Genomic DNA, 144,179 nt, shown 5'->3' on the forward strand with positions numbered 1-144,179 from the left:
TGCCTTTGAAATATTGTAATTGTGCCAGGCTCCACCACCTCCTCTGGCAGCTTATTCCATACATGCACAACTGTCTGTATGAAAAAGTTGCCACTCAGGTCTCTTTTAAATCTTACCCCCCCCCCCCCCCACCTTAAACTTATGGCCTCTAGTTTTGGATTTCCTTACTCTGAGGAAAAAGACATTGGTAATTCTCCCTATCCATGCCCCTAATGGTTTTATAAACTCTATAAGGTCACCCCTCAGTGTACAATAACAGATGAATGGACACTGTGCAACAATCGCCAGACAGGAATCTTCCCTCCCAGTGGCAGAATATTTTAGCAGTCAAGGACATTCAGCCTCTGATCTTTGGGTAAATGTCTTGAAAGTGTTGTGAAGTTGGTGTGAGTAAAATTGTAAAATGTGTCATTCTTTTAAAAGATTGTTGTTTTTCAGTGCTTAGAGTTAAAATGGATGACTGACAAGCACCTTGAAGTGGAGGTGCACACAGAAAGAGCTTCCGAATTGAAACATTTTGTATTAAACAGTCAAGCAGCATGTTTTGAGAAGATTTGTAGCTCAGGTTGAGGTTCTGGATGTGAGATTGCTCGCTGAGCTGGAAGGTTAGTTTTCAGACGTTTGTCAAGCAGCATTTCACCAAGACAACAAGTCTTTTCAAATTTAGCCAATTAATTTAAACTAAGTCCTTAGATACTAAAATATTGTCAAATTTAAATCTGGTGGTGTTGACAGCATCGACCACTTGAGAGAGAGAGAGAGAGAAAGAGAGAGAGAGAAATTGATTGTCAGAATCATCTATGTATTAGATGAAGCACCATCTATCCTAAAACAGTACCACGGCATTTCTAGCTAAAAAAAAACTCACAGAAGCAATTACAGAGAAAAACATCCCTGACAGCAGAATCAGTGAAAGATTAGATTCCCTTCAGTGTGGAAACAGGCCCTTTGGCCCAACAAGTCCACACGAAAGACATTTGTGGCATAATCAGGAAGGCAGAGCGTTCCAGAAGACACAGCTTACACAAACTTGGACAGACTATGTTTTAATTTATTACTGCGTTATTAAGTGGGTTTATATAAGTGGGACTTGTGTTTATTGAATAGCATTCTATTAGAATTTAGTTTATTAAGGGAATAGTTAGTCTGGGGGGAGGGGAATCGTTCAGTTTGTTAGTACTTCTCTTAATTTGTTCATTGTTAGAGTTGAATAAATAACTTTTTTTCTTGTGGATCAGGGATTTTCTTTCTTTTAATCACTCTTTTAACAGAATATGAGGGGAAAGGTGAGCTTCTCTGGGAGTTTTGGGGGTAATTATTAGAAGGGAACCTCTACTCCCATCATAACTGATTGGGGCTTGTGTTTTGGTCTAAATATCAGCAGAGATCAGCCATTCTCCCTCCATAAGAATTCGGGGGCTTGTCTGGGATCTGGATGGACTTGGACAGCTCAATTCTGGCTTCTGGACAAATTTGGACAGATCATGTCCACAATCTGGCTGTTACATGTGGTGGGGGAAGAACCTGAATGGATTTGGACACGTTTAAACAGACTTGGGGATTAATGTCCTAGATCTGTTCCCTGGGATGCTCACTGCAATAAACATCACCTGTACCTGAAGGACCATCAACTCAGTGAAAGCTGCTCTTTGGTTTTTTGCACTCGCCACACGGTGTTTCGCCCATATATCCCACAAAGGACTGTGAGTGGACTCTAAGTAGTGACATGAAATGATCTTTATTAACTATAATACCATAATAACAATTATGCTACAAACTAACAATTAATACAATAAATCTGGCAAGTAATACTGGAAATCTAAATCAGAATCTTGTAATTTAACTTAATTTGGAATGATCAAATATCACCACACTAAACCTTGGCTTTAATACACATGGTGATGGGCATCTGGTCTTCATCTTCCAGTGATTCCAAGGGCAGAGGTGCCCTTACAGCAGTTGGTCTCAGGTTACTGCTCCCAAGGGTGCTGTTGCAGTGATTCTTGTCCTTGGAAGCCTCTGCAACCTTTTGGGAGAATCTTTGATTCCCAGCAATGGATCAATCAAGAATCAATTACCCTGATTGATCAGACCCAATCAGACAGTACCATGCAAATGGTGGTGTGGCCTTTGGTCTTCCATTTCTGAAAGTGTTAGGGGTACATAAATCAGGTAGGCTTCCCAGATATCAGACTGAGGTGTCCCTTTATTCTGGAAACAGCTCATTATTTTCTATTGTCCTGGTAAATAGGCTTAATCAATTGCAAATTGTACCACCTGCAGCTGCAGCCTGCCTGTCTGCGTCTATAGGTTGTTTATTTCAGTATCTTTGCACAGATGCTTCAGCCAATGCTTGGCTTGATTTCCCAGCATGTTTGGTGTATTATCCAATACTGCCATTTTTTAGTGGCCCGTTGGGCTACAGGTACGCACGGACCTTGTTGATCCTGACCGAGTGTTGCAGACTGGCACATTCCAAGGTCCAGGATTATGTGCTGAGGGATGCACACTAAAGCTTGGGGAAGCTGCTGTCAAAGTGTCGTGGGGGAAGAGCATGGTCTGAAGTCTTCCTGCTGAAGATAAATGAGAGTCCATTCAGTTAATGGATCCTCCCAGTGTGCCAAATATTTGTGAATATTGGTATTGTATGTGTGAGCAGTCTTTGAATTTGCGTACAGTCAAACTGCAATGTTTTGTACAGGAACAAAAACAAAGTTGCTGGAGAAGCTCAGTAGGTCTGGCAACATCTGTGAAGGAGAAAACAGAGTTAACGTTTGGGTCCAGTAGGCCACCAGTGACCTACCAGACGCAAAATGTTACCTCTGTTTTGTCCTTCACAGATGCTGCCAGACCTGCTGAACTTTTCCAGCAACTTTTTTTTTGTTCCTGATTTACAGCGTCCGTAGTTCTATTTTTATCCAATGTTTTGTATTTTGTTGACATGCAGCTGTGCAGAACTCCTAAGATGCTGTTTGGCCTGCTGCGTTCATCCAGCTCCACACTTTGCTATCTTGGATTCTCCAGCGTCTGCAGTTCCCATTCTGTCTGAACTGTTTTTGTGTCAGTGTATGTATACAAACTTTATGAATAAAATGTAGCTTTTTGCAATAAAAAAAGAGATTTCACTTAAACATATTGGGCTGTAACCTGGTGTCGTGTGACTTCTGACTAAGGCAGACCTAGTCTATTATTAGAAACGTGAAACCCCTGACCATTACAACCCTTTAACTCTGACTTTGAAAGCATCTATCGCATTTGATTACAGGGAGACTCGGATCCTTTGTTGCGTTAGTCCCTTTAAATAGGCGGAACCAGAGACCGGGGCGGGGTCCGTCTCAGAGGCGTGGTCTATGGCCAGGGCCGGGCCAATGCCGTGGAGGAGAGATCAACGTCGGGGGCGGAGCCAGTGTTCAGGGGCGTGGCCGTCGCACAAGGGACATGATACAGTGACCAAGGGGCGGGCCCTGTATCCAAGGGCGGGGCCAAGCGTTCAGTCTCGGCTTCAGTGCCCATAAGGCGGACCCTACGTCCAAGGGGGCGGACCCTATCTCCTGGAAGCGGGCGGGGTCTGTGTCCATGAGGCCTGGGCTGGCGGTGACGGGGCGGGGCAGTGCGTGTCAATGTGACCGCGGTGCATTCTCCGATTGGTCCGGGGTTTTTCGCGCGGAAGCCGGTCCCACGTGACTCAGTTTGGCGGGAAAGCGGCGGCGGTGAAAATGGCAGCGGTGGAGGATCCGGCTCTGAGGGAGGCTCAGAGACAATATCTGGACTTTCTGGATGATGAGGTGGGGGCTGTGGGGGAATAGGGGTCAACGCCGGCGATGAGTTTGGGGGGGGGTGCGGGGTACTGGGCTGGGTGCCTACCCTACTCCATGGGCATGTGTTTCCTATACCCCTCCCCGGGAGGGTGCGACCACTCGGCCCGTCCGCCTTGTTCACCCTGACCCTTCCACCCCACTTTGCACACCACTCCCCCATTTCGACTCCCCTTACCCAGCCCCTCCCCCATGCCCACTTCCCCTCCCTTATACCCCACACAAACCATCCCCTTCACCCCCCTCCCCGACCCTCATCGCCCCCCCCACTTCCACTCGCCACCTCACCCTCCTCCCCCCGCTACTTGCCGTTCCACTTGCACGCCCCCACCCCATTTCACAACCCTCCACTCACTTCTGTTGTGCTTCAGGTGACCCTTTTGACCGTCTCCTAGCTTGAAGTAAAACAAACAAGTACAGCTGCTGCAGATCTAAGACGAACAGAAACCGAATTTGAAACTCAAAAGGCTGAGTACATCCGTGGGATGAAAGCAGAGTTAATGCGTTGAATCCGGTGACACTTCATCCAGGGCTCCTGCCTTCTGATTTTTATTCCTGTATCCCTTCCCAGTTGCCAAGCAACATCCAGCGGTGTTTACCTGACACCTGCTTCCCTTGGTTCATAATTTGACTCAAAATGAATGTTTGAAATGAAGTATACATGAGTGCACACAAACGAGGAGCAGAGGAGGCCACTCAATCCCTCAATCTGGCTCTGTCTTTCAGCAACATCAATGCTGATCAGATTGCTTTTTTTTCCCGGCTACCTGCATAAACACTTCTTCTCTCCTCGCTTATCAAGTAGCTGTCTATCCCAGCCTCAGAAAGATTCTGAGTTATTCTGTCACCATGCTGAAACCAACATGCAAAGAGACCAGAAATGTAAACAGAGTGTTGAAAAAACTCAGCAGGTCTGGCAGCATTAACATTTTGTGTCTGATATCTTATTCAAGAGAACCTACAGCATGTGATTTGCAGCAGTTTAAGAGGGCAGCTCACCAACACCTTCTCAAGGACCACTAGGGACAGGCAGTAAATGCTGGCCTGGCCAGTAATGCCTATATCTTACAAGTGAATTTCAAAAAAACAGTGGTTCCAAAGATGCTGCCAGACCTGCCACGGTTCAACAGCATTTTGTTTTTATTTTATTAATTGTGCACCTGTTCTTGGGTGAAGCTGCCCCTGACATAACCAAATCAGTCCAACTTGAAAGCGGTCACCTACATCAGAGATGGTTATATCCCTGATGGTGATTTAATCAGTTGCTTTGATAAGCTTTTAAAGAGTAAAGGACCAGTTGAAAGAATTTCGGGCTAAGGTTTTTTGCATTCTTGCCAACAGCAAGACCAGGGGATTTACCAAAGTAAGGTGAGGGACATGATCAGTGACAACTTGTACCGACTGATTGTCAACATCAATGACCTGCGCAGGAAGAATGAGAAAAGAGCGACACAGTAAGTACCTTGCTCAGATAACAAGGTGTGGAGCTGGATGGACACAGCAGGTCAAGCAGCATCAGAGGAGCAGGACAGTTGATGTTTCAGGCCTACACCCTTCTTCAGAAATGCGTCTAGGCCCGAAACATCGGCTTTCCTGCTCCTCTGATGCTGCTTGGCCTGCTGTGTTCATCCAGCTCTACACCTTGTTATCTCAGATTCTCCAGCATCTGCTGTTCCTACTATCTCTGAAACAAGTACCTTGCTCACTTGTCTAACCTGAACCCACTTCACTTCCACAGTCCCCCTTTACTGTATACTGCTCTTGCCTGATGTTAAAAATCTTGCTAAATAGGACTTTAGTGTGCCTGAGCATGCTCTGCTGTTCAGTGCGATAATAATTGATTTTCATTATCAACTGCCACTTTTTCTTATCAGGGTTTCATATTCCATTACTCCATCTCAGTACATAACAAAGCAGTTCATGCTCTCTTGGGCAGCTTTCTGACACTTTTCTCCATGGCATTTAGAAATGGACAATAAATGTTGGCCAAACCAGCAGTGTCCACATCCTGTGAATAGTTAGGGGGGAAGTAAAACAAACTCCAGAGAGACTCAATCCCCTGAGTGAGGAACTTTCTCATCTGTTTGAAACATATTTTAAATGTGCTCGAGGTGGCGGAATGATCATGAAGTGTATGTTGTTGGATTGATATGGATGTTCCAATCTCTTGTTCCAAGAGAGGTACAGCACCCCTGGAGACAATTCAGCCCCTGCTCTTTAAAGGATCAATCCATTAAGCCACAGTAGTCAGCTCTGTCACCACCATCCTGCAAACATTGAATAGATATCTTTTTGGAGCTATCACTGAATCTGTAGGCATCACCTTTGAGTGCATTCCACGTCAAAGCTCACTTTTCTCTTAAAAGAAACCTCCTCATGTGCCCTTGGTTCTTTTATCATTCTAAATCTGTCATCTCTTGTTACTGACCCTTACTTCCCTCACCACTGGGGGTTGAGGTAGTATATCTTTAACATTTGAAAACCTGTTGCAGATACACTGAGCCAGTTAACCTTTGTCTAATTTTCTCAGACTGCTGAGCAATTCCTTTGAAGAACTCCTGGCCTTCCAGCGAGCGCTAAAGGACTTTGTTGCCTCAATTGATGCCACCTATGCCAAGCAATTTGAGGATTTCTACATTGGACTGGAAGGCAGCTTTGGATCCAACCATGTCAGCCCACGGACCTTGACCTCTCGGTTTCTCAGCAACGTTGTGTGTGTGGAGGGAATTGTGATCAAATGTGAGTCTGATTGGGTGAGACTGGGTGCTGCTCTGTGTTTGCATTTTGTTTTGTTCGTGACTTCGGCGAACACTCCTTGCAGTTGGTTCTCATTGATTGAGGAAAATGAGGTTGTTAATAGACAGCTTGTAACTTAATGGTGTATTGTGAGAACTGTTCACCTGTGGTAATCTTAAACTGAATACTCACTGCTTTTTCAAGTGGTTCAGATGTTTTTGAAAGATCTTTTAAGCACCATTTGAAGAGGAGCAGGGAGTCTATTTGGGGATGCAATCAACTTTTTGCTTCGATCAGTGCTGGTTGATCGGTAGATTGAGATCTTGCTTGTATCAGATGATTGAATAGGTTTTGTTTTAAAAGAGTTTGAATATTTTTACTGGGATAGGGCACAATGAGCTCAGGTGTAAAAGTAATGTCTTTTTCCCCTCATTTGACAGTGTAAACTCTTGTCTCCTACGCACCATATCTCAGTGAGCTGTCATTGCCCTTAACCAGGATTTATCACCACTGCTGTTGGTTCTCGTTGCAGGTTCGCTGGTGCGTCCCAAAGTGGTCCGTAGTGTCCATTACTGTCCAGCTACAAAAAAAACCATTGAACGCAAGTACACAGATATGACATCTCTGGAGGCCTTCCCCTCCAGCGCTGTTTACCCAACCAAGGTGAGGCTTCTGCAGAGTAGCATGAAGTAGCTGGATTGGTTTCAGGGTTTGATAAAATACGTTCTTGGATCTCTGGAACTCTGTATTTCAGTTCTCTCACAGTGCAGGGAATCTGAGCTATGCAGTAACAGTGGGACGGTCATTGCTGGCTGTGGGCTGTGCAAGAGTTAAACTTATCATTTGGAACTGCACCCAAACTAAAGAGCATCTTGTGATATTGATGGCATGAATATTTGTAAAATCCTTAAAGTGTAGTCAACAAATAAGCCTTTGCCAGTTTAATCACAAAGCTCAAAGATCCTGGGATAATTTCAGAAAGGGAGTGGAGCCACTGCCACTGGGCTGATAATTCAGAGGCCTCAGAAAATGCTCAGTTACTGAGTATGAATCTCACTATAGCAAGTGGCGAAATATGAATTCACTATAACCCGGAATTAAAAACTAGCCCAAGGACAACCACATAACCATTGCCAAATATTGAAAAAAAACGCATCTCGTTCACTAAGGTAATTTTAGGGAAAGAGATCTGGTCCTTATCTGGTCTGACCTACGTGTACCTCCAGACTCTCAGCAATGTGGTTATTCCCCAGCCATTCTCTGAAGTGGCTGAGTAAAACATTACAGTTGTAGCAAAGCCTCTGTAGAACCCAAAGTGGGGAATGAAACTGGATGAAACACCTGGCATTGACCATGGCACTGGCTTCAGTAATGGCACATACAGCTGGATCAAACCTGAGAAAGATCTCTGTACCAACATCTGTGCCAAAATTGGGAAAGCTGTCTCATGCTTGTTTGAGAAACAACCTGACAAGGTTATATTCAGGCAGCTAATATGTCCTAATTTCCCAGCCAGCGCCAGATGTGGCATTAAATTGATATTGAGTCAAGAGATTAATGGCCTGGAGAACCTCAACATTGATTCCAGATTCTGTGAGGTCGGAGATATCAGGTCAAATGTGGGCAACAAGCCTGCTTATTACGCGCACTGACGCCAAATTGTGTGCAATCGTGCGCACACACCTCCACCCACCCACCCCTCAGTCGATGCGAGAGCACTCCCAGCAAGTTCACAAAACTTGATGGGTTCACCTGAGGTTGGCAAGGACAGAGAACATACTTTGTGCCCGTTGACCTGTCCCATTAAGGACATGGGTGTTGCGCTGAGGAGAAGGTGATGAGGGAAGAATCCATTTGATCTTTAGAATCATTGAAGCCCTATAAGATGGAAGCAAGCCATTTGGCTCACCAAGTCCACACCAAACAACATCCCACTTAGACCCACCCCACACCCTATCCCAGTAATGCTGTATTTCCCATGGCTAACCCCTCTAGCCTGCACATTTCTGGACACTATGGGCATAGTAGCATATCCAGTCCACTTAACCTGCACATCTTGGGCTGTGGGAGGAAACCAGAGCACCCAGAGGAAACCCTTGCGGAAATAGGGGTCACCTGGTGCTAATAGGCAGCAGTGCTAACCGCTGTGCTGCCCCAATTGTTTTTGCCTTGTCCTCTCCAACCGACTCGTCACAGAGGCATTTGTCTGTGACTGTATCGGCAAGAGTGACACCATCTTTGCATTAAGCATTCTCTTCCCTTATGCGGTAATACCACCGTGTTTCATGGGACAGATTTCGGATAGGTCCAACCCCTTAAGACCGGGCGTCTGACAGCCATCAGCAGCTGATTCAACCTTTACCATCAAGCCAGGGGATCATCCCTGTTTCATAGAACATAGAACATTACAGCACAGTACAGGACCTTCGGCCCTCGATGTTGTGCCGACCTGTCATACCAATCTCAAGCCCATCTAACCTACACTATTCCATGTACATCCATATGCTTATCCAATGACAACTTAAATGTACCTAAAGTTGGCGAATCTACTACCGTTGCAGGCAAAGTGTTCCATTCCCTTACTACTCTGAGTAAAGAAACTACCTCTGACATCTGTCCTATATCTTTCACTCCTCAATTTAAAGCTATGCCCCGTCATGCTTGCCATCACCATCCTAGGAAAAAGGCTCTCCCTATCCACCCTATCTAACCCTCTGATTATTTTATATGTTTCAATTAAGTCACCTCTCAACCACCTTCTCTCTAATGAAAACAGCCTCAAGTCCCTCAACCTTTCCTCGTAAGACCTTCCCTCCATACCAGGCAACATCCTAGTAAATCTCCTCTGCACCCTTTCCAAAACTTCCACATCCTTCATATAATGCGGTGACCAGAACTGTACACAATACTCCAAGTGCGGCCGCACCAGAGTTTTGTACAGCTTCACCATAACCTCTTGGTTCTGGAACTCGATCCCTCTATTAATAAAAGCTAAAACACTGTATGCCTTCTTAACAGCCCTGTCAACCTGTGTGGCAACTTTCAAGGATCTGTGTACGTGTACACCGAGATCTCTCTGCTCATCTACACTGCTAAGAATCTTACCATTAGCCCTGTACTTTGGAGGGTGCGTGAGGACATGGCAGGAGCAGCAGCAGGCATACCTGAAGATAAGGCATCAACCTGGTGAAGCTGCAAAGCAGGATTGTTTGTGTACCAGACGGCATAAGCAAAAGTGATAGAGTTAAGCAGTACCGCAACGAACCAATCTGATGCCATTCCAGTCAGGAGTAAATAAAGTAAAAGGAGGCTCCACACATACCCCTTCAATGATGGGGGACCCCAGGCATCACAGCAAAAGACAAGGCTGACATGTTTACTGCAGTCTTCAGCCAGAAGTGCCAAGTGTATGATTGATCTTGGCCTCATCCAGCGATGTCCTGAGGCACTGCCTTTGACATCAAGGCAACCTTTCAACTGAGGTATTGAATTTGATTGAAGGGGCCAGAGCAAAACTCATGATTTAAAATTGGGGAAAACTGTTGTCTGGAATCATACCTAGCGCCTGACTAACACGTGTTCCCTCTTGGGATTGACACAGTGACTGACCAGCACACTCATGCCAAGGGAGATGGACAAAGTGAGAGAGACATTGAAACATACACCACTAAATATAGACAACAGATCGGAACTGCAGGGATGAGGGGAGAGACTCACTTTGTCATGCTGAGAGATAACAAGAAGTATGAAAGGCCCTGATCCAAAATGTTGACTTTGCTGTTCCTCTGCTGCCTGACTTACTGTGTTCCTCTAGCTCCACACTGTATTAACTCACTTTGTCATGCTGCTTTAATACCATTCGAAGTGGGGATTTGCCACTGACTGTACAGTTTTCAGCATCATGGTGAATGCCTCGGCTTTTACATCAAGTGTGGAAACTGGATTAATGTGTGGTTTTAGTATTTGCTGTTGTAGTTCTACCTTTGCATGAAAGTATTTGCCATATCACTGTCAACACTCCACTTTCCAATATTTTGCTTAAGGCTTTCTGCTTCTGACTTTGAGATCGTGATAGGGGAGTTACCCCGAAGGGTCTAGGCCTGAAATGTCAGCTTTTGTGCTCCTGAGATGCTCCTTGGCCTGCTGTGTTCATCCAGCTCCACACTTTGTTATCAGTCACTGGCAAGGCCATTTCAAAAGGCAGTTTAGAGTCAACTGCATTGCTGCAGGTCTGGAATTAGACTGTTTAAAAAATCCAGTGGGTTTTTACATTTGATAGTATTCTGTCAAGATTGCCATCACTGAGAGTAACTTTGTTGTACACTTCATTAATTGAGTTTAAATTCCACCAACATGTTTCCAGAACATTAATCAGAGAGCCTCTGTGTTACAAGCCCAGGGATGTTACCCCTACACCACTGTCTATGACTAAATAATGTATTTGGTGTTTGCTTTGGGTTGCGAAGTGATGTCTGGAATCTGAAAATTCTGCCTGTAGTTACAGTGATATTTGCTTTGGAAGAGTACTGACGAGAAGCTACATAATCATTACTGCTTGAGAGCTGTATAAGTCTCTGTATATCTCTGTCCTGTAGGATGAGGAGAATAATCCCTTGGAAACTGAATTTGGGCTGTCCTCATACAAAGATCACCAAACAATAACCATTCAGGAGATGCCTGAGAAGGCTCCTGCTGGCCAGCTACCCCGCTCGGTTGATGTCATTCTGGATAACGACCTGGTGGATGTGGTGAAGCCTGGGGACCGAGTGCAGGTCATAGGCACCTACCGCTGTCTGCCTGGGAAAAAGAATGGCTACACCTCAGGAACTTTCAGGTATGTTCAGTGAGGCAAGGTGTAAATAATATTTATTACTGGCGAGAGAGGACAGATCATACAAACACAAACATTTGGAGCACGCGGCTGGAATTGCTCTACCATGCAGTAGGACCACAGCTGGTCCGATTACAACCTTGAATCCGCATTTCTGATCACTCATGATAACCTTGTTAGTCAGTTATATGTCTACCTCTGCCTTAACAGAATTCATTAACCCTCCATCGCTTTCTGGCAAGAGTGTTCCATAGATTCATAACCTCAGAGAAATTTGTCTCACCAATGTCTGAACTGGGCAAGCTTTATTTTTAATTCCTCAGTTCTAGTTTCTTTCATAAGCAGAAACATCTTCTCAGCATCCACCTGTCAAGTCTCCTTGGGATGTTGTATCTTTCAATAAGATCGTCCTTATAACACCAATGGATACTACCCCAACCTTTCCTCCTAAGATATCTTTTTCATCTGAAGGTATCTTCTTTATCTCAGGTATCAATTTTGAACTTTTTTTTTGAGCTGCTTTTAATGCATTTACATCCATTAATTTAGTAGACTAAAACTGTACTCAGTACTCCAGGTACGGTTCCACTAATAAACAGTATGACTACTGTAAATCTTTTAGCCATTCATTTAAGTCTGTAAATGATATAGTCAGCATATGTCCTATTTGTAACTTGCCATCCTTTCTACCTTTGTGTCATCAGCAGATTTAATAAGCATACTTTGGTTCCTTTGTTGAGAAAAATTGTAATTATTTGAACCACCCAGCACTGATCACTGTGGTACGCTGTTATTTTCAGCATTGCAGCTTGAGAATCATTCATTTCTGCCTCCTTTTAATTTTTTGTTAGCTAACTGATCCTCGGTTCATGCTGATAGGTTACCACCTACACCATGCGTTCTTATTGTGCATAGTGACCCTTGTGGCACTTTGTGTGATAGTGATTGGACAGCTAAGTACAGCTCATCCACAGATTTCCCTTTCTATGCATTACTTTGTTACTTCCTCAAAGAGCTATGATAAATTAGTCAAACCAGATTTCTGACTTTATAAAGCCATTTTGACTGTATCTGATCATGTTGAGGTTTGCTAAATGTGCTGCTACAACCTTGTTAACAATCGATTCTAGCTCTCTGGTCAACGTTCAGCTAAATGACCTGTGGTTTCTTGCTCTTTGTCTTGATCTCTTGAATATGAAATTCAAGTTTCTACTTTCCAATCTGCTGGGACCTTTCTAGAATCTAGAGAATTTGGGAAAAATGAAGTATGTACTATTTCAGCAGCCTGTTTTGGTTTTAAATGAGCCTGGGATGTAACATAGAAGATAGGAGCAGGAGGACGCTATTTAGCCCTTCAAGCCTGCTCTGCCATTCATTATGATAATGGATGATCGTCTAATTTACTAGCCTAATCCTCCTTTCTCCTCATTTCCTTTGATGCCATTTGCCCCAAGTGCTATATCTAGTTGTCTCTTGAATACATTCAATGTTTTGGCGTCAACTACTTCTTGTGGCAATGCATTCCACAGGCTCCCCACTCTTTGGATGAAGAAATGTCTTCTCATGTCCATCCTAAATGGTCTACCCTGAATCCTCAGACTGTGATCACTGGTTCTGGACATGCCCATCATCAGGAACATCCTCTCTGCATCTACCCTTTCTAGTCCTGTAAGAATTTTGTACGTTTCTGTGAGATTTCCCCCTCGTTTGTCTGAATTCCAGCAAAACCAATCCTGACGTCGTCAGTATCTCCTCATACGTCAGTCCCACCATCCACGGAATCAGCCTGGTAAACCTTTGCTGCGCTCCCTTGAGAGCAAGAGCATTGTTCATCAGAAATGGAGACAAAAACTGCACATAATATTCTAGGTGTGGTCTCATCAAGGCAACTGCAGCAACACATCCCTGCTCCTGTACTCGAAACCTCTCGCAATGAAGGCCAACATACCATTTACCTTCTTTACCGCCTGCTGCACCTGCATGCTTACCTTCAGCGAACGGTGCACAAGGACTCCTGGGTCCTGCTACACACTCCCCTACCCCAGTTTACAGCTATTCAAATAGTAATCTGCCGCCTTGTTCTTGCATCTGAAGTGAATAACCTCACATTTATCCAAATTATAATGCATTTGCCATTGATTTGCTCACTCACCCAATCTGTCCAGATCATGCTGAAAGATCTCTGCATCTTTGTCCCAGTTTACCCTCCCACTCAACTTGGTATCATCTGCAGACTTTGAGATGTTCCCTCATCCAAATCAATATTGTGAATAGCTGGGGTCCCAGCACAGATCCCTGTGGCATCCCACTAGCCTGCCAATTTGAAAAGGTCCCATTAATTCCTCCTCTTTCTTTCCTCTCTGCCAACCAGTTTTCTATCCATCTCAATACACTTCCCCCCCCCCCCCCCCCCCAATCCCATGTGCTTTAATCTTGCACAATAATCTCTTATGCGGGACTTTGTCAAACACTTTCTGAAAGTCCAAATATACCACATCGTGTACCCTCCTTGTCATTTTAACTAGTTACATCTTCATAGGATTCCAACAGACTCGACAAGCATGATTTACCCTTCATCAATCCCTGCTGACTCTGTCTGATCCTGTTGCTGCTTTCTAAATGTTTCTCTATAAAGTCCTTGATAATGGATTAGAGAATTTTCCCCACTACCAATGAAGTCAGTAAGGATTCAGGAACATGATAGATTTTAGTTCTAACATTTTTTTTCAGTACCTTTGCCCTGGTAATTGTTTTATGCTCCTCCCTCTCCTTTACCTCTTGATTCACAGTTAGTTTTGGGATATTACTTGTATCTTATGAATTGGAGGTAGAGAAACACTGATTTATTACAGTGCCTAATGAAGACATTCAGCCTACCGTCTCTGTGCTGGCTCTCCAAATGAGCGCCTTCGTTTGTTGCCATTCTTCCACCATTTCCCTAGAACAGAGTACACTGTTCCATTTCAAAACACTGAATTCTCTTACGAAAGCTGTGATTGAACCTGCTGCCGCCACATGCAAGGCGTGATTATCAGCCACTGAGAAAACACCTTCCCTCATCACTTTGCTACTTTTTAAATTTACTTACTCAGCTTGTCTACTTTTCTGTATAGCAGAGTTAATGTTAAAATCAGAAATTGAGGAATCCCAGACTGTGTACTCACCTCACAATCTGTATTGTGTCAATCACATCATCTCTGAAATAACAGGGAGATTATTCAATTTAATCTGCTCCTAAATGATTAATTATGGGGTTCTACAGGGACAAAGAAATGTGATGTCTTACACCTTTAGGATTGTCTGATGCTTTAGCTGCTAATGCTGTGAATAACAGGAGAGAATGAGGGCAAGAAATTGAACTGAATGCACTTTTGGCAGAGATGGAAGTTATGTAACAAAGTTGTCTTCTGCAGGACAATCCTGATTGCGTGTAACATCAAGATGATGAGCAAAGAGGTGTCGCCGATGTTTTCTGCAGATGATGTGGCCAAAATCAAGAAATTTAGCAAATCTCGTTCAAAGGTAGGAGTTGGTGAATTTATCACTCCTCCCTGTATACTTGATATCTGTAGTAAGTAACACCATAAAACGGACATTCTCTCTAATAAAGTGAATCTTCAGCATATTTAATGCTTCATGAATAATGAACATGTCATCCTTATGATGGGAAACTTTACTTTAGAGTCAAATCTTTATTTTCTCTTGTTGAAACGTTTCTGGGGGTTTATCAGGTATGTCTTTTTCTTTCCTTGAGGTTTGAGTCAAACTGGTTAAGTATTTTGATGGGTGACTACGTGTTTGGTTATATTCCATTGGTTCACAGCATTTCCTTAGTCATTTACATCCGTTGATTCACACTGCATTCTACTTCTCTGTTGCTAGGACATCTTTGAGCAGCTTGCTAGGTCCCTAGCCCCCAGTATTCATGGGCATGAGTACATCAAGAAGGCAATCCTGTGCCTGTTGTTGGGTGGATCGGAGAAAGTGCTTGAGAATGGGAGCAGGATTCGTGGTGACATCAATGTCTTGTTAATAGGTAAGGCATGCAGACTGTTTTGCTGAGTGCTGTCTTAAGTTCTACTCTTCACTGTATAGGAAATGGCTTGGTTCTTGATGAAAACATTCATGGCTAAGTCTGAATATCTTCCTGGACAGCATGGGCCAGCAGTGTGATGAAACACTTTCCACTTTTCTCAATAACTGCAGCTCCACATCACGGTGTGGGAGGCATTATTGTAGCTGTAATGTCACAGCCTTGGTCCAAATAAGAGACCTGAACTCCCAAAGTTAGGTGAGATGACTGCCCTTCACATCAAGGCAGCATTTGATTGTGTGTGGCATCAAGGAGCCCGAGCAAAACTGGAATCATTGAGAATGAGCAAGAAAACTTTCTAGCTGGAGTCATACCTGATATAAAGGATGATGGTTGTAATTGTTTTTGGTCAGTAAGCTCAGTTCCAGGATGTGACTACAATGGGGAGGCAGGTAGAATGTCACTGGACCAGTAACCCCGAAAAGCAGGCTAATTCTCGAAGGACACAGGTTCAAATCCCACAATAGCAGATGATTAAAGTTTTAATTCCTTACGAATCTGAAGTAAAGCACTAGGTTGATGGCAGCCATGGCACTATTGATTATCATAGACGTGTAAGATAAAGCAGCCTGCTTAACTGGCATACCATCCAGCATCTTCACCATTCACCTCTCTTAGCAGCAGTATGCACCATCTACAAGATGCACTGCAACAATTCATGACCACTTCCATCCAGAAGAACAAGGACAGCAGCTACATGGGAACACCATCCCCTGTATGTTTCCCATCAAGCTGCTTACCATCCTGACTTGAAAATATATTGGTGTTCCTTCACTGTCGCTGGGCCAATATCCTGGAAATCCCTCCCTAAGGACACTGGGTCTAGGTGCAGAAGCAGCTGGCTTTGTTATCCAATGCGCACTTTCCAAAACTGACCGAAAGAAGCAGTCTGGCTTACTAGCTTCATTTTCTGAAGAAGGGTCCAGACCCGAAACGTCAGCTTTCCTGCTCCTCTGATGCTGCTTGGCCTGCTGTGTTCATCCAGCTCCACACCTTGTTATCTTAGTCTAGCTTACAATGCTGTTTTTTTTCCTCCAATCAGGTGATCCATCCGTAGCTAAATCCCAGCTCCTACGTTACGTACTCTTCAGTGCTCCACGTGCTATCCCAACCACTGGTCGAGGCTCCACTGGTGTGGGGTTGACTGCCGCAGTGACCACAGATCAAGAAACTGGTAAGAGTTCTGAAGTAAGCCCTTAAGAAGGGTAATTTCCAGAATATTGACTTCTCCTTTCCTCCAGATGCTCCCTGCCTCCTGTTTATCTACCTCGGATTTTGGCATCTGCAGTTTTGTTTCTAACCAAGAGCTGTTGATCAGTCTGTGATGCTGACTTGGAAGCAGTATGAGGGAGAGAGGGAGGAAGGAAGGGCGGGGGATTGTAGAACTAACCCATTTTTAGAATGGAATGAAGGCAGTTGCGTGGAGTGAGCATTGGTTGAGGTGAGGAAACATTTTCTCAGAGGGTTGAGCATCATTGGAATTCCCTTCCTCAAAAGACAGTGGATGCAGAATTGTTAAATATTTCAATGGCAGAAGGAGGTAAATTCTTGATTATGCATAGAACAAAGATTATCAGGGACATGCAGGAATGTAAAGTTGAGATTAAATTCACATGAGCTACAATCTTATCGAATGGCAGAACACCCTGGAGGACTGAGTGACCTGTTCTTCTTCCTTGCTCATATGAGCCTGGATTAGGAACATTGTGAAATGTCATGAGGCATTGTTATAACGGCCCCACAGCTTCCTCTGTTGGCAAAGGGATGTGTTTATGTTTTTAAAGACCAGTTTTTAATGCAGGGGTCCCTAATTTACAAATGTCCTGTCTATGAATCCGACCCCAAATGTACTTTTAATTTATTTTTTAAAAAAAATTTATGGTAAGTACGAGCAGCAACTTTTCATTGAAAACTGAAAGAACTGTGGATGGTGTAAGTCAGGAACAAAACCTGAAGTAGCTAGAAAAGTTCCGGGTCTGGCAGCATCTGTGAAGAAAACACGTTTTGGGCCTAGTGACTCTTCCTCAGAACTTTTCATTGTCCTGCATTGTGCTCTGACTTGTCTACAAATCGACTTGTTCACAGATTCCCGAACACTACCTGTTTGCAACCTGGGCCTGCCTGTATTTGTAAAGATTCTGCGTGTCTCCCACAGGATGGCATGTTTCAGATTGGAGTCTGGTTTCAGTCTGATTCTGGTAAATGGTGTGGGGATGGGAATTTAGGTGTTCACAAGCATGTAATACTGCTTGCAGTATTTGTCGCTGCCACTTGGCGGTGTGGTGGGCTGATATATCTCAGCACCATGTGTTCACTGCTCCAAATGCATTGCTTTTTTATTTTCTCATCAACATGTTACAGAGTCAAACCGGTCCATGCCAAATGTAATCCCAAATTAAACTCGTCCCACCTGCCTGCTCCAGGCCCATATCCCTCCCAACCTTCATCCACATCCACCACTTCCTTAGGAAGTTCTCCACACACAAACCACCCTCTGTGTTTTAAAAAAAATGCCCTTGTTCATAGATGTCGTCACAAACCTCTACAGCAGGTGGGACTTGAACCCTGGCCTCCTGGTTGAGCGAGAAGGATGGTACCACTGCTCCAGAAGAGCCCTTCTGTATTGATGTAACCTGTACATCTTTAAGACAGGCCTGTGCCCTAGTACAGACTAGGAACACGTTGCTTTCATCTTGTTTAAGAATGGCTCTGGATGCAGTTACATTAAATTAGGATTTATGTGACAAAGGAATTGGAGAAGTCAAACACTGTAGAGGAACAGTGGTTGGCTGTGCAGCTTTCCGTTGACTCTCAAGGTTGTGTCTCTGGTGATGCATGTTTCTGTCCAGTACTGAAACCGTGCTGTATGGGGGATGGGTAGATCAGTCTCAGCTGGCTGTTAATTACCACCTCTGTAGTAACCGCAGAATGTTTAACAAAAATGAGGAAACCACTTGCACATGGGTGATCAGTTACACTGCCGAAGCTAAGCTCTGCTAATATGACAGCATTAAGGTGTATTACTGCTGAGATGTAAAGGTTTTCATTGGTGGCTCTTGGTAATTCTGTCTATCTGCCAAAGAGTGATTTGTTGGCCCAATGACATGAATTATGGAGAAACAGGAGTCTTTTCTTTCCGGATCCCTCAAAGTAATATTGTGCTGCACTGTTGCGAGAGTGTGCTGTTTCGAAGCAGGCTTCTGATTGTCCTTCTTCTCTTTGCCAGGAGAGAGGCGGCTGGAGGCTGGAGCTATGGTTTTGGCAGACCGAGGGGTAGTCTGCATTGACGAGTTTGACAAGATGTCTGATTTAGACCGTACAGCCATCCATGAGGTGATGGAGCAGGGACGTGTGACCATTGCGAAAGCAGGCATTCATGCCAGACTGAACGCCAGGTGCAGTGTTCTGGCTGCAGCCAATCCTGTTTACGGAAAGGTGAGAATGTGTGCGCAAGAGGATCCCTGTAGATTAGGATTGGGACCATCTGGAGCGTTGTCGAAACGTCAGGTTCCATCAGTTGATATGCCTAATCTAATTTGCCTCTGGTTTACATGCTAAGGGATATTTCTGTACTCTGCTTCACCATCGCTCCCTCTGAACTGTGTGACCACACAGCTGCTTGGAGGACCCCATAACCCCCGAATGGCTCATTGACATGTTGACCTCTGCCGCAGAAGCCCCTTCTGCACATAGCCATCAGAGATCTACACAGCGGAAAATAAGATTGCAGGCATGCTATGCACCCTCTTGATCAGCTCTCTGAGGCAATGCTTTAACTCTGTATCTGAAGAAGCTCATCTGCAATGTATTATTCTAAAACATTGTGGATGCTGGAGATCTGAAATAAAGATAGAACCGGCTAAGGGGAGGGTGTAGCATGTGGGAATGTTATTGGGCTAATCCAGAAGCCTGGCTAAAGTTCTAAGGACATGGGTTCAAATTTCACCACGGTAGCTGGTAAAATTCAGTTTCAGTATAAAGCTAGACTTTAATGAAAGCCAGTCTAATGGCAACCACATCACCAATGTCGACTATTATAAAAACCCATCTGGTTTACTGAAGCCCTACAAGGAGGTAAATCTGTTGCTTGGCCTACATGTCGACTCTTAACTACTCAGTGAGTATCTAGGGATGACCTAGTCATTGACTCCCACGTCCCGAGAGTGAATAAAGGAAATATTCAGCAAGTCTGGCCAGTTGTGCAAAGGAGAATCTGAGTTAATGTTTCAGGTTGATGACCTTTCACTAGAACAGAGTATTATTTTGTGAACTCCTTGGATTTATGCTCAATGAGATGTTTTGTTGGAAGTTTGCACTTTTTGTACTGTGTTTTGAAATGGCAGCATCAACGCTTAAATCTTCAAATTGTAAATCAGTTCCAATCCAGCCAAAACTGTGTTGATGCTATTCATTTATTCCACCATAAAGGACAGACTGTGGTTGTTTGGGGCAGTAATTCCTTCTGTACCTTCAGCACTAATTAAAGGCAATGTAGAGAACAACACTTTGGGTCAGTCTCTTCTGGAATGGGACTAGTTCTCTTCTACCAAGTCCCTGTCTTGTTGTGGTGGATATCGTAGACATACGTTAGTGTTTGCTTCTGTTGGCTGATTTGCTCATTCTTTGCCTCCCCTTTCCTTGCCAGTATAACCAGTACAAAACTCCAATGGAAAACATCGGCCTCCAGGATTCCCTGCTGTCCCGTTTCGACCTACTTTTCATTATGCTGGACCAGATGGACCCAGAACAGGACCGAGCGGTTTCTGAGCATGTGCTGCGAATGCACAGGTATCGGGCTACAGGGGAACAGGATGGTGATGGTAAGTTCAGCAAATAGTAATAAGCCATTTTAACAAAAACAAAATCACCGACTTGACATGGTTTTCTGAAAAGTCTGTTACTCTTTAATATTAAAACTAACAGAATATGACTAGAGGTCCCTCTGAATTTAATGTATTTGGATATTCAAAAAGCATTCAATTAAGTGCCAACCAAAACAGCACAAACTAAGGACTCTGAAGAGCATGACTGAGGAATTGGTTAAAGATCTAAAAAAATGGAAAGAAGTTTTTCATTTTCAGATTGGCAGCATTTTAATAGTAAGCTCTCTGCGAGGACCCATGCTGGGGATCTCAGCCTATTCGCAATTCGTGACTGAAATGAAGAAACTGAGGATAATGCATGTACATTTTCCAGCAGCGGAAAGCTGGGTGGGTAAGGTAAAAATTCCAGTTGCCACAGTCTCACCAAAGCAGGGCTGCTGCTTTGATTATAGAGACATGACTGGTGGTAGTTTAACCTTGGGGTCGCCATGCCTTAGGTGAGGGGCAAGGTTAAGAAGGATAGTCCTTCGTAGTCCTTTCAGCCAGTGTGGGAATTGAACCCACACTGTCAGTGCCACTGTGCATCACAGACCAGCCGTTCTGCCAACAGAGCTAACTGGTTCCTGAGCTAGATGGGAAAGTGATATGGAGAAATGGGAGATAAAAAAGCAATGGCAAGTGGAGTATAATGTAGGAGAATCTGAGACTTCATTTTAATAAGAAGAATGAAAGCAAGTTTTTAGGTGGTGAGGAATTATTTAATATTGATGCTGAGAGGGATTTTAGAGACCTTGTGCATGAACCATAATTAACAAGCAGTACTGCAAACATTTAGAACATCAGATTTGATGTGGGTCATTCTTGAAGCAGTATGGATATCACTGGCCAGAGCAGCATTTGTTATCCATTTTTAATTTCTCAAGTGTCAATCGTGTTTGCTCTGGGTTTGGAGTCACATGGGCTAGACTAGCTAAGGACAGCTCCTCTTTGTGAACCTGATGGGTGTTGGGCTCACTCACACTGAGTCTAGCTTTACATTCCAGATTATTAATCAAGTTTAAATAATTTTGCCGAGATGGGATTTAAACCAGTCTCCTCCACAAATTGTCTGGGGCATCTGGATTATAGATAAGTGAGATTACCACCACCTCACCGTCCCCTGTACTGCGACGTCAGAAAGAGTTTGATTTCTACTTTTTACCTGTCCAACCATCAGTCGCTGATAGTGGACCTGTCGTTTGTGTTTGAGAAATGATCGTTTGCAGTTGGAAGGTTAAGGATTTCAATCTCTTGATTCAACACTGCTGATACTAAATCTGATCATTGCCTTTTTTTAGCCTTACCCCTGGGCAGTGCTGTTGATATTCTGGCAACAGAGGATCCTGATACCATTCAAGAAGAGGAACAGGAGCTTCAGATTTATGAAAAGCATGATGCCCTTTTACATGGAGCCAAGAGACACAAGTAAGTGCCCGTTGAGATTGTCTGCGGAGAGCGCATGTAAGCAAGTAGTTGAAAAAGCTTCCGAGCTAACACCCCATACCATCCAGTTAGGCAGGAGAAGGTGCAGACTGTTCTAGGTGGATAGCCTGTTGGTGTTTTCTGATCTGCCACAAGATGTCACACTTGATGTTTACAGTTGATTTAATTTATGGTGGAGAATAAGATTTCACAACTGAATCAGTACATTGACCTTTCACCTTTGGATGCCCATCCATTTGAGGAGGATGGATTAAAACTCTTGGAAATCTGAGTTTTGTTTGAAACATGTAAAATCCAAAGGGGATTTCTGGAAGAGATGCTTCCTCTTTATGGGTGAATCTAGAACTAGGAGTCACCTGTATAAGACAGATCAACATTTTTTTCCGAGGGTTAACAGGTTTTGGAACTTTGTTCTTTGAGCAAAGTGTTTGAATATCTTTAGTGTAGGTAAAGATAGATTCTTGCTAAGCAAAGGGTGAGAGGCCATCAGGGTAGATGAATAATCTGATCAGCCATGATCTTATTGAATGATGACAGAGACTGAATGGGGCAAATGGTCTGCTGCTGCTGCTCATTCATATGTTCTTGTGAACACTGATCTAAGGAATGCCTTTTCTTTTACAAGGAACTTGTCAGAGCAGACTCAATGCACTGAATGGCCAACTTCTGCTTCCACATTTTATGATCTAAAATTTAACTTGGGGCTTGCAGATGATGGAGAACATAGTTTGTAATGACTGGTTCCTGAACTGAAGAGAAGGTTTGTGGGCTAAATGTTTAATGCTGATTATTTGAAGAAATGTGAACAGTTATCAAAGTGTTTGACAATCGGCCTGTATCTGAACACGATTTGCCATTCACCAGAATTAATTCTAGTCTGAGGGCTACAGAAAGACTGTCCTTGGAATAGCAAGAGTGATTTAGCCAACCATGTTTAGATTTCAAGCTGTTTAATGCATCTTTGAAGATCTTCCTAGAACAGAATTGTCCTAGATTGAGATGTCATTGAACTGAACTTTGTTTGCAGTGTTCTAGGGACAGTTTGATCTGAAACTGCAAATGATTCCTTCCCCACATGTGAGCAACTGATGATGATTTGAATAACACATCAAGAAAAGGAGCTGGACTAATACTGTGTAGGGAAATTGGAATTGAGAGGTATAGTGATGAGTGGAGAGGCGACTGGCTATGCAATGTTTACTTGCTCAAGGATGTGGAGTTCAGTGTCTTCTGCTGCTTTGTTGCTTTCCAAGTGGGGACAGGACAAGATTTGTGAGAATTCTTCCTTTATAATTTAATTGCATTGAATGGATTTCCACCATGCAGATTGTATATAGTCAACAGTCAAGGGCTTGATGAACTGAATGGCCTGAATCTCTTTCACATGTTTAATGTTGCATTAGATTGGAAATTCAAGCAGTCTGATCTGGTTGTGGTGCTGCACTTATGGTAAAGAATGAACTTATTAACTCTACTTGCGAAGAAGTGACTTTCTAGAATTAGACCATTAGTTTCTGTGTTTATTGAAAAAAGTACATGAGTTTAAGATGTTCCTATTTCATCACATTGTGCAATTACAAAAGGTATGGTTCAGCCTGAACTTGTGTGACTTCTGAGAATATCCTGTTGTGCCTCTAATAATGAAAAGTGATTCTCTCTAATGAAACCACATAAAAGACCTCTGTAGTAGCGATGCACCACAACCTTTGAGAAAATTATTTTGCATGGGCTCTTTGGCTAATAGTGAGATGAAGTGATTAGTACACTCCCTGTCTTCAAATACCATATTTAAAGAGTACAGAACTGGCATACCTTGTAATGATGAGGAGTTAATAGTTTAGACTGTATGTTGAAAAGCTTTGTCTTGACTGATTAAAGTGATAGGACTTTGTGGATATGAAGTTTATTCAGTTGCAAGCTGCTGGGTGAGGAGCAGTACATTAAAGGCAGCTGTAGTGTCAAAAGCATCTGAGAATGGGTTCCTGTACCAGACCCACCTCTTGGCTGGGTTTCGTCACCTTCAGCCAGCTTTGCCCTTTTGGGAAATTGACTTCATTTAGTGAATTGTAGGGCATCTTTGCAGCTCGTGTTTTCTGAAATGCACCAGAGAGCTCCACGGAAGGAAAATCAAACAAACAAAAGTAATGTTGACAAAATAAAGGTTGGGCCTGAGAATTGGTTAAAGAGGCCAGGAACCCAAAAAATGTGGGTAAGCGATACAGAATATGGGTTCCATTTGAGGCTGACCCCAGATGGTGGAATGAAAGGACAAATGGCTAGGGTCAGTGTAAGTTTCGTGAATTGTCAGAGGTTTAACACAAGCTTGATAATATTCCATTTGAGAAATCAGGGAGGCTGGAGACTGTGTGAGTTGGTGAGCATTATAATGATTGCTCAGGGTATTGCTTCAAGATATCATCAGGCCGTCAGCATTCTGGAGGGACAGAATAAAAAGGTAGCCAAGATAGATGTGAAATATCATTTGGGAATGATAGTCACAGAGAAGGGTTTAGCAGTAGATAGTCTTGAAGTAAGGGTGAGTAAGTATTATAGAATGTTGATTGGTATAGCCCTGTGTCTCACCTGATGTGTAAGCCCAAGGGTTTGAAACTTTTTCATCGCAGAAGTACTATGGAAGTTTTATTTTCTTACTCATAATGGGCTCTGATTGCTTTCATGAGCCCCCAGTGTAGGCCATCTTTTACACTTGGTGAAATTTCTGTTCAATCTTTTTTTCTGGAAAGACAGGTTACTGGCCGCTGGTCTGTAGTATGGACCAGCTTCCTTGTGAAAGCAAATTTCCATCTGTGGTGCATTCATGCAGAAAAAGAGTTTACTGCTCAATGAACCAATAAAGAAATTCAAACATTTTTGTTTTTGACTGAAATAGGATTATTCAGTCACTCTTAATGCTTGGGACAGAGTCTGGCTAGACATCCCCGTTTCAGCAAGAAGCTAAAGTATTGTTGAGCTGCTTTCAACATTGTGTTCTACCTGATCCTATTGATTTCCTATCCGGTGAAATATTTGCAGTTTCACTGGGAAGTTACAAATTTCCCCTTTTAAAACTTAGGTGTCCAGCATCAAGTGGGAAGTGCAGGACCAGAGGCCCATTTATAAAGTTCCATGAATGTGTCTTTACATGTAGTTTGACTTCAAACATAATATTGATTCTCTCACCATCAAAGGTTCCTACATAAAATGACACAGACACAACCTCTGAGGCAGCACAAAAATGTGTTGGTGTTGATCTAGAACTCCATGAAGAGCAGATCTCAAGCTGTCTAATCTCACTCGGGTAGGAAACTTAGATCAGGTTCAAGTTGACTTCCCATCACTTGACTGGGCAGTGTTAATGAATCAAGCCCTCTGAGGTGAACCCCATTTCTGAAGAAGGGTCCTGACCCAAAATGTCAACTTGTCTGCTCCTCTGATGCTCAGAGATAATGCGAGTCTGCGGATGCTGGAGAATCCAAGATAACAAAGTGTGGGGCTGGATGAACACAGCAGGAGGCCCGAAACATCAGCTTTTGTGCTCCTAAGATGCTGCTTGGCCTGTTGTGTTCATCCAGCCCCACACTTTGTTATCTCTGCTCCTCTGATGCTGTCTGGCCTGCTGCGTTCTTCCAGCACCACACTGTGTTGTCCCCCAAGAACCCTGTCTTGATGACGGTAACAAAAGACTAGTAATTGAATAGAATAATACAGAAGCTGAAGCAGGAAAATCTTTCACAAAAAGTAGTGCAGTGCTGGTCTGAGACAGTGGAACACTGTCTCCGGGACTGCTTGGGCTCTGGAATGGACCATGTTCAGGCGTTCAGCCCAAAACCCAAACGAATATGAGACCACCATCATGGAATTTGTTAGCAAATGTGAGGACGACTGTGAACCAAAGAAGTCCATCCGAGTGTTTCCCAACCGTCAACTTGGATGAACCAGGAAATCCACTCCCTACTGAAAACCAGACGGGCAGCATTCTAGTCGGGTGACCTGAACAAATACAAAAAATCCAGGAAAAGCCATCAGGGAGGCCAAGGGGCCATACCGGACCAAGTTAGAGACCCAAACCTATCAAACAGAATCCAGCCATCTATGGCAAGGCCTAAATGGCGTCATAGGATATAAAATGAAATCATGTAAGATAGCGGACAATGACACATCCTTCCCTGACACGCTCAATGCTTTCTATACTTGGTTTGGGCAGAATACACCAGCATGGCGACACCTGCCCCAATAGCCCCAGACAGGCCAGTTCCCTCTGTAACCGTTTGAGAAGTCCGATCAGTATTCCTGAGAGTCAACCCACAGAAGGCGACAGGCCCAGACAGTGTCCCCGGCTGAGCATTCAGATCCTGTGCAACCCAACAGGCAGAGATATTGCACTTTGGGAAAAAGAATACAGACATGGACTGTTTTCTAAACGGTGAGAAAATTCATAAAGCAGAAGTACAAAGGGAGCTGGGAGTGTTGGTCCAGGATTCTCTAAAGGCTAACTTGCAGGTAGAGTCCGTGATCAAGAAGGTGAATGTAATATTGTTGTTTATCTCAAGGGAGTTAGAATATAAAAGCAGTGATGTGCTTCTGAGACTTTATATAAAGCTCTAGTTAGGCCCCATTTAGAATACTGTGTCCAATTTTGGGCCCCGCACCTTGAAGTACATATTGGCGGTGGAGCATGTCCAGCGGAGATTCACACGGATGATCCCTGGAATGCTAGGTTTAATGTACAATGAACGGCTAAGGATCCTGGGATTATATTCATTAGCGTTTAGAAGGTTGAGGGGAGATTTAATAGAAACTTACAAGATAATGTATGGCTTAGAAAGGGTGGACGCTGGGAAGTTGTTTCTGTTAGGCGGGGAGACTAGGACCCGTGAGCACAGTCTTAGAATTGGAGAGGGTAAATTTAAAATGGAAATGAGGAGACATTTCTTCAGCCAGAGAGTGGTGGGCCTGTGGAATTCATTGCCATGGAGCGCCGGGACGTTTAAATGTCTTCAAAGCGGAGATTGATAAATTCTTGATCTCACAAGGAATTAAGGGCTACGGGGAGCGGCAGGGAAGTGGAGTTGAAATGCCCATCAGTCATGATTTAAATGGCGGAGTGGACTTGATGGGACGAATGGCCTTACTTCCACTCCTATGTCTTATGGTGTTATGTCTCTAATATTCACCGACATCTTCGACCTCTCCGTCCTACAAGCTGAAGTCTCTAACTGCTTCGAGAAGATCACCATCATCCCCATACCCAAGAAAACACATGCAGTATGCCTTAATGACTACAGCTCAATAGCTCTGACTTCAGTAATCATTAAGTGCTTCGAAGGGCTTGTCTTGACCCACATCACCTCCAGTCTCCCATGCTGCCTCAATTCCCTACAGTTTGCCTACCGATGTAACAAATCCATAGAGGATGCTTTATCCCTAGTCCTGCACTCATCCCAAGAACATCTGGACAACAAATACACCTATGTCAGACCGCTGCTCATTGACTACAGCTCTGCCTTCAGTGCCATTATCTCCTCCAGACTTCTCTCAAAACGATGTAACCTTGATCTTGGCGCTGTCCTCTGCAGCCAGATCCTCAGCTTTCTGACCCATAGGCCGCAATCAGGTAACTGCGTCTCCTCTACAATCGCACTCTGCTGTGCAAAGAACTTTCCACGCATATCTCCCTTAAACTTTTCCCCTGTCATGTTGAACTCATGACCCCTAGTAATTGAGTCCCCCATTCTGGGGAAAAAAGCTTCTTGCTGTCCACCCTGTCTATACCCCTCATGATTTTGTAGACCTCAATCAGGTCCCACCTCAATCTCCATCTTTCTAATGAAAATAATCCTAATCTCCTCAACGTTTCTTCATAGCTAGTGCCCTCCATACCAGGCAACATCCTGGTGAACCTCCTCTGCACCCTCTCCAAAGCATCCACATCCTTTTGGTAATGTGGCGACCAGAACTGTACGCAGTACTCCAAATGTGGCCAAACTGAAGTCTTATACAACTGTAACATGACCTGCCACCTCTTGTACTCAATACCCTGTCTGATGAAGGAAAGCATGCCATATGCCTTCTTGACCACCCTATTGACCTGCGTTGCCACCTTCGGGGAACAATGACTTGAACACTCGGATCTCTCTACATCAATTTTCCCCAGGGCTTTTCCATTTACTGTATATTTTGCTCTTGAATTTGATCTTCCAAAATGCATCACCTCACATTTGCCCGGATTGAACTCTATCAGCCATTTATCTGCCCAACTCTCCAGTCTATCTATATTCTGCTGTAATCTCTGACAGTCCCTTTCACTATCTGCTACTCCACCAATCTTCGTGTCATCTGCAAACTTGGTCATCAGACCACCTACACCTTCCTTCAAACCATTTATGTATGTCACAAACAACAGTGGTCCCAGCACAGATCCCTGTGGAACACCACTGGTCACAGGTCTCCAATTTGAGAAACCCCTTTCCACTACTACTTTCTGTCTCCTGTTGCCCAGCCAGTTTTTTTTATCCATCTAGCTAGCACACCCTGGACCCCATGTGATTTCACTTTCTCCATCAGTCTACCATAGGGAACCTTATCAAACCTTATTCATCTGGAACATTGTTCTGTGATATCTTCAAGGTTACCAATCCTTAACCACCTGCAGTGAAAATAATTTTAATTTCTCAAGAATCTCCATTTCCAGTAAGTCTGAAGTCCATGGATTCTAATCACATTTGAGCACTGAATGCATGCTGACACTTCCTGGGTAGTGCTGAGAGAGAGTGGGATGAGAGGTCTGAGGATGCTATTGACGATGGCCTGTCAATCTTCACCCCTAACCGATATCTGTAATAAGTACTAAACTCTGCATTTGTCTCATTGCTATTTGTGGGACCTTTCTGTGCACAAATTAGATCATACATCATAAAATCCCTACAGTGTAGAAACAGGCCCTTTGTCCCAACAAGTCCACACCAAACCTCAGAGCACCCACCCAAACCCATCCCTCTTTGACCCACCTAATTTACACGTCCCAGAACACTGTGGGCAATTTAGAATGGCCAATCCACCAAGCCTGCATATCTTTGGATTGTGGGAGGAAATCAGAGCACCCAGAGGAAACTTAACTTGCCCTGAAAGCAGTGTTTGCCCTTTAAAAGATAAATTTTGAGGAGCACATTGGAACCACAGCATTTAAAGGTTCATGAAACAGCCTGTTAGATTTCTGTCAGCTTGCTGTGTTGTAAGAAATAAGGTGTTTAGATAATAGCATGAAAGACCGGGGGAATCATACTTCACAGTTCTTGTGAAGCATCTAATCAGTGTATTTTTCGATGGTCTGAGTGTGGTGTTCCTGTATTGTCGCATTGAGTAATTCAGAATGAGTGGGTAATGTTGTTTACTGAAGCCTTAGTGGTTTGTGATCATGTGATGGAGCAAGCCTGCCGGAGCTGTGATGTAACTGAGAAGCTTCCTGGAACTGGATGATGTAGCTGAGTGTTTCAGCGGTATTGCAACTTCTGAAACATCTTGCAGTGGAAATTCCAAGTGTTGCAGAACGTTGGGAATTTCTCCTCTCTTGCTTGCCCTGTTCCCTCCGCCGCATTGTCGGCCTTGTGGCGCAGTGTTTGTCGAATCCCTACAATGCGAGAAAAGGCCATTTGGCCCATTGAGTCTGCACTGACCATCCGTAGAGCATCTCGCTCACAACCTGCCCTCGACCCTATACTGTAACTGCACGTTTACCAAGGTCAGTCCAGCTAACCTGCACATCTTTGGACTGTTGGAGGAAACCAGAGCAGCCGGAGGAAACCCAAGCAGACAGGCTGGAATCAAACCAGGATCCCTAGAGCTGTGAGACACCAGCGCTAACCACTGTGCCATGTTTTCTTTACCTCCTGAAATTGCACTTCTCCAGAGGTGTTAATAACATGTCTGAAATAATTTTCTAATTGGCCTGTTCAGAGAGAACTTATACACTTCCTGGAGTATGTGGGACTTGAACCTGGGTGTTTCCTCATCCAGAAGTAGAGATATTGCAACTGCACCAGGAGACCCCTATGACTTGTTTGAACAGTTTGATTGTAACTATGTATCCTAGGTGGTTCTCTAAGTTGATTCTGAAGTTGAGGGGGCTGGCTTATGAGAAGAGACTAAGTAGACTGGGACGATATTGGAATTTGCTAAAATGAGGAGGGGGAGTGTGATCTTTATAGAAACGTATAAAGTTATGAAGGGGATAAATAAAGATAGAAACAGACAGGTTGTTTCCACTCAGCCATCCTTGGCCTTCTGTAGTGCCACAATAACGCCACATGCAAACTGGACTAACAACATCTCCTATTCCACCTCGGGAGCCTATAGCCTAGTGGCCTCAACATAGAATTCACCGGTTTCAAAATATCCCCTACCCCCGACGCTGCCTCTTTGACCTGACACAACCTGTCCTTGCCCACCTATCCGCCCAACACTTCCAATTGACCAGTCCTCACTAACTGTACTTGCATTCACCTATCGCCGTCACACCTACCTACCCCTGGCCCCACCCTCCCCTTTATTTATTTCCCAGCTCCCTTCCCTCTCCGAGTCCTGGTGAAGGGTACCAACCTGAAATATCGACTGTCCTGCTCTTCCGATGCTGCCTGACCTGCTGTGTTCCTCCAGCTCCACATTGTATTGAGGTTGTTTCCACTGGTGAGTGAAACTAGAACTGGGGGCTTAGCCTCAAAATTAGGAGGAGCAGATTTCAGACTGAGTTTAAGGAGGAGGAGCTTCATCCAAACTGTTGTGAATCTATGGAATTCCCTGCCCTGTGAAACAGTTGAGACTACCTCATTGAATGCTTTTAAACCAAAGATAGGTTTTTGAACAGTAAGGGAATTAAGAGTTGTGGTGAGTGGGTAGGTAAGTGGAGCTCAGTCCACAAGAAGGTCACCCATAATGATCAAGCAAGTTCGATGGGCTAGTTGGCCTACGCCGCCTCCTATTTCTTATGTTCTTGCATTTGGCTGTTATCAGTCACATGTAGATCAAAACATCTTGATTTAATCTTTGAATTTGCCAACTGAGGGACTGAATTACCACCTCTGACCTGTCAATCTCCTGTAAAATAATTGTATTTACTGGTTATCTGATCCTTTCTCCCAGTATTAAAATGGTTTCAATGATTATATTGATAATTCCAGATGTTTTATTATGTCCTGTGGCTTTGGGCAAATTACTGGGCTGTTGATACACACACTTGTATAGTGTGACATTTAATTATAAGTTGCATCAATTGAACAAAGCAGGAAGGATAGTGAATGTGTGTTGCTGACTAATTTTAGTAGTGGTACCTGGACATCCTCTGTATGCCAAAAACAGTGGAATCAAAGCTAGTGATCTATTGTGTGGTTTAAATATCAGCGAAGTCTGCACCTAGTTATCAGATTATAAAGTGCTGAATAGAAAAACTTGCATCCTCTGGACCTGCAGCACAGACTGACTCACTTTGTGGTCTGGGCAGTGAGTTACTGTGGCATTGGCTGGCTTTGAATTGTCTTACTCCGAGAGCCTGGGTTCAGAATAGCTAATCAACATCCATTATAAATTATTCAAAGCAACTGCTCATTTGGTGGTCGTACATGGGTAGTCAGTTGCTAAGCAGTTGTAGTTTAGACCTGGACTCTCTGAATTTATAAGTCATTTGAACCAGATGGAAGGGGTTAGTAAGTTAAGTAAGAAGAAACAGTGTGGAATCTTGATGCATAGGATCTGTGCTGGCCCTTTTTAAGAAGAATCAGTCAGTGCTTCTATCTGCAATGTCATCTGTTTAGTATCGTAGCAGCCCCTTTTTTGGAAGGCTGCTATTTAAACTGTATCATTGATCATACCAAACAGTGTATTCCTAATCCTCTTGCTTGTTGCTTTGAGTATTTTTCTTGTCTTCTGTCGTTCTTCTGCCAAGCATCTTGAACATGTGACCTCCAATTATTGACCGAACAGTTTTCCCCTTCTAAACCTTGTGAACCCTTCAAAATTTTTAAGAGCTTCAAGCAAACCTGCTGTTGGGTTGCTCTGCGTCTAATTGTTAGATAAAGATCAGTCGAGATCAATGGTCTCTACTGATCTCAGTATCATAGAACATAGAACAGTACAGCACAGAACAGGCCCTTCAGCCCACAATGTTGTGCCGACCATTGATCCTCATGTGTGCACCCTCAAATTTCTGTGACCATATGCATGCCCAGCAGTCTCTTAAATGACCCCAATGACCTTGCTTCCACAACTGATGCTGGCAACGCATTCCATGCTCTCGCAACTCTGTGTAAAGAACCCGCCTCTGACATCCCCTCTATACTTTCCTCCAGCCAGCTTAAAACTATGACCCCTCGTGCTAGCCATTTCTGCCCTGGGAAATAGTCTCTGGCTATCAACTCTATCTATGCCCCTCATTATCTTGTAGACCTCAATTAGGTCGCCTCTCCTCCTCCATTTCTCCAATGGAAAGAGACTGAGCTCAGTCAACCTCTCTTCATAAGATAAGTCCTCCAGTCCAGGCAGCATCCTGGTAAACCGCCTCTGAACCCTCTCCAAAGCATCCACATCTTTCCTATAATAGGGCGACCAGAACTGGACGCAGTATTCCAAGTGCAGTCTAACCAAAGTTTTATAGAGCTGCAACAAGATCTCACGACTCTTAAACTCAATCCCCCTGTTAATGAAAGCCAAAACACCATATGCTTTCTTAACAACCCTGTCCACTTGGGTGGCCATTTTAAGGGATCTATGTATCTGGACACCAAGATCCCTCTGTTCCTCCACACTGCCAAGAATCCTATCCTTAATCCTGTACTCAGCTTTCAAATTCGACCTTCCAAAATGCATCAGCTCGCATTTATCCAGGTTGAACTCCATCTGCCACCTCTCAGCCCATCTCTGCATCCTGTCAATGTCCCGCTGCAGCCTACAACAGCCCTCTATACTGTCAATGACACCTCCAACCTTCGTGTCGTCTGCAAACTTGCTGACCCATCCTTCAACCCCCTCATCCAAGTCATTAATAAAAATTACAAACAGTAGAGGCCCAAGGACAGAGTCCTGTGGAACCCCACTCACCACTGACTTCCAGGCAGAATATTTTCCTTCTACTACCACTCGCCGCCTTCTGTTGGCTAGCCAATTCTGTATCCAGGCAGCTAAGTTCCCCTGTATCCCATTCCTCCTGACCTTCTGAATGAGCCTACCATGGGGAACCTTATCAAATGCCTTGCTGAAGTCCATATACACCACATCCACAGCTCGACCCTCATCAACTTTTCTAGTCACATCCTCAAAGAACTCGATAAAGGCTTGTGAGGCATGACCTGCCCCTCTCAAAGCCGTGTTGACTGCATTTAATCAAGCTATGCTCTTCCAGATGGTCATAAATCCTATCCCTCAGAATCCTTTCTAACACCTTGCAGACGACAGACGTGAGACTTACTGGTCTGTAATTGCCGGGGATTTCTCTATTTCCTTTCTTGAAGAGAGGAATTACATTTGCCTCTCTCCAAGTATCAAAGCTACTTTTCTGCTTGCATTTTAATTGTACCCCGGTGCTGTTGAGCATCAACTTGCACAGGCTGTTTGCCACCTGAAGATTGGAGAAGAGTTGTGCTAGAACATGGGCTGTTCTCTCCACGCAGTAAATGTCTTCTTCCAAAGTTTCCCATTTCCCCTCCCCTGCCCACACCAGGCATTCTGCTTCATACAAGCTTCATTCCATTCTCTCTTCATTTCAGGCCATCAACAGACCCTTCTAATCCTTTCTGCATTACGTTTATCCAGCTTCCCCTTTTAAATGTACGTGTGCTATTTACCTTGACCGTTATTTTTAGCAGTGAGATCCCCATATATGTCCTCTGCCTCTGATCACCACAAGAAGAAACATGCAGTTCGGACTTTCTGTCTCGCACCCATCAAGACAGATACAAAAATGCTAAATTACAAAGTGAGTGATGACTTGTACTGTGGGGAAAACAGTGCAGATTTTGAGGCACTGCCATAGAAACTGTACCTTGGAGATCATCATTAAGAGTCAAGACCACACAGCACTCCTTTTATCATGCAGCAGTCTATTGTTGCTCCCTTAAATCTGGGGTTCGAGCACCTGACCTCGTCAGTTCAAGGTTTAAAAAAAAACTTCGAAACTATCCCTCCTTTTAGAAATGTTACAGTTCTGCGCTGGAAAGTGACAAAGTGGAAAAGTAATTCCAAATGCAATGTAGTTGCTCTGTGTTCAGATGAAGTCATCCTTTTCTTTTGGTTTCTTGAGATTGAGAAATATGGGACTTGTGTGGGAAAGTAGAATTCAGGTACAAGGTCAGCTATAATTTAGTTTGAGGTTTGTACGTAATAGCTTGGAATTCTGTTGTACTTTAGTTGTTTTTGTGTCCATCTTGTAGGTGTGAGGGGAATACTCATTACTGGGAGTAGGAGGAGCTGTGAGCTTTTTTTATCTTTTTATAAAGGAGATAGTTTCTTACGATTGAACTCTGGAAAAGTCTGTTGTCTGTTCCAGGTCTCACTGAGAATACATGTATCCTGCATGGAGGTGGTGTTGCAGTTTTATGTTAACCTTACTGAAATTTATACACAAAGGATTAGACAGCATCACTGTGCCCCTCTTTATAGCCAGCAAAACACTTCACTACTTATGACTTTTAATTGATTTATTTACAGGAAATAGCATTGCACAATTGTCTCATGATATCCATCAGTTAAATGCAGATAAAGCAAAACTTGTGGCTGGTTATGAATTGAAAAACTTGTCACACTTTTGATCTTGAAAAGAATCTGACCTGACCAGTAGAGGTACTGGAGAAGTATTGAAGAGATTTACCAGAATGACATCAGAACTGGAGGCTTTTCTATTTTGGAAAGGATTTGAGGCTGATTGGCCTGTAAAAGTTTGGGATATGGCTTGTTCTGATGGTGTCCTGGAATTCAGCAAGCTTTAAGTAGGTACAGTTTTTATAAATTAAGTGCCTGTTGCAGCAGCTTCTCATGGCCGGTTCAATAAAGTAAGTGGCCTTGTGCGTTGTTAATTGAGTAACTCTGAGAGCTAGGCATACAACTCATGTGGAGGAACCCAGATAAACCTTGAATCAGAATCTCTTGGCCAGACTGGTTGTGAAGATCCTCAATGTGAGCAAAAGGGTTGTTTCAACAAAATAAACTCCACAAAAATCAGGAATCTGTGACTGTGAGGAGGTCTTATGAGTTTTTTCTGCAGTTCTGTTAGTTGGGGGCTGTTGGTGCTATTGTTCCATACCCCTCTCTGTTCAGATTTTTACTTGTTTAAGGATAAAGCAGAAAATGCTAGAAATATCCTGCAGGATGAGAGTGTTGGGGAAGTTTCAGTAGTTGGGTACATTTACTTTTGGGGTAACCACCCCAAGATCTTTGTGGAAACAGTGCTACCTGGCATTACTGTATTTCAATTCAAATTAAATGGTGTACAAGAGTCTTTGGAGCTGCTGCTATGGGAAATGTCACACTAATGCTCATGGTCCTCAAAAATGAATGTCATCAGATATATAAACTCACCGTACACTGTTAGCATGTTGAAGACTTCAATTAGATCATTCCTTAACCTTTTAAATTTTGGAGAAAACAGGCCTAATACGCATAATCTCTCCTCAAATTTAAACCCTGAAGTACAGATATCATTTTTGTAAACCTACGATGTACTCCCACAAAGATGAATATGTCCTCAAGGTTTGGTGTCCAGAGCTGCAACCCGATACTCCAAGTGGGGTCTAACTAGTGTTTTGTATAGCTGTAGTATAACTTCTGCATCTTTGTACTCCAGCCATCTAGATATAAATACCAGCATTCCATTGGCTTTCTTGATTATTTTCTGTACTTGGATATGTTCTGCATTATATTATGTTCTGGAATTCCTTCCCTGAGGGCTTTGTGGGTCAACCCAGCAGCTGGACTGCAGTGTTTCAAGGAGGCAGTTCACCTGAACCTTCTCAAAGGTAACAAGCGATGGGCAATAAATGCTGGCCCAGCTAGCAACACCCACATCTTAGCCACATGAATGAATAAAAACAAAAACCTGTTTGTGACATTTTAAAGATCTTTGCTCCCGAGACACCATCTTCTTTCAGACTCCCACTGTATTTAACTTCATATCATCTAAAAAGTATCTTAATCTATTATTTTTCAGTTCAAAATGTTCTGTCGCTGCCAATAGAACAACATGACCATTCACAAACACTTACCAGAAACCCTTTTTCTGGTTGACTTTCCCCTCAACAGCCAGTGATCAACAATGGATGTTGCTTTGTTATTGCTGCTGATGTTGCTGGTACCTTTGTCTAACTTGGTGTGATAACCACATGACCTTCTTAACGCTCTTGTGTTGCAGGGAGAAGATTGTCAGCTTGGAGTTCATGCGGAAGTACATCCACGTCGCAAAGATTGTTAAACCTGTGCTCACTTCTGAGGCAGCAAATTACATTGCAGAGCAATACTCCAATCTGCGCAATCAGGACCAGATGAGTTCTGATGTTGCTCGGGTTTGTGGATTAGTTATATCACTAGCTTTTCGCAAAGAATTCTTTGAAGCTATTTCACTTATTTCCTACTCATCTTTCTTTATGTTGCTGCACACCTTGCTGGCGAGTCCCAGGTATCTGGATATGAGTGCTGTCCTTCAGAGCTTTGTGGGTTCATGGAGTAGGCATGTTGAGGCCCCTTGTTTGATGCTTGTGTTGTGCACGTGAAGTGGGGAATGCTGTATGCTGGTGGCTGCTGCTAGGTTAATCATGCCTACCTCGATGTTGCTTGTGTGAGAGAGGGTGATATTTATGAAAAAAGGCTCTCGACCATTATGATCAGCTGATCCCACAGCCCTGCTTTGGCCATGTTTGTGCTGTAGTGGCTCTTGGTAACTTGTTGAGTCAACCTACTCCTTGTAGGTATGTCATCCACTTCAGAGCATTTCTTCATGTTGCCATGTCCTGGAAGCCTGTATCATTAAGCAGTGGTTTTTCAGGTTCCTTTTTAGGAAGGGGAGGGGAGGCCTATTTCACACACTCAATTTTGTGCTTGGATACTTCTGTTACTGTAACGTCAGACACATTCTTGATAACAGCTGGAATTTTGTCCATCTATCCCACACTTGCCTTTTATGAGGGATTGGGTTGCCAAGCTGTTCCATTGCCATTCTATTTTAAAGGTGAATAGTTTCAAAGTAAAATGCCACTGCATTTGATTTCCTCCTACTCTTTGCCTCATCTGTCCCCATTCCAGTAGTCAGTGTCATGTGTGTTAGACAGTGCATGTTCACTCTATCATAGCTTGATATAGAAACATATATAGAACATTACAGCATAGTACAGGCCATTCGGCCCTCGATGTTGTGCCGACCTGCCATACCGATATGAAGCCCATCTAACCTACACTATTCCACGTATGTCCATATGCTTATCCAATGACGACTTAAATGTACCTAAAGTTGGCGAATCTACTACCATTGCAGGCAATGCGTTCCATTCCCTTACTACTCTCTGAGTAATGAAACCACCTCTGACATCTGTCCTACATCTTTCACCCCTCAATTTAAAGCTATGCCCTCTCGTGCTCGCCGTCACCTTCCTAGGAAAAAGGCTCTCCCTATTCACCCTATCTAACCCTCTGATTATTTTATATGTTGCAATTAAGTCACCTCTCAACCTTCTCTCTACTGAAAACAGCCTCAAGTCCCTCAGCCTTTCCTCGTAAGACCTTCCCTCCATACTAGGCAACATCCTAGTAAATCTCCTCTGCACCCTTTCCAAAGCTTCCACATCCTTCTTATAATGCGGTGACCAAAACTGTACACAATACTCCCAAGTGCGGCCGCACCAGAGTTTTGTATAGCTTCACCATAACCACTTGGTTCCGGAACTCGATCCCGCTATTAATAAAAGCCAAAACACTGTATGCCTTCTTAACAGCCCTGTCAACCTGGGTGGCAACTTTCAAGGATCTATGCACATGGACACCGAGATCTCTCTGCTCATCTACACTACTAAGAATCTTATCATTAACCCTGTACTTTGCCTTCCGGTTACTCCCACCAAAGTGCATCACCTCACACTTGTCTGCATTAAACTCCATTTGCCACCTCTCAGCCCAGCTTTGCAGCTTATCTATGTCTCTGTGCAACCTATAGCATCCTTCCTCACTATCCACAACTCCACCGACCTTAGTGTCCTCTGCAAACTTACTAACCCATCCTTCTACACCCTCATCCAGGTCATTTATAAAAATGACAAACAGCAGTGGACCCAACACCGACCCTTGCGGTACACCACTAGTAACTGGTCTCCAGGATGAACATTTCCCATCAACTACCACCCTCTGTCTTCTTTCAGCAAGCCAATTTCCGATCCAAACTGCTATATCTCCCACAATTCTATTCCTCCGCATTTTGTTCAATAGCCTATTGTGGGGAACCTTATTGAATGCCTTGCTGAAATCCATATACACCACATCAACCGGTTTACTCTCGTCTACCTGTTTGGTCCCCTTCTCAAAGAACTCAATAAGGTTTGTGAGGCACGGCCTTCCCTTCACAAAACCGTGCTGACTATCCCTAATCAATTTATTCTTTTCTAGATGATTATAAATCCTACCCCTTATAACCTTTTCCAACACTTTACCAACAACTGAGGTAAGGCTCACTGGTCTATAATTACCAGGGTTGTCTCTACTCCCCTTCTTGAACAGGGGAACCACCTTTGCTATCCTCCAGTTCATCTGGCACTATTCCTGTAGACAATGACGAGTTAAAGATCAATGCCAAAGGCTCAGCAATCTCCTCCCTGGCTTCCCAGAGGATCCGAGGATAAATCCCATCCGGCCCAGGGGACTTATCTATCTTCACCTTCTGAAGGATTTCTAATATCTCTTCCGTGTGAACCTCAATCCCACCTAGTCTAGTAGCCTGTATCTCAGTGTTCTCCTCGACAACATTGTTGTTTTCTAGAGTGAAAAGTGAATTCTTCATGCAAGCTGTGGTTTAACTAGCATATTTTATCTCTCTCTCTCTTCCCCCTCCACCATTCACCCACCCACCCATTCACCCAATTCAGACTTCACCTGTCACAGCCCGAACTCTGGAGACATTGATCAGATTGTCAACTGCTCATGCCAAAGCCCGCATGAGCAAGACAATAGACATGCAAGATTCAGAAGCAGCAGCTGAGCTGGTTCAGTTTGCTTACTTTAAGAAGGTGAGAACATCTCTGTTACAGCGGAATTTTAACAGTGCACTCCACAGTTACTGAGGACTTAATTTCTGGTGCGCCAGTGTTTCTGATAATGCGGACTATAGACAATTGTAACACTGAAGTGAGTCGAGGTCTAGATCAGGTGAGCAATGATCTCCTTCAATGGTGTAGCAAGATGGAAAGGTCTACTGCTCCTTATTTCTCACATTCTTATGTAGTGGCAGTTTCCCAAAGTGGGAGGAGATGGGACCTCAAGTGGGATGATGAGCTGTCCTGGAGTTTCAGAGATTCTGCACTACTTTTCTACTTTCAAGCCTCGAATTAAAGTCCTAGTGGGAGAAAGTTTGGGTAGCATTGTGCTATGGTGACATCATTGGAATCAGTGCACTGATTGTAATAGAAAACACCTTGCCCCCCCCCCCCCAGCAAGAAGATAAAAACAAAAAGAATTGTGGATTCTGTAAATTGGAAATAAAAACAGAAATTGCTGGAAAAACTCAGCAGCCTGACAATATTTGTGGAGAGAAACAGAGTTAGTCTTCTGGGTCCAGTGACTCTTCTTCAGAACCAAGATCAACTTTGGCTCAATAGAGAGTGCAAGCGGGCATGCCAGGAACAGCAGCAAACATGCCTAAGTGAAGTGAAGCTGCCAAGCAGGACTGATAGCCCTGTCTATCATTTATGCTGTTTGGCAGGCAAAGTAATCCTACAATGAATGGATCAGATCTAAACTGTAGTTTTGCCTCATTACTACATAAATTAAACCTTCTCAAAGATAGGGGGAGCCCAGCATATTACTGAAAATATTTCAGCTTTATCCTTTGCACTAATCTTCAGCCTGAAGTGTCAAGTATGAAATAGCTTCACAGAGGCTGGTATCCCATCACCGTGTCGCCATTTATTTACAAATGGAAAGTCCTTGACACTGATTGAGTTGCTGCAGAGCCAGCTGTCGGTGTCAGGATGGCTGGCACTCCTGTTTATGTCAGTCAGCCAGGGCTGTCCAAATGGGGCTGATAATCTGGTTCAGTCAGGCAGTTAGTATTCTGTGAGGTCCACCTAACTGACCTTGTTGCAATCACTACAGAGTGGGTGATCGATGTTGGCTGCTTCTAGTGGTATAATAATCCAAGACTGATCAACTCTGTGTTAGTTTCACATACATTGTACAAATCGCGTTAGATTTGAGCTCTTTTACAAGCAGGTCAAAAATAGCAGCTTGCACCAACCCTGCTGGAAATTTTCAGTTGGTAACGCTGAGTAAATGACCAGTGGCAGATGATCTTTGGCTTCAGAGTAGTTTTCCAACCACATTCACTGTGTTGCTTTTTAAGACATTAGCAGTAAAGGATGATTAAGGAATCAAAGCATTATGGCATTTTAATTGGTTTTACCCCTGAGTTTTACTCTTGCTAGAATGCTGCCTTGTATCAGTGTTTGTTAATTATCTTAGATTGGATCACAGCATTCAACAAGTGATGCACCCAAGGAGAATATTAAAAGGGTGCTTGAGAGCAGCGTGCATGGGATGTGGATGTCACTGGTTGGGCCAGTATTTATAACCCATCTCTTGTTGCCCTGGTTGTAGTGAGCCACTGAAGTTGGGCTATTAAGAAGCGAATTCCAAGACTTGGACTGAGCGACCCTGAAGAAAGGGTCACATATTTTTAGTTCAGAACATTGTGTATCTTGGAGGGAGGTTGCAGCTCAACAACATGCCAACGTTGTAGAAGAAGAATCTGGGTTAAATGTTTTGAGCTGTGTGTATCAACATGCTGAAGGGAATGCCAATTATTATCACACCCTGTAGTTTTGTTTCATATTAATAAGAGCAGCCCAGATGTACTGCTGATCTGATTCTATTTCTGCCACGGCGATCCAATTGCAGAAGAGTCTTCACATTCTCAGCCAGACATCGAGCTCTAATGTTATATTTTGTGTAGGTTTTGGAGAAAGAGAAGAAACGTCGCAAAGAAGAGAGTGATGTTGAAACTGAGGACGAAGAGGTAATCCAGGATGATGGAGACAGCAAGAAGAGGTAAGACGATACAGTGCAAGAATGAGCACAGAGTACTGTCAAGTTCATGCCTTTATTACTTGTTTACGTGTGTGCATCAAATAAGGTGTATCCAAGACATCTCATTTAATCAATCTTTGTTCTTGATTGCTGCTGCACACTGTAGGAGCTCACTATTCATAGATGGGGTCCTGTTTTGTGAAGAGGCCCTCTGCTATAAGGGTGAAGTACACTCCTGATCAGAATGCAGATGCAATGAAATGACAGTTTTTGAGAGATTTGCATGGCACAGGCTCAACACAGTCTTTCGTTTGACGTCGGTTGCTGCCTTCTCTTTCTGTGTATTAATGGATGCCTACCCAAGAAGCTGAAACCTCATCTCAGTTGGTGAGACAGTAACTGGGAGAATTGTGTTTGTTTACACTATATGTAATAAAGTACTCAATTCCATTCATCTTAGGAGGAAAAGCCAAGCGAAAGATGGTGAAAGCAGGAAAAAGAGACGGGTGTTGAAGGAGGGTGAGCAACATGATCCTTATGACTTCAGTGATGCCGAGGGAGAGACTCCCGATAGTAAGTCCCATTTCTTTTCTCTCTGTAGGCAGTGTGTCTGAGAGCCTGCCTTTACTGGGGAGGTGGGCTTTCTGTTTGCCATTTGGATTGCCTAGTTAGAGGTAACTTGGCTGTTAATAACCAAAGTCTTTTAAGCAACTGAAAAACAAATAATGTCGAAAAGTGCAGTTGCCAGCTTTGAGGTTGGTTAATCAATAGCTAAGTGGTAATGATTAGCTATTAAATCTGACAGGGATATTATCTTGTCTAGTCACAGGGTTGCATAGTAGTGACCTAAACTGAGCTGTGTGTTCCTATGCATAGCTCCTGGGTGTTACACAAACTGTAAAATTGTCCTGTATACTTCAGATAGTATGTTGATTATTAATGCCCTTCTTACTGTTCTCATGAATTAAGACTTGAAGTAGTACGAGGGTCTGAGTTTGGACATTTCTGCTGTGCTCCTAGACGAATGGTGGTTGTACATGAACGATGATCCCTATCTTTCAAAGCTCGGCAGGTGAAATGGGTGATCATTGGACAATAGGTGTGTTCACTTAGGCATAAGTCCTCTTGTTTTCCCCGCGTCCCCCCTCCCCAAAAAACCTTGAGAGGAGATGCTGAAGGCGAAAACCAGGCAATTTAATTAGACATTGGTTCAGTACTGAAATCACTGTTAAGAAGGTCTTCAGCAGTACGCTTTAAAGATCAGCTATGATCAGCCAAAACCCACCTGGTTTTATGAAAGAAAATCCTGTTTGATGAAGTTGTTAGCTTTTTTGTGCATGCAGATAGGGGTAGGGTAGATGAAGGGAAACCAATAGATGTAGTTTACCAAGATTATGTTTAAGACTCTGATGTTATTTGCTCACCCCCAGTTCTCCCACAAAGTCCAGAGGCCCTAGAGCCAGAGGACCAGATGGACACCAGTGATGAAGCTGCAAAGAAGTCTGAATTGAGCGAGCAAAGGTGAGTCTTATCAGCCTCGTGAAACTGTGTGACTAGGCATCTAGGGCTACTAGCACTGGAAGAAGGCCCTTCAGCCCGTTGTATACACACTAGTCAAAAACAGCTGTCTATTTTCCAGCAGTTGGCCCATAGCCTTGTATGCCTTGACAATGCAAGTGCACATCTGAATACTTCTGAAATGTGGTGGGGGTTTTTGCTTCGACCACCCTTACTGGCAATGAGTTCCAGATTCTCTCCACCCTCTAGGTGGAAAAGTTTTTCCTCACGTTTCCAATAAACCTTTTGCCTCTCACGTTAAATATTTGGCCCCGTTCATTGATACCTTCCTCCAAGGGGAAATGTTTCTTTCTGCCTACTTTGTTTATGTCCCTCATAATTTTGCAGGCAGGTTTAGATTGAGTGAATGAAAAATAATCGGGTAGGTGGAATATAATATGTAAAAGTGTGATGTTGTTCACTTTGTAAGGAAGAATAAAAAGCAGTGATGTTTAAATGGAGAGTACTGAGGTGCAGAGGGATGTGGACATTCGGGCACATGAGCCATGAAATGCTAATATAGAGGTACTGCAAATAATCAAAAAGGCTAATGGGATGTTGTCTGTTAACGTGCGAGCAATTGAACATTAAAACAAGGATGTTCTCCTTCAGTTATGTGGGGCATTGGGATCACAGCTTGAATACTGTGTGCAGTTTTGGTCTCTTAACAAAAGGAAGGCTGTTGCATGTGGTTCAGAAGAGACTTATAAAATCTTAACAGGACTGAACATGGTAGACGCAGGAGGGATGTAACCTCATTGTTCCCCCAACCTCACACCGCCCACTGCTATCCCCTTCCCAAAATCCACAAATCCACCTGCCCTGGTCGACCCATTGTCTCCACCTGCTCCTGCCCCACTGAACTCATCTCCACCTGTCTGGACTCCGTTTTCTCCCCCTTGTCTTGGAACTCCCTACCTACGTCACACCACACACGTCCTCCACTACCTCCAGAACTTCCAATTCCCCGGTCCCCAACACCTCATTTTCACCATGGGAGTCCAGTCCCTATACACCTGCACTCCCCACGCAGATAGCCTAAAGGCCCTCCACTTCTTCCTGTCCCGTAGGCCCGACCAGTCCCCCTCCACTGACACCCTCATCCACCTAGCTGAACTCATCCTCACCTTCAACAACTTCTCTTTCGATTCCTCCCACTTCCTCTAGATAAAGGGGGTGGCCATGGGTACCCGCAAGGGCCCAAGCTATTCCAGACTCTTGGTAGGTTATGTGGAACAATCCCTGTTCCATACCTACGCTGACCCTAAACCCCACCTCTTCCTCCCTTATATTGATGACTGTATCGGCGTCGCCTCGTGCTCCCAAGAGGAGCTCAAACAGTTCATCCACTTCGCCAACACCTTCCGTCCCAACCTCAAGTTCACTGGGACTATCTCCAACACATCCCTCGCATTCCTGGACTTCTCTATCTCCATCTCAGTCAACCACCGAGAAACTGATATCCATTTCAAGCCCACTGACTCCCACAGCTACCTAGAATACACCTCCTCCCACCCACCTGCAAAAATTATGTCCCCTATTCCCAATTCCTTCGCCACTCTCTCTTGGATTCCCTTGTCCACTCCACACTGCCCTCCAACCCTACCACACCCGGCACTTTCCCCTGCAACCGCTCCCCCCACACCACCTCCATCACCCCCATGTCAGGCCCGAAGAAGACTTCCCATGATGAGCAGATGTTCACCTGCACATCTGTCAATGTGGTATACTGCATCTGCTGTACCCGTTGTGGCCTCCTCTACATCGGGCAGACCGAGCAGAGGTTTAGGGACTGCGTTGCAGAACGCCTCCGCTCGGTTCGCAATAAACAACTGCAACTCCCAGTTGCAAACCATTTCAACTCCCCCTCCCATTTCTTAGATGACATGTCCATCCTGGGCCTCCTGCAGTGCCACAACGATGCCACCCGAAGGTTGCAGGAACAGCAACTCCTATTCCGCTTGGGAACCCTGCAGCCCAATGGTATCAATGTGGATTTAACAAGCTTCAAAATTCCGTTCTTCCCGCCCCCCCCCCCCCCCCCCCCCCCCGCCCCCCCCACACCACGTGCATCCCAAAACCAGCCTAGCTTGTCCCCGCCGCCCTAACCTGTTTTTCCTCTCACCTATCCCTTCCTCCCACCTCAAGCCGCACCTCCATTTCCTACGTACTAACCTCATTCTGCCCTCTTGAGCTGCCTGTCCTCCCCGGACTGACCTATCCCCTCCCTACTTCCCTACCTACACTCACCTCTGCAGGCTCCATCCCCGCCCCTTTAACTTGTCTGTTTCCTCTCCAGCTATCTTCTCCTCTGTCCATCTTCGATCTGCCTCCCCCTCTCTCCCTACTTATTTCTTCCTCTCCCCTTCCCCATTTTCTGAAGGTGGGCCTAGGCCCGAAATGACAGCTTTTGTGCTCCTTGAGATGCTGCTTGGCCTGCTGTGTTCATCCAGCCCCACACCTTGTTATCTCGGATTCTCCAGCATCTGCAGTTCCCGTTATCTCTGTTCCAGATGTGGCTGTATCCAGAACCAGTTGTCACAGTATGAGGAATCAGAGTAGATGATTTAGGACAGAGATGAGGAGACATTTCTTCACCCAAAGAATGGTGAGCCTGTGGAATTTGTTACCACTGGAAGTAGTTGATGTCAAAACTTTGAATGTGTTCAAGAGGTGATGAGACCTAGCACTTGGGGTGAATGGGATCAAAGGTTGTGGGGTGAAAGCAGGACTAGGCTATTGAGTTGGGCAATCAGCCATGATCATGAAGAATTGTGGAGCAGGCTCAAAGGGCCGAATGGCGGCCTCCTGCTCCTATCTCCTTTGTTTCTATGATTACTGGATTGATATCTGGGCCGTCTTATGAGGAAAGGTTGGACAGACTGGGGTTTGTTCCTGCAGGAGTTTAGAAGACTGAAGGGTAACCTGATTGAAGCATATTTAATTCTGACAAGATGGATGTAGAAAGGATATGATTCCATGTGGGCCAGTCAAGAGTTAGGGGACAGTTTTAAAGTTGGGGGTCACCCTTTCAGAACAGAGATAAAAAACTTATTTTTTCCCCAAGTAGTGTGTGATATTTGAACAGTCTGCCTCAAAAGATGCTGTGAAAGTGGAGTCATTGAACAGGAGGATAGATTCTTGTTAGGCAGGGAACCTGAGGGTTGTCACGGGATAGATGGGAATATGGAATTCTAAACACAAGCTGATCAGCCTTGATCTTACGTGCTGTTTTGTTCTATTTTGTTCAAAATGCACATAGGTTGTACACTATCAGTCAATGTAGCATTTTATAAATTTCTACTTTAGAAATAAAACTAGTCTGACTCCAAACTGAAACACAGACAGATTCTAAACAAGGCCTCACGCTAAATATGCATTGTTTGATCTAAAATGTCACCCCTTTACTCTGATAAAACCTTTAGTTTTCTAAGGGCAGTGCCTTCAAAGAAATTTGGGGATTTACATATAGGTATTAATCAATTAAAACATTCTTACGGATTAAAGATTTAACAGCACCTTAGGTTTGTTTAGTACATCCTTATCAGTGCTGTGACCCATTGATCTTTTATTTATAAATTCTATGTTTGATGCCACCTCCGTCACTAACACCTGTAGGAGGAGCGAAGCTCCAAAAGTTTGTTTTCAAATAAATTTGTTGGACTATAACCTGGTGGTGTGATTTCTCACCTTGTCCACCCCAGTTCACCAGTGGCATCTCCACATCTTGATCTTGCTGAATGATGGAACAGGCTTGAGGGACCAAAATTTCCCCCTGCTCCTAATTCATACATTCTCATGTTATGGGTGATATCAGGCAAAATAAATTGTGACCTTAATCAACAGGATGAACATCTCAGCTTTACTGAAGGAGCGTCATTGCTAAGCCTCTGTTACCTGTTGATTTGGGGATTGATCAATCTGCATGAGCATTTAATTTGTAGGGCCAGATGATCACAGATTGAAAGTTGGGGGCTAGTGCTGAATGGAAAAGACAAAAGGTGTTTAGGAATTTTTCCAACTTTTTGGACTCAAGTTGTGGAGTCTGGTGAGCCAGAACAAAGGGGCTAATCTTAAAATAACAAAGAGGATACTAAATTAGAGTGACTGTAATCTGAACAAGATAGACCTTGATAGAGCTCATCTGTCAAGTTAAAAAATAAATGAAACGTGGAATTGGGGGTGAACCTTGGAATTAGTGTATCTACAATATAGTGCGGCACACTGATCATAAAATCAGTGTTATTATGCAGTTTTCTGCTCCATTCAATACCACATAATAGTACTTGGAGCATACTTTCTCTATGCATTATCAATGGGTCTGATCATGTCTTTAATTCCGGCACAGGTTCAAACAATTTAAGGCTGCTCTACTGGATGCTTTCAAGACTGCACATGCTCAGTCCCTTGGCATGCAGACTCTGATGGCATCGATCAACAAAGATAACGACACACCATTCTCCAATGTGGAGGTGCAGACAGCCCTGGACAAGATGCAGGAAGACAACCAGATCATGGTGTCAGATCAGATCATCTTCCTAATCTAATGACAGTGGTGCTAGTCAGCTGAGTTAAGGGCAGTGTATGGTGTGAAACTGTGTCCAGCTGAATTAAGTATTCAGCACCCTTGTTATGCTGACTGAAGGATGTCCCCCAGTTTAATGCACCCAATCCTGTTGTATATAATTCAGTTTTTAGAGGAATCCCTCCGACCCTGGTGTCTCCCCTATTCTCATGTATGCATACACATCTCACACGTCGCTTGGATTTCTGTACAGATCTTGGGTTGTTTGACCACCATGTTGGATAATGTTTGGATGTTTAATGTTGTGGATAATGATTGTAGGATGGAAAGTACGCCCAAATGCAGAGAGCACATTGTCTTTAGCTCTGAAGAAAAGAAAATGCTTTCCAGTGTTTGTACGCAAGCTAATCTGAAGTTACCAAGAACTGTTTGTGCAATCGGAGAAGCAGTTAACTTATTAATATATAATTCAAGATGTTAGTTTCATGTGGAGCCTCAGGGTAAACCTAGATTTAGGGGTCATACGTGATGGTTGAATGGTATACATCTCAAAGACTTACAGTGGAGACACTTAAAAGGTTATGTTTTTCTATTGACTATCAGTAACCATGTCAGATCTAGCGTTGTGCTGTTTGTTGTGGTTGAAGAGGGGGAAGCTGGAGTTGATTTTAATCTTCCTTGAAATAGAAGATTTGTATGTTGTTACTGGCACTTTTACAGGTGCTCAATGTTAATGAAAATTGGGATTTTAGATTTGAAGTGGATCAGGAAAGTGATATTTGCCTCTGGGCTACACAGCAGCTATCAACCGGTTACAGACCACTGCTGTGACTTGGGAAGAATCATAGGGAGTTGAATGTTGTTCTCCGCATCTTGGTTTGAAAATTACTGCAAGACTTGGCAACATTTTTCTCACTGCATTTCTAAAAAAAATAATTCATGGCATGTGGGTGTCTCTGGCTGGGCCAGCATTTATTGCTCGTCCCTAATTGCCCCTTGAAAAGATGGTGGTGAGCTGCTGCCTTGAACTGCTGCAGTCTGTGTTCTGTAGGTAGATTCACAAGGCCATAGCATATGGACTGCAGCATTTCAAAAAGGCAACTCACCACCTTTTCCAGGGCAACCAGGGGTGGGCAGTAAATCCTTCTCCAGCCAAAGACATCTGCATCCCATATGAGAATAAAAAGAGAAAAAATGTATGCAGTGAGAAATGTTACCAGCCAATAGTAGTTTCCAAACAACGTAGGTTAGCGAGTGGAATCCCATTTCCCTAGTGTTCAGGCACGGTACATTTACATTGAAGCAGCATTCTGGCGGGATGTAATCACACCACACTACTTATTGTAAAATCCCCTGACTTCATGATGATCCACTGGCAGCAGAGACCCAGTCTTACAGTTCCAGTTTTATTGAATCCTCCATTGAAAACTGGTGGTGCACATCACCTTTCAAGTATCCCATTTAACCCCAACAGTAGTTTGGTAATGGACTGTTGAAACTTAATCAGGCCAAAAGGCTAACTCACTCTGAAGGATGGGCAGAGAGGCAAAATATGCTCTATGCTGAACTTGTGTTAAGTGCTTTTACTTTTTCTATAATAAAACTGAGTTTTTGCTTCTTTTTTGTGGAATCTGTTCTGTTCAAATAAGGAGTAATTATATTTGGTTTCATTATGAGATGTCCCAGTTGTAGAAATTGTGTGTAAGATCATAATGGAAAGAAGTGTATGTCTTGTTCCGACAGCAATATCTTCTGACCTTGTTTTTCTGTTCTACTTTCATACATTCCATCTAGGTCTACTCATTAACTTGTTGTAGAGAGACCGTTCTCGGTTCATCTGTAACTTGCGGTTTTAAAAAGCCGCTTTTTAGTTTCTTTTTGTGGACTCTCATGTTTTCACAGCGCATTATGCTATCACTTTGGATGTCCTTCTGCCCTGAAGGTGAAGATTCATTCTCGTTCCTTTTAAAATGTTGGAATGCTGTCAGAATGTAACTGCCTCTGGAGTAGCAATCCTTCCTTAGATTTTCCATATAGATGACATAACTCAAAAATTGTCCTCAGTGATTGCTGGCAAATGCGGTGGAAAGCCATCTTCTTTAGTTTCCATCTGCCCTCCCATAACACTGGTCCTGGATTCAGACTGTGTTTGATTTTTACTGCAGGTCATAATTTCTTGCAGAGGCAAGACTATCAAGTTATTGTAACTTGGACCAAATAAAGCTGGCAAGAGAATTCTTGGCAGCTTCGTGCGATGAGAAGATTTCTCAGAAAAGAATTATGCATTTGTTTGCAAACGGCACTAATCAGATGTGAAGCTTTCAGTGTGTTGCACTAGATACATCTGCAATGGTTTTGGCTTGAAATGCATAAGCATTTGTGATATGAGAACTTGTATTGTGTGCAGCCAGCAGCCAAATGATTGGGGGGGGGGTGTGGTGGAGAAAAAAAACCTTGTCTATTGCAAAAAGTGTATTGGATCTGAAATCAAGCATCTGTACATTCTTAAAAGCCATGAATTAGTTCTCTCTGAAATAAAAATTCAGGATTGAATCAGGCACGAGTGAGGAAATGGTTACACTGGATGTCGATCACAAGTATTGGGCTGGAATTTTAGAACAATATTGATGTAAAGATCAAGAAAAAGTTTTTTTGAAGGGAAAAGGAGATTTACAAAGAGCTTTGGACAATTAATGGAATCACTCCACTTAAAACAGGAGCGTAAAAAGTGATGCTTACGAAATCTCCAAGAAGGAACAAATATTATGCAGAGATGGCTCATTTTTGACAAGGTTGGTTAGTTCAAGCGGAAGGCTTATCAGATGTTTTGCCATCTGTTATTCATGTTCTTGCCAAAGCATATTTTGTAAGCAGAACTGTATCAGAAATAGGTGCCTTCAATAATGTCCATTGATGAACAGCTGTTGAAGTAACCAACCTTTGTCCAGAATTGGCAACTTCCAGCTGCCAACCAATGCCAAAGGGGAGAAACTTAGCATAGCCAGTATGTCTGCATTCATTAACAGGGAACAGGCATTGCAAATATCTAAAAGAATTTGGCAAACAGCCAGAAGTAACACTCTTACATGGTATCAAAAGAAGATGGAAAACCTGAGGTGATCATGCGGCGAGCTGATGTTGGAGTGAGAGAGAAATAAAGGGAAAGAAGAGGAAACTGTAGAAAGAAGATTGTGCAAAATTAAGTGATATTGTATATCTGTAGCTTAATCTTTGAAAGGAAATGCGATAAAACTGAAAAGGGTTTTGGCACAGATTAGGAGTTTCAAGATTCTGGAGTTGATGCAGTAAATGTTATCTGCAGAAAGTCATCAACTTATTTTGAGTTTACTATGTGAGAAGGAAGTGAAGACTATTTTAGACTTTGAGGATAGAAACCTGTTTGTAAGTATTCGAAGATGGTTGCACTGATAATGGGAGGAGGCAGTAGTAGGGTTGGTAAATGCCCAAATTATTGATTGTGTGAAACTTGACACCTGAATGTAAAAGATAAGACTGAAGTCAAAAGTGCAAATTCTGAAGGAGCATCAGAGGAGCAGGAAAGCTGACATTTCACATCTGGACCCTTCAGAAAATAGTTATCTCAGATTCTCCAGCATCAGCAGTTCCTACTATTTCTTGATGAATTCCTGTAGTGCAGCTTTTAGGTCATATACCACTTCTGTTGAGTGTTGGTGATGGAAGGAATGAATGCTGTAAAGATTGTGTCTAGATTTCAGTATTGTTGGTTGTGAACAGCAATCGGGGGGGAAAAAAAACTTAAATCAAGGATCACTGCATGTTTTGAAAGCCAGCAGGTTGATGCTCGTAAGCACTATTTATGCAGCTGCTTGATCAAACAGTGTGGTTTGCAGATGAGCTGGAGACAATTCAAGATTCAGCCAGCAACAGGTAGCTCATTGGTCTCTGGACCAGTAACCAGTTGTTCATGACACCAGTTTTTTTTTGCTTGACAACAACTGTGATTGTGATTGATTCTCATGCAGTTTACCAGCCTGGGTTGCATTAGATTCAGGGGAGAAATCATGAAACTTCCACCAACTCAGTAGCTTTCTCAGTTCTCCTTAGTAGAAGTTACTTTATGCCTGAAGTAAACAGGTTTATTTTTACTTCAGCAAATGTTCTTAAGTCAGAGACCTTATGAAGATATGAGGCAGCCAACCTGCATATCCAGCAAGGCAGTGAAAGCATCGGAGGATGAAGGGCGAGAAACAACCTCATGCCAGAAGTATCAAGAGGATGATCCATCGCGGCCTCCTCCAGTGGCCCTCAGCATTACAGATACCAGTCTTCAGCCAATTTGATTCACTCTACTTGATATCAAGAAATTATTGAAGACACTGTGTACTGCAAGGCCTGTGGGCCCTGACAACAGTCTGACAATATCCTTGAAGCCTTGTGTTCCAGAGTTTGCTGCTCTCTTAGCTAAGCTATTTTGGTACAGTTACAACACTGACATCTACTTACAATGTGGAAAAATGCCTGAGCATTTCCTGTGCATAAAAAGCATGATCAAATCCAAACAATTACTGCCCCATCAGCCTCCCCTCAAGTCATCAGTAAAGTGAGGAAGGTGTCAGTTACAGAGCTAACGAGCAGCACCTGTGCAGCAATAACCTGCTCAGTGACGCCCAGTTTGGGCTCCAACAGGGCCGTTCAGCTCCTGACCTCATTACAGCCTTCGTTCAAACATGGACACGAGCTGAATTCCAGAAGTATGGTAAGAGTGACAGCCCTTGACGTCAAGCAGCCCTGGCAAAACTGGAATCAGTCGGTATTGGGGAGCAATCTCTTTTCTGGTTGAAGTCATATGTAACACATAGGAAGATGGCCATGGTTGTCAGAGGTCAGCCACCTCAGCCTTAGGACATCTTTGCAGGAGTTCTTTAGTGTCCTATACCCAGCCACCTTTTAGCTTCTTCATCAATGACCTTATCATAAGGTGAGAAGTAGGGATGTTTGCCAATGATTGCACAATTTTTAGCACCATTTGAGATTCATCAGATGCTGAAGCAGTCCATGTTCAAATGCAAGAAGATCTGGACAATATCCAGGCTTGGGTTGACAAGTGGCAAAGTCACATTTGTGCCAGACAAATGCTGAGTTATGACCATCACCAACAAGAGACAATCTTACACTACCCTTTGCAGTTTAATGGTGTTACAATCACTGAATGTCCCCTGTCAACAGCTCGAGCTCAGATTGACCTGAAACTCAACTAAACACAGCAGCTACCAGAATAGATCAGTGGCAAGGAACACCATGGCAAGTGACTCGTCCCTCCCAAAGCCTGTTCACCATCTATGAGGCCCATGTCAGGAGTGTGATGGAAAACTCACCACTTGCCTGGATGCGTGCAGCTCCAACAACACTCAAGAAGCTCGACACCGTCCAGGACAAAGCAGCTGCTTGATTGGCCCCACATCCACAAGCATCCACTCCCTCCACCACCAACACTCAGTAGCAGCAGTGTGTACTATCTACAGGATGCACTGCCGAAATTTGCCAAAGATCTTCAGCCAGCACCTCCCAAACCCGTGACCATTTCCATCTAGAAGGACAAGGGCAGCAGGTATCTGGGGACAGCAACAGCTTCAAGCTCCCCTCCAAGCCACTCACCAGCCTGACTGGGAAATACATCACCATTCCTTCACTGTTATTGGGTCAGATTCATCGAATTCCCTATCTAATGACATTGTGGGTCAACCCCCAGCATGTGAACTGCAGCATTTCAAGATGGGCAGCTAGGGACGGGCTATCCTTGTTGGCCCAGCCAGGGCCACCCACATCCCAATAATGAATGAATAAATAAGGATCAGTGCAGAATTGTCTCAGCAAACCCTGTTGACAGGTGCCACTGAATTGCCTTCCAGTTTTTCATTTTGCCCATAAAATCTAGGGTGTTATTTCCTGTCTGTGTATAAATGGAAGTTGGAGAGTTTTAACTGGTATTATTTTAACAGTTCACAGTTGTTTACCTATTGCTCAAGTTTGACCATTTATTAGAAATAAACATTCTTAAGTATAGAAGCACAGCCCGGGTTTCTATCAGCAACAAAAACAAATTTCTGGAAATCTCACACTCGGTCTGGCAGTATGTGTAAAGAGAAATCAGAATTAACGCTGCAGGCCCGGTGACCCTTCCTCAACCTAGGTCAGACAGTCCGGTTAATTGGGGAATTTAGTGCATTTGTCATCAAAAAAATATCGTCCAGGTCATGTTACATTTGAACATGGGCTGCTTCAACATTTGAGTCGCGAATGGTGCTGAACATTGTGTAATCATCAGCAAACATGCCCACTTCTGACCTTATGATGAAGGGAAGGTCACTGATAAAGCTGCTGAAGATGGTTGGGCTGAGAGCTGTACCCTGACGAACAGGGAGAGTGCTGATGTCTCATTCTCCAGAGTTAGTCAGGCATCTAGCCCCAGTGTTTTGAGCCCAGCTACTTTAATGACACCTATACTAAATCTGCACTTTTGCCTAGACCGGTCCTATCTAAATAAAGACAGACAATTGAAACCTGGGCAATGATGACCTTATCAGCAAGGTGATGGAAGGACCCATCAATAGGGCCAGAACCTGACAATACGTGCTGGTACCGCCACCGACCTAAAGGCAAATTGGACTTTCACAGCAATAAGATTGTTTTGTCAGGGCCATCCAGATGCTGCATCTAACTTGGTGCTTACCAGACAACGGCAGTGTGCTGTCTGGATCTTGGCCACTTGTAATGCAGTGGTCGTGCCCCCACCTCTGGACCAGGAGACCCAGATTCAAGAGGTGTTTGATAACAATTAATTAGAAAGTATTGGCTTGATTCTCACCTCAGGTGGGTATACTTGTGAGACTTGTGAAAGGAATCAAATCCTGTAATCATCAGTATTTCAGCCCATTTTATGATGAAGGATGGATTGGTGGGTTGGCAGAAGCTGAATGGGTTTCAGACCATGCAATGGTGTAACCTTTCAATCAGGCTTTTGGGCTGGGATGATTGTCCACCCACCCATTGCAACCACCTTCCACTGAGGCCATGCCAGGCAGTGAGTTTTTGCAGTTTTACTCAGGTTGTTTGATCTTAAAATAAGAACAACAGGAGGCCATTTGCCCCTCAAGCCTTCTGTGAGATTCTGCTGGATCATGGCTGATCTGACATTCCTCAAATTCACTTTCCTGACCTCTCCCATGATCGTTGATTCCCTGACTGATTGGGAATCTATCTCATCCTTAAATGTACATAAGGACTTTGACCCCACAGCTTTCTGTGGCAAATAATTCCAAAGACTTGCAACCCACTGAGAGAAGAAGTTCCTCCTCATCTGTGTTTTAAATTGGTGCCCCTGTATTCTGAGAGTATACCATCTGGCCCTAGACTTTTCCATGAGGGGAAGTATCTTCTTGCAGATGATGCCAGGTTGGGTGGGAGGGTGAGCTGTGATGAGTTTGTGGATATCCTTCAGCATGTCTAAGGTTTTGGAGCAGATGTGTACCTCGGGTTGTGGGTGTTGAGGTTGGTTGGCTTGCCAAGCTGGTTTGTTTCTTCGTAGATGATTCATTACCATGCTGGGTAACGTCCTCAGTGCGTCACTTCATCGGACAGGGCCGGTCTAGGCAAATGTGCATATTTAGGATGTTACCCAGCATGGTAACGAAATATCTGTGAAACAACAAACTAGCTTGGCGAGCCAACCAACCTCAACATCATTCAGCATGAGCTCAACAGTTTGGCTGAGTGGGTAAGTCAATGGCAGATGCAGTATAATTTGGAGAAATGTGAGGTTATTCACTTACAAAACAACATTAAGAAGATGGATTTACTACCTGAATGGCTGTAAATTGGGAGCAGGGAGTGTGCAGTGGGACCTGGCTGTTCTTGTTTACCAGTTGCTGAAGGTAAGCATACAGGTGCGGCACAGAGTAAAGAAGGCACATGGTATGTTGGCTTCCATTGCAAGGGATTTTGAGTACAGTAGCAGGGATATGTTCTTGCAGTTGTACAGGGCCTTGATGAGACCACACCTGGAATATTGTGAGCAATTTTGGTATCCTTGTCCAAGGAAGGATGCTCTTGCTCTTGAGAGAATGCAGTGAAGGTTTACCAGGCTAATTCCAGGGATCGTGGGTCTAACATATGAGGAGAGATTGGCTAGATTGGGATTGTTTACGCTGGAATTCAGTTGAAAGAGGGTGGAATCTTACAGAGACTTATAAAATATTTGGCCTTATACAATCTTGTATTTAGTTCAAAAGCTGCTTGATGTCACAGGAATTCACATTTGAGCAGGAAAATTAAGCAATAAAATCAAAGGAATTTGCGATTGATGGAAAGGATTGAACTGAACATGGACATGGACAGCAGTGAAATGCACATAGACAGCAGTGAATTGAGGGGAATGTAGGTTAGGTTATTTTATTTTTGCATTAGGAATATTCCATGGCACATCGTGGGCCAAAGGGCCTGTACTGTGCTGTACTTTTCTATATTCTATCTATGTTCTATGAAGGTAGGGTTGCTTAGACACAAAAAGACATTGAAAGAAGTTGTATTTGAAAACACAAGGTTTCAATGAGCCTAGTCAATGAGCTACACTCATGAAAGTACACTAAAGCCATTACTTCCTCTGAAAGCTAAGGAAATTTGACATGTCTGCAAGGAGTCTAACCAATTTCTATAGATGCACTATAGAAAGCATGCAATCTGCATGTGTCATAGCTTGGTATGGCAATTGCTTAGTCAAGATCATTACAAATCAGGGACAGTTATGACTGCCGCCCAGGCCATTGTGAAAACCAGCCTTCCACCCATCAATTCCATCTATACTTCTTGTTACCTCAGGAATGCAGCCAACTCAATCAAAGAGCCCTCCCACCCTGTTATACTCTCTTCCACCCTCATCCATCGGGTAGGAGACACAAATGTTTGAAAATGTACCAAAATATTTTAAGAACAGCTTCTTTCCTGCTGTTATCAGACTTATGAACGGACCTCTCATATATTAAATTGATCTTTCTCCTCACCTTGTCTGTAGTTGTAATACTATGTTCTGCATTCTGTTCTATTACCCTCTTGTACTTTTGTAAGGTATGATTTGATTGGATGGCAGGCCTAACATGTATCTTGGTATGTATGACAATAATAAATCAAATCAGAGCAAGGTAAGCATAGGACTGGAAGTAATAATAGCGAGTTTTGAGAAGATTTGTAGCTCAGGTTGAGGTTCTGGATGTGAGTTTGCTCACTGAGCTGGAAGATACCTGGTAGATTGATTTGGAGCCAATGTGTTTGTTGATGGAGTTCCGGTTGGAATGCCATGCTTCTAGGAATTCTCGTGCGTGTCTTTGTTTGGCTTGTCCTAGGATGGACTTTGATTGGGACAACACATCCATCCTAGGACAAGCCAAACAAAGACACGCACGAGAATTCCGAGAAGCATGGCATTCCAACCGGAACTCTGGCTCCAAATCAATGTGTTTGTTGATAATCTACCATCCGCTGAGAAAAAGAACAGGAAATGACATCACTAATGCAGGAAATGACATCAACAACCCAAGGAAACCTAAACAGATAAATAGAAAGCGGGACATAACACCAGCACTTCGTCGGAGGCTCACTGATGATGTTACCTAGAATGGTGACGAAACGTCTGAAAACTAACCTTCCAGCTCAGCGAGCAAACTCACATCCTGGAAGTAATTATTTTAGGAGAAAATGTATACTCAAAGGAATTAACAGAAACCTGATAGAAACTAAGCAAGAATAGATGACGAATGTGTTTCAGCATTGATAAAAGAGACTGCTGGCTATAGAGCTCATCCATGTGTTTGGAGATCAAAGGAAAGCACATGGCTTAGAATTATACAGTACAGACAAGACCTTTTTGCCAATGAGCCTGTATCACCAGAAATGGAACTTAGAAGCAAGAGACAGCCATATGTCACCTAAAATCATAGAGCCATTCAGCACAGAAGAAGTCTTTTGGCCCATCAAATCTGTACCACCGAAGCTACACAAAACCACATTTGTCACACTTCCTGGCATTTGGCACATAGCCTTCAATGTTATGACATTTCAAACATTTGTCCGAATACTTTTTAAATGGTTGTGAAGTTTCCCGCCTCAACTACTCTCCCAGGCATTGCATTCGAAATTTCCACCGTTCCTCAAGTTCCCTCTAAACCTCTTGCCTTTCACCTCAAATTTATGCCCCTTGTTTTTGACCCTTCAATTAAAGGGAACAGCTATTTTCTATCCACCCTCTCCATGCCCCTCATAAACTTGTACTCCTCAATCAGGTCTTCTCTCAGCATCTCTACCCCAAACTAAACACCCCAAGCCTATCCAGCCCCTCTCCATCACCGAAATGCTGTATCTTATGCAAGATCCCGGTGAACCTCCTCTGCACACTCTCCAGCCCAATCACATCCTTTCAATAGTGCAGGGACCAGAACTGCACACGATACTGTAGGCTCTTGCAAAGATTTTTGTTTCATTTTTAGCCACTGATGAAGTTCTAAAAGACTAGAAGTTGGAAGAGTGGAAGACTGGCTAGTGTTGCTCCATTGTTTAAGAAAGTTAGCAAAGACAAGCCAGGGAAAAGCAAGCCAGTGAGCCTGACATCAGTGGAGGATGCGGATGGACAGGATAAACCAACATTTGAATAGTTGAGAACCGATTAGTGATAGAATGAATTTATGTGCAGGCTGTCAAGTCTGATAAATCTTTTTTGTTTTTTGAAGAGGTAACCCGGAGGATGGATGAGGGTAAGGCAGTGGATGTTGTCTATATGGACTTTGGTAAGGCTTCTGACAAGGTCCTGCACAGCAGACAAGTCATGAAAGTTAGGTAGCATGGGATTCTGAGAAAGCTAGCAAGTTGGATTCAAAATTGGCTCCATGGTTGGAAGCAAAGGGTGATGGTTGAATGTAGTTTCTTGGACTGAAGGCCTGTGACAAGTGGTGTACAAATAGGGGTTGGTACTAGGACCTTTGTTATTTGTTGTTTACATAAATGATCAAGAAGTGAATGTGCAAGGCATGATTAGTAAGTTTGTGGATGATACAAAATTAGGAGTAGTGTTTATAGCAAGGGAGATTATCAAAGTAGATCTTGATCAGATGGGGAAGTGGGCTGAGGCTTGGCAAATGCAATTCAATACAGATAAGCGTGAAGTGTAACAGTTTGGAAAGTCAAACCAAGATAGGACTTAAACAGTAAACAGTAATGTCTTGGCGAGTGTTGTGGAACAGAGGGACCTAGGAATACAAATACATAGTACATTGAAAGCAACATCCCTGGTGGACAGGGTGGTGAAGAAGGCATTTAGCATGATGGCCTTCATTGGTCAAGGTATTGAGTATGGGAGTTGGGACGGTATGTTCCAGTTGTATAAGTCGTTTGTAAGGCCACACTTGGAGTATTGTGTACAATTTTAGAATATAAACAGGACAGCACAGCACAGGCCCTTCAGTCCACAATGTTGTGCTGACCTATTATCATGCTCTAAGATCAAACTTCCCCAACATACCCTTCATTTAACTATCATCCATGTGCCTATCCAAGAGTTGCGTAAATATCCCTAATGTATCTGACTCGAGTACCACTGCAGGCAGCTCATTCCTGCATCACCCCTTCTCTGTGTACAGAACCTACCTCTGACATGTCCCCTATGCCTTCCTCCAATCACCTTAAAATTATGCCGACTTGTACTAGTCATTTCCACCCTGGGAAAATGCCTGTGGCTATCCAACCTATCTATGCCTCTCATCATCATATACACTCTATCAAATCACCTCTCAACCTTTTTGCTCCAATGAGAAAAGCCCTAGGTCCCTCAACCTTTCCTCATAAGAACTGCCCTCCACTCCAGGCACCATCCTGGTAAATCTCCTCTGCACCTTCTCGATAGCTTTGAAATCCTTCCTATTATAATGAAGTGACCAGAACAGAACGCAACATTCTAAGTGTTATCGAACCAGGGTTTTATAGAGCTGCAGCATAACCTCACGGTGCTTAAACTCGCTGATGAAAGCCAACACATCTTACACTTTCTTAACAACCCTATCAACTTAGGGGGGCACCTTTGAGGGACCTATGGAGATGGACCCCAAGATCCCTCTGTTCTTCCACACTGCCAACAATCCTGCCATCAACCCTGTATTCTGCATTCAAATTTGACCTTCCAAAATGAACCACTTCACACTTTTCCAGGCTGAATCCCCCCTGCCACTTCTTTGTCCAGCTCTGCGTCCTGTCAAAATCCCATTGTAACCTACAACAGCCCTCCACAATATCCACAACTCCACCAAACTTCAATCATTGACAAACTTACTAACCCACCCTTCCATTTCCTCATCCAAGTCATTTATAAAGATTATAAAGAGCAGGGATCCCAGAACAGATCCCTGCAGCATACCACTGGTCACCGAGCTCCAAGCTAAATACTTTCCATCTTCTACCACCCACTGTCTTCTATTGGACAGCCAGTTTTAGAACATAGAACATTGAACAATACAGCGCAGAACAGGCCCTTCAGCCCTCGATGTTGCACCGATTTTTGAACTAATCTAAACCCATCCCCCTACACTATCCTATCATTATCCATATGCTTATCCAAGGACTCTTTAAATGCCCCTAATGTGGCTGAGTTAACTACATTGGCAGGCAGGGCGTTCCACACCCTTACCACTCTCTGAGTAAAGAACCTGCGTCTGACATCTGTCTTAAATCTATCACCCCTCAATTTGTAGCTATGCCCCCTTGGACACGCTGAAGTTATCATCCTCGGAAAAAGACTCTCACTGTCCACCCAACTAATCCTCTGATCATCTTGTATGTCTCTATTAAATCCCCTCTTAGCCTCCTTCTCTCCAATAAGAACAGACCCAAGTCCCTCAGCCTTTCCTCATAAGACCTTCACTCCAGACCAGGCAACATCCTGGTAAATCTCCTCTGCACCTTTTCCAATGCTTCCACATCCTTCCTGTAATGGGGCAACCAGAACTGTACGCAACATTCCAAGTGAGGCCGCACTGGCTTTTTGTACAGTTGCACCATGACATCACGGCTCCAGAGCTCAATCCCTCAATAAAACCTAAAACACCGTAAGCCTTCTTAACAGCACTATCAACCTGGGTAGTATCTTTCAGGGATCTATGTACATGGACACCAAGATCCTTCTGCACATCCACACTGCCAAGAGTCTTTCCATTGACCCAGTATTCTGCCTTTCTATTATTCTTCCCAAAGTGAATCACCTCACATTTATCCGCATTGAACTCCATTTGCCACCTTTCAGCCCAAATCTGCAGTTTATCCAAGTCTCCCTGCAACCTGCAACAGTCTTCCACCACTCCACCAACTTTAGTGTTATCTGCAAACTTACTAACCCATCCACCTATGCTTGCGCCCAAGTCATTTATAAAAATGACAAACAGCAGTGGTCCCAAAACAGATCCTTGAGGCACACCACTAGTAACGGGCCCTTATCCAGTTTTGTATTCAGACAGCCAAATTTCCCTGAATCCCATGCCTCCTTACTTTCTGAATGAGTCTACCATGTGCAACCTTATTGAATGCCTTGCTAAAATCCATGTACACTCTATCCACTGGTTGGCCTTCATCTGTGTGTTTTGTCATATCCTCAAAGAATTCAGTAAAGCTTGTGAGGCTTGACCCACCCCTCACACAGCCAAGCTGACTATCTCTAATCAATCTGCGCTTTTCCAAATAGTCATAAGTACTACCTCTCAGAGTCCTCTCCAATAATTTGCCCATCACAGAAGTAAGACTGACTGGTTGATAATTCGCAGGGTTATTCCTATTCACTTTCTTGAAAAAGGGAATAATATTTGCCACCCTCCAATCATCTGGTACTGTTCCAGTGGACAGTGAGGACGCAAGGATCATTGTCAAAGGGGCAGCAATCTCTTCCCTCATTTCCTGTAAAAACCTTGCATATATCCCATCTGGCCCACCGGACTAATCTATCCTCATGTTTTTCAAAATTTCTAGCACATACTCCTTCCTAAGGTCAACCTGTTTGAGCATATCAGCCTGTTTTATGCAGTTCTCACAAACAACAAGGTCCCTCTCACTGGTGGATACTGAAGAAAAGTGTTCATTAAGGACTTCCCCTACCTCCTCTGACTCCAGGAGCAAGTTCTGCCCATTATCCCTGATTGGCCCTACCCTCGCTCTGGCCATCCTCTTGTTCCTCACATGAGTACAGAATGCCTTTCGGTTTTCCTTAATCCTGCCCACCAAGGCTTTTTCATGCTCCCTTCTAGCTCTCCTAAGCCCATTCTTCAGTTCCTTCCTGGTTACCTCGTAGCCCCGTCTGATCCTTGCTTCCTCAACCTTAAGTAAGCTTCCTTCTTTTTCTTGACTAGATGTTTCACATGCCTTGTCATCCAACGTTCCTCACGCTTAACATCCCTTCCTTTGCCTCAGTGGGACAAACCTATACAGTACCTGTAGCAAAAGCTCCCTAAATAACCTCCACATTTCTGTCGTGCACTTCCATGAGAACACCTGATCCCAATCGGTGCTCCGAAATTCTTGCCTAATAGCATTGTAGTTCCCCTTCCCCCAATTAAATACTTTCCCATACCATTTGCTCTTATTCCTCTCCAAGACTATAATACAGGTCACGGAGTTATGATCGCTACCACTGAAAAGCACTCCCACTGAGAGGTCTGACACCTGGCCTGGTTCCTTGTCAAGCTCCAAATCCAATATGGCCTCCCCTCTAGTCGGCCAATCTACCCATTGAGTCAGAAATCCTTCCTGGGCACACCTGTCAAAATCTACTCCAGCCAAACTATTTGCACTTATGAAGTTCCAGTCTATATTAGGGAAGTTGAAGTCACCCACGACAACAACCCTATTACTTCTGCACCTTTCCAAAATCTGCCTCCCAATCTGTTTCTCAGTGTGTCTGTTGCTATTGGGGGGTTTGTAGAAAACTTCGAACAAAGTGACTGCTCCTTGCCTGTTTCTGACTTCCACTCACACAGCCTCAGTGGGAAAACCCTCATCAATGACCTCCCTTTCTGTAGCTGTGATACCATCCCTGATCAGCAATGCCACTTCCCTACCCCTCTCACATCTCTCCCTATTTCTTTTGAAGCATCTAAACCCTGGAAAATCCAACAACCATTCCTGCTCCTGTTACCCAAGTCTCCAGCCACAGCCACAACGTCATTGTTCCAAGTACTGATCCCTGCTCTAAGTTTGGCACCCTTATTCCTGACACTTCATGTGTTAAAATAGACACACTTCAACCCATCACACTGTCTCCAACTTTGCCCTATCAATTGTCTATCCTTGCTCACAGAGTCTCTTCATGCTGTATCTGCCTGGACGCCAACTACCCCATCCTCTGATCCATAGCTCCGGTTTCCATCCCCTACCAAACCAGTTTAAACCCTCCCAAAGAGCTCTACCAAACCTCCTGCCCAGGATATTGGTGCCCCTCCAGTTCAGATGCAACCCATCTTTCCTGTACAGGTCCTACCTTCCACCCTCTCACCTTCCAAAGACACCGAGGAACAGATTGGGAGGCAGATTTTGAAAAGGTGCAGAAGTAACAGGGTTGTTGTCGTGTGTGACTTCAACTTCCTTAATATAGACTGGAACCTCCTATGTGCAAACATTAACTCTGAATTCCCAGCGCAGAAACTGCCAGACCAGCCGAGCTTGTCCAGCAATTTCTGTTTTTGTTTCTGATTTGCAGCATCCACCTTTCCTTTTGGTTTTTATTCATCAGGCAACATCAATAAACCAGATTATCTTGTTAAATAAAAACTGAAAGAATCGTGGATGCTGTGAATCAGGAGCAAATCAGGGTGGCACAGTGTCTCACAGTGCCAGAGACCTGGGTATGATTCTGTCCTCAGGCGACTGTCTGTGTGGAGTTTGCACGTTCTCCCTGTGTCTGCGTGGGTTTCCTCCAGTAGCTCTGGTTTCCTCCCACCGTCCAAAGATGTGCTGACTAGGTGGATTGGCCGTGCTAAATTGTCCATAGTGTTCAGGGATGTGCAGATTAGGGGGATGGGTCTGGGTCAGATGCTCTCAGAGTCAGTGTGGACTTGTTCGGCCGATGGTCCTGTTTCTGCACTGTAGGGATTCTATTCTAAAAAAACAAAATTGCTGGAAAAGCTCAGCAGCTCTAGTGTGGAAAAAAATAGACTTAACATTTCAGGTCCGGTGACCCTTCCTCAGAACTGGTGGTGGCCTGTTGTTTGTGTCATAGGTGACATTTCTGTTTTGTTACAACAAATGGCTGTATTTCACAGTCAATGATCTGAGGAAGGGTCATCGGACCCAAAACATTAACTCTGTTTTCTCCTCCACAGAAGCTGCCAGACCTGCTGAGCTTTTCCAGCAACTTTGCTTTTGTTTCACAGTCAATTGTTGACTATACAAGTAATTTCAAGCTATTTAAGGTCTTTCTGCCAAAGTACGATGGGGGGCCCTGATTAGTTATCAGATCCTCTGGGTGCCTCAAATTTATGCAAAAGTAGGAAATACATTTGGAGTGTTTTTTAACCGCAGGGAGTGACAAATTCTACTGTTTGTTTGTTCTTCACATAGAAAGACTATAGAAAACTGCTTCAGTGACTGTGTCTGCACATTAAAGATTTTTTGTGAATTAAGTATTTTTTGCAAAAAAAAAGTAATTTGAAGCCGCAAGTGCAGAATATCTGTAAGTTATAGATGAATATTGAGCATGCTGATTGGGATGGGAGGGTCTTGCTGCAATAGTAACATTGGTGTTGTTCTCTGAGACAGAATAGCCTTCTGCTGGGAATTCACTGTGAGTTTGTTCTTGTGACTTGTGGCTAGAATGGCACTGAGACTGAGATAACTTGAGTGATTCTGAATGTCTAACCAGAAAGAAAGTTTCATTGACGTTCCCTTTTTTATACAAAATCAACCCTGTTCAAACACACTCCATCAGGGCACAAGGTATCTGAACCCAGACCTTAGAGCCATGAGGTAAGGACACTACCACATACACATTTTATTTAATGAACAGGCAAATTGAAGAGGAATTTAAGTTGTGCCCCTTTTCATTCTCCCCATCAAAGTCCGCTTGGATACTTAAGGCAGTTGTATGTGAGAGAAAGAGAAGTTTAAAGCATAACACCATTTGAAGAGTGTATGATTGATGGTGATGAACGTTATGCAAACTCAGCTGCACTCATTCCATAATCAAACAAAACCAGTGCATTTTCACGCTAATATGTGGCTTTTGTATCTTTTGCAGGAGGCCTACCTCCAAATAGAGCAGCTTGGTTTGACCATACAAGCCAGTGCTGGCCATTACTGCTGCATAGCAATCCCTCCTCCACAGTAGGTAGATGCGATGTTATCAGAGCTAGATCTTGCACACTGTCATGTGGGTTACATTTGCCTTTAAAAAGATATTGCAGTGAAGCTGCGGGCAGTGGTTATCTTTAAATGCTTGACTTTTAAGACCAAACTGAGAATAGACAGGACTCTTGTCTCTGCACCAGAAATGCATATTCTTGGCTTGCAGGTTTACAGTAGTTATTTGGCTGTTCATGCCTACAGATATTACTCTTACACACAAACACTCACTGACATGCTGCTGAAAAAGACTCACATTACAGTCTCAACTTTCTAAACCTGCAGCATCTTTACAGTTTTGTGCCTCCTTACTTTAGATATAATCCATGCCCAGAATACACACTGCCCAAGCTGCTAACAGCCTTCATTATCCGCTCAAGGGGTTATCAAAATTTGTCAGTAGCTTAAGCAATGATGTGGAGCTGTCAGTGTTGGACTGGGGTGCACAAGGTCAGAAATCAGATGACACCAGGCTATAGTCCAGCAGGTTTATTTGAAATCACAAGCTTTCTAAGCACTGCTCCTTCATCAGGTGAAGTGACAAGGGGGCTACACTCCGAAAGCTTGTGATGTCGTCTGATTTCTGACCTTAGTTTAAGCAAGACACAGATTCTTACCCTGTTACTGGAAAATGTACTTTCAGGGAATTGAGAATTAACTGTAATCATTGTGAAGATTATGATCATGCTGTTTGTTAAATCAGCATCAAAGACAAGAACGATTTACAAAAGTGAGATGGCAGCGACAGCCATTGACATCAAGACTGTATCTGACCGAATGTGGCATCAAGGAGCACCGACAAAACTAGCGTCAGTGGGTATCCAGGGCAAATTCTGGGGGAAGCAATGGCCTAGTATTATTGCTAAACTATTAATCTAGAGATCCAGGATATGCTCTGGGGACCCAGGTTTGAATCCCAACATGGCAGCTGGTGGAATCATGAAACTGTTGTTGAAGGTTCGCTGATGCCCTTTATGGAAGACCCACATTAGACTCCAGATCCACAGCAATGTGGTTGACTCTCAAGTGCTTGCTGGGCAATTAGGGATGGGCATTAAATGCTGTCCTGGTCAGTGATGCTGACATCCTGTAACTGAATAGAAAAATAACTCTGCTGGTTGGAGGCATACCTGACACATAGGAGGATGGTTGTGATTGGTTGAGGTCAGTCGTCTAGATGGATATCAGCAGCAGATACATGGGAATACAGCCATCTGCAAGATCCCCCCCAAGCCGTCCTGATTTGGAAATGCATTGCTGTCCCTTCAATTGTGAAGAGAATCCTGGAATTCTCACCCTAATAGCCTGGGAGCAGGAGGGGATTATCCAGCCTTTCCAGCCTCCTGCAACATTCCATAACATAGCAGCTGATCTGGGTGTTATCTTATGCCCAATTTCTTGTCTGATCCCCTAACTTTCCAAATCTCGTATCGAACAAAGATCTATCAAATTCAGCCCTGAATAGATTCAACAACACAGTCTCTGCTAACCTTGTTGAAAAGAAAATTCTACACAGTATGGCTGTAATCCTTTAAGGAAAACAATTTTTCATCATCTCTGTCATAGAGTCATGTAGCATTGAAACAGATCGTTCAGTCCAATAGTCCACGCTGACCATGTTCCCAAACTAAACTAGTCCCATTTGCCTGCCTTTTGCCCATACCCTTCTCAACCTTTCATATTCATGTACCTACTCCAAAAAACTTTTAAATGTTGTAATGTACCAGCATCTACCACTTCCTCTGGCTGTTCATTCTACACATGAACCATTCTCTGTGTAAAAAAAAATGGCTCCTCGTGTCCTTTTAAAAACTTTCTCCTCTCACCTTAAAAGAATGCTGTCTAGTTTTGAACTCCCCCACCCTCGGTGAAAGACCCTTTACTATTCACCTTATCTATACGCCGTGTCATTTTGTAAATGTCAGCCAGGTGACCCCTCAATCTCCTATGCTCCAGTGAAAAAAGTCTCAGCCTATCCAGCCTATTTTGATTACTCAAACCCTCCATTCCTGGCAACATCATGGTATATCTTTTTTGAACCCTCCCCAATGTAATGATACCCTTACTATAGCCGGCAACTAGAACTGCACACTGTATACCAGAAGAAGCCTCACCAACGTTCTGTACCACCTCAGCATGATGTCCTAACTCAATGGTATGAGCAACAAAGGCAAGTAGGCTCAGACACCACTTTACAGAGCCTGCGCTCTGTTCACGACAAACGACAACACCTTCCAGTCGTGAACCACTTCAACTCCTCCTCCCACTCCCTGGGTGACATGTCCATCCTGGGCCTCCCCAGTGTCACGATGACACCAGCCGCAAACTGTAGGAGCAGCACCTCATATTCTGCCTTGGCAGCCTACAGCCCAATGGCCGAAGCATGAAATTCACCGGTTTTGAAAGCTTCCCACCCCCAGCCTCATCCCATGTCTAACTATCCCTCTCATCAGCCCCTCCTTGACCTGAGACAATCAGTCCCGTCTTCTCTCCCACCTATCTGCTTCTCCCACCTCACTGACCCTACCTTTCCTACCTGCATTCACCTATCCCCACCCCACCTATCTTCCCCAGCCCCACCCGTCCTCTCTCTATTTATTTCCCATTTCCCTTCCCGCTCCGCATTTCTGAAGACTGGTCCTGGCCCTAAATGTCAACTTTCTTACTCCGCTGATGCTGCCTGGCCTTCTGTGTTCCTCCATCTCCATATTGCTTTGTCTCTGACTCCAGCTGTTCTTGCTATCTCCGAGCATGCTAAACACCTTCAAAGAAACAAAGAAACAAAGAAACCTACAGCACAGGAACAGGCCCTTCGGCCCGCCAAGCCTGTGCTGATCAAGATCCTCTGTCTAACCTGTCGTCTATTTTCTAACGTTCTGTGTCCATTTGCCCCCTGCCCATCCATGTACCTGTCCAAATATATCTTAAAAGATGCTAACGTGTCTGCGTCTACCATCTCCGCTGGCAACGCTTTCCAGGCGCCCACCACCCTCTGTGTAAAGAACTTTCCACGCATATCTCCCTTAAACTTTCCTCCTCTCACTTTGAACTCATGACCCCTAATAATTGAGTCCTCCGCTCTGTGAAAAAGCTTTTTGCTATCCACCCTGTCTATACCCCTCATGGTTTTGTAGACCTCAATCAGGTCCTCCCTCAATCTCTGTCTTTCTAATGAAAATAATCCTAATCTACTCAACCTCTCTTCATAGCTAGCACCCTCCATACCAGGCAACATCCCGGTGAACCTCCTCTGCACCCTCTCCAAAGCATCCACATCCTTTTGGTAAAGTGGCGACCAGAACTGTACACAGTACTCCAAATGTGGCCGAACCAAAGTCCTATACAACTGCAACATGACCTGCCAACTCTTGTACTCAATACCCCGTCCAATGAAGGAAAGCATGCCAAATGCCTTCTTGACCACTCTATTGACCTGCGTTGTCACCTTCAGGGAACAATGGACCTGAACACCCAGATCTCTCTGTTCATCAATTTTCACTAGGACTTTTCCATTTACTGTAAAGTTCGCCCTTGAATTTGATCTTCCAAAATGCATCACCTCACATTTGCCCGGATTGAACTCCATCTGCCATTTATCTGCCCAACTCTCCAGTCTATCTATATTCTGCTGTAATTTCTGACAGTCCCCTTCACTATCTGCTACTCCACCAATCCTAGTGTCATCAGCAAACTTGCTGATCAGACCACCTACACCTTCCTCCAAATCATTTACATATATCACAAACAACAGTGGTCCCAGCACAGATCTCTGTGGAACACCACTGGCCACAGGTCTCCAATTTGAGAAACTCCCTTCTACTACTACCCTCTGTCTCCTGTTGCCCAGCCAGTTTTTTATCCATCTAGCTAGCACACCCTGGGCCCCATGTGACTTCACTTTCTCCATCAGCCTGCCATGGGGAACCTTATCAAACGCCTTACTGAAGTCCATGTATATGACATCTACAGCCTTTCCCTCATCAATCAACTTTGTCACGTCCTCAAAGAATTCTATTAAGTTGGTAAGACATGACCTTCCCTGCACAAAACCATGTTGCCTATCACTGATAAACCCATTTTCTTCCAAATGGGAATAGATCCTATCCCTCAGTATCTTCTCCAGTAACTTCCCTACCACTGACGTCGAGTTCACCGGTTGATAATTACCTGGATTATCCTTGCTGCCCTTTTTAAACAAGGGGACAAAATTAGCAAGTCTCCAGTCCTCCGGGACGCCTCGGCCATGTCTAAGGACACTGCAAAGATATTTGTCAGGGCCCTGGCTATTTCCTCTCTCGCTTCCCTCAGTAACATGGGATAGATCACATCTGGACCTGGGGACTTGTCCACCTTAATGTCTTTTAGGATACCTAACACTTCCTCCTTCCTTATGTCAACCTGACCTAGGCTAAGCAAACATCTATCCCTAACCTCAACATCCGTCATGTCCCTCTCCTTGGTGAATACTGATGCAAAGTACTCGTTAAGAATGTCACCCATTTTCTCTGACTCAGCGCATAACTTTCCGTCTTTGCCCCTAAGTGGGCCAATCCTTCCTCTAGTTACCCTCTTGCTCTTTATATATGAATAAAAGACTTTGGGATTTTCCTTAGCCATGTTTGCCAGCAATATCTCATGTCCTCACTTAGCCCTCTTAATCCCTTTTTTCAGATTTGCTCTGCATTCTAGACATTCTTGCAAAGCTTCGTCTGTCTTCAGTCACCTAGACCTCATGTATGCTTCTTTTTCCTCTTAGCTAGTCTCACAATTTCACCTGTCATCCATGGCTCCCTAATCTTGCCTTTTCTATTCCTCATTTTCACAGGGACATATCTCTCCTGTACGCTAATCAACCTCTCTTTAAAAGCCTCCCACATATCAAACGTGGATTTACCTTCAAACAGTTTCTCCCAATCTACATTCCTCAGATCCTGCCGAATCTTGGTATAGTTGGCCTTCCCCCAGTTTAGAACTCTTCCTTTCGGATCACTCCTATCCTTGTCCATGAGTATTGTAAAACTTATGGAATTGTGGTCACTATTTCCAAAGTAGTCCCCTACTGTAATTTCAACCACCTGGCCGGGTTCATTCCCCAACACCAGGTCCAGTATGGCCCTTTCCCGAGTTGGACTACATACATACTGCTCTAGAAAACCCTTCTGGACACACCTTACAAATTCTGCTCCGTCTTCACCCCTAACACTGAGTGAATCCCAGTCAATGCTGGGAAAATTAAAATCTCCCATCACCACCACCCTGTTTCTCCTACACCGTTCCAATATCTGTTTACATATTTGTACCTCGATCTCACGCTCGCTGTTGGGAGGCCTGTAGTACAGCCCCAACATTGTTACTGCATCCTTCCTATTTCTGAGTTCTACCCATATTGCCTCACTGCTTGAGTCCTCCATGGGGCCCTCCTTCAGTGATATCGTATTTGACCATTACTGCAACTCCTCCACCCCTTTTACCTCCCTCTCTATCCCGCCTGAAGCATCGATGTCCTGGGGCAACTAGTTGCCAATCATGCCCTTCCCACAACCAAGTTTCAGTAATAGCAATAACATCATACTTCCAGGTACCGATCCAAGCCCTAAGATCATCTGCCTTGTCTACTACACTTCTCGCATTAAAACAAATGCACCTCAGACCACCTGTCCCTTTGTGTTCATCATCTGCTCCCTGACTACTATTCCCTTTAGTCACACTGACTCCATTATCTAGTTCCCTACAGGCTTTCGTTACTCCCTCTTTTCTGTCCAATATTTGGTTCCCATCCCCCTGCCACATTAGTTTAAACCCTCCCCCATAGTATTAGCAAAAGCACCCCCAAGGATATTGGTTCCAGTCCGGTTCAGGTGTAGACTGTCCAATTTGTAATGTCCCACCTTCCCCAGAACCGGTTCCAATGTCCCAAAAATCTGATCCCCTCCCTCCTACACCATCTCTCAAGCCATGCATTCATCCTGGGTATTCTTTCATTTCTGCACTGACTAGCACGTGGCACTGGTAGCAATCCTGAGATTACTACCTTTGAGGTCCTACTTTTTAACTTGGCTCCTAACTCCCTAAATTCTGCTTGTAGGACCTCATCCCGTTTTCTGCCCATATCATTGGTGCCTATATGCACCACGACAGCTGGCTGTTCACCCTCCCCCTTCAGAATGTTCTGCAGCCGATCGGAGACATCCCTGACCCGTGCACCTGGGAGGCAACATACCGTTCGGGAGTCCCGTTTTCAACCGCAGAACCGTCTATCTACTCCCCTTACAATTGAATCCCCAATGCCTATCGCCCTTCCACTCTTTTTCTCGCCCTTCTGTACAGCAGAGCCAGCCACGGTGCCGTGAACCTGGCTACTGCTGCCTTCCTCTGGTGAGCCATTTCCCCCAACAGTATCCAAAATGGAATACCTGTTTTGGAGGGAGATGACCGCAGGGGACACCTGCACTACCTTCCTGCTCTTCCTCTGCCTTTTGGTCGCTTTGTCCCTCAGCAATCCTAATCTGCGGTGTGACCAAATTGCTAAACATGCTATCCACGACCCCCTCAGAATTGTGCATGCTCCAAAGTGAGTCCATCCGCAGCTCCAGAGACGTCATGCGGTCTAACAAGAGCTGCAGCTGGACACACTTCCTACACGTGAAGGAGTCGGGGACATCAGCCGTGTCCCTGAGCTCCCACATTGAGCAAGAGGAGCACAACACGGGTGTGAGATCTCCTGAGATTATTAAACTTAACTTAGATAAATGAAAAAGGAACCAAAAGGTTTTTGTCAATCACACTATATATATATATATATATATATATAAAAGAAATGTGAAACAGAAAAAGCCTTACCTTATCTACACATCACCGAGTCTTTTTGTTGGTTAGAGAAGGAGGGCAGATGGGAGACACTACACATGTAGTGTCTCGGGTTCAGCCGCTGCCCAAATAAATGAAGACCACTCCCGCTCGGGGTAAGCTTTTTAAAGTGGTTAAAAAACAATTACCTTCCCGGCAGCCTCCTGGTGCTCTCTCTGTGTGGCTCGCTCGCTCTCCTCGTGAAAATGAAGAAACCTTCCTAACTGCCCTGTCTACCTGTGACACACATTTCAAGGAATTTTATATTCGAACCCCTAGGTCAACATCACTACCCAGGCCCCTGCCATTAATTGCATATGTCCTGCACTTGTTGGTTTCACCAAAATGCAATACCTCGTATTTATCCAAATTAAACTCCATCTGCCACTCCTTAGCCCATTAAACCCCAAATGATCAAAATCTCTTTGTCAGTTTAGATAACATTCTTCACTGTCCACTATGCCACCAATTTTGGTGTTATCCACAAACTTATTAACCATGCCTCCCATAGCCTCAAACAAATATGGACCCAATACTGATCCCTGTGGAACACCTCTGGTCACCGGCCTGTAGTCGAAGAAACAACTTTCCTGTTGAGGCTGGTTGGCTTGCTGAGCTGGTTTGTTGTTCTGCAGATGTTTCGTTACCGTGCTGGGTAACATCCTCAGTACAGCCTCCGATGAAGCATCAGTGCATTTTCCCGCCTGGCATTTAAACTCTGGGGTCTGTTGAGATGGATTGCCTCACTTCTGGTTTTCCTACACAAACAGCAGCAGAAAGATCTGACACGCCCCAACACACTCATCACACTACCCTACATCAGGAACACGTCGGAACTCACCACGAGACTCCTATGATCGCTGGGCATCAGAGTGGCACACAAGCCCACGCCAATCCTACGACAACTGCTCACCTGAACTAACGACCCACTCCCCGTCACGGACAGGACCAATGTCATCTACAAGATCCCCTGCAGAGACTGTGAGAAACACTACATCGGACAAACAGGAAGGAAACTAACAACAAGAGAACGTGAACACCAACCAGCCACAAAAAGACACAACCCATACTCACTCATCTCAATCCACATGGACAAGGAGAACCACCATTTTGACTGGGACAACACCAAAATCCTGGGCCAGGTGAGGCAGAGAATTCCTAGAAACCTGGCACTCCACGAAGTGTGCTATTAATAAACATATTGAACTCGACCCCATCGACATTCCACTATGAAGGAAAACCAGAAGAGAGGCAATCCATCCCAACGGACCCCAGAGTTTAAAAACACGGTGGGAAAACACACCGATGATTCAACTGAGGCTGCACTGAGAATGTTACCAAACATAGTAACGAAATGTCTGCAAAAAAAAACAAACCAGCTCAGCAAGCCAACCGACCGCAACACACTGAACTCGAGTTACAGATCTACTCCAAAACCTTAGTAACAACTCTCCTCCACCACTCTTGTGTCCTGCTGTTTACCCAATTTTCTATCCAAATTGCAAGCTCACCCTGAATCCTGTGAGATCTAACTTTACTGATTAGTCTACCATGTGGAACCTTGTCAAAGGCCTTACTGAAGTTATTGTGAACAATGTCCAGCATTCTGCCCTTATCAATCTTTTTGGTTACTCCCTCAAAAAACTCAATTAAGTTTGTGAGACATGAATTCCCTCACACAAAATTCTGCTGAGTCTCCCTAATTAATTTCTGCCCCTCTAAATGTTTATAAATCTATCTCTCAATCAGCTTCAACAATTTACCCATCTCTGATACCAGGCTCACAGACCTGTAGTTCCCAGGCTTCTCCTTACAGCTTTTTCTTCAATAAAGACACAATATAGCTACCCTACCTTCCTCATGTCCCTTTTGTGTTTTCAGGTCTTTTAGTTTTATAAAACCTTTCATGACCCATAATCCTATCCTCACCTTCTAGAGGATATAGGTGTACATTGACCACACAGACTGTAGTGACTCAACAAGGAACCTCTCTCTCATATCAGAATGACTGGCTGTCTGCTGTAACCATTAAATGGAGAGGCCGATGATTGAATGTTCTAATTCCTGAGTTTAGTTGGTGATGTTGTGCAAAGGTTTGGATTAATTTCACCATAGATTATTTTTAGAAGTTGGACCTGTCCTCCCTATAGAAGGGAAAGGGAGAGAGAGAGATTTGACCGAGCTGTTCAATGTCATGAGAGGTCTAAACAGAAGACAGAGTGTGAAACTGTGCCTGTTAGTGACAAGATTGTAGCTTTAAATTACTTCCTAAACGAAGCAAGTATAAGAAGTGAACAGAAAAGTGGTTAGGGTCTAGAAAGCACTGCTTAAGAATGGAGTAGAAGCAGATTCCATTGAGACATTCAGAGCAGAGTTAAACTGGTGCCTGAAAAGGAAGAAAGTGCCAGATTACAGGATGAAGGTGAGAGAATAGCCCTCAGAGAGATGCTCATTCAGAGGGCTAGCACCACCATGAGGGCCTCTTCCACACTGTTAAAGCTTGTGTGATTCCAAGAGTCTCTGTTTTGGTTGTGAAACAAATGCTCCAAGCTAGAATCTGATGGTTAATGCATTAATCTTTATTTTAAAACCAAAGTGTACAGTTGAGGCTTTTTAGGCAGAAATATTTAATCTTTGTATAAATATATAGAAATAACTTAATAAATTAACACATTTAATATATTCTTACATTCCATTTTCATCACATAATTAGCTGTATTTGGTTGCTAAACTCTGTTGCCCTTGCTTCCAGGATATCCCCACTGGTGAGACTTGGCTAACTCCAGACTAATGACGGCACTTGATCCGAACCATGGGAAACCAGGTAAAAGGCTGTCATTTGGATGGTGCTTTGATTGAACGGTAAGTACCAGGCACCAACACTGCAGATGGAAGGGGCTCACTAATGAGTGGCAGCCTGCACAGAGCCCACAACCTAATTATGTTGTCTGTAATCTGGTGCCAACTGGGCAGCAACAATATAGACAGTGGTGAGGCATTGTTTTCATTCTGACTCACTGTTGTAAGCAGGCATTAGCACTGGTGTAGAGACCTAAACAGGCCCCTTACAGAATCCCTTCCACGGTCCTTCCCAAATTCCTACACCATTGACCGAGGAATGTTGTGCTCGTATTGGGAAGTGACTGGGCTTGGTACAGAGTCACCATTCTCACTGAGCATGCATTAAAACTATGCAGAGAATCATTAGACTGTTGCTGAGCTGATATTGCAGTTTTTACAGATTTGCTGGCAAGCTATCACTGAGGGAATTGCAGTCTCGGTGACTGCTCCGGGCACAGTCTGTGCCTGACCTGTCCCCCCACCCCCACACCCACCCCCACCCTCACCCACACCCCCACCCACACCCCCACCCCACTCCACCTAAGCTCCAGGGTCAACACTGGGCTACACGTCAAACCTCCAACAATACTACCCTCCCAGCCTGCACCATCCCCACCCCCCACCCCCCACCCCTGCTCACCCACCTCCACACCTCCACAAAATCCAAGACTTGCTGGCCCTGCTGTAATGAGGAAAAATGATGGTAGAAATGGCAGAAAGAACAAGCAATTCCCAAATTGCAGCATTCCATGCCACAGTGATCCAACAGACCCAGACCAAACACACCCAAACTTCAACAAAGAGGTGAAGCCAGAGAGAGCTTACCAGCTGGTACCAGCAAGTCCATTTTACTTCTGACACAGTCAGAACTTCAATCATCTGCTACACTCAGAACTGGTTATTTGTACTTCACCGCACTGAGTCCAACCGGTCCCAATCTACTTGCTGCTGACTTCTGCTGTGTTATTCCCTGGGTTGCTGCTTGGTTGTGAAACAGCTGTGGACTGGGTTTGCAGCGAGTGGCCTGCACGTTGTCACATGCTGAAAATCACAGCCCATTCTTCCATTTCATTCATAGAATGAAACTGAGTGAGTATGTCCCCGAGGTGGGAAGGAGTGGTAATGACTAGCAAGGTATGGGAAAGACGCAGTGTGCTTTTAACACGTGCCTCGCGCTATAAGATTGGCACACCCAGGGAATGCTGTGCCATGTCTGGAACTGGCATGTACAGGCCCCTTCCCTGGTAGGGGAGACCATGGGGCTGATCTTCCAGGAGTCAGGCACTTACTATGACCCACAGATAGCAAGACCCCAGATGTCACAAACACACAATGTTGTTTGTCCACCTGAAATTGGTATGTGCCTTAAAAGGAAAGACAGTATTGAAAGATATTGGACATTCTATAAATGGAGCATTACAGAGGGACCAGGGGAAGGTCAGTACTCCCAGTAAAAAAAGATAGAGGATGAATATTGGGCCTAACTCTGGCCTAACATGGATCCTTTCCCACTTGGGTAGGGAGAATCAGGAACACTGATTCTAAGGCAGGCAATGTTCTGCTAAGAGAAATGGTTCCCCGATAGAAATGTAGCAGTTAATTAGTTGGGAGGGAGGGAAGATCTTAAGGTTAACATGTTTCCTCCAAGAAAAAGCCTTGTTTTTCTTCTGTCTTGAAAGGATAATGGGTTTTCGGATCATATGGAAAGAAGATTGTGATGTTCTGACTCTTTGAAAGACCCAGAATTATAGCAACTCCCGCTCTGAGTGAGGGGGCATCCTCTAGAGCCACTGAAGTGTCTTGCAAAGTAGAGGTGCTCCCTGGTGACCACGGTGGGGGTGGAGGGGCGGAGGAGGGGTAGTCGCAAGGGTGGGGGAGGATGTGGCATGTGGGGGTAGAATGGTTGCAGTGTAAATGAGCTAGTGCTTCAAAACAATATAGCTGGCTTTCTGACGGTTTGCGATTTCAATGGTTTCCTTCCTCACTTTGAACTGATAACTTTAGATCAATAAAGACTGATTGGGTTGAGCTGGGCTTCATCTGGCTTTACCCAATGTTAATCAGGTCCGTTTAGCTGGTGGTGACCACCGGACGCACACAGACACAGGCCACAGGGACCATCATCTTCTCTGCACGGTATACGATGCGATGCTCAGGACCCTTACTCTTCTTCAACACGATCATCTCCTGCCGGACCAGGTGGGTGTTGAGAGATGGATCCTGCGCCCCTCGGCTACTCAGGCATTGGGAGTACATACACTCTGCTTTAAAGATGGTTGAAGGGTAACGGTTGACGTCAGTGTCCACCCTGAAATGAGGGAAGAGAAAGGAAAATCAAACATCCATCCTGGGAAGATGGTAGTGTACTGGTGAGTGGGAGGTCAGGCTAATACTCTGGGAATCCAAGCTCAAATCCCACCACAACAGCTGGAGGAATTTCAATTCAATCAATTAATCTTCAAGTTGTTCTTGCTGCTGGTAACCATTAAATTACCATCAATTGTTGCAAAAACCCATCAGTAAATGCTTGACTAGTGCCCTTTAAAGAAGGGCATCTTTACTCAGTTTGGCCTACATGTGACCCCAGATCCTCCTCAGAAATCACCCAATATGCCACTTCAGTTTGAGGGCAACTAGGGATTTGCCAGCAATGCTCACACTCCAGGGAAGAACTTATTCTGTTAAGTAATTGACAATCTCAACTTTGTTTGTTGGTGAGAGTCCTTCAATGGGAACTTCAAGTAGTGCAGCTACATCATTGATCACCCATGGTTTAATTGTGAAGCTGATGGATAGAGGCTGCTGATCGTCCCTTTATCCTGATATAGATTGAGGGCAAAGAATGCCTCAACTGTCACAGATAATACACTGGGGTCAGCATTCAGTGGCACTGGGCAGTAGGGAAAACCAATGGTGTCACAGAGAGAGAGAGAGAACATGATGTTGGACAGAGGGCCAGCAGCTCTGCTAACCAAGTGGAGTTGAGGTTACTTAGAGTTTGAGCTTACTTGTAAATCCAGGGAGACAGCGAGCGGTTATTGAAGCTGGCATTGATGAATTCCCAGTTGTGCCGCGGATTGTGTGAGGACCACATTAAGTTTTCCAGTTCCAGCATGTACTTTGTGTTCCTCCTTGTGCGTGAATGTCCCTCTTTCCTTTTGTTATTACTTTGTTTGTCTGTGGAGGCAGCTTCAGTCAAGGTGGTGAGCACCACAAGGAGGAGTACTATAGAGGCCTGCAGAGAGGGAGAAAGAGAAACTCATCTTCAAAGAAAGCCACTGGAATCAGAAGCATCAATCATTGGGAATTCACATGCTGCCTGCCCTCGGCTTTGATCTCCAATTTGGGGCCTCCCTGGATTGTGGCGATGTTGCAGGGAGATAACAAGGGACAGATGGAGAACACCTAAAGGAAGCAGTCCTTTGGAATGTTCATTACCTCATGCTCACTCTCCATGTTGGGTTAGTTTCATCTTTAACAGGTCTCTCTTCCTCCCTCACTTTCCTCTTCATCAACCTTCCAATCAGACAGCATTAAACCCATCTGATCTTTCAAAGAGTTCTCAAGTTAGTCCTCTACTCCTCCAACACACTAGAATTTCACTTCAAGCGTGTCTGTAATTCTGGTTACAACCTCACTATTGTTATATTGAAAGTATCTTTGCAATTTTCAGCTATACCTATCTCTCCCCTGTGAGACAGGCCCTATAACCTGTCAACTGTGCATTTATACTCATCCCAGTCAGTTCCTTTCCCCACTCTCCCCGATGGATATACAGTTACTGAACTACATTATTGGCATGCTGTTTGCATAGGGCACTGACACTGTACAGAACAACAGCCAAGCACCAGGCAGTGGTATTTTACTGATGGAGAAAGGCTGCCATGTCACTTTGGCTAATATCAGTTCATTTCAAGGCCCTGATGTTTAAGCATCCAGATGAAACATGTTGAGTGGGTGAGAGATCTAATCATCAATGAAACCATTTCCTCTATAAAATAAGAGGCACAAAACTTCACTGAGAAAACTTGTTTGATGTTTGGGCACCACTGGCCTCAATAACCATGAAGCAGAGGTGAATTTACCATGATGTTCATTCTCCTTCTGATAGTTTTTCCTGTCACACACCTCCTGCAGTCCATTTTCTCTGATGTATACTCAGGGCTCACCCTGTGACTCAGTTGGGAGCCTGCCACGGACTTGTGCGCAACCTATCAGCTGGCTCCACTCTTGATGAGCAGCCATGTCAGAGATTCCATGTTTCAAATGAGGCCCTGCCTGCCGTACAGTGTGGATGTGAGATGTCCCATGGTGAAACAGCAGGGTGTTACACTGACCCTTGCCTTATCTTTAACTCTCAATCAGCAGTACCAAGCCATTGAGTCATGGAGCTGTACAACATGGAAACAGACCCTGGCAACATCCTAGTAAATCTTTTTTCTGAACCCTTTCAAGGTTAACAACATCTTTCCTATAGCCAGGGACAAGACTGAGTGCAGCATTCCATAAGTGGCTCAACCATTAGCCAGAGATAGTAGGAACTGCAGATGCTGGAGAATCTGAGATATTAAGGTGTAGAGCTGGATGGACTCAACAGGCCAAGCAGCGTCAGGGGGGCGGGAAAGCTGACGTTTCAGACCTGGACCCTTCTTCAGAAAAAAATTCTGAAGAAGGGTCCAGACCCAAAATGTCAGCCTTCTCTGCTCCTCTGATGCTGCTTGGCCTGTTGAGTCCATCCAGCTCTACACCTTGTTAAGCCATTTAACCATTTGCTTCATTACTGTACTGCTATTGGATCTTCTCCCACAGCCCATCATTAATTCTGCCTTACCCATCTTAACCCTTCTTCATGGCCAACGGACAATCAAAATCATTCTGCTCATTTTTTTCACTGGCCCACTGTTGAATGTGTTCTTCAGTCATTAAGCATTCAAGGGAAATGCTATAGGTTTAAATGGGAATGCAGTCTTTGTTAAGACTGTCTTTTTTTAGAATTGTTGCAGTGTGGAAACAGGCCCAACAAGTCCACACTGACCCTTGGAGCATCCCACCCGGACCCATGCGCCGAAAGCCCACCTAATCTACACATCCCTGAACACTACGTGCAATTTAGCACGGCCGATCCACCTAACCTGCACATCTTTGGACTGTGGGAGGAAGCCGGAGCACCCAGAGGAAACCCATGCAGACACGGGGAGAATGTGCAAACCCCACACAGACAGTCGTCCGAGGCTGGAATCAAACCCAGTTCCCTGGCGCTGTGAGGCCGCTGTGCTAACCACTGAGCCACTGTGCTACCCTATGTCCTGTATCTGCACTTAATTATTAATGTCAGACTGCACAACCATAGGTAACCCCTCAGCCCTCAGATCAGTTATTCTGACATTTAATTGTTTGATGTTTGATGCAGCAATCCTTTGGAATTTTCAGAATGAAGGCTCACACCCAAACCATTACCCTGCCTATCTGCCACACATTCTTAGTCGCTATCTGCATTTCTTGTTTGAATAGTCCATTTACTCACCATTAAGGATCGCAGTCTGAATTTGGAAAGCATCTTGTCGTCTTTGCTTGCTGTCTTCTGGATTACTTTGTACAGTTGACCTAACTTGAACCGACTGTGTCTGTTCTGTGATCTCTTTTGAATCTGATAGCTTGTGTACTGTAGCACCCTCTTTTATAGAGGCCACCATCACATGTGGTTTGCCACAGGTTACTGGCATCAGCTCTGGGGTTTCCTACTCCTTCACACGGAAAATGATATCACTGAAAGATTGAGTCAGGAGTTTAAGACCCTGCTGCCTTTCCAAACTCATGGACTTTCCTCCTTCTAATGATTTAGAGTGTAATTAATCTGGAAACCACATCTAACCTACTTACAAGGGCAGGACTATATGAACTAGTACAGCCAGCAACTGATTGTTGAACAGTTTATAACTCAACTGCAGGTAGACTAGTTCTTGCACTTCATGGGAAGTGTGCTATTTGAGTGTGCACAGCTCACATTGAGTAAAAAGAATCATTTGTGCAAAGACACGCTGTGACCTCACAGGCTAGTGGTGTCCTAGTTTCGACCTTGGCTTCTGTTGATCTAGTTAAGCTCCCTAGACGGTAGGCGTAAACTTATCAAAGTTCTTAAATCCAGTTGCTTTCTAGTGACCAAACCAGAAATTACTGAAATAGCTCAGCAAGGCTGGCAGCATCTGAAATAAGGGTCACCAGACCCAAGATATTAGCTTTGACATCTCCTCACAGATACTGCAGACCTGCTGAGTTATTCCAGCAACTTTAGTTTTTGTTTCTGATTTACAGCATCTGCAGTTCTTTTGGTTTTGTTTTCTAGTGACCCTGGCTCTAAGGGTCCATTATGTCAGATATCAGCCCTACCTCTGAGTCAGAAGTTTGTGTCCTTAAGCTCCACTCCAAAGTCAAAAGTACACCAAACCCATTTTCCAACAGCTGTCAGTTCTGAAGAAGAGCTGTAGCTGAGTTGAAGCATTATCTCTGTCTCTCTCTCTGGAGATTCTGCCAAACCTTCTGAGTTTCTCCAGAATTCTTTATGCTTGTTTCAGATTTTCAGCATCCACTGAATTTTGTTCTTCCCCACCCCCTAGTCTTGAGGTACAGAACTGGGGTGACACTATGGTGCAGTTCTAGGGAATGTTGTCTCTGGGAGTTGCAGTCTTTTAAATAAAATGATATAAACCGAGCCCTCATCTGTCTAAAAGCCCTATGGCTGTCCTTTCATTGTGGTTATAATAATCTTAGATTTATGTCCCTTCTTACAGACAAGTTGAATTATTAATTTCTAATTTATTTTAACCTAATGTTCAACCATCTCAATGAGGTCATCTTTGAGCTTTTGTGTCTGTAGAATGATAGAATCATACGACAAGGAAACAGATCCTCCAGTCCAACTTATCCAAGCCGAGTCGGCATCCCAACATCCCAGCCAGCAATAGGCCCATATCCCTCCAAACCCATCCTATTCGTATACCCATCCAGATGCCTTTTAAATGTTGCAGTTGTACCAGCCTCCACCACTTTCTCTGGCAGCTCGTTCCATACAAGCACCACCCTCTGTGTGAAAAAATTGCCCTTCCAGTTCCTTTCCCCTCTTGCCATAAACCTGTGTCCCTCTAGTTTTGGACTCCCCTACACTGGGAAAAGACCTTTGCTGTTTACCCTATCCAAGCCCTTTAAAATTTTCTTAACATCTATCAGGTCATTCCTCAGCCTCCAATGCTCCAGGGAAAATAGCCCCGGCCTATTTAGCCTCTCCCTATAGTTCAAACCCTCCAATCCCTAGCAACATCCTTGTAAATCTTTTCTGCACCATTTCAAGTACAGCAACATCTCTCCTTTAGCAGGGAGGCCGGAATCATATGCAATACTTGGAAAGCAACCTCACCAATGTTCTGTGCAGCTGCAACATGACCTCTCAACTCCTATGCTTAATGTTCTAACTGATGAAGGCAAGTGTGTTAAACACCTTCCCCACCACCCTGTCTACCTGCAACTCCACTTTAAAGGAACAACACACCTGCATCCCTAGTTCTCTTTGTTCAGCAACACTCCCCAAAGCCCCACCATTTGCTGTACAAGTCCTGCCCTGGCTTGCCCTACCAAAATGCAACACCTCAATGTAAACTCTATCTGTTACTAATTGGCCCATTTGAACAAGGCGCCCTTGTATCTGAGATAACCCACTTGACTGTCCACTGCACCACCAATTTTGGTATCATGTGCAAACGTATTATCCATGCTTCCTTTATTCACATCCAAATCATTTATATAAATGATGAAAAACAGTGGACCCAGCACCAATCCTTGTAGTACATTGAAGATCATAGGCCTCTAGTCTGAAAAGCAACCCTCTGGCATCACAGATAAAGAGATAATGGGAACTGCAGATGCTGGAGAATCCAAGATAATAAAATGTGAGGCTGGATGAACACAGCAGGCCAAGCAGCATCTCAGGAACACAAAAGCTGATGTTTCAGCTCTCTGATGAAGGGTCTAGGCCCGAAACGTCAGCTTTTGTGCTCCTGAGATGCTGCTTGGCCTGCTGTGTTCATCCAGCCTCACATTTTATTACCTCTGGCATCACCATCTGTCTCCTGCCTTCAAGCCAATTTTGTATCCAATTGGCTAGCTCCCCTGGATCCCATGTGATCTAACCAGCCTACATGTGGAACCTTGTTGAAAGCTTTGCTGAAGTCCATATAGACAATATCTACAGCTTTACCTTCATCAGTCTTCTTTGTCATCTCTTCAAAAAACTCAACTTAGTGAGGTATGATTTCCCATGCACAAAGCAATGCTGACTATCCCTCTCTGATGAAGGGTCTAGGCCCGAAACATCAGCTTTTGTGCTCCTGAGATGCTGCTGGGCCTGCTGTGTTCATCCAGCTCCACACTTTGTTATCTTGGATTCTCCAGCATCTGCAGTTCCCATTACCACTGACTATCCCTAATCAGTCCTTGCCTTTCCAAATGCATGTAGATCCTGTCCCTTAGAATATCCTTCAGTTTCTCTTCAGAAATGAAACTTCTTGTTGTGGTATCATCTTTTGAGATCTCCATAGCACCATCTGCAATGTAACTTGGTATTCCTACAGACTAATGTTGTGATTCATGTCACAGGACACCCAGATGCCCCTGTACTGCAGCTTTCTACAGTATCTGTACATTTAAATAATGTATTGCTTTCTAAATTCTTCCTTCCAAAATGGATAATTCCATCTATCATCCAAATACCTATCTAACAGCTGCTTAAATGCTCCTAATGAGGCCGACTCCACTACCCTCTCCGGTAATGCATTCCATGCCCCTACCCCTCTCTGAGTAAAGAACCTACCTCTGACATCTCCCCTATATCTACCTCCACTCACTTTAAAACTATGCCCCCTCATAAAGGCTAGCTCAACCCTAGGAAAAAGTCTCTGGTTGCTCATCTATCTATACTTCTGATCATTTTGTACACCTCTATCAAGTCACCTCTTATCCTTTGTCATTCTAAAGAGAACAGCCCTAGCTCACTCAACCTTCCTTCCATTCCAGGCAACATGCTAGTAAAACTCCTCTGCACCTTTTCCAACACTTCCACATCTTTCCTTTAATGAGGCGACCAGAACTGGACACAATACTCCAGATGTGGCCAAACCAGGCTTTTGTACAGCTGGAGCATAACTTCAAGGCTCTTGAATCACTCCCTCTATTAATGAAAGCTAACACACCACATGCCTTCTTAACAACTCTACCCACCTGGGCGGCAGCTTTCAGGAAACCATGGACATGAACACAGAGACCCCTAAGCTCCTCCACACTGCTAAGTATCTTTCCATTAACCCTGCATTCTGCATTAAATTTGTCCTCCAAAATGAATCATCTCACACTTTTCAGGGTTAAACTCCATCTGCCACTTCTTAGCCCAGCTCTGTATCCTATCAATGTCCCTTTGTAACCTAGAACAGCCCTCCACACTATCTACAACTCGGCCCACCTTTGTATCATCCGCGAACTTGCTAATCCACCCTTCTGCTTCTACATCCAAATCATTTACAAAAATCACAAATAGAAGAGGGTCCAGGACAGATCCTTGTGGTACACCACTCGTAACTGAGTACCATGTTGAATATTTTCCGGCTATTACCACCCTTTGTCTTCTAAGGGCCCCCTCAATTCTGAATCCAATCTGCCACATTTCTCCCTATCCCATACCTCCTTACTTTATGCATGAGCCTACCATGGGGAACCTTATCAAACACCTTACTTAAATCCATGTATACCACATCCACTGCTCTACCATCATCCACATGTTTGGTCACCTCTTCAAAGAATTCATTAAGGTTTGTGAGACATGATCTACCCATCACAAATCCATGCTGACTATCATGAATCAAACTGTGCCTATCCAAGTGATAATAAACCCTATCTCTCAGAGCCCTTTCCAATAATTTGCCCACCACTGAAGTAAGACTATTTTTCTGTCAACAGCAAATTTGACAGCCATACCTTCTGTTCCTTCATCCAAGTTTTGGTCCAGAAAACACACCAATGCCTTTACTTCCTAAGGAGGCTAATGAAATTTGGCACATCCACAAGCGCAGTTACAAATTTTATGGATGCACCATAGAAAGCATCCTGTCCAAATGTATCAGAGATAGTAGGAACTACAGATGCTGGAGAATCTGAGATAACAAGGTGTAGAGCTGGATGAAAGAAGGGTCTAGGCCCGAAACATCAAGCTTTCCTGTTCCTATTATGCTGCTTGACCTATTGTGTTCATCCAGCTCTATGCCTTGTTATCTCTATCCGAATGTATCATAGCTTGGTATTGTGCCCAAGACAGCAAGTAATAATGGACAGTCATGAGCACAGTTCAGTCCATCACACAAACCAGACTTGCAGCTATTGACTCCATCTACACTTCGTGCTGCCTCGGGAAATCAACCAACATAGTCAGACTCCTCCCACCCCGATTTGCTCTCTTCCACCCTCTTCCATCGGGCAGAAGATATAATAGTTTGAAAACACGTGTCAACAGATTTAAGAACATCAGGCTTATGAGTGGATCTCTCATGTATTAGTGTTTATCTTTCTCTGCACCTGCTCTGTAACTGTAACACTATATCCTGCATTCTGTTCTATTACCCTGATGTACTCAGGGAAGGAATGATTTGCCTGAGTAGCATGCAAAATGATACTTTTCACTGTATCTGGGTACAAGTAACAATAATAAATCAAAGCCCCGGCCAGCCAACATCCTGGTAAATCTCCTCCAACGTCCTGGTAAATCTCTTCCAACATCCTGGTAAATCTCCTCTGTACCTTCTCCAGTGTTATTGCACCCCTCCTATGATGTGAATTCCAGAACTTCACACAATACTCTAGTTATGGTCAAAGGGGTAGGGTGGAATGTAGTGGGAGGATGTAGGAGTGGGGGTGAGCTTAAAGTGACCTGGGAGGACAGGAGATGGGGGAGGTGGTAATCCACAGAGTTGTTATGTAAGGAGCCATTTGCCCCCCTGTCGTACTTTCAGGATCGATTTAAGGTCTTTTGGAGTGGCCAGTTAGGGCACACCCACTTTTACCAATAACTGAGCAGGCCCTGAAGGTATTAGCCCAGGGGCAAAACCCCATGATAACTATGGCCCACTGCTGGGAAGCGCTGATCTACATTGCTAATTGCTTTCTCAAAGAACTGGTAACAAAATCAACCAAACACAATTCCTATTTTACAAGAGCACGTGAACTGTGCTGGACTGCAGTGAGCTTCTGTAAATGTCCAGCTACATTCTCATTCAGAGACAACAAGAACTGCAGTTGCTGGAGTCAGATATAACACAGTGTGGAGCTCAAGGAAAACAGGCAGTGATAGAGGAGCAGGAAAGCTGACGTCTCAGGTCGGGACCCTTCTTCAGAAAAGTCCTCCTTCAGAAGAATTGTTCCCTATGCCAGGTGTTAACCAGCTTGCTGTAGTTTCTAGCTTTCAGTCTCCCTCCTTTTTTGAGTAGAATAATCATATTTACACTCTGAGAAGTTTTGCAGAGCTAAGTGATTAAAGCGTGCTTGAATGGCTATTGAGTGGCTTTGATCTTTGGCTTCGCGTTGGGTTTATTGCCTGACCTGGAGGAGAGCTATCACTTACTCATTGTCAGATATATCGGCCTCACAACTGGATATTGGCTCCAGCCTTGGCCTCGGATGAATCTGCAGATTCACTTCTCTGGATTACATTAGGGGCATTTAAACAGTCCTTGGATAAGCATATGGGTGATGATGGGATAGTGTAGGGGGAGGGGCTTAGATTAGTTCACAGGTCGGCGCAACATTGAGGGCCGAAGGGCCTGTACTGCGCTGTATTGTTCTATGTTCTATGTTCTATGTTCTATGTTCTATGTTCTATGTTCTATGTTCTATGGATGGGCTGACAGTCGCATTCTTAGAAAGAAAGGTTAACTTTAAAGTGGTCTGCCAGGATACACAATGACATTAGATCAAAGAGCAGTAACTACATTGCGTGTCTCTCGCTTCCTGCAAAGCACACCTCTTAAATGTAGACATTTAGCTCACCTAGCATTCTGTGGTGCAGGCAATAAATGCTGGCCGGCCTCAGATGCCCACATCCCACAAATGAACAACAAAAAATATTATCAGGGATTCAGTACAAAGTGAGTTAGCACTGAGATGGTCAGGGGTTTAAAATATAGGAGGTTGTCTGAGGCTTTTTGGGAGTTTTCAAACTTATCTATTCCCAAGGTTTATGGGGTGTGCTACAAGCATGTTCCCTCTGTAGATTTCAGTTAGAATCATAAAATCCCGACAGTACGGGAGCAGGCCCATTGAGTTCACACTGACCCTATGAAGATCATCCCACCCAGACACACCTCCATATACTACTCCTGCAATCGTGCATTGCCCATGGCTAAACCACCTATCCTGCAAACACCTGAACACTATGGGTAATTCAGCATTGCTAATCCACCCAACCTGCACACCTTTGGAATGTGAGAGGAAACCAGTCCACTCAGATTAAACCCACACAGACGTGGAGAAAGTGCAGATTCCGCACATATAGTCACGTGAGGAAATCTAGAGAAAAACGATCACCTCATTACTGTCCAAAATGGGCAACTTTTAATTTGTGAACAGCATCACCCTTATTCAGGACAGAGCTCCCCTCTTTGAGAACCGAGCACTCCCATTGTGAACAGTGTCCCCTTATTCTGAACAGTGCCCTCCCATTGTGAACAGTGTCCCTTTACTGCGAACAGTGCCCTCCCATTGTGAACAGTGTCTACTTATGGTGAAAAGTGCCCTCCCATTGTGAACAGTGTCCCCTTACTGTGAAGAGAACCCTCCCATTGTGAACAGTGTCCCCTTATTGTGAACAGTGCACTCCCATTGTGAACAGTGTCCCCTTATTGTGAACAGTGCCACCCCGGCCCGGTGAACAGTGTCCCCTTATTGTGAACAGTGCCCACCTATTGTGAACAGTGTCCCCTTATTGCGAACAGCGCCCTCCCATTGTGAACAGTTTCCCCCTATTGTGAACAGTGCCCTCCAATTGCAAAAAGTCTCCCCTTATTGTGAACACTGCCCTCCCATTGCGAACAATGTCCCCTTATTGTGAACAGTGCCCTCCCATTGCGAACAGTGTCCCCTTATTGTGAACACTGCCCTCCCATTGCGAACAATGTCCCCTTATTGTGAACAGTACCCTCCCATTATGAAAAGTGTCCCCTTATTGGGAAGAGTGCCCTCCCATTGTGAAGAGTGTCCCCTTATTGTGAATAGTGCCCTCCCATTGCGAAAAGTGTCCCCTTATTGTGAACAGTGCTGTCCCATTGTGAACAGTGTGCCCTTACAGTGAACAGTGCCCTCCCATTGTGAACAGTGTCCCCTTATTGTGAACACTGCCCTCCCATTGTGAACAGTGTCCACTTATTGAGAACAGGGCCCTCCCATTGTGAACAGTATCCCCTTATTGTGAACAGAGCCCTCCCATTGTGAACAGTGTGCCCTTACAGTGAACAGTGCCCTCCCATTGTGAACAGTGTCCCCTTATTGTGAACACTGCCCTCCCATTGTGAACAGTGTCCACTTATTGAGAACAGGGCCCTCCCATTGTGAACAGTGTCCCCCTTACTGTGAACAGTGCCCACTCATTGTGAACAGTGTCCCCTAATTGGGAAGAGTGCCCTCCCATTGCGAAAAGGGACCCCTTATTGTGAACAGTGCCGTCCCATTGTGAACAGTGTCCCCTTATTGTGAACAGTGCCCCCAACATTGTGATCAGTGCCCCCTTATTGTGAACAGTGCCCTCCCATTGTGAACAGTGCCCCCTTATTGTGAACAGTACCCTCCCATTGTGAACAATGTCCCCTTATTGTGAACAGTGCCCTCCCATTGTGAACAGTGTCCCCTTATTCTGAACAGTGCCCTCCCATTGTGAACGGTGTCCCCTTATTGTGAACAGTGCCGTCCCATTGTGAACAGTGTCCCCTTATTGTGAACAGTGCCCTCCCATTGTGAACAGTGTCTACTTATTGTGAAAAGTGCCCTCCCATTGTGAACAGTGTCCCCTTACTGTGAAGAGTACCCTCCCATTGTGAACAATGTCCCCTTATTGTGAACAGTGCACTCCCATTGTGAACATTGTCCCCTTTTTGCGAACAGTGCCCTCCCATTGTGAACAGTGTCCCCTTATTCTGAACAGTGCCCTCCCATTGTGAACAGTGTCCCCTTATTGTGAACAGGGCCCTCCCATTGTGAACAGTATCCCCTTATTGTGAACAGAGCCCTCCCATTGTGAACAGTGTGCCCTTACAGTGAACAGTGCCCTCCCATTGTGAACAGTGTCCCCTTATTGTGAACACTGCCCTCCCATTGTGAACAGTGTCCACTTATTGAGAACAGGGCCCTCCCATTGTGAACAGTATCCCCCTTACTGTGAACAGTGCCCACTCATTGTGAACAGTGTCCCCTAATTGGGAAGAGTGCCCTCCCATTGCGAAAAGGGACCCCTTATTGTGAACAGTGCCGTCCCATTGTGAACAGTGTCCCCTTATTGTGAACAGTGCCCCCAACATTGTGATCAGTGCCCCCTTATTGTAAACAGTGCCCTCCCATTGTGAACAGTGCCCCCTTATTGTGAACAGTACCCTCCCATTGTGAACAATGTCCCCTTATTGTGAACAGTGCCCTCCCATTGTGAACAGTGTCCCCTTATTCTGAACAGTGCCCTCCCATTGTGAACGGTGTCCCCTTATTGTGAACAGTGCCGTCCCATTGTGAACAGTGTCCCCTTATTGTGAACAGTGCCCTCCCATTGTGAACAGTGTCTACTTATTGTGAAAAGTGCCCTCCCATTGTGAACAGTGTCCCCTTACTGTGAAGAGTACCCTCCCATTGTGAACAATGTCCCCTTATTGTGAACAGTACCCTCCCATTGTGAACATTGTCCCCTTTTTGCGAACAGTGCCCTCCCATTGTGAACAGTGTCCCCTTATTCTGAACAGTGCCCTCCCATTGTGAACAGTGTCCCCTTATTGTGAACAGTGCCCTCCCATTGTGAACAGTGCCCCCTTATTGTGAACAGTACCCTACCATTGTGAAAAGTGTCCCCTTATTGGGAAGAGTGCCCTCCCATTGTGAAGAGTGTCCCCTTATTGTGAACAGTGCCCTCCCATTGCGAAAAGTGCCCCCCTATTATGAACAGTGCCGTCCCGTTGTGAACAGTATCCCCTTATTGTGAACAGAGCCCTCCCATTGTGAACAGTGTCCCCCCATTTTGAACAGTGCCCTTCCATTGTGAACAGTGTGCCCTTACTGTGAACAGTGCCCTCCCATTGTGAACAGTGTCCACTTATTGTGAACACTGCCCTCCCATTGTGAACAGTGTCCACTTATTGAGAACAGGGCCCTCCCATTGTGAACAGTGTCTCCCTTACTGTGAACAGTGCCCCCAACATTGTGAACAGTGCCCCCTTATTGTGAACAGTGCCCTCCCATTGTGAACAGTGTCCCCTTATTGCGAACAGTGCCCTCCCATTGTGAACAGTGTCTCCTTATTGTGAACAGTACCCTCCCATTGTGAACAGTGTCCCCTTATTGTGAACAGTGCCCACAACATTGTGAACAGTGACCCCTTATTCTGAACACTGCCCTCCCATTGTGAACAGTGTCCCCTTATTGTGAACACTGCCCTTCCATTGTGAACAGTGTCCCCTTATTGTGAACAGTGCCCTCCCTTTGTGAACAGTGTCCCCTTATTGCGAACAGTGCCGTCCCATTGTGAACAGTGTCCCCTTATTCTGAACAGTGCCGTCCCATTGTGAACAGTGTCCCCTTATTGTGAACAGTGCCCTCCCATTGTGAACAGTGTCCCCTTATTGTGAACAGTGCCCTCCCATTGTGAACAGTGCTCCCTAATTGGGAAGAGTGCCCTCCCATTGTGAACAGTGTCCCATTATTGTGAACACTGCCCTCCCTTTGTGAACAGTGTCCCTTTATTGCGAACAGTGCCCTCCCATTGTGAACAGTGTCCCCTTATTGTGAACAGTGCCCCCAACATTGTGAACAGTGTCCCCTTATTGTGAACAGTGCCCTCCCATTGTGAACAGTGTCCCCTTATTGTGAACAGTGCCCTCCCATTGTGAACAGTGTCCCCTTATTGTGAACAGTGCCCTCCCATTGTGAACAGTGTCCCTTTACTGTGAAAAGTGCCCTCCCATTGCGAACAATGTCCCCTTATTGTGAACAGTACCCTCCCATTGTGTAAAGTGTCCCCTTATTGGGAAGAGTGCCCTCCCATTGTGAAGAGTGTCTACTTATTGTGAACAGTGCCCTCCCATTGCGAAAAGTGCCCCCTTATTGTGAACAGTGCCCTCCCATTGTGAACATTGTCCCCTTTTTGCGAACAGTGCCCTCCCATTGTGAACAGTGTCCCCTTATTGTGAACAGTGCCCTCCCATTGTGAACAGTGTCTACTTATTGTGAAAAGTGCCCTCCCATTGTGAACAGTGTCCCCTTATTGTGAACAGTGCCCTCCCATTGTGAACAGTGTCCCCTTATTGTGAACAGTGCCCTCCCATTGTGAACATTGTCCCCTTTTTGCGAACAGTGCCCTCCCATTGTGAACACTGTCCCCTTATTGTGAACAGTGCCCTCCCATTGTGAACAGTGTCCCCTTATTGTGAACAGTGCCCTCCCATTGTGAACAGTGACTACTTATTGTGAAAAGTGCCCTCCCATTGTGAACAGTGTCCCCTTATTCTGAACAGTGCCCTCCCATTGTGAACAGTGTCCCCTTATTGTGAACACTGCCCTCCCATTGTGAACAGTGTCCCCTTATTGTGGACAGTGCCATCCCCCGCCCGGTGAACAGTGTCCCCTTATTGTGAACAGTGCCCTCCCATTGTGAACAGTGTCTACTTATTGTGAAAAGTTCCCTCCCATTGTGAACAGTGTTCACTTATTGTGAACAGTGCCCACCCATTGCGAACAGTTTCCCCCTTATTGTGAACAGTGCCCTCCCATTGTGAACAGTGTCCCCTAATTGGGAAGAGTGCCCTCCCACTGCGAAAAGGGTCCCCTTATTGTGAACAGTGCCGTCCCATTGTTAACAGTTCCCCTGATTGTGAACACTAGCCTCCCATTGTGAACAGTGTCCCCTTACTGTGAACAGCACCCTCCCATTGTGAACAGTGTCTCCTTATTGTGGACTCTGCCCTCCCATTGTGAACAGTGTCCCCTTATTGCGAACAGTGACCTCCCATTGTGAACAGTGTCCCTTTATTGTGAACAGTGACCTCCCATTGTGAACAGTGTCCCCTTATTCTGAACAGTGCCCTCCCATTGTGAAAAGTGTCCCCTTATTGTGAACAGTGCCCTCCCATTGTGAACAGTGTCCCCTTATTGTGAACAGGGCCCTCCCATTGTGAACAGTATCCCCTTATTGTGAACAGAGCCCTCCCATTGTGAACAGTGTGCCCTTACAGTGAACAGTGCCCTCCCATTGTGAACAGTGTCCCCTTATTGTGAACACTGCCCTCCCATTGTGAACAGTGTCCACTTATTGAGAACAGGGCCCTCCCATTGTGAACAGTGTCCCCCTTACTGTGAACAGTGCCCACTCATTGTGAACAGTGTCCCCTAATTGGGAAGAGTGCCCTCCCATTGCGAAAAGGGACCCCTTATTGTGAACAGTGCCGTCCCATTGTGAACAGTGTCCCCTTATTGTGAACAGTGCCCCCAACATTGTGATCAGTGCCCCCTTATTGTGAACAGTGCCCTCCCATTGTGAACAGTGCCCCCTTATTGTGAACAGTACCCTCCCATTGTGAACAATGTCCCCTTATTGTGAACAGTGCCCTCCCATTGTGAACAGTGTCCCCTTATTCTGAACAGTGCCCTCCCATTGTGAACGGTGTCCCCTTATTGTGAACAGTGCCGTCCCATTGTGAACAGTGTCCCCTTATTGTGAACAGTGCCCTCCCATTGTGAACAGTGTCTACTTATTGTGAAAAGTGCCCTCCCATTGTGAACAGTGTCCCCTTACTGTGAAGAGTACCCTCCCATTGTGAACAATGTCCCCTTATTGTGAACAGTGCACTCCCATTGTGAACATTGTCCCCTTTTTGCGAACAGTGCCCTCCCATTGTGAACAGTGTCCCCTTATTCTGAACAGTGCCCTCCCATTGTGAACAGTGTCCCCTTATTGTGAACAGTGCCCTCCCATTGTGAACAGTGCCCCCTTATTGTGAACAGTACCCTCCCATTGTGAACAGTGTCCCCTTATTGTGAACAGTGCCGTCCCATTGTGAACAGTGTCCCTTTTTCTGAACAGTGCCCTCCCATTGTGAACGGTGTCCCCTTATTGTGAACAGTGCCCTCCCATTGTGAACAGTGTCTACTTATTGTGAAAAGTGCCCTCCCATTGTGAACAGTGTCCCCTTATTGCGAACAGTACCCTCCCATTGTGAACAGTGTCCCCTTACTGTGAAGAGTACCCTCCCATTGTGAACACTGTCCCCTTATTGTGAACAGTACCCTCCCATTGTGAACAGTGTCCCCTTACTGTGAAGAGTACCCTCCCATTGTGAACGGTGTCCCCTTATAGTGAACAGTGCCCTCCCATTGCGAACAGTGTCCCCTTATTGTGAACACTGCCCTCCCATTGCGAACAATGTCCCCTTATTGTGAACAGTACCCTACCATTGTGAAAAGTGTCCCCTTATTGGGAAGAGTGCCCTCCCATTGTGAAGAGTGTCCCCTTATTGTGAACAGTGCCCTCCCATTGCGAAAAGTGCCCCCCTATTATGAACAGTGCCGTCCCGTTGTGAACAGTATCCCCTTATTGTGAACAGAGCCCTCCCATTGTGAACAGTGTCCCCCCATTTTGAACAGTGCCCTTCCATTGTGAACAGTGTGCCCTTACTGTGAACAGTGCCCTCCCATTGAGAACAGTGTCCACTTATTGTGAACACTGCCCTCCCATTGTGAACAGTGTCCACTTATTGAGAACAGGGCCCTCCCATTGTGAACAGTGTCTCCCTTACTGTGAACAGTGCCCCCAACATTGTGAACAGTGCCCCCTTATTGTGAACAGTGCCCTCCCATTGTGAACAGTGTCCCCTTATTGCGAACAGTGCCCTCCCATTGTGAACAGTGTCTCCTTATTGTGAACAGTACCCTCCCATTGTGAACAGTGTCCCCTTATTGTGAACAGTGCCCACAACATTGTGAACAGTGACCCCTTATTCTGAACACTGCCCTCCCATTGTGAACAGTGTCCCCTTATTGTGAACACTGCCCTTCCATTGTGAACAGTGTCCCCTTATTGTGAACAGTGCCCTCCCTTTGTGAACAGTGTCCCCTTATTGCGAACAGTGCCGTCCCATTGTGAACAGTGTCCCCTTATTCTGAACAGTGCCGTCCCATTGTGAACAGTGTCCCCTTATTGTGAACAGTGCCCTCCCATTGTGAACAGTGTCCCCTTATTGTGAACAGTGCCCTCCCATTGTGAACAGTGCTCCCTAATTGGGAAGAGTGCCCTCCCATTGTGAACAGTGTCCCATTATTGTGAACACTGCCCTCCCTTTGTGAACAGTGTCCCCTTATTGCGAACAGTGCCCTCCAATTGTGAACAGTGTCCCCTTATTGTGAACAGTGCCCCCAACATTGTGAACAGTGTCCCCTTATTGTGAACAGTGCCCTCCCATTGTGAACAGTGTCCCCTTATTCTGAACAGTGCCCTCCCATTGTGAACAGTGTCCCCTTATTGTGAACAGTGCCCTCCCATTGTGAACAGTGACCCTTATTGTGAACAGTGCCCTCCCATTGTGAACAGTGTCCCTTTACTGTGAAAAGTGCCCTCCCATTGCGAACAATGTCCCCTTATTGTGAACAGTACCCTCCCATTGTGTAAAGTGTCCCCTTATTGGGAAGAGTGCCCTCCCATTGTGAAGAGTGTCTACTTATTGTGAACAGTGCCCTCCCATTGCGAAAAGTGCCCCCTTATTGTGAACAGTGCCCTCCCATTGTGAACATTGTCCCCTTTTTGCGAACAGTGCCCTCCCATTGTGAACAGTGTCCCCTTATTGTGAACAGTGCCCTCCCATTGTGAACAGTGTCTACTTATTGTGAAAAGTGCCCTCCCATTGTGAACAGTGTCCCCTTATTGTGAACAGTGCCCTCCCATTGTGAACAATGTCCCCTTATTGTGAACAGTGCCCTCCCATTGTGAACATTGTCCCCTTTTTGCGAACAGTGCCCTCCCATTGTGAACACTGTCCCCTTATTGTGAACAGTGCCCTCCCATTGTGAACAGTGACTACTTATTGTGAAAAGTGCCCTCCCATTGTGAACAGTGTCCCCTTATTCTGAACAGTGCCCTCCCATTGTGAACAGTGTCCCCTTATTGTGAACACTGCCCTCCCATTGTGAACAGTGTCCCCTTATTGTGGACAGTGCCATCCCCCGCCCGGTGAACAGTGTCCCCTTATTGTGAACAGTGCCCTCCCATTGTGAACAGTGTCTACTTATTGTGAAAAGTTCCCTCCCATTGTGAACAGTGTTCACTTATTGTGAACAGTGCCCACCCATTGCGAACAGTTTCCCCCTTATTGTGAACAGTGCCCTCCCATTGTGAACAGTGTCCCCTAATTGGGAAGAGTGCCCTCCCACTGCGAAAAGGGTCCCCTTATTGTGAACAGTGCCGTCCCATTGTTAACAGTTCCCCTGATTGTGAACACTAGCCTCCCATTGTGAACAGTGTCCCCTTACTGTGAACAGCACCCTCCCATTGTGAACAGTGTCTCCTTATTGTGGACTCTGCCCTCCCATTGTGAACAGTGTCCCCTTATTGCGAACAGTGACCTCCCATTGTGAACAGTGTCCCTTTATTGTGAACAGTGACCTCCCATTGTGAACAGTGTCCCCTTATTCTGAACAGTGCCCTCCCATTGTGAAAAGTGTCCCCTTATTGTGAACAGTGCCCTCCCATTGTGAACAGTGTCCCCTTATTGTGAACAGGGCCCTCCCATTGTGAACAGTATCCCCTTATTGTGAACAGAGCCCTCCCATTGTGAACAGTGTGCCCTTACAGTGAACAGTGCCCTCCCATTGTGAACAGTGTCCCCTTATTGTGAACACTGCCCTCCCATTGTGAACAGTGTCCACTTATTGAGAACAGGGCCCTCCCATTGTGAACAGTGTCCCCCTTACTGTGAACAGTGCCCACTCATTGTGAACAGTGTCCCCTAATTGGGAAGAGTGCCCTCCCATTGCGAAAAGGGACCCCTTATTGTGAACAGTGCCGTCCCATTGTGAATAGTGTCCCCTTATTGTGAACAGTGCCCCCAACATTGTGATCAGTGCCCCCTTATTGTGAACAGTGCCCTCCCATTGTGAACAGTGCCCCCTTATTGTGAACAGTACCCTCCCATTGTGAACAATGTCCCCTTATTGTGAACAGTGCCCTCCCATTGTGAACAGTGTCCCCTTATTCTGAACAGTGCCCTCCCATTGTGAACGGTGTCCCCTTATTGTGAACAGTGCCGTCCCATTGTGAACAGTGTCCCCTTATTGTGAACAGTGCCCTCCCATTGTGAACAGTGTCTACTTATTGTGAAAAGTGCCCTCCCATTGTGAACAGTGTCCCCTTACTGTGAAGAGTACTCTCCCATTGTGAACAATGTCCCCTTATTGTGAACAGTGCACTCCCATTGTGAACATTGTCCCCTTTTTGCGAACAGTGCCCTCCCATTGTGAACAGTGTCCCCTTATTCTGAACAGTGCCCTCCCATTGTGAACAGTGTCCCCTTATTGTGAACAGTGCCCTCCCATTGTGAACAGTGCCCCCTTATTGTGAACAGTACCCTCCCATTGTGAACAGTGTCCCCTTATTGTGAACAGTGCCGTCCCATTGTGAACAGTGTCCCCTTATTCTGAACAGTGCCCTCCCATTGTGAACGGTGTCCCCTTATTGTGAACAGTGCCCTCCCATTGTGAACAGTGTCTACTTATTGTGAAAAGTGCCCTCCCATTGTGAACAGTGTCCCCTTATTGCGAACAGTACCCTCCCATTGTGAACAGTGTCCCCTTACTGTGAAGAGTACCCTCCCATTGTGAACACTGTCCCCTTATTGTGAACAGTACCCTCCCATTGTGAACAGTGTCCCCTTACTGTGAAGAGTACCCTCCCATTGTGAACGGTGTCCCCTTATAGTGAACAGTGCCCTCCCATTGCGAACAGTGTCCCCTTATTGTGAACACTGCCCTCCCATTGCGAACAATGTCCCCTTATTGTGAACAGTACCCTACCATTGTGAAAAGTGTCCCCTTATTGGGAAGAGTGCCCTCCCATTGTGAAGAGTGTCCCCTTATTGTGAACAGTGCCCTCCCATTGCGAAAAGTGCCCCCCTATTATGAACAGTGCCGTCCCGTTGTGAACAGTATCCCCTTATTGTGAACAGAGCCCTCCCATTGTGAACAGTGTCCCCCCATTTTGAACAGTGCCCTTCCATTGTGAACAGTGTGCCCTTACTGTGAACAGTGCCCTCCCATTGTGAACAGTGTCCACTTATTGTGAACACTGCCCTCCCATTGTGAACAGTGTCCACTTATTGAGAACAGGGCCCTCCCATTGTGAACAGTGTCTCCCTTACTGTGAACAGTGCCCCCAACATTGTGAACAGTGCCCCCTTATTGTGAACAGTGCCCTCCCATTGTGAACAGTGTCCCCTTATTGCGAACAGTGCCCTCCCATTGTGAACAGTGTCTCCTTATTGTGAACAGTACCCTCCCATTGTGAACAGTGTCCCCTTATTGTGAACAGTGCCCACAACATTGTGAACAGTGACCCCTTATTCTGAACACTGCCCTCCCATTGTGAACAGTGTCCCCTTATTGTGAACACTGCCCTTCCATTGTGAACAGTGTCCCCTTATTGTGAACAGTGCCCTCCCTTTGTGAACAGTGTCCCCTTATTGCGAACAGTGCCGTCCCATTGTGAACAGTGTCCCCTTATTGTGAACAGTGCCCTCCCATTGTGAACAGTGCTCCCTAATTGGGAAGAGTGCCCTCCCATTGTGAACAGTGTCCCATTATTGTGAACACTGCCCTCCCTTTGTGAACAGTGTCCCCTTATTGCGAACAGTGCCCTCCCATTGTGAACAGTGTCCCCTTATTGTGAACAGTGCCCCCAACATTGTGAACAGTGTCCCCTTATTGTGAACAGTGCCCTCCCATTGTGAACAGTGTCCCCTTATTCTGAACAGTGCCCTCCCATTGTGAACAGTGTCCCCTTATTGTGAACAGTGCCCTCCCATTGTGAACAGTGTCCCCTTATTGTGAACAGTGCCCTCCCATTGTGAACAGTGTCCCTTTACTGTGAAAAGTGCCCTCCCATTGCGAACAATGTCCCCTTATTGTGAACAGTACCCTCCCATTGTGTAAAGTGTCCCCTTATTGGGAAGAGTGCCCTCCCATTGTGAAGAGTGTCTACTTATTGTGAACAGTGCCCTCCCATTGCGAAAAGTGCCCCCTTATTGTGAACAGTGCCCTCCCATTGTGAACATTGTCCCCTTTTTGCGAACAGTGCCCTCCCATTGTGAACAGTGTCCCCTTATTGTGAACAGTGCCCTCCCATTGTGAACAGTGTCTACTTATTGTGAAAAGTGCCCTCCCATTGTGAACAGTGTCCCCTTATTGTGAACAGTGCCCTCCCATTGTGAACAATGTCCCCTTATTGTGAACAGTGCCCTCCCATTGTGAACATTGTCCCCTTTTTGCGAACAGTGCCCTCCCATTGTGAACACTGTCCCCTTATTGTGAACAGTGCCCTCCCATTGTGAACAGTGTCCCCTTATTGTGAACAGTGCCCTCCCATTGTGAACAGTGTCTACTTATTGTGAAAAGTGCCCTCCCATTGTGAACAGTGTCCCCTTATTCTGAACAGTGCCCTCCCATTGTGAACAGTGTCCCCTTATTGTGAACACTGCCCTCCCATTGTGAACAGTGTCCCCTTATTGTGGACAGTGCCATCCCCCGCCCGGTGAACAGTGTCCCCTTATTGTGAACAGTGCCCTCCCATTGTGAACAGTGTCTACTTATTGTGAAAAGTTCCCTCCCATTGTGAACAGTGTTCACTTATTGTGAACAGTGCCCACCCATTGCGAACAGTTTCCCCCTTATTGTGAACAGTGCCCTCCCATTGTGAACAGTGTCCCCTAATTGGGAAGAGTGCCCTCCCACTGCGAAAAGGGTCCCCTTATTGTGAACAGTGCCGTCCCATTGTTAACAGTTCCCCTGATTGTGAACACTAGCCTCCCATTGTGAACAGTGTCCCCTTACTGTGAACAGCACCCTCCCATTGTGAACAGTGTCTCCTTATTGTGGACTCTGCCCTCCCATTGTGAACAGTGTCCCCTTATTGCGAACAGTGACCTCCCATTGTGAACAGTGTCCCTTTATTGTGAACAGTGACCTCCCATTGTGAACAGTGTCCCCTTATTCTGAACAGTGCCCTCCCATTGTGAAAAGTGTCCCCTTATTGTGAACAGTGCCCTCCCATTGTGAACAGTGTCCCCTTATTGTGAACAGGGCCCTCCCATTGTGAACAGTATCCCCTTATTGTGAACAGAGCCCTCCCATTGTGAACAGTGTGCCCTTACAGTGAACAGTGCCCTCCCATTGTGAACAGTGTCCCCTTATTGTGAACAGTGCCCTCCCATTGTGAACAGTGTCTACTTATTGTGAAAAGTTCCCTCCCATTGTGAACAGTGTTCACTTATTGTGAACAGTGCCCACCCATTGCGAACAGTTTCCCCCTTATTGTGAACAGTGCCCTCCCATTGTGAACAGTGTCCCCTAATTGGGAAGAGTGCCCTCCCACTGCGAAAAGGGTCCCCTTATTGTGAACAGTGCCGTCCCATTGTTAACAGTTCCCCTGATTGTGAACACTAGCCTCCCATTGTGAACAGTGTCCCCTTACTGTGAACAGCACCCTCCCATTGTGAACAGTGTCTCCTTATTGTGGACTCTGCCCTCCCATTGTGAACAGTGTCCCCTTATTGCGAACAGTGACCTCCCATTTTGAACAGTGTCCCTTTATTGTGAACAGTGCCGTCCCATTGTGAACAGTGTCCCCTTATTGTGAACAGTGCCCTCCCATTGTGAACAGTGTCCCCTTATTGTGAACAGTACCCTCCCATTGTGAACAGTGTCCCCTTATTGCGAACAGTGCCCTCCCATTGTGAACAGTGTCACCTTATTCTGAACAGTACCCTCCCATTGTGAAGAGTGTCCCCTTATTGTGAACAGTGCCCTCCCATTGTGAGCAGTGTCCCCTTATTGTGGACAGTGCCCTCCCCCGCCCGGCGAACAGTGTCCCCTTATTGTGAACAGTGCCCTCCCATTGTGAACAGTGTCTACTTATTGTGAAAAGTGCCCTCCCATTGTGAACAGTGTTCACTTATTGTGAAAAGTGCCCTCCCATTGTGAACAGTGTTCACTTATTGTGAATAGTGCCCACCCATTGTGAACAGTTTCCCCTTACTGTGAAGAGTACCCTCCCATTGTGAACAATGTCCCCTTATTGTGAACAGTGCACTCCCATTGTGAACATTGTCCCCTTTTTGCGAACAGTGCCCTCCCATTGTGAACAGTGTCCCCTTATTGTGAACAGTGCCCTCCCATTGCGAACGGTGTCCTCCCATTGTGAACAGTGCCGTCCCATTGTGAACAGTGTTCACTTATTGTGAATAGTGCCGTCCCATTGTGAACAGTGTTCACTTATTGTGAAAAGTGCCCTCCCATTGTGAACAGTGTTCACTTATTGTGAATAGTGCCCACCCATTGTGAACAGTTTCCCCCTTATTGTGAACAGTGCCCTCCCATTGCGAACGGTGTCCTCCCATTGTGAACAGTGCCGTCCCATTGTGAACAGTGTTCACTTATTGTGAATAGTGCCCACCCATTGTGAACAGTGTCCCCCTTACTGTGAACAGTGCCCTCCCATTGTGAACAGTGTTCCCTAATTGGGAAGAGTGCCCTCCCACTGCGAAAAGGGTCCCCTTATTGTGAACAGTGCCGTCCCATTGTTAACAGTTCCCCCGATTGTGAACACTAGCCTCCCATTGTGAACAGTGTCCCCTTACTGTGAAGAGTACCCTCCCATTGTGAACAGTGTCCCCTTATTGTGAACACTGCCCTCCCAATGTGAACAGTGTCCCCTTATTGCGAACAGTGACCTCCCATTGTGAACAGTGTCCCTTTAATGCGAACAGTGCCCTCCCATTGTGAACAGTGTATACTTATTGTGAAAAGTGCCCTCCCATTGTGAACAGTGTCCCCTTAATGTGAAGAGTACCCTCCCATTGTGGACAGTGTCCAATTATTGTGAACAGTGCATCCCATTGTGAACAGTGTCCCCCTATTGTGAACAGTGCCCTCCCATTGTGAACAGTGTCCCCTTATTGTGAACAGTGCCCTCCCATTGTGAACAGTGCCCCCTTATTGTGAACAGTACCCTCCCATTGTGAACAGTGTCCCCTTATTGTGAACAGTGCCGTCCCATTGTGAACAGTGTCCCCTTATTCTGAACAGTGCCCTCCCATTGTGAACGGTGTCCCCTTATTGTGAACAGTGCCGTCCCATTGTGAACAGTGTCCCCTTATTGTGAACAGTGCCCTCCCATTGTGAACAGTGTCTACTTATTGTGAAAAGTGCCCTCCCATTGTGAACAGTGTCCCCTTATTGCGAACAGTACCCTCCCATTGTGAACAGTGTCCCCTTACTGTGAAGAGTACCCTCCCATTGTGAACACTGTCCCCTTATTGTGAACAGTGCCCTCCCATTGTGAACAGTGTCCCCTTATTGCGAACAGTACCCTCCCATTGTGAACAGTGTCCCCTTACTGTGAAGAGTACCCTCCCATTGTGAACACTGTCCCCTTATTGTGAACAGTACCCTCCCATTGTGAACAGTGTCCCCTTACTGTGAAGAGTACCCTCCCATTGTGAACGGTGTCCCCTTATTGTGAACAGTGCCCTCCCATTGTGAACAGTGTCCCCTTACTGTGAAGAGTACCCTCCCATTGTGAACAGTGTCCCCTTATTGTGAATACTGCACTCCAATTATGAACAATGTCCCCTTATTGACCCCCTAATTGATAACAGTGCCCACCCCTCATATTGAGAACAGTCCCGCCAGGTTTGACAGTGGCCCCCTCGTAATGAACAGTGTCCCCCTCATTGTAAACAGTGGTTCCCTAATTGTGGGCATTGCATCTCCATTGTGAACTGAGCTCCCATCTCATTGTGAACGAGTGACCCCTAATTGTGAACAATTGCTCCCTAATTGTGAACAGTGTCTCGCTTCTAATTGTGAATAGTGTTCCCCTCATTGTGAACAGTGTTATCCAAATTGTCAACTATTCCCCCAAATTGTGAACGGTATGCCCCCACATTGTGATCAGTGTTCCCCTCATAGTGAACAGTGACCCTTCTCATTGTGAACAGTGACCCTTCTGATCATGAACAGCGTCCCGCTCATTGTGATCAGTGCCCCCACTGTTGTGATCATTGTCAACCTAATTTTGAACTATTCCCATAACTGTAACCAGTGTGAACAGCCTCCCCTTCTCATTGTGAACAGTGTCCCCCTCATTGTGAACAGCGTCCCGTTCTCATCGTGAACTGTCACCCCCACATTGTAAACTGTGCTCCCAAATTGTGAACTGTGACCTCCATTGTAAACAGTGCTCCCTACTTGTAAAACGTGTCCCCTGCGTTGTGAACAGTGCCACCCTCATTGTGAACAGTGTCCCCCTCATTGTGAACAGCGTCCCGTTCTCATCGTGAACTGTCACCCCCACATTGTAAACTGTGCTCCCAAATTATGAACTGTGACCTCCATTGTAAACAGTGCTCCCTACTTGTAAAACGTGTCCCCTGCGTTGTGAACAGTGCCACCCTCATTGTGAACAGTGTCCCCCTCATTGTGAACAGCGTCCCGTTCTCATCGTGAACTGTCACCCCCACATTGTAAACTGTGCTCCCAAATTATGAACTGTGACCTCCATTGTAAACAGTGCTCCCTACTTGTAAAACGTGTCCCCTGCGTTGTGAACAGTGCCACCCTCATTGTGAACAGTGTCCCCCTCATTGTGAACAGCGTCCCGTTCTCATCGTGAACTGTCACCCCCACATTGTAAACTGTGCTCCCAAATTGTGAACTGTGACCTCCATTGTAAACAGTGCTCCCTACTTGTAAAACGTGTCCCCTGCGTTGTGAACAGTGCCACCCTCATTGTGAACAGTGTACCGACTCATTGTGAACAGGCCCCCTTCATAGTGAACAGTATCCACTTCTCATTGTGAACAGTGTCTCGCTTCAAATTATGAGTAGTGCCCTCCATTGTAAACAGTGCTCCCTACTTGTAAAACGGATTCCCCGCATCGTGAACAGTGACACCCTCATTGTGAACAGTGTCCCATTCTCATTGTGAGCAGTGTCCCTCTCATTATGAACAGTGTCCCTCTCATTGTGAACAATGCCCACCTCATTGTGAATAGTGTCCCTCCATTGTGAACAGTGCACCACTCATAGTGAACAGTGTCCCCCCTCATTGTGAAAAGTGTCCCTCTCGTTGTGAACTGTGCCCGCCCTCATTGTGAACAGTGACCCTTCTCATTGTACAGCGTCCCCTTCTCACTGTGAACAGTGTCCCCTTCATAGTGGAGAGTGTCCCCTTATTGTGAACACTGCCCTCCCATTGCGAACAGTGTCCGCATACTGTGAACAGTTCCCGCCCAATGAGGACAGTGTCCCCTTATTGTGAACAGTGCCCTCCCATTGCGAACAGTGTCCACTTATTGTGAACAGTACTCTCCCATTGTGAACAATGCCCCCCTCATTGTGAACAGTGTCCCTCTCATTTTGAACAGTGAGCCCCTTCATTGAGAAAGGTGTCCCCCCCATTGTGAACAGCATTCCCATCTTGTTGTGAGCAGTGTCCCTCTCATTATGAACAGTGTCCCTCTCAGTGTGAACAATGCCCCCCTCATTGTGAACAGTGTCCCTCTCATTTTGAACAGTGAGCCCTTTCATTGAGAAAGGTGTCCCCTCTCATTGTGAACAGCATCCCCATCTCATTGAGAAGAGTGTCCCCGTCCCATTGTGAACAGTGTTCCCCTCGTGCTGAACAGTGGCCCTTCTCATTGTGAACAGTGACCCTTCTGATCATGAACAGGGTCCCGCTCATTGTGAACTGTGCCCCCACTGTTGTGATCATTGTCAACCTAATTTTGAACTATTCCCATAACTGTAAACATTGTGAACAGCGTCCCCTTCTCATTGTGAACAGTGTCCCCCTCATTGTGAACAGCGTCCCTTTCTCATCATGAACTGTAGCCCCCTCGTTGTAAACTGTGCTCCCAAATTGTGAACAGTGCCCTCCATTGTAAACAGTGCTCCGTACTTGTAAAACGTGTTCCCTGCATCATGAACAGTGCCACCCTCAATGTGAACAGTGTACCGACTCATTGTGAAGAGGCCGCCTTCATAGTGAACAGTATCCCCTTCTCATTGTGAACAGTGTCTCGCTTCAAATCATGAGTAGTGCCCTCCATTGTAAACAGTGCCCTCTACTTGTAAAATGGGTTCCCCGCATTGTGAACAGTGTCCCCTTCTCATTGTGAACAGTGTCCCTCTCATTATGAACAGTGTCCCTCTCATTATGAACATTGCCCACCTCATTGTGAACAGTGTCCCCCCCAAAGTGAACAGTATCCCCCCTCATTGTGAACAGCGTCCCCATCATTCTAAGCGGTGTCCCCGTTGTGTGAGCAGTGTCAACCTAATAGTGAACAGTTTTCCCATCTCATTTTAAACAGTGTCCCTTCTCATTGTGAACAGTATCCCCTTCTCATTGTGAACAGTGTCCCGCTCGTTGTGAACTATGTCCCTCTCATTGTGAACAACGTCCCCCTCATTGTGAACAGTGCCACCCTCATTGTGAACAGTGTACCGACTCATTGTGAAGAGGCCCCCTTCATAGTGAACAGTATACCCTTCTCATTGTGAACAGTGTCTCGCTTCAAATTGTGAGTAGTGCCCTCCATTGTAAACAGTGCCCCCTACTTGTAAAACGTGTTCCCTGCATCGTGAACAGTGCCACCCTCATTGTGAACAGTGTCCCATTCTCATTGTGAACAGTGTCCCTCTCATTATGAACAGTGTTCCTCTCATTGTGAACAGCGTCCCCTTCTCATCGTGAACTGTGCCCCCCCATTGTAAACAGTGCTCCCTACTTGTAAAACGTGTCCCTGCATCGTGAACAGTGCCACCCTCATTATGAACAATGTACCGACTCATTGTGAAGAGGCCCCCTTCATAGTGAACAGTATCCCCTTCTCATTGTGAACAGTGTCCCTCTCATTATGAACAGTGTCCCCCTCATTGTGAACAATGTCCACCTCATTGTGAATAACGTCCCCCACATTGTGAACAGTGCCCTCCCATTGCGAACAGTGTCCACTTATTGTGAACAGTACCCTCCCATTGTGAACAATGCCCCTCTCATTGTGAACAGTGTCCCTCACATTATGAACATTGACCACCTCATAGTTTACAGTGTCCCTCTCATTGTGAACAATGCCCACCTCATTGTGAATAGTGTCCCCGACATTGTGAACAGTGCACCGACTCATTGTGAACAGTGTCCCCCTCATTGTGAACAGTGTCCCTCTCATGATGAACATTGCCCACCTCATTGTGAACCGTGTCCCCCTCATTGTGAACAATACCCCCCACATTGTGAACGGTGTCCCCGACATTGTGAACAGTGTCCACCTCATTGTCAACAGTGGCACTCTCATTGTGAACAATGCCACCCTCATTGTGAACAGTATCCCCCTCATTGTGAACAGTGTCGCTCACGTTGTGAACAGTGTCCGTCTCATTGTGAACAGTGTCCCTCTCATTGTGAACCGGGCCCCCTTAGTGTGAACAATGCCCCCGTCATTGCGAACAGTGACCCCCTCATTGTGAACACCATCCCCATCTCATTGTGAACAGTATCTCCCTAATTGTGAACTGTGCCCGCTCTCATTGTGAACAGTGACCCTTCTCATTGTGCACCGTCCCGTTCTCACTGTGAACAGTGTACCCTTCATAGTGAACAGTGTCCCCTTATTGTGAACACTGCCCTCCCATTGCGAATAGTGTCGACATATTGTGAACAGTACCCTCCCATTGTGAACAGTGTCCCTCTCATTGTGAACAGTGACCCCCTTCATTGAGAAAGGTGTCCCCCCTCATTGTGAACAGCATTTCCATCTCGTTGTGAACAGTGTCCTCCCTCATTGTGAACAGCATCCCCATCTCATGGAGAAGAGTGTCCCCTTCCCAGTGTGAACAGTGTCCCCTTATTGTGAACAGTGCCCTCCCATTGTGAACAGTGTCTCCTTATGGTGAACAGTGCCCTCCCATTGTGAATAGTGTCCCCTTATTGTGAACAGTGCCCTCCCATGTGAACAGTGTCCCCTTATTGTGAACAGTACCCTCCCATTGTGAACAGTGTCCCCTTATTGTGAACACTGCACTCCAATTGCGAACAGTGTCCACTTATTGTGAACAGTACCCTCCCATTGCGAACTGTACCCTTCATTGTGAATAGTGCCGCCATATTGAGAACAGTGGCCCCCTAATTGATAACAGTGCCCACCCCTCATATTGAGAACAGTCCCGCCAGGTTTGACAGTGGCCCCCTCGTAATGAACAGTGTCCCCCTCATTGTAAACAGTGGTTCCCTAATTGTGGGCATTGCATCCCCATTGTGAACTGAGCTCCCATCTCATTGTGAACGAGTGACCCCTAATTGTGAACAATTGCTCCCTAATTGTGAACAGTGTCTCGCTTCTAATTGTGAACAGTATTCCCCTCATTGTGAACAGTGTTATCCTAATTGTCAACTATGCCCCCTATTGTGAACGGTATGCCCCCACATTGTGATCAGTGTTCCCCTCATAGTGAACAGTGACCCTTCTCATTGTGAACAGTGACCCTTCTGATCATGAATAGCGTCCCGCTCATTGTGATCAGTGCCCCAACTGTTGTGATCATTGTCAACCTAATTTTGAACCATTCCAATAACTGTAACCATTGTGAACAGCGTCCCCTTGTCATTGTGAACTGTACTCCCCTCATTGTAAAGTGTGCTCCCAAATTGTGAACAGTGCCCTCCATTGTAAACAGTGCTCCCTACGTGTCCCCCACATCGTGAACAGTGCCACCTTAATTGTGAACAGTGTACCAACTCAGTGTGAAGAGCCCCCCTTCATAGTGAACAGTGTCTCCCTCATTGTGAAGAACGTCCCCATCATTGTAAACAGTGCCCAAATTATGTGAGCAGTGTCAACCTACTTTTGAACAGTTTCCGCATCTCATTTTAAACAGTGTCCCTTCTCATTGTGAACAGTGACCCCCTCATTGAGAACAGCTTCCCCATCTCATTGTGAACAGCGTCCCCATCATTGTAAACAGTGCCCCCATTATGTGAAAAGTGCAACCTAATAGTGAACAGTTTTCCCATCTCATTTTAAACCGTGTCCCTTCTCATTGTGAACAGCGTCCCCCTTCATTGAGAAAAGTGTCCCCCCTCTTTGTGAACAGCATCCCGATCTCACTGAGAACAGTGCCCCCCCTCAGTGTGAACAGTGTCCCCTCTCATTGTGAAAAGTGTCACCCCTCATTGTGAATTGTGTCTCCTTCTCATTGTGAACAGTGTCTCCCTCTCACTGGGAACAGTGCCCCCCCCATTGTGAAAAGTGTACCCCTCATTGTGAACAGCATCCCCTTCTCATTGTGAACAGTGTCCTCTTCTCATTGTGAAGTGTCCCCCTTCATTGAGAAAAGTGTCCCCCCTCATTGAGAACAGCATCCCCATCTCATTGTGAACAGCATCCCCATCTCATTGTGAACAGTGTCCACCTCATTGTGAACAGCATCCCCTTCTCATTGAGAACAGTGTCCCTTCTCACTGTGAAAGGTGTCCCCCCTCATTGTGAACAGCATCCCCTTGTCATTGTGAACAGCATCTCCTTCTCATTGTGAACAGTGTCTCCCGTCATTGTGAACAGCATCCGCTTCTCACTGTGAACAGCATCCCCTTCTCATTGTGAACAGCATTTACTTCTCATTGTGAACAGTGACCCCCTCATTGTGAAAGGTGTCCCCCCTCATTGTGAACAGTGTCCCCTTCTCATTGTGAACAGTGTCTCCCGTCATTGTGAACAGCATCCCCTTCTCATTGTGAACAGTGACCCCCTCATTGTGAAAGGTGTCCCCCCTCATTGTGAACAGTGTCCCCTTCTCATTGTGAACAGGGTCTCCCTCTCACTGTGAACTGCATCCCCTTCTCACAGTGAACAGCATCCCCTTCTCATTGCGAACAGAATCCCCTTCTCATTGTGAACAGCATCCCCTTCTCATTGTGAACAGTGTCTCCCTCTCACTGTGAACAGCACCCCTTCTCATTGTGAACAGCATCCCCTTCTCATTGTGAACAGTGTCCCCCCCATTGTGAAAAGTGTCCCTTCTCATTGTGAATAGCATCCCCTTCTCATTGTGAACAATGTCCCCCTCATCGTGAACAGCATCCCCTTCTCATTGTGAAAAGTGTCCCCTTCTCATTGTGAACAGTGTCCCCTTCTCATTGTGAACAGTGTTCTCCCATCATTGTGAACAGTATCCCCTTCGCATTGTGAACATTGTCCCCCTCATTGTGAACAGCATCCCCTTCTCATTGTGAACAGTGTTCCCCCTCATTGTGAACAGTGTCAACTCAATTGTGAATAGTTTCCCCATATCATTTTAAACAGTGTCCCTTCTCATTGTGAACAGCATCCCTTTCTCACTGTGAACAGTTTCCCCCCTCACTGGGAACAGTGTCCCCTGCTCATCGGTAACAGCGTCCCCATCATTGTAAAACAGTTCCCCCATTATGTGAACAGCGTCAACCTAATTGTGAACAGTATTCCCATATCATTTGAAACAGTGTCCCCTTCTCATTGTGAACAGCATCCCCTTCTCATTGTGAACAGTGTCCCCTCTCATTGTGAACAGCATCCCCATCTCATTGTGAACAGTGTCCCCCCTCATTGTGAAAGGTGTTCCCCCTCATTGTGAACAGTGTCCCCTTCTCATTGTGAACAGTGTCTCCCTCTCAATGTGAACAGCATCCCCTTCTCAATGTGATCAACATCCCCTTCTCATTGTGATCAGCATCCGCTTCTCATTGTGAACAGTGTCCCCCCCATTGTGAAAAGTGTCCCTTCTCATTGTGAATAGCATCCCCTTCTCATTGTGAACAATGTCCCCCTCATCGTGCACAGCATCCCCTTCTCATTGTGAAAAGTGTCCCCTTCTCTTTGTGAACAGTGTCCCCTTCTCATTGTGAGCAGTGTTCCCCCCTCATTGTGAACAGTATCCCCTTCTCATTGTGAACATTGTCCCCCTCATTGTGAACAGCATCCCCTTCTCATTGTGAACAGTGTCCCCCCTCATTGTGAACAGTGTCAACTCAATTGTGAATAGTTTCCCCATATCATTTTAAACAGTGCCCCTTCTCATTGTGAACAGCATCCCCTTCTCACTGTGAACAGTTTCCCCCCTCACTGGGAACAGTGTCCCCTGCTCATCGGTAACAGCGTCCCCATCATTGTAAAACAGTTCCCCCATTATGTGAACAGCGTCAACCTAATTGTGAACAGTATCCCCAAATCATTTGAAACAGTGTCCCCTTCTCATTGTGAACAGTGACCCCCTCGTTGTGAACAGCATCCCCTTCTCATTATGAACAGTGTCCCCCCTCATTATGAACAGCATCCCCTTCTCACTGTGAACAGTGTCCCCTTCATTGTGAACAGTATCCCTCTCATTGAGAACAGTGTCCACATCTCATTGAGAACAGTGTCCCCCCTCATTGTGAACAGCATTCCCTTCTCATTGTGAACAGTGTCCCCCCTCATTGTGAAAGGTGTTCCCCCTCATTGTGAACAGTGTCCCCTTCTCATTGTGAACAGTGTCTCCCTCTCACTGTGAACAGCATCCCCTTCTCAATGTGAACAACATCCCCTTCTTATTGTGATCAGCATCCCCTTCTCATTGTGATCAGCATCCCCTTCTCATTGTGAACAGTGTCCCCCCTCATTGTGAACAGTGTCCCCCCTCATTATGAACAGCATCCCCTTCTCATTGTGAACAGTGTCCCCTTCACTGTGAACTGTGTCGCCCGTCATTGTGAACAGTATCCCTCTCATTGAGAACAGTGTCCCCATCTCATTGAGAGCAGTGTCCCCCCTCATTGTGAACAGCATTCCCTTCTCATTGTGAACAGTGTCCCCCCTCATTGTGAAAGGTGTTCCCCCTCATTGTGAACAGTGTCCCCTTCTCATTGTGAACAGTGTCTCCCTCTCACTGTGAACAGCATCCCCTTCTCAATGTGAACAACATCCCCTTCTCATTGTGATCAGCATCCGCTTCTCATTGTGAACAGTGTCCCCCTCATCGTGAACAGCATCCCCTTCTCATTGTGAAAAGTGTCCCCTTCTCATTGTGAATAGCATCCCCTTCTCATTGTGAACAATGTCCCCCTCATCGTGAACAGCATCCCCTTCTCATTGTGAACAGTGTCCCCTTCTCATTGTGAACAGCATCCCCTTCTCAATGTGAACAGTGTCCCCTTCTTATTGTGATCAGCATCCCCTTCTCATTGTGAACAGCATCCCCTTCTCATTGTGAACAGTGTCCCCCCCAATTGTTAAAAGTGTCCCTTCTCATTGTGAATAGCATCCCGTTCTCATTGTGAACAATGTCCCCCTCATCGTGAACAGCATCCCCTTCTCATTGTGAAAAGTGTCCCCTTCTCATTGTGAACAGTGTCCCCTTCTCATTGTGAACAGTGTTCCCCCCTCATTGTGAACAGTATCCCCTTCTCATTGTGAACAGTGTCCCCCCTCATTGTGAACAGTGTCAACTCAATTGTGAATAGTTTCCCCATATCATTTTAAACAGTGTCCCTTCTCATTGTGAACAGCATCCCCTTCTCACTGTGAACAGTTTCCCCCCTCACTGGGAACAGTGTCCCCTGCTCATCTGTAACAGCGTCCCCATCATTGTAAAACAGTTCCCCCATTATGTGAACAGCGTCAACCTAATTGTGAGCAGTATCCCCTTCTCATTGTGAACATTGTCCCCCTCATTGTGAACAGCATCCCCTTCTCATTGTGAACAGTGTCCCCCCTCATTGTAAATAGTGTCAACTCAATTGTGAATAGTTTCCCCATATCATTTTAAACAGTGTCCCTTCTCATTGTGAACAGCATCCCCTTCTCACTGTGAACAGTTTCCCCCCTCACTGGGAACAGTGTCCCCTGCTCATCGGTAACAGCGTCCCCATCATTGTAAAACAGTTCCCCCATTATGTGAACAGCGTCAACCTAATTGTGAACAGTATCCCCATATCATTTGAAACAGTGTCCCCATCTCATTGTGAACAGTGACCCCCTCGTTGTGAACAGCATCCCCTTCTCATTGTGAACAGTGTCCCCCTCATTATGAACAGCATCCCCTTCTCATTGTGAACAGTGTCCCCCCTCATTGTGACCTGTGTCCCCCGTCATTGTGAACAGTATCCCTCTCATTGAGAACAGTGTCCCCATCTCATTGAGAACAGTGTCCCCCCTCATTGTGAACAGCATTCCCTTCTCATTGTGAACAGTGTCCCCCCTCATTGTGAAAGGTGTTCCCCCTCATTGTGAACATTGTCCCCTTCTCATTGTGAACAGTGTCTCCCTCACACTGTGAACAGCATCCCCTTCTCAATGTGAACAACATCCCCTTCTCATTGTGATCAGCATCCCCTTCTCATTGTGAACAGCATCCCCTTCTCATTGTGAACAGTGTCCCCCTCATCGTGAACAGCATCCCCTTCTCATTGTGAAAAGTGTCCCCTTCTCATTGTGAACAGTGTCCCCTTCTCATTGTGAACAGTGTTCCCCCCTCGTTGTGAACAGTATCCCCTTCTCATTGTGAACATTGTCCCCCTCATTGTGAACAGCATCCCCTTCTCATTGTGAACAGTGTCCCCCCTCATTGTGAACAGTGTCAACTCAATTGTGAATAGTTTCCCCATATCATTTTAAACAGTGTCCCCCTCATTGTGAACAGCATCCCCTTCTCATTGTGAACAGTATCCCCCTTCACTGGGAACAGTGTCCCCTGCCTATCGTGAACAGCGTCCGCATCATTGTAAAACAGTTCCCGCATTATGTGAACAGCGTCAACCTAATTGTGAACAGTATCCCCATATCATTTGAAACAGTGTCTCCTTCTCATTGTGAACAGCATCCCCTTCTCATTGTGAACAGCATCCCCATCTCATTGTGAACAGCATCCCCATCTCATTGTGAACAGTACTCCCCCCTCATTGTGAAAGGTGTCCCCCCTCATTGTGAACAGTGTCCCCTTCTCATTGTGAACAGTGTCTCCCTCTCACTGTGAACCGCATCCCCTTCTCACTGTGGACAGCATCCCCTTCTCATTGTGAACAACATCCCCTTCTCATTGTGAACAGCATCTCCTTCTCAGTGTGAACAGTGTCTCCCTCTCACTGTGAACGGCATTCCCTTCTCATTGTGAACAGTGACCCCCTCATTGTGAACAGCATCCCCTTCTCATTGTGAAAAGTGTCCCCCCTCATTGTGAACAGCATCCCCTTCTCATTGTGAACAGTTTCTGCCCTCATTGTGAAAAGTGTCCCCTTCTCATTGTGAGCAGTGCCCCCCCTCATTTTGAACAGTATTCCCCACTCAGTGTGCACAGTATCCCCTTCTCATTGAGAACAGTGTCCCCCCTCATTGTGAATAGTGTCACCCTCATTGTGAACAGCATCCCCTTCGCATTGTGAACAGTGTCCCGCCTCATTGTGAACAGCATCCCCATCTCATTGTGAACAGTGTCCCCCCTCATTGTGAAAGGTGTCCCCCCTCATTGTGAACAGTGTTCCCTTCTCATTGTGAACAGTGTCTCCCTCTCACTGTGAACAGCATCCCCTTCTCAATGTGAACAACATCCCCTTTTCATTGTGAACAGCATCTCCTTCTCATTGTGAACAGTGTCTCCCCTTATTGTGAACCGCATCCCCTTCTCATTGTGAACAGCATCTCCTTCTCATTGTGAACAGTGTCCCCCCTCATTGTGAACAGCATCCCCTTCTCATTGTGAACAGTGTCTGCCCTCATTGTGAACAGCATCCCCTTCTCATTGTGAACAGTGTCTGCCCTCATTGTGAAAAGTGTCCCCTTCTCATTGTGAGCAGTGTCCCCCCTCATTGTGAACAGTACTCCCCCCTCAGTGTGAACAGTATCCCCTTCTCATTGATAACAGTGTCGCCCCTCATTGTGAGCAGTGTCCCCCCTCATTGTGAACAGTACTCCCCACTCAGTGTGAACAGTATCCCCTTCTCATTGATAACAGTGTCCCCCCTCATTGTGAACAGTGTCCCCCTCATTGTGAACAGCATTCCCTTCGCATTGTGAACAGTGTCCCGCCTCATTGTGAACAGTGTCCCCCCTCATTGTGAACAGCATCCCCTTCTCATTGTGAACAGCATCCCCTTCTCATTGTGAACAGTGTCCCCTTCACTGTGAACTGTGTCCCCCGTCATTGTGAACAGTGTCCGTTTCATTGTGAACAGTGTCCCCCTCTTTGTGAACAGCATCCCCTTCTCATTGAGAACTGTGTCCCCTCTCATTGTGAACAGCATCCCCATCTCACTGAGAACAGTGTCCCCCCTCATTGTGAACAGCATCCCCTTCTCATTGTGAACAGCGTCCCCTTCTCATTGTGAACAGTGTCCCCCTTCATTGAGAAAAGTGTCCCCCCTCATTGTTAACAGCATCCCCATCTCATTGAGAGCAGTGTCCCCTCTCATTGTGAACAGTGACCCCCTCATTGTGAACAGCAGCCCCATCTCATTGTGAACAGTGTCCCCCCTCACTGTGAACAGCGTCCCCTCCTCATCGTGAACAGCGTCCCCATCATGGTAAACAGTGCCCCCATTATGTGAACAGCGTCAACCTAATTGTGAACAGTATCTCCATATCATTTGAAACAGTGTCCCCTTCTCATTGTGAACAGCATCCCCATCTCATTGAGAACAGTGTCCCTCTCATTATGAACAGTGTCCCTTTCACTGTGAACAGTGTCCCCCTCATTGTGAACAGTGTCCCTCTCACTGTGAACAGTGTCCCCCTCATTGTGAACAGTGTCCCCTTCTCATTGTGAACAGCATCCCCATCTCATTGAGAACAGTGTCCCTCTCATTATGAACAGTGTCCCTTTCACTGTGAACAGTGTCCCCCTCATTGTGAACAGTGTGCCTCTCATTGTGAACAGTGTCCCCCTCATTGTGAACAGTGTCAACCTAATTGTGAACTGTATCCCCATCTCTTCTTCTATCTTCTTTTCTCTCCATCTTCAGTCCGCTTCCCCCTCTCTCCCTATTTATTCCAGAACCCTCTCCCCATCCCCCTCGCTGATGAAGGGTCTAGGCCCAAAATGTCAGCTTTTGTGCTCCTGAGATGCTGCTTGGCCTGCTTTGTTCATCCAGCTCCACACTTTGTTATCTTTACCAGGATGTTGCCTGGTCTGGAGCCAAAGTCTTATGAGGAAAGGCTGAGGGAATTGGGTCTGTTTTCATTGGAGAGAAGAAGGCTAAGAGGGGATTTAATAGAGAACACAAGAAGATCAGAGGATTAGATAGGGTGGACAGTGAGAGTCTTTTTCCTAGGATGATGACGTCGGCTTGTATGAAGGGCATAGCTGCAAATTGAGGGGTGAAAGATTTAAGACAGATGCAGAGAGCGGCGGGAGCTGGGTGGAAGTGAGGTCAGCGCAGAGAAGCTGTTGGTAAGGTCAGTGAGTGCTATTTCAGTAGGTGTGAGGCGAGTAACAAATTAAAAATATCATATATGAATACACGAAACATAAGAAAAAAGGTGGATGAGCTTGAGGCTCAGTTGGAAATTGGCAGGTATGATGTTGTGGGAATAACTGAAACGTTGCTTCAAGTGGACAGGGCCTAGGAAATGAATATCCAAGGCTATACGTGCTATCGAAAGGGCAGACTGATGGGCAGAGGGAGTGGGGTAGCCCTGTTGGTGAGGAATGATATTCAGTCCCTTGCGAGGGGGGACATAGAGTCAGGAGATGTAGAGTCAGTATGGATAGAGCTGAGAAATTCTAAGGGTAGAAAGACCCTAATGGGAGTTATCTACAGGCCCCCAAACAGTAGTCAGGAGGTAGGGTGTAAGTTGAATCAGGAGTTGAAATTGGCCTGTCACAAAGGTATCACTACAGTTGTTATGGGAGATTTCAACATGCGGGTAGACTGGGAGAATCATGATGGTACTGGACCCCAAGAAAGGGAGTTTGTGGAGTGCCTCCGAGATGGATTCTTAGAACAGATTGTACTGGAGTCTACCAGGGAGGAGGCGGTTCTGGATCTGGTGTTGTGCAATGAACCAGATTTGAACAGGGACCTCAAAGTAAATGAGCCATTAGGAGGTAGTGACCATAATATGATAAGTTTTAATCTGCAGTTTGAGAGAGAGAAGGGACAATCGGAAGTGTCAGTATTGCAGTTGAACAAAGGGAACTATGGAGCTATGAGGGAGGAGCTGGCCAAAGTTCAATGGTACAATACCCTCGCAGGGATGGCAGTGGAACAGCAATGGCAGGTATTTCTGGATATAATGCAGAAGGTGCAGGATCAGTTCATTCCAAAGAGGAAGAAAGATCCTAAGGGGAGGCAGGGGCAGCCGTGGCTGTCGAGGGAAGTTAAGGACTGTATAAAGATAAAAGAGAAGAAATATAATATAGCAAAGATGAGCAAGAAGCCAAAGGGCTGGGAAGCTTTTAAAGAGCAACAGAAGATAACTAAAAAGGCAATACATGGATTAAAAATGAGGTACGAAGGCAAACTGGCCAAAAATATAAAGGAGGATGATAAAAGATTTTTTAGGTATGTGAAAAGAAAAAAAATGGTTAAGATTAAAATTGGACCCTTGAAGACAGAAACGGGTGAATTTATTATGGGAAACAAGGCAATGGCAGAAGAATTGAAAAGGTTCTTTGGATCTGTCTTCACGAGGGAAGTCACAAGCATTTTCCCAGATGCAGTAGTGGCTGAAGGACCTAGGGTAATGGATGAACTGAAGGGAATTTATATTAGGCAGGAAATGGTGTTGGATAGATTGTTAGGCCTGAAGGCTGATAAGTCCCCGGGACCTGATGCTCTGCATCCCAGGGTGCTCAAGGAGGTGGCTCTAAACATCGTGGATGCATTGGTAATCATTTTCCGATGTTCTATAGATTCTGGATCAGTTCCTATGGATTAGAGGGTGGCTAATGCTGTCCCATTTTTCAAGAAAGGAGGGAGAAAGAAAACAGGGAATTATAGACCAGTTAGCCTGACATTAGTGGTAGGAAAGATGCTGGAGTCAATTATAAGAGATGAAATTACGACTCATTTGGATAGCAGTAACAGGATAGGTCAGAGTCAGCATGGATTTACGAAGGGGAAATTGTGCTTGACTAATCTTCTGGAATTTTTTGAGGATGTAACTATGAAGATGGACGAGGTAGAGCCAGTGGATGTAGTGTACCTGGACTTTCAGAAAGCCTTTGATAAAGTCCCAGATAGGAGATTGGTGAGCAAAATTAGGGCACATGGTATTGGGGACAAAATACTGCGTTGGATTAAAAATTGGCTGGCTGACAGGAAGCAAACAGTAGTGATAAACAGGTCCGTTTCGGAATGGCAGGCGGTGACCAGTGGGGTGCCAGAAGGTTCAGTGCTGGGACCACAGCAATGATATTGATGAAGTCAGGAAATATATCAAAGAAAAAGAGACAGCCTATAAAGTGGCCAAGAGCACTGGGAAATCAGAAGATTGGGAAGGCTATAAAAACAGACAGAAGATAACAAAGAGAGAAATTAGGAAGGAGAGCATCAAATATGAAGGTAGGCAAGCTAGTAATATTAGAAATGATAGTAAAAGTTTCTTTTAATACATAAGAAACAAACGAGAGGCAAAAGTAGACATTGGGCTGCTCCAAATTGATGCTGGAAGGCTAGTGATGGGAGATAAGGAAATAGCTGAAGAACTAATAAGTACTTTGTGTCAGTCTTCCCAGTAGAAGACATGAGTAGTATGCCAACAATTAAGGAGAGTCAGGGGGCAGAGTTGAGTTTGGTTGGCATTACAAAAGAGAAAGTGCTAGAAAAGCTAAAAGGTCTAAGAATTGATAAATCTCCTGGCCCCGATGGGCTACATCCTAGAGTTCCGAGGGAGGTGGCTGAGGAAATAGTGGAAGGTTTGGTTGTGATCTTTCAAAAGTCGCTGGAGTTAGGGAATGTCCAAGATGATTGGAAAATTGCTGTTGTAACCCCTTATTTAAGAAAGGATCAAGACAAAAGATGGAAAACTATAGGCCGATTAGCCTTACCTCGGTAATTGGTAAAATTCTAGAATCCATCATCAAGGATGAGATTTCTAAATTCCTGGAAGCGTAGAGTCAGATTAGAACAAGTCGGCATGGATTTAGTAAGGGGAGGCTGTGCCTGGAAAAACTGTTAGAATTCTTTAGAATATAGAACATTACAGCACAGTACAGGCCCTTCGACCCTCGATGTTGTGCTGACCTGTCAGACCGATCTGAAGCCCATCTAACCTACCTTTGAAGAGGTAATATATTAGACCAGGGAAACCCAGTAGATGTTATCTATCTAGAGTTTCAAAAGGCCTTTGATAAGGTGCCTCATGGGAGGCTGCTGAGCAATGTGAGGGCCCATGGTGTTCGAGGTGAGCTACTGGTTTGGATTGAGGATTGGTTGTCTGACAGAAGGCAGAGAGTTGGTATAAAAGGCTCTTTTTCAGAATGACAACCAGTGACGAGTGGTGTCCTGCAGGGTTCAGTGTTGGGGCCGCAGCTGTTCACTTTATATATTAATGATCTGGATGAAGGGACTGGGGGCATTCTGGCAAAGTTTGCCGATTATATGAAGCTAGGTAGACAGGCAGGTAGTACTGAGGAGTTGTGAGGCTGCAGAAAGATTTAGACAGTTTAGGACAGTGGTCCAGGAAATGGCTGATGAAATTCAATATGGGTAAATGTGAGGTTTTGCACTTTGGAAAAAGAATACAGGCATGGACTATTTTCTAAATGGTGAGAAAATTCGTAAAGCAAAAGTGCAAAGAGATCTGGGAGTGTTGGTCCAGGATTCTGTCAAGGTTAACTTGCAGGCAGAGTCCGTGATTAAGAAAGTGAATGCAATAGAACATTACAGCACAGTACAGGCCCTTCGGCCCTCGATGTTGTGCCAACCTGTCATACCAATCTTAGCCCCATCTAACCTACACTATTCCATGTACGCCCATATGCTTATCCAATGACGACTTAAATGTACCTAAAGTTGGCGAACCTACTACCGTTGCAGGCAAAAATGTTGTCGTTTATCTCAAGAGGGTTGGAATATAAAAACAGTGATGTGCTTCTGAGACTTTATAAAGCTCTAGTTAGGCCCCATTTAGAATACTGTGTCCAATTTTGGGCCCCACACCTCAGGAAGTTCATACTAGCCCTGGAGCGTGTCCAGCGGAGATTCGCACGGATGATCCCTGGAATGGTAGGTTTAACGTATGATGAACGGCTAAGGATCCTGGGATTGTACTCATTAGAGTTTAGAAGGTTGAGGAGAGATCTCATAGAAACTTACAAGATAATGTATGGCTTGGAAAGGGTGGACGCTGGGAAGTTGTTTCTGTTAGACGGGGAGACTAGGACCCGTGGGCACAGCCTTAGAATTAGAGGGGGTAAATTTTAAACTGAAATGAGGAGACATTTCTTCAGCCAGAGAGTGGTGGGCCGGTGGAATTCATTGCCATGGAGCGCAGTAGTGGCCGGGATGTTAAATGTCTTCAAAGCAGAGATTGATAGATTCTTGATCTCACAACGAATTAAGGACTACGGGGAGCATGCAGGGAAGTGGAGTTGAAATGCCCATCAGTCATGATTAAATGGCAGAATGGACTCGATGGGCTGAATGGCCTTACTTACACTCCTACGTCTTATGGTCTTATAGTCTTAAGACATTAAAAGCAATATTAGCAAATTTGCTGATGACACAAAGCTGGGTGGCAGTGTGAAATGTGAGGAACTTGTTATGAGAATACAGGGTGACTTGGACAGGCTAGGTGAGTGGACGGATGCATGGCACATGCAGTTTAATGTGGATAAATGTGTGGTTATCCACCTTGGTGGAAAGAACAGGAAGGCAGATTACTATCTAAATGGAGTCAAGTTAGGTAAAGGAGAAGCACAACGAGATCTAGGTGTTCTTGTACATCAGTCAATGAAAGCAAGCATGCAAGTACAGCAGGTAGTGAAGAAAGCTAATAGCATGCTGGCCTTCATAACAAGAGGAATTGAGTATAGGAGCAAAGAGGTCCTTCTGCAGCTGTACGGGGCCCTGGTGAGACCGCACCTGGAGTATTGTGGGCAGTTTTGGTCTCCAGATTTGAGGAAGGACAGTCTTGCTATTGAGGGAGTGCAGCGTAGGTTCACGAGGTCAATTCCCAGAATGGCGGGACTATCATATGTTGAAAGATTGGTGTGACTGGGCTTGTATACACTTGCGTTTAGAAGGATGAGAGGGGATCTGATTGAGACGTATAAGATTATTAAGGGATTGGACACTGTGGAGGCAGGAAGCATGTTTCCGCTGATGGGTGAGTCCAGAACCAGAGGACACAGTTTAAAAATAAGGGGTAGGCCATTTAGAACAGAGTTGAGGAAAAACTTCTTCACCCAGAGGGTGGTGGATATATGGAATGCTCTGCCCCAGAAGGCAGTGGAGGCAAAGTCTCTGGATACTTTCAAGAAAGAGATGGATAGAGTTCTTAAAGATAGTGGAATCAAGGGCTATGGGGATAAGGCAGTAACAGGACACTGATTGTGGATGATCAGCCATGATCATAATGAATGGTGGTGCTGGCTCGAAGGGCTGAATGGCCTACTCCTGCATCTATTGCCTATTGCCTATTGTCAGAGGCAGGTTCTTTACTCAGAGAGTGCTAAGGGCGTGGAATGCCCTGCCTGCCAATGTAGTGAACACAGCCACATGAGGGGCATTTAAACAGTCCTTGGATAAGCATATGGATGATGACGGGATAGTGTAGGGAGATGGGCTTAGATTAGTTCACAGGTCGGCACAACATCGAGGGCCGAAGGGCCTGTTCTGCGCTGTATTGTTCAATGTTCTATGAACAGTGTCCCCCACATTGTGAACAGTGCTCCCCCTCACTGTGAACAGTGCCCCCTAATTGTGAACACTATCCTCTTCTCATTGTGAACAATATACACCCTCATTGTGAACAGTGCCCCCCTCATTGTGAACAATGTACACCCTCATTGTGATCAGTGCCCCCCTCATTGTGAACAATGTACACCCTCATTGTGATCAGTGCTCCCCCACATTGTGAATAGTGTCCCCGACATTGTGAACAGTGCCCCCCTCATTGTGAACAGTGTCCCCATCATTGTGAACAGTGTCTCCTTACTGTATCGGGTGTCCCCCTCATTGTGAATAGGCCCCCACTCATTATGAACAGTGCCCCCAAGTTGTGAATAGTTCCCACCATTGTAAAGAATGCCCCCACTTGTAAAAAGTGCCATCTTCTCATTGTGAACATTGCCCCCATTGTTGTGAACAAGCTAATTGTGAACAGTATCCCCAACTCATTGTGAAGAGTGCCCCCTTCATTGTGAAAAGTGCCGCCCCTCATTGGGAACACTGTCCCCCTCAATGTGAACACTGTCCCCCTCATTGTGAACAATGTCCCTCGCATAGTGAACAGTGCCCCCCATTGTGAACAGTGCCCCCTAATTATGAGCAATGCCCCCTTCATTGTGAACAATGTCCCCCTCATTGTGAACAGTGTCCCTCTCATAGTGAACAGTATCCCCATTGTGAACAATGCTACCCTCATCGTGAACAATGTCCCCCTCATTGTGAACAGAGCCCCCCTATTGTGAACAGTGCCCCCCTCATTGTGAGCAGTGTCCCCGTCTCATTGTGAACTGTGCTGCCCTCATTGTGAAAAATGTTCCCCTAATTGTGAACAATGTCCCCCTAATTGTGAACAGTGCCATCCCTCATTGAGAATAGTGCCCCCACAATGGAAAACATTGGCCCCTCATTGTGGACAATGTCCCTTCATTCCGAAGTTAGCTGTATCAGTGGGAAAGGCACATCAACCTTTCAGTTGAGCCTGGAGTGCCTCCTCTGTAACATATCAGTTGAAATAATTGGACCTCGAAAACATGGTGTACTTTCGTTATTTTATAAAACCCGAACAAATTGAATTAGGAAATACATTCTGGATGGTATTAAGCTTCTTGAGTGTTGTTGGAGCTGTCCCCATCCAGGCAACTGGGGAGTGTTCCATCACACTCCTGGGTGTGCCTTGTAAATGGTAGACAGGCTTTTGGAAGGCAGGAAGGGACTTGCCCAGTGTTGGATTTCTAGTTCAGTCTTCTCATTGCAATATTGTTTCCACAGGTTAGTTTTGCATTTCACTTAATTTCCATTCTCGACATTTTAAATTCAACTCTTCCCTACTGTTGATATTCTGGACAAGAGACAGTTTGTGGTCAACATTATCAAATCATTTTCTAATTCTAAACCAACAGTCATAATCACATTTCACCCTGCTCTGGTCCAGTTCAGCTTTGACTCTCATTCTTGATTCTGAGTCAGAAGATCATTCACCTCAAGCCAAGTGCTGAGAGAAAACATTCTGACTTTAAGTCGATATCTTTAAAAACTGGTCACAGACAAGCTGTTAAAATGGCTGCTGGACAAGAATGTGAATTTTGAAATATGATCTCCGTTCAGTATCTTGTTTAAATCTCACATTGAGACTGATAACAGAAATTTGCAGCTATCTGGGGAATGAGACTATTAGACATAGGAGCTGAAGTCAGCAGCTCAGCCCATTGAATCTGTTCCACCATTCGATCACAGGCCACAAAACACCAGGTCATTGTCTGAAACAGTAAGAATTGCTGAGGCTGGAGTCAGAGATAACACAATGTGGAGCCAGAGGAACACAGCAGGCCAGGCAGCATCAGAGAAGCAGGAAAGCTGATGTTTCGGGTTGGGACCCATCTTCAGAAATTGGGGAGGGGGAAGGAGCTCCGAAATAAAGAGAGAGAAGAGGGGTGCAGTTGGGGAAGGTAGGCTGGTTGGTGATAGGTGAGTGCAGGTGGGGGTGGCGGGGATTGGTTAGTGAGGTTGGAGGAGTGGATAGGTAGGAGAGAAAATGGACAGGTTGTGTCAGGTCAAGGAGGAGGGTTTGAGAGGGAGGGTTAGTCATGGGATGAGGCCGGGGGGTGGGGAGATTTATAAATAAGTAACGTCCATATTGAGACCATTGGATTGTAGGATCCCAACGTGGAATATGAGGTGCTGCTCCTCCAGTTTCTGGGTGGCATTGTTGAGGCCCAGGATGGACATGTTGCCCAGGGAGTGGGAGTGGGAGTTGAAGTGGTTTGCAACTGAAAGGTGTTGTTGTTTGTTGTGAACAGAGCGCAGATGTTCTAAAAAGCAGTCTCCAAGCCTCCGCTTGGTCTCCCCAATGTAGAGGAGGCCACATTGGGAGCAGCGGATGCAGTAGACCACATCAGCCGATGCGCAGGTGAACCTCTGTCTGATGTGGAAAGTTTTTTCAGCCTTGGATGGAGCATTGGTGGAGACAGGAAACAGAGTTAACATTTCAGATCCAGAGCCCTTCCTTGGAGCTGTTAACTTGCTACGATGTTAAGATGGTTTACTGACCCACAGTAAAATGTGTAAATCTTACATATAATAATTCATGACAAAGGGTGGAAAATTAACAGAACATCACCCTCTGATTTGGACGACCCTTTGTACTTGTGAAAAAATCACACAATGAGATCGTCATGCTGTCTTGCTCTGCACAAAGGGAGAGCCAGTGGCTGTTTGCTGGCTGACTGTCCAAATAATTGACAGGATAGCTTCATTAGCAGCAGGCCCTTGTTATCAGCAGGCACTAAAAGAGTGAAACACACCCCTAACATGCTCAAACTTGAAATGCACCTGAGAATCAACCTTCTAGATATTTGGCTACAAGAGTCTTCATAGCCTTCCTGGGAATCCTGTATTTTCTAAGACACCAACTTCACCTTTAAAGCACACAATCGTCTGAAGACTATGATAATCTTGGATGATAATCCATTATCCAAGTCTCAGCTTTATGTGGGTGTGTGAAAGTGAATGGGTAAGATAGCGTGCTTAATTCACGATAAGTGTGTAAATGATAAATAGCTTTAAAAGAAAACTCATAATAGCCTGCTTGTCTTTAGACTCTCCCATACAGGGAAATAATCTTTCCACATCTATAATAAAGAGCAATGATGCCAGAAGTTTGAAACAAATAAAAACAGAAATTGCTGGAGAAATTCGGCAGGTCTGTTAACATTTGAGGAGAGAGAATGGTGTTCCATTGGAAGCAATGCTCTTGAGTTTAACAAGGCCATACACATGTCACTATCAGCATATAGTGCAATTATTGAGTGCAGCTCAGGAACACATCCAGCCCAACAGGCAAAATCTGATCCAACCTTCTCCCAGAAGCTTGGGCTGATTATTGAGGTTGATCCACCAAGTGCGATACTATGGGCCTGTCACATGGTACACTTTACATGAAACGTTAAACCGAGGTCCATTCACGTTCTCAAGTAGAAATAAAAGAATATATTGCACTTTTTAAATGTTACCCAGTGACCTAGAGCGCTCAAGCAACATCAGATTGTGCGATTATAATTGCTATGGGGTTTGTGGGATCTTGCTGCGTCGATGTTACTTAAATTCCTACATTTCGCTGGTAACTTCACTTTTGAGAATGTATTGTCCTGAGAATATGAACATTGAAATTGGAGACAAGAGACTGTCGTATGTCACTTCTAATCGTAGAATCATAGTACAGAAGAGGCTTTTGGCCTACTGAGTCTGTACCGCCAAAGTTACATAAAACCCACGCAAACTTCACTTTCCACCACGACACCCACCAGCCTTGAATGTTGTGATATTTCAAGTGCTCACCCAAACACCTTTTAAAGGTTGTGAGGTTTCCCACCTCACCTACCCTCCCAGGCACCAGATTCCAGACTCCCACCACACTGTCGGCAAGACTGCTTCTTTATATCGCCTCTAAACCTGCTTTTCACTTCAAACTTCTTTTTATTTATCCTTTGACTGAGGGGAATGATTGCCTTCTATTAACTGAACTTATAGACGTCAATCAGGTAACCCCTCAGCCTTCTCTGCTCTAAAGAAAATAGTCCGAGCTTATCCAATCTTTCTTCATCACTGAAACACTTCATCACAGGCAACATCCTGGTGAATATCCTCTGCACCCCCTCCAGTACAGTCACATCCTTCCTAGAGTGTGGAGACCAGAAGTGCACACAGTACTACAGCTGTGACCTGGCCAAAGTCCTGTACAGCTCCAGCATAACCTCCCTGTCCTTGTAAAGTATGCCTCAACCAATAAAGGCAAGTGTCCCATCTGCCTTCATAACATCTTCGGTCCGCCTCCCCCTCTCTCCCTATTTATTCCAGTTCCCTCTCCCCAACCCCCTCTCTGATGAAGGGTCTAGGCCCGAAACGTCAGCTTTTGTGCTCCTGAGATGCTGCTTGGCCTGCTGTGTTCATCCAGCCTCACATTTTATTATCCTGCCTTCATAACAATCCTATTTACCTGCCCTGCCTCCTTCAGGGGTCTGTGGCCAAGCTACCCAAGACCCCTCTGTTCCTCTGAACTTCCCAGTGTCCTGCCATTCATTGAGTCCTCCCTTGTTTCTTCTTCCAAAGTACATCGCCTCACATTTATCAGGGTTAAATTCCAGCTGCCACTGCTCTAGCCACCTGACCATCCCGGTTCTATCTTCCTGTACCCTAAGCTCTTCCTCACTCTGAACCACCCGCCAATGTTTGTGTCCCCTGCAAACTTACTTATCACTGCTTCCACACACTCTGGCTACATTGTGTATATACAGCACAAACAACGCAGCACTGATCCCCACAGCACACCACTGCACTCCAGTCATACAAACAGCCTTCTACCACCACATGCTATCTCCTATCACTAAGGCAATTTCGGGTCCATCTTGCCAAGTTACCCTGGACTCCATGCGCATTTACCTTCATGGTCAGCTTCCCGTGTGGGACCTTGTCAAATGCTTTGCTAATATACACTTAAACTACATCTACTGCCCTTCCCTCATCTATGTACTTGGTCAGCTCTTGAAAAGTACAGCCAGATTTGTTAGACTTAACCTTACTCTGACAAAGCCATGCAGACTATCCCTGATTCCAGAGACTAACAATCCTCTGAGAAGAAATTACTCCTTGTCTGAATCTTAATTAGAAGACCCCTTATTTTGTAACTGTAAATCCTAGTCCTGAACCTGCCCCTCACCATCTAAGTTCCTAGTGGTCTGGCATCAGCTATCTGCGGAGAGAAAGCAGCATTAATATTTCGGGTCCAGTGACTCACCATCAGATCAATTCTGAAGAAAGGTCAATGGACTTGAAATGTTAACTTGTTTTCTCTCTTCAGACGTGCTGCCAGACCAATTGCATTTCTCCATTTGTTTCAGCATTTTAACCCTCTGTAGTTCTTTGTTTAGTCATCCTTTAGTGATTTTAATATGCTCTAATAACATCATTCCACATTTTTCGAAACTCCAATGGAAAAGGGCTCAGCTTGTACAACCTTTCCTCAAGAAATAAACCCCCCCACCACAGAAATCATCTGAGCAAAACTTTTAATGAATCGATTCCTAATGCACTTACATCGTTTCTTCAGTAAGGAGGCCAAAACTGGACTCCAGATATCATTTCACCACTGTCCACACAGTTGTAGTAAAAACTCATTACTTCCATAGTATATTCCCTTTGTGAGTAATAACAATATTGTATTTGTTTTCCTCATTATTTGATTCTACCTGTTTATGCAGCAGGAACCCCAGCTCTCTCTGTGTCTCAGAGTTCCACATTCTTGGCAGGAAGACTCTATCCTTCACACATTACCACTCTGCAGACCGAGGTTGAACTGATGTGGGGAGTTGATGATATCAACTCTGGTCTTGGAGACCAGTTGAGGTGGTTTGCTCGTACAAAATTGCTGTTTCAAAATATTCTTTCTGTCGTTGGCAGGATTAAAACAATCCTCTGTTCATTAAGGCCAATAACTTTTCAATCCACGACTAACACAGAGAGCGCAATCCATTTGCTTTTGTTAAGCAGGACTCCATGTAACCATATCCTTCACTCGCTGTTTGAAATATCACTCAGGTCACTGACAGACTCTCATCAGCTTTGTTCATCTCCTGCTCTCATACAATCATAGTTGTGATGTGCCTCACTTCATCGTGGACTGAGGAAGGAGGTCCTTTTGTCTATTGGATGGAAAAGATGCACATCTGGGTCTACCTTCGTGCGTTATCTGAACCCCTGATATTTGCAGCCATGCTATCTGTGCATCATTTGAAGGTGACTAATCTTCAAGCCACATCTTATCTCATTTAGCTCAAGCTGTTTCTAAGAAAGAAATTTGCTTTGCTTCATTGGTGGACTAGTCTTCTTGTCTGTAAGCCAGAAGGACCTGGGACTGGGGAAAAGAGACTGTCAAGTTACAAGAAAGAGCAAGAGTGGAGAAGTCCCAGAAGCAGTAGGATCAGGGCACAGAACTTTCTGGGACTCAGGAGTAGTGGTATGTGATTAAAAGAAGCCTGAGAATGGAGATATTTCAGAAGCTGACAGAATAACAGTGGTGCTATCTGTGACACAGGAGCAGTGACAGTTGGGTTGAAAGGATCAATGAGAGTAGAGAGGTCCCAGAAGTTGTGGGAAGGTGAGTAACCAGAAGTCCAAATTGGGACCAATAACAGAGGAGAAAAGAGAAATGACATCCTGCAAGCAGGCTTTAGTGACTTAGGTAGGAAATGGAAAAGCAGGGTTTCAGAAGTAGTAATCTCTGGCTTATTCCTGGTGCCACATAGCAGTGAGCATTGGGATAGATGGATACGGCAGGCGGATGTGTGGCTGAAGAGATGATGCAGGAGGGAAGGTTATAGATTGCTGAGGCAGAAGGACCAGCAATCGGAGAGCTGGGACCTGTATAACGTGATGTACAGATTATATCTGAATAGGGACGGGATCATCATCCTCACAAGGAGGTTTGCTAATGCTGGTGGGATGGATTTGAATGAGATTAACAGAGGGATGTGGTTCATCGGGAGGGAAGCTGAGATGGAATTAGAAATTAAAACATGAGAAAGTGAGAAACATGGGCTGTACAAGAATGAAGCAAGGCTAGAGGGAATATATTTAAGTGCAAAAAGCCTGAGTGATATGGCAGATGTACTGAGGGCTCAGACAGGGATGTGGGAGTATGATTTCACACGCTGGGACTAACACTTGGCTGAAAGACGAGCAGGATTGGCAGCCTGGCTTTCTGGCTTATAGGGTTTGGGGTGTATGTAGAGAAGTTGGGAATCACAATATTGATCAAGAAGTCAATTCTAACTGAAGAGGAGTGACATCCTGCAAAAATCATCAAATGAGGCCATTTGGGTAGAAATGAAAAGCACAAAAGTGGTAATCATTTGGTTGGGTGTATACTAGAGGACGCAAACAGTCAGTGAGAGATAGAAGATCAAATGTACAATCAGCTTTCTGAGCTACATAAGAATAATAAGACAATAATAATTTCAATGTGCAAATATGAAACTTCTTAAATTGCAACAAGGAAAGTGTTCTTAACCAGTACCTAGAAAATTCAACAAGGGATGGTTTCAGCAATTGGATCTAATATTCAAACTGAGCCAACAAGTTGAAGATGCATCAGTAAGGGTCCATTTCGGATAGTGATCATAATTATGTTAGATTTAGGAGAGTTATAAAAAAGGATGAGAATAAAGCTGAGAATAAAAGTTCCAAATTGCAGGAAGACCAATTTTACTCAGATAAGATACGATTTAGCCCAAGTGGATTGGGAGCAGCAACTTGCAATAAATGGTGTCAGAGCAGTGGGATGTATTTGAGAAGGAAATAGCAAGAGTACAAAGCAGACACATTCCTGGAAAGAGATCATGGGAACTGCAGATGCTGGAGGATCCGAGATAACAAAGTCTGAAGCTGGATGAACACAGCAGGCCCAGCAGCATCTCAGGAGCACAAAAGCTGATGTTTCAGGCCTAGACCCTTCATCAGAGGGCAGGTGCTGAGGAAGGTGATGTGACTGTGGTACCTGATTTGCTTCAGGACATGGTCGAGCAGTTTCAAGGTTGAAGAGATTACAAGAGAGTTGCAGTGGGAGAGAGATTCCCTGAGGTTGGTCCGGAGGGAGGAGGGTAACTTCTTCAGGTTAGGCATCCCTGGAAGAGGCTTCGCAGTGAGGTTAAAATTGTGATCAGAGATAATGGGAACTGCAGATGCTGGAGAATCCAAGATAACGAAGTGTGGAGCTGGATGAACACAGCAGGCCCAGAAGCATCTCAGGAGCACAAAAGCTGACGTTTCTAGGCCCGAAACATCAGTTTTTGTGCTCCTGAGGTGCTGCTTGGCCTGCTGTGCTCATCCAGCTCCACACTTTGTTATCTTACATTCCTGGAAAGACAATGGATGGCTCCATCACGGGAAAACACTGAACATCAAAGAACAGAAAGGTTTTGAATTAAAACATTGAAGTTTATGGCAGATACTGAGAGATGAACACAGCAGAATCCCTCCTACCTATACACCTGCATTCCCCATGCAGATGGCCTAAAAGCCCTCCGCTTCTTCCTGTCCTGCAGGCCTGACCAGTCCCCCTCCACCAACACCCTCATCTGCCTAGCCAAACACGTCCTCACCCTCAACAACTTCTCCTTTAATTCCTCCCACTTCCTACAGACAAAGGGGGTGGCCATGGGTAACCGCATGGGCCCAAGATATAGAACATAGAACATTACAGCACAGTACAGGCCCTTCGGCCCTCGATGTTGTGCCGACCGGTCATACCAATCCCAAGCCCATCTAACCTACACTATTCCATGTATGTCTCCTGTATGAATCCCTCCTGTATGATGGCGGGGTGACCCCTGTGTTGTGGGTCAAGAGGAAACAATGTGTTTTATCAGCTGACACAAAGTGCTCCAATGGCACGGGCAGGGGAATCAGCTGCCGGCATAGTGCTATCACTTAGTGTACAGAGTAGGTAAGTCTGTCACTTTTGGCCTTTACCCCTTTGCTGGGCTGAGCCTGTCAGATTATAGCCTGATGTTGTCCCTGCTGCAGGCTGTCAGCACCGTTCCTGGGTACAGCTGAGAGCACGATGAGACTGAGAGCTGCAGCGCGCTGAACCACTGACCCTGGGTTGAAATTGAGTCCGAGGGAGACAGCTACAGCTCACCATGACACACGGTGAGGGGTCAGCTGTGTGCCTGGCCTCCCTATCTGTGACCAGCCAGCGCTGTCTCCTCTATAATACAGACACATGTTGTGAGAGACAGCTGGGAATAAGGAGTCTGTACAGAGCCTAACCAAACACTCAGGGTCTCCATTCCTACTGTGCAATAGTAAATGCAAATGAATGTGATGATTATAATGAATTGATTCAGCTAAAAAAATCTGGTGTATTGCGAAATTGTCTCATTGAAGTGTACCATGTTATTGAAAAGGTCAGGGGCCACAGGCCTCTGGAGTTTCGAAAGTCTGGAAAAGGTTCGTGAATCATAAAAATGTAAATTGAGAAATGTAGCACTCACAAATACACACACTGTCACATTCACATGCATGTACTCACACACACACTCATACACTTTCACAAATGTTCACACACAAGTGCACACTCACATTCACTCCCACTCACATACTCTTATACTCACACTTGCGTACAATCATACACTCACACACCCATTCATTTACACACACACTAACATTCACACTCATATACACATTCATACATACACGCATTCACTCACACAGGCATACACACGCACACACACACACACACACACACACACACGCAGACACAGGCACACTTTCTCATGCACACGCGCACATGTGCCCTCACGGATGCATTCATATTCATACAGACATATGCACACACTTTCATTCACAAATCAGACATACACACAAATACACAACTCACGCTCACATGCACAAACACATGTACACATACTTCCACAAGTAAGCAGCCCCTCACTTGAGAAAAGTCACACTCTCAAATACACACATGCTCACAAACATGAATGCTGTCACAAACGCACACATGCACTCACAAATGCACGCGTGTACACACAAACACAGCTCACACTTGCACAGACACTCATGCACTCACTCACTCACTCTCTCTCTCACACACACACACATTTACACATATTCACTGACATTTTGTCTCAGACACGCGTGCACAGTTGCTGTTTGAGCCCCTAGTTTTATTCTGTGAAACCTTTCAGTGTGCATCCATTTGGTTGTGCATTTGTTTCCCTCAAATTGATACTGGATGAAAATAGATGTTTTCTTTGGAAATGTTAGTTTATGCCCTTCTTGCTTGGCGCGCCTTGGTACGAGGGAGAGAGTGGTGTCTGCAGAACTAGAAAGGCTGCTGTACCCTGGAAACCTTAGATAATTTTACAAACCACAAGAGACTACGGCTTTCACAACACCTCGACTGCACAACATTTCTGTGATGGGCAAATCTTTTACTGACTTTATCTTGTTTGTGGATGTGGTGCCAGTCGAGCGGCTGCTTTGTTCTGGATGGTGTCAAGCTGCTTGAGTGTTGTTGGGGCTGCATTCATTCAGGCAAATGGAGAGTGTTCCATCACACTCCTGACTTGTGCCTTTGTTGATGGTTTGTAATCCCGGCTGTGGCTGTGCAGTGAGAACGTGGAGTGTCACCTCTGACAGTGTACAAATCTTGTTGGCTGAGGTGTTGGTGTAGTGACAATATCACCGGGCCAACAATCCAAACAGATTTAGTTAATGTTCTACCATTACTGATGGCGAAATTTTCTTTAAAAATAAAGCTTACCTGATGGTGCCCACGTAACCCCTGACAATTGTCATAAAAACTCAATTAGATTTCTAATGTCCGCTAGGGATATGATCTAGAATCATAGAATCCCTACAGTGTGGAAACAGGCCCTTCGGCCCAACAAGTCCACACCAACCTTCAGCGCATCCCCCCCCCCACCCCTGCTGCACCACCTCCGCCCCCCCCCCCCCCCCCCCCGACCCATTCCCCTATAAGCCACCTAATCTACACATCCCTGAACACTACGGGTAGTTTAGCATGGCCAATCCACCTAGCCTGCACATCTTTGGACTGTGGGAGGAAACCGGACCACCCGAGGAAGCCCATGCAGACACGGGGAGAATGTGCAAATCCCACACAGACAGTTGCCCGAGGCTGGAATCAAACCCTGGTCCCTGGTGCTGTGAGGTAGCAGTGCTAACCGCTCGGTCACTATGCTGCCCTTTTTTTAAAAGAGCATCCCACCCAGACTTACCCTATTCCTTAACCCTGCATTCCCCATGGCTATTCCACCTAATGTACACACCCCTGGACACTATGGTAAATTTTCCATGGCCAATCAACCTAACCTGCACATCTTTGGACCATGGGAGGAAACCCACGCAGACACCGGGAGAATGTGCAAACTCCACACCGACAGTTGCCTGAGGCTGGAATTGAACCTGGGTCCCTGATGCAGTGAGGCTGCATTGCTAACTACTGAGCCACCGTGCTACCCATTTAGCCTGCCTGTGACTCCAGAACTCAACTTTGTGGTTGGCTCATAATTAGGGTTAGAAATAACTTTTCTCTGACAGAAATGGCTACAGATAATTTGAAATCTAATATTGATCTTGCTTCCGTGCACCTCCTGTGCAGCTGTAACTTTGTATGCCTTGCTCTGTCTAAACACCTTATGATCTGTATGCCCTGTTATGTGGCTGCAATAAATCAAACCAAATCAAGTCAAAAAGATATGCCTTCCTCATCTTCCACCAGCCAGTAGTGAATGCTGGAAAGAGCATTTGGAATGTACATTGTCAGTAACCCATTGCATTGAGTTGCCACACCATTCCAAATACTATAAACCTGAGGCTTGGCTGTCAGCACCGGCATTATGTAGCTCCATTTGGAATAGGAGCAATAGACTCAGGTACCACTCAATCAGCAGACAGTTTTGGTGAGGTACCTGTGGGTGTATAACAGGCCAACATGGAAACTGTGTTGGACCCTCAACTGTCTTAACAAGTGCCTCATTAGTTCTTGTAGTTTGGCTCCCTTCTGTTTCAGGCAGGAATGTTGAACAACTCAGTTGCTGTAGGAAGTGAAACCCAACGTTAATTGTGTTTAATCCCCATTCCTGCCTGGTTAAAAGAGGACGAAGTGACATGCAAGTTGGGTCTGGGCTCTTGGCCTCCCGAAAGCAATAATCTTCTTCCCATAATCATGGCTGTACCTGATCTGAAGTTTGTGCAAATTGTATCTAGGAATTCTCCAAGCTCAGAATATCTCAAATGTTAATTGTATGTTTTCAAAGCAATCATTGCAGCACGGTGGCTCAGAGGTTTACAACACTGTGGACGTGGGTTCAATTCCAGCCTCAGGTGACTACATGGAGTTTGCACATTCTCCCTGTGTCTGCATATGTTCCCTTTGGGTGCTGCGGTTCCCTCCAACAGATTGGCTATGCTAAAAATGCCCATTGTGTTCAGGGATGTGCAGATTTGGTGGGTTATAGGGGGTCGGGTCTGGTTGGGATGTTCTGAGGGGTGGTGTGGACTTGTTGGGTCGAAAGGTCTGTTTCCACGCTGTAGGGCGTTCTATGAAATGAGGAGGAGGAGACTTGTGTGAAACAGCAGTACTGGAGTAGACATTTGGGCAGTGCAGACTCCACTGTACATTCCGTGTAATTCTAAATGTTGCCATAGGATATTATTTGACCACCTGAAGGAGCAGATGTAGCTTTCACATCCTATGCCATCTACAAGTTGGCACTGTTAGCCACCTGGATTTTGTACTTTGGAGTGAAGCTTCAACCCCTGCCTGCATGGTACCATACACAGTCACAGTTTGACTCTTATCAGCACGGCTAAGACCATTCGGCATTCAGCATTGCTTTTATCATTATTGACGTGGCTTCCCTCAGAATCAGCTTTTCAATGGAAAAGCAAGTAGCCTTGAGGTTCTGTTGCTCTTTGCTCTGTATGAAACACCTCCTACATCAGGGATATTATTCATTGGCAGGATGAGAGTGTCACTAACCAGGCAACGTTTATTGCCCATCCCTAATTGCCCAGAGGGCTGTTAAGAGGCAACCAGCTGTGGCTCCAGAGTTACATGTAATCCAGACCAGGTAAGGACGGCAATTTCCCTCCCTAAAGGGCATTACTGAACCAGGTGGGCTTTGTCGACAATTGACAATGGGTTCATGGTCATCATTAGATTCATAATCCCAGAGATTTATTGAATTTAAATCCCACCAACTGCCATGGTGGGATTTGAACCTGGGACCCCAGAACATTTTCAGAGTCTCTGGATTAACAGTCCAGCGATAATACCATTAGGCCATCACCTCCCTAGCTACAGACAGGTTAAGAGTATAGGCAAAAATACTTGGCAGATGGAATATAATGTGGAGAAACGTGAGACTGGAATTGCAAAATGCTGGTGTTCAAGTTTAACGGGTTACAGGAAAGGCAGATGGAATCTTGGCCTTTATTTCAAAAGGAATGTAGAGTAAAAATAACAAGACTTTGCTAAAACTTCCCAAAGCACCAGTCAGACACCAGCTAGAATACTGTGAACAGTTTTGGGCCCCTTATTATTGGAAGGAGAATTGAAAGCGGTGTAGAAAATGCTCTAATAGCTGATACCAGGTATGAGGGACTGTCTTATGAGAAGAGGTTGGATAGACTGGGTCTGTAGTTAATGGAATTTAGAAGTATGAGAGGCAACTTTATTGAAATATATAAAGCTTTTTAAGGGCTTAGGAGGGTGGATGCTGAGAGGATCTTTCCCGCTGTGAGAGAGTTGTGGACCAGAAGGCACAATCCCAGGATAAGGGATCACCCATTTAAGACAGAGGGGGGGAGGACTATCTTCACTCAAAGAGTAGTGAATTTGTGGAGTTCTTTATCACAGCGGGCTTTGGAGACCGGATCATAGAGTATTTTCAATGTGAAGAAAGACAGTTTTAATCAGTAGGGGAATCAGGGTAATAGGGAAAAACAGGAAAGTGGATTATCAGACCAACAATGATTCCATTGGATGGTGGAGCAGACTGGATGGGCTGAATGGCCTACATTGCTCCATGGGCCTTTCCTGTAACATGGGTTCCATTTCCCCAGGCTCCATTCTCCAGGGGGCAATTTCCTCAGGCTCCATTTCCCCGTATTCTGGTCAGTTGATCAAAAACAGTGTTTCTGATGTGATTTCAGGTTTTATTTCAAACAGGTAAACCCAGGTTTTTCTGTTTTTTTGGATCCTACACCATTCTGCTCTCACTGTGAGGATTGGGTGTGTCATTGGTTGCAGCTTCCTCAAGGTTAGGAAATTAAATGTTTTCAAAAGTGTGTCATATTGTGAGGAGATCCAAAACTCCAGAAAACTGCGAGTGTTCATGTGCTGCAGCTTTTGATTACAACTCCAGAAATAATGATAAAGGCTAATAGAATGCTGGCCTTTCAATCCAGATGATGACAATAGGACAAGGTACAGGTTATATTGATCAGACCAGACCAGGTGTCACTAGCACCTGATCTGACAGCACACTTGAGGGAAAAGATGTTATCCTTGGAGGGATGTGGTGCAGATTTACCAGAATGATACCTGTTTTTCAAAGGCTGACAAAGGTTAGAGCTCTTCTTCAGTGTTCAGTTGTTAATGTGACATCTGATAATGATACATTTTTATAAAAGAAAAATTATTAAAGGTTACAGAGCAAAAGAAGGTACATGGGTAAAGTCACAGACCAACCATGGAACCTGCCTACAAACAAAGATATGAATCAAGCACAGTAATTTCTGGAGAAACTCAGCACCCTGACAGCTTTTGTGAGGAGAGAAGCATAGTTGATGTTTCAGGTCCAGCATCAAGCTGGCATTAAAATTAACCATGAAGCTAACAAATTGTTGCAATCATCCAAATCATTAAGTAATGCCCTTTACAGAAGAAATTCTTCTGTCTTTATGTGGCGCCAATTCCACATCACCACTTTAAACTTTCTACGTTGGCCCAACAAGACATTGGGTCACCAAGTTGCATTGATACTTGTTTATAGCATTGTAGGATCACATGGTTCAATGGTTTATCTATCTGCAAAGCCAAGGCAATGGGCCAAGTGCTGGAAAATGGGAATGGAGTGGGCCTAGGCCTGAAACGTCAGCCTTCCTGCTCCTGAGATGCTGCTTGGCCGGCTGTGTTCCTCCAGCCCCACAGCTTGTTATCTCGGATTGGGTAGGTGGTTGTTTTTGACCAAAGGAGATGCAATGGGCACTATTTTTTTTGCTGTAGACCTCTATGACTGTCTGACTCTAAGACAAACCAGCACCTTCTCAGGATTGCTAGGAATATGCAGTACACACCAACATTGCCAGCAATGTCCACATCTAAAGAATGGAACAAATGGAATACCGCCTATTTCTAATGGTGAAGATTCTTATTGCTACCACTCTTGTAACTTCCCGCCAATCTCATTCGTGATTTATTTTCCAATTTTTGATGCTCAAGATAGATCACCAAAAACTTGTATTTATGCAACATAACTAACCTTCCTGAAATGTGTTGTGTTAGCAGTGGACACTTGGCACTGAACTAAATGAGATGATTGTTGAAACAAATGACCAAATCAAAGAAGTGGGTTTGGGTTTGTGTGATCAACATCAAAGAGGAAAGAGGTTTCAGGAGGGAGTTTCAAGGTTGAATACTGAGCCAGCTGGAGGCACAGCTGGTAATGGTAGAGTAATTTAGTTGAGGGTATGCATGAGCTGGATGGAGGAGCTAACAGAGATAGGGAGGGGTGAAGCCATGGAGGACAATGGAAACAAGGATGATCATTTTAACACCAGCTGCTGCTAGCTCAGGATTCAATGTTGGCCAGTGATGGCAGCAAGTGTAGGAGGATGGGATATGAGACCAGTTCAGTCACATTCTGAAGAGATTTTTATGACCATCTGTTTAAATAGGATGAAGGTAATAATATCTAGTTTGATTCATTAACTGAACTAGCTCTGAACACAATCAACAACAGTCCCCCAATCTTGTTTTTGTATTATTTTTATCTACAATCTCACCCTAAACAATGTTTGACCTGCTCAATGTCGCTGGGGATTTACTGAACCAGTCAAAGCTCAGCTATTTCAACTTGCATTGTTACTGAATGACTCATTTTGTAACCATCGGCAGCATACTCAAGCTGAGCTGTTGCCTTCACTGAGGGATGTTTTAGGTCAATTCCAATGCAGTCACACCAAAACGATACCTGCTCAACGTATAGATGTAGGTCAGTTTTCAGCCTGAAGCTCCTGACCTACAAGATTCAGCAAGTTCATGAACTTCATCAATGCTGCAGATCATTCTGAGCTTTTCCTTACCAATTAAAGCATTTTTGCAAATAGAATCTCTTGAATCTGACTTCATAACCTTTCAGAGATGAGATTTGTCATATAGGCAATATAATTTGTTTGTTTTATGCCCAAATTTACAAGTAAAGCTCCCTAGTTTGTGTGTTTAAAGAAAGGCTGAAGTTAAACTCCCATCTGTGACAGATACCTGCCCCATTCAGTCAATGATCAAGAAGGTCCGATGTTTGAGATCAGATTACAGCTAGCGTTCCGAAACTGCAGAGAACTGCTGCAATCTGTCAGTAAGAACAAACCTTCAACTATTCCGTTACTGTGAACAGTGTAGCATTGGTGAAAGTAGACGCTGGTTATAAGGCAAAAATTGACCTTAATAGATTTATTGTCCCATGTACCCAAGTGCAGGGATACAGCAATACAGTGAAAATGTTATCACTCATGGCACCATCTTAGATACAAAGGTACTAGGTATAAAATCGTAGGCATGAAGTCGAAAAATAAAGAAATAAGGTTAAAAGTTCAGTATTTCATTCCTTCTGAAGTACTCACTTACCTTCCCAACAGCCTCTCTGCTCCGACCTCATGTCCGCCCAGCTCCCGCCGCTCTCTACTGCAAAAAAGACCAGTGGGGTACCACAAGGTTCGGTGCTGGGACCGCAGCTGTTTACAATATACATTAATGATATAGACGAAGGCATTAAAAGCAATATTAGCGAATTTGCTGATGACGCAAAGTTGGGTGGCAGTGTGAAATGTGAGGAGGATGTTATGAGAATACAGGGTGACTTGGACAGGCTAGGTGAGTGGACGGATGCATGGCAGATGCAGTTTAATGTGGATAAATGTGTGGTTATCCACTTTGGTGGAAAGAACAGGAAGGCAGATTACTATCTAAATGGAGTCAAGTTAGGTAAAGGAGAAGCACAACGAGATCTAGGTGTTCTTGCACATCAGTCAATGAAAGCAAGCATGCAGGTACAGCAGGCAGTGAAGAAAGCTAATGGCATGCTGGCCTTCATAACAAGGGGAATTGAGTATAGGAGCAAAGAGGTCCTTCTGCAGCTGTACAGGGCTCTGGTGAGACCGCACCTGGAGTATTGTGGGCAGTTTTGGTCTCCAGATTTGAGGAAGGACATTCTTGCTATTGAGGGAGTGCAGCGTATGTTCACGAGGACATTTCCTGGAATGGCGGGACTATTATATGTTGAAAGATTGGAGCGACTGGGCTTGTATACACTTGCGTTTATAAGGATGAGAGGGGATCTGATTGACACTTATAAGATTATTAAGGGATTGGACACTGTGGAGGCAGGAAGCATGTTTCCGCTGATGGGTGAGTCCAGAACCAGAGGACACAGTTTAAAAATAAGGGGTAGGCCATTTAGAACAGAGTTAAGGAAAAACTTCTTCACCCAGAGAATGGTGGATATATGGAATGCTCTGCCCCAGAAGGCAGTGGAGGCCAACTCGCTGGATAGTTTCTAGAAAGAGATGGAGAGCGCTCTTGAAGATAGCGGAATCAAGGGTTATGGGGATAAGGCAGGAACAGGATACTGATTGTGGATGATCAGCCATGATCATAATGAATGGTGGTGCTGGCTCGAAGGGCCAAATGGTCTACTCCTGCACCTATTGCCTATTGTCAATTGAAGTGCTTCGCCCTAAGTCTGGATCTGGGCTCTTTTGCCCCGATGCTGAGACCAAATGGTCAGCCTTGATCCCTAGGAGTGTTTGATGAGGGGACAGTGTAGAGGGAGCTTTACTCTGTATCTAACCCGGTGCTGTCCCTGTCCTGGGGGTGTTTGATTGGGACAGTGTAGGGGGACCTTTACTCTGTATCTAACCCCACATTGTATTTCAATACGAGCAAAGTATCGCTGGTTCTAGAGATCCAAAATAGAAACAGAAAGTGTTAGAGAAATGCAGCAGGTCTAGCAGCATCTATGGAGAGAGGATAAGAGTTAACATTTTGAGTCTAATGTGATTCCTTCACATCTGAAGAGGGTTGGATCTGAGTTATTTTCAATGCTGTTGAAACAATGGAGGGGGCACATGTGGAACGAATGGTAAAGGTGCCCGGTACAGAATGAACTGGGGTGCTCGTGGCTAGGAGAGAAAAGACAGAAATGAAAAGCAGATGTTAATGGTAGATGTCAGTCACAGTAAATAGGTCAGCTCAACTGAGAAAAAAAAACACATGCAGACGTGACAGCGGAGGTACCTAGGGTGTGTAATCAAAATGCAACACCGTGGTTGTGCTCTTAGGGAATCTAATCTAATCTAATGTTATTGAAGTCACCGCTGGGTCCTCAATGCTGTGTACTGTCATTGCAGATGTTGTTCTGTAAGTTTGTACTAAAGTTCACTGGCATACTGCCACAGGACCAGGATTATCGGTACGACAGCAAGGTGGTGGATTGAAATGGCAAAGCAACTGAGAGGTCAGGGCCATTCCTACACGCAGGGCAGAGGGTTTCATTTCAGGGTCATCCAGTCTGTGTTTCATCTTGCCAATTTTTTTATTCACTCACAGGATGGGCCCAGAATTTATTGCCCATCCCTAATTGCTCCCTTGAGAAGGTGGTGGTGAGCTGCCTTCTTGAACCGCTGCAGCCTGTGTGCTATAGACTGACCCACAGTGCTCTTAGGCAAAGAATTCCAGGATTTTGACCCAGTGACAATGAAGGAATGGCAATATATTTCCAAGTCAGGAAGGGAAGTGGTCGGAGGGGGAATTGCAGGGGGTGGTGTTCCCGAGTATCTGCTGACCTTGTCCTTCTAGATGGAAGTGGTCGTGAATTTGGAAGGTGCTGCCTGAGGATCTTTGGTGAATTTCTGCAGTGTATCTTGTAGATAGTACACACTGCTGCTACTGAGTGTCGGTGGTGGGGGGAGTACAGTGTGCATGTATAAAGGAGACCACATTGTGCGCAGTGAATGCGGTAGACTAGATTTTTAAAAGTACAGGTAAATCACTGCTTCACCTGGAAGGTGTGTTTGGGCCTTGGTCAGTGAGGAGAGAGAAGCTGAATGTGTTACACCTTCTGTGTTTGCAAGGGAAGGCGCTGTGGGAGAGCAGGAGAGTGCTGGGAGTAATGCAGGAGTGGGAGAGTGGAGAAGTGCTGGGAGTGATGGAGGAGTGGGAGAGTGGGGAAGTGGTAGGAGTGATAAGACCATAAGGCCATATGACATAGGAGTGGAAGTAAGGCCATTCAGCCCATCAAGACCACTCCGCCATTTAAATCATGGCTGATGGGCATTTCAACTTCACTTCCCTGCACTCTCCGCATAGCCCTTGATTCCTTTTGAGATCAAGAATTTGTCGATCTCTGCCTTGAAGGCACCTAACGTCCCGGCCTCCACTGCACTCCATGGCAATTCCACAGGCTCACCACTCTCTGGCTGAAGAAATGTCGTCTCATTTCCATTTTAAATTGACCCCCTCTAATGTTAAGGCTGTATCCACAGGTCCTAGTCTCCCGCCCAACGGAAACAACTTCCTAGCGTCCACCCCTTCTAAACCATACATTATCTTGTAAGTTTCTATTAGATCTCCCCTCAACCTTCTAAACTCTAATGAGTACAATCCCAGGATCCTTAGCCGTTCATCATACGTTAAACCTTCCATTCCAGGGATCATCTGTGTGAATCTCCACTGGACACACTCCCAGGCTAGTATGTCCTTCCTGAGGTGATGGAGGAGTGGACGATGGGGTCACAGAGGGAGCAGTCCATGCAGATACTGCTGAGTGAGAGGAGGGGACACAGTGTTTGGTGGGACTATCCTCCTATAGGTGGTGGAAATGGGGGAGCATGATCCTTTGAATGTGGAGATAGTGAGGTGCTAAGTCGGGATGGGGGCAGCCCAATGGCTGTCTGGGAGGGAGTGGGAGGAGTAGGGCAGAAGGGTGGGAGATTGGTTGGGCACAGCTTAGGGTCCAGTGAAGGGTGTCCTTTTGTAGAGGGGAAAGGAGGTGATATCTGAGGCAGTAAGGTGGAAGGTGGCATCGCAGGAACAGATGTGATGGAGACAGAGAAACTCAGAGGATGGAGTGTAGCCTGCGCATGAAGCAGGGTGTGAGGAGGTTTAGTTGAGGTAACTACGGGAGTGAGTGGGATTGTAATGGATATTACAGGACAGAGCATCTACAGAAATGAAAGGAGCGATGTTAAGGAAGGGGAGGACAGAAGAATCAGGGATAGACCAGATGAAGGTGAACTTGACTCTCAGGCACCAGGAGGCCATTCAGCCCATTGTGTTGGCTCTGGCTCTTTGAGCATTTCGAGCCAGTACCAGTGTCCAGCCTTATCCCAATAACCCTACATTGTCTCCAATTAAATAAGTGCCCACTACCCTCTTGAATGCCTCAATGAGCCTGTTTGCACCATATTTTCCAGACAGCGCATTCCATAGCCCTACTTCTTGTAAAGTAACAATGTTTTTTATCCTTATGCCACATTTGTTTCTTTTGGAAAATGCCTCAGATTTGTATCCCCTGGTTTGTGATCTGTGTACGAATGGATCATGTTCATTGTATCCACTTTGTCCAGGCCAACAAAGTAAACAGAAATAACCAGCCAGGAATGTTAAGGAGATGATTAAGTTGAAAATAAAGCACATGAGGAGGCTAAAATCAGTGATAACCCTGAAGACTGGGATAACTTCAGAACCCAGCAAAGGAAGGCTAAAAAGATGATAAAGGTACAGAGAAATAAACCACGAGGGCAAACCAGCAAGGAACATAAAAATGGACAGTAAGAGTTTTTTAAACACACAAAAAATGAAGCAAGAGATCAAAGTGAATATAGGTCATAGAACATATAACTTAGAAGATGAATGAAGAAGATAGTTTAGCGTAACAAAAAGATGGTAGAGGAGTTAAACAGACATTTTGCATCAGTCTTTATGGTGAAAAACATCTTTCAGCATCTCATTAATACTAAAGAACCTGGGGAGTGGTGAGGAATTAAGTCCCATTGCCATCACTAGAGAGGTCATGTTAGACAAACTCATGAGGTTAAAGGCAGATCAGTCACCTGGCCCCAATGGTTTGCATCCTACGATACTTAAGGAGGGAGCAACAGCGATAGTAGATGCATCGGTTGTAACTTTCCAAAGATCCTTAGATTCTGGAGAGGTACCAGAGGTTTGGAAAACTGCTAATGTGACAGCCCCATTGAAAAAAGGAGAATACTAAGGGCCGATTAGCCTCACATCCATTGTTGGAAAGGGGTTGGAGTCAGTTATTAAGGAAGTAACAGCAGAGCATTTGGACAATTATAATCTAATTAAACTGAGTCAGCATTTCTTCATGACAAGGAAAACCTCTCTGTATCATTTATTAGAGTTTTTTGAGGAAGTGTCAATGAGAATGGATAGAGAGGAACCAGTACTGTATTTGGATTTCCAGAAGATGTCTGACAAGCTACCTCCCAAAAGGTTAATTGATAATATGGTGGTTGGAGGCCACGTATTGGCATAAACAATAAACGGACTAATGAGCGGGAAACAGCAAGTGGGGATAAGGGGTTCCTTTTCAGCTTGTTGATCTATGACCAGTGTGGTTCCACAGGGATCAGGTCTGGGAATGCCACTATTTACAATTTAGATGAATGACTGGGAGAAAGGAATGAATGTACTGCAGTCACATTTGCAGATGATGGAAAAACAGGTGAAAAGGCAGTTTGTGAGAGAGACACAAACAGTTTACAGAGAGATGTTGATAATTAGATAAAGTGGGGAAAATGCTGGAAAATGAAGTACAATGTGGGAAAATGTGAAGTTGTTCACTTTGGAAGGGAGAACAAAAGAACAGAATATTGTTTGAAAGGAGAGAAACTGCAAAAAGCTGCAACACAAAGGGACTTGGGGAACTTGTGCATGAAACAAGTTAAAAAGCAAGAACATAGGGGCAGCAGGTAAGCGGGAAGGGTAATAAAATGTTGGCCCTTAGTTGAAGAGGGTTGGCGTATAAGTGTAGGGAAGTCTTACCGCAACTGTGCAAGGTGTTGGGGAGACCACATCTGGTGTACAGTGGGCAGCTTTAGTCCCCTTATTTAAGGGAAGATATTATTGAGGCAGTTCAGAGAAGGTTCACTAGGATGGTCCCTAGTAGGAAGGGATAGTCCTATGGTGAAAGCTAAACAGGTTGGGACTGTACTCACTGGAGTTTAGAAGAACGAGAGGTGATTCCCTTGAAACATACAGGATTCTTAAGGGACTTGACAGGGTCAATGCTGAGAGGATGCGTCCCCTGAAGGAAGAGTACAGTATCAGACAGTACAGTCTCAGAATAAAGGAGCACCACTTTAAGATTTAGATTAGGATAAATTTTTCTCTCAGATCGTTGTGGAACTCATGCCACAGACAGCTGTGGGAGCAGAGTCCTTGTGTATATTTAAGGATTAAATAGATTCTTGATCAGTCGGGGAATCAAGAATGATGGGGAAAGGGCAAGAAAGTGGGCATGAGGAATGTTGGATCATCCATTATCCTTTTAAATGGCAGAGCAAGCTAAAGGGGCCGAATGGCCTACTCTGGTTCCTTTTTCTAATGACAGATGCTGGAGATCTGAACAAAAACAGAAATTATCCAGGAAACTCAGCCAGTCTGGCAGCAATGGCAGAGAGAAAAACAGTTTTGACATTTTGAGTCAAGAGCCCCTTCATCTGAACTGAAGATTCCTCGGGATGGTTGGATAATAATACGCTGATGACAGGGTGAGGTTTGGGGAATGGGGGAGAGAATACTGTTCATGGAGATATGGAAGAAGAAAATAAAGACCGGTAACATTAATCTGCATCTAACCCCATGCTGTCCCGACCCTGAAAGTGTCTGATGGGGACAGTGTAGAGGGAGCTTTACTCTGTATCTAATTCTGTGCTGACCCCGTCCTGAGAGTATTTCTCAGGGACAATGTGGAGGAAGCTTTACTCTGCATGTAACCCTGTGCTGTCCCTGTGCTGGGATTGTTTGATGAGGATGATGTAAGAGAAGTTAGTTTCTGTACCTAAACCTGTGCTGTCCCTAGCTTGAGACTGTTTGATGAGGACAGTGTAGAGGGAGCTTTAATTAGTATCTAACCCCATGCTATCCCTGTCCTAGGTGCATTTGCAGGAGACTGGTAGAGGAATCTATATTCTGTATCTAATCCTGTGCTGTCCCTGTCCTCAGAGTGTTTGAGGAATGTATTAACGTGATAGCAAGGTATTCATTGTTCATATCAATGAGACACACATTCTGACTGAGGTGTTGCTGTTGCAAAATTGAAAATTTTCAAAATAACAGATCTTATTTCCAGATAAATAAGCAAAATGACTTCACAAATCCGGTACTGACTCACTTCAGTCAAAATTCCGTGACCATAAACTGATTCTTGCAGATAAATTCAGACAGTTCAATAAGCGCAACGCAAAGGCAGAAATCTCCTGACAGACACTGAGAACCTCATCATATCGACCCCAGCCATTGTCAGTGTTCAGCCAAGCTCACAGCCTGTAACAGTGTTGGGATCCTTAACTCACCGCTACCATATCATATTAGATTGTAGAGATCCTGCAAAGCTTTGTATCATGTTAAGTAACTGTGTGGATAGGTAACTTCATGGCTGGTTGACATGGAGGCTGATGATAAGCTGTGAATGCCCCTGGGATTTCAGTCTGGGTGGTCAGCAGAAAGACTGCCTTGATTTCCTCATGGATTCTGTGTGGAACGTGGCCCAATGACATAAGCAGGGCAGGGAACGACATGCCACATTCAACCACGTCATCTATGCTTTACTTCCTCCAGCCCACTCCAATCCATTACACTTCATACCTCCCATGTACACTGCATCCTTCTCTATTTGCTCACTACAGGGGAGACAAGAGTGATACCCAGGCTGTATGTGGCCAAATGAGGCATCAAGGAGCTTCAGCAAAACTGGAGTCAACATGAACTCCTTGTTGCTTCTCAGCAGCTGGATGTTGGTGGAGTTGGACATCCTTCTTGATGAATATTCCAGGTTTGCTTGTTGCTGGGGTGGTGGAGGATGTGGGTATCACTGGCCAGGCTGGTATTTGTTGCCTGCTCCTGCCTGCCCTTTGGAAGGCAATGATGTGTCTCCAGTCCATGCAGCTGTGGGAAGGGGAGGTGATCAGGATGTGCTTTAACTGCTCTGTGTGCGGCAGTGGGGC

At 45.1% G+C, this 144,179-nt stretch overlaps 1 protein-coding gene across 1 annotated transcript; it reads left to right on the forward strand.

The window, feature by feature from the left end:
• The first annotated feature begins 3,675 nt into the window (after window positions 1-3,675).
• mcm3 (minichromosome maintenance complex component 3) lies at window positions 3,676-48,787 on the forward strand. Its single transcript, XM_048536784.2, has 17 exons — window positions 3,676-3,785; window positions 5,157-5,269; window positions 6,346-6,554; window positions 7,084-7,214; window positions 11,147-11,385; window positions 14,796-14,904; window positions 15,265-15,418; window positions 16,518-16,649; window positions 18,702-18,910; window positions 20,121-20,295; window positions 21,636-21,762; window positions 36,167-36,317; window positions 38,880-39,020; window positions 40,961-41,055; window positions 41,495-41,607; window positions 42,465-42,555; window positions 46,940-48,787. Exons 1-17 carry the CDS (start codon window positions 3,717-3,719, stop codon window positions 47,136-47,138), a joined length of 2,457 nt encoding a protein of 818 aa, XP_048392741.1. The 5' UTR covers window positions 3,676-3,716; the 3' UTR covers window positions 47,139-48,787.
• The last annotated feature ends 95,392 nt before the right edge of the window (window positions 48,788-144,179 follow it).

The sequence above is a fragment of the Stegostoma tigrinum genome, chromosome 9, assembly GCF_030684315.1.
Source record: "Stegostoma tigrinum isolate sSteTig4 chromosome 9, sSteTig4.hap1, whole genome shotgun sequence".
Lineage (NCBI taxonomy): Eukaryota > Metazoa > Chordata > Chondrichthyes > Orectolobiformes > Stegostomatidae > Stegostoma > Stegostoma tigrinum.

What these genes read in the sequence shown, in the direction of transcription:
- mcm3 (XM_048536784.2), top strand. Translation starts at nt 3,717, where the DNA reads ATGGCAGCGGTGGAGGATCCGGCTCTGAGGGAGGCTCAGAGACAATAT. An exon ending in AATGAGAAAAGAGCGACACA is followed by an intron (nt 5,270 to 6,345) that starts GTAAGTACCTTG and finishes TAATTTTCTCAG; the next exon opens with ACTGCTGAGCAATTCCTTTG. An exon ending in AGTTTGCTTACTTTAAGAAG is followed by an intron (nt 39,021 to 40,960) that starts GTGAGAACATCT and finishes TATTTTGTGTAG; the next exon opens with GTTTTGGAGAAAGAGAAGAA.